The sequence below is a fragment of the Corvus cornix genome, chromosome 2 (genome assembly GCF_000738735.6).
Source record: "Corvus cornix cornix isolate S_Up_H32 chromosome 2, ASM73873v5, whole genome shotgun sequence".
Classification (NCBI taxonomy): domain Eukaryota; kingdom Metazoa; phylum Chordata; class Aves; order Passeriformes; family Corvidae; genus Corvus; species Corvus cornix.
In genome coordinates, this window is record NC_046333.1 from 73,115,776 (window position 1) to 73,250,852 (window position 135,077).

A 135,077-nucleotide genomic window follows, 5' to 3' on the forward strand; every position below is an offset into this window, starting at 1 on the left:
AAATACACTGCCATTAATTTTTGTCTGAACCATTTCTAAATGTGCCTTAAAATGTGTAAAATCTGTGTCATCTATCCATTACCGGGGCAAGACAGATGCTAATTTATGTCATAAAGATACCATATAAGAAACCACATAAATATATAGCCTAAAAGACTTAAGACAAACCCATTTTTTACACAGAATGACTAATCAACTACAAATTTTACTATGAGGTTGAAAGATCAGGTGGAACTGCTGAAAAGTGTTAAGTGTTATAGTTTAGGGGGGATCATACTAGTCCTTCTTGGCTTTAAAATATTACTTTATAGGCTGCCTTAGGTGTGACTGAGTGTTGTGTATGGGACAAGTACTATCAGTAGCAGTGTTTTTTTTTAATGTCCTGGGCTCTAAGGGTACTCTACTTCATCCCAGCTCCATGCTGGAAGGGAAAAATGACTTGTATGTCCAGCTTCTCTCATAGAGACATGAACTAGAGCAAGTGCAACAACAGGGGAAATGTGTTGTTCCAGTAGATCCTCTCTGGGATACGACAAGAACATTAGTATTTCAGGACACCCTAGAATCTGGGGACTGAATCATCATTGCCATTTTCCTTTTTCCTTCACCCATAGTTTACATAGATTTAATTATATCTTGTATTTCTGTTTCTAGTGAAAAAAAACAAATGTTACTCAGTCAAAGCCATTCTCTTTTTTTTTTTTTCCTTTTAATTCTGGATATTTAATTTCAGAATTTTTATTCTCAAGCCCTTTACATTTCTATTTCCCCCTTTACTTTGATCTTGATCAGGACTGTTTTCAGATTTTACATGATGAGAACTTTAAAGAGCAGGCAACAACTTAATTACCTCTGGATCCCTGATCAGGGGTCCCAGCTCACTGGCAGGTAAAGGCTAACAATGAATCAGACATTTTGCCACGAGGTGTTTTTGAGGCTAGGTAAGAAAGACATGAAGATGATCAGAGAAGTCTTTCCATCTTAGTGCCTAAAACATGGGAGCATCTTGTATTTTTTTCTTTGCCTTTTGTTCTGAGAAAAAGAAAAGCCCTTCCCTTCCCTTCCCTTCCCTTCCCTTCCCTTCCCTTCCCTTCCCTTCCCTTCCCTTCCCTTCCCTTCCCTTCCCTTCCCTTCCCTTCCCTTCCCTTCCCTTCCCTTCCCTTCCCTTCCCCTACTAAAGCACAGAGAGTCACAGTAGAACACAGGTGGCATCAGTGTTGTAGGTAACATCTTTTTTTTTTTTTCTGTAGAGTCAGAGACACAAAACATGAGTATCACTCCACTTGGCCATAGTAAGTCAGTAGAGGGCAGCAGTACATGTGCCCACTAAGCAGTTATTACAGTATAATGTACATTTTACTGATGTCTTAAAATGGATGGCTTGCTATATTTATGATAACATTTATTACAGGACATAGAGTTCATCTTGCTGGAACAAACCATTTAGTTCATCTTGTCCAGTAAGCACTTGACAGTGGCAGTGAATAACTGATGTCTCAGAGCAAGCATAAAAATAAACAAGATGCACTCAGCCAATTGTGCAGTGCCAAACCTCTGCAGGCGATTAGATAACACCCTCAAGCGTGAAATCTGATTACCTTATTATCATCTTAGCTTGCATAGGCACGGATTCTAAGCAATGCTATTAGTTATCCACTCCTCTTTAGAATGTAGCTGTAGTGTTTTGCTTCAATGAGTTCCTGTGGCAACAATTTTCACAAACATATTATGCAAACTTTTTTCCTTTTGATCAGTCTTGTTAACTGAATTTCAGCAGTAGAAACATATGTTCATATCTAAAATATAATAGCAGATACTTGAATAGTCAGTTTAAATATATTTTTAGACTGAGAATTTAGTCAAACCTTTATTAAAAGTCATAAAAAAAAGTTCTTAGTGTTCATGATTTTAAAGATAACAGAATGTGGGGGTTCTTTTCCAAAAGGGAGATAAAGAGCTTTTCTCCATTACCTAAAAGAATGAAACTCATGCTACTTTTAAAACAAATCCTGAGATTCTCATGTACCCACATGGAACTCAGAGCTGAGGATTTAAGATAATGATGAAACAGGATAAGACTTGCAAAATTCTGCAAGTTGATAGCAGTGGGTTTATAGCAGCTACATAAAAGGGAGCCCATCCTAAGCTACAATGCCCTTGACAAACCTAAATGCATTTAGTGGTGCTAAGGAGGCTCGACTGGTTAACCGCTGACAGACCTGCCAAGGCAAATATGATAAAAACCTAGCAGGACTCAGTCTGAACAGCTAAAGTGTCTTGACTTCAATTCCTTCCCTCCTCCCCTTTGCAAGCAAGCTGGGAGAAAAGATACGGTTTGAAGAACAGCTTATAAGAAACTAAGACTTCTGTGTTATCAAGCTTCTCACATTACTGCTGATGAAATTTGCATATTAGGACTTTAAAGAACATGACTTACTGTCTGCCTCCTCTTTGTACACTTTGTTGGCATATGCCCATGACTCAACAACCCCCACTCTAAATCACCCATGGTGTGCTTGGAGTTTGGAATCACTCATGGTTATGTGGTGGCTAGACCCTGGCCGGACACCAGGTGCCTACTGAAGCTGCTCCATCCCTCCCCTCCTCATCTGGACAGAGGAGAGAAAAATATAATAAAAGGTTAACGGATTTAAAGTCAGGGAGAGAATCACTCCCTTATCTTTATTTTTTCACCTGACAATTCACTTAATTCATGTGCCAATGAACTACTGTCACAGGTAAAACACACTCGACTTTGGGAAACTTGTTTAATTTCTTACCAATCAAATCAGAATAATAAGAAGTAAAACCAAACCTTGGAACACCTTCCTCCTACCCCTCTCTTCTTCCTGGGCTCATCTTCACTCCTGATTTTCTGTACCTCCTTCCCCCACAGCAGTGCAGGGAGACAGGGAATAGGGGCTGTGTCAGTTCATCACACATCTCTGCTGCTACTTCCTCTGCAGGGGGAGTACTTCTCATACTTTTCCTCTGCTCTGGAATGGGGTGTTTCCCATGGGAAACAGTCCTTCATGAACTGCTCCAACATGATTCCTTCCCATGGGCTGCAATTCTTCATTAACTGCTCCAGTGTGGGTCCTCTCCATGGTGCAGAATCCTTCAGGAACACGCCATTCCAGCATGGGTACCCTGCAAGCCCTGCCAGCAAACCTGCTCCAGAGAGGGCTCCTCTTTCCACAGGGCCACAGGCCCTGCCAGGACCCTGTTACAGCGTGGACTTCCCACAGGGTCACAGCCTCCTTCAGGCATCCACCTGCTTCAGTGTGGGGTCCTTCTTGGGCTGCAGGGGGATCTCTGCTCCAGTGTGGATCTCCACAGGCTGCAGGGGGACAGCAGCTTAACCACAGTCTTCACCACAGGCTGCAGGGGAACCTGCGCTAGTCTCTCCCCTTCTTCACTGACCTTGGTGTCTGCAGCTTTGTTTTTCTCTCTCCTCTCTCTGGTTGCAGTGGTGCAGGATTTATTTTCACTTCTTAAATATGTTATCCCAGAGCTGTTAAAACGATTGCTGATGGGTGCATACTTCGCCAGCTGCAAGTCCAGCTTGGAGCTGTTTGGCATTGGCTCTCTCACAGAAGCCACCCCTGTAATTTCCTTCCCCCACCGATATCAAAATATTTCCATGCACACCCAACAGTTAATTACTCTTTTCACAGGTTTCCATATGCTATATCCTCTCTTTTAAATACCTGTGAAACAGCACTTTACTGTAGACTTTACTGTACTGCATAAATCTGACATCATTTTCTGCTGTAACGTAGCAAGGAAGTGTCAGATGTCAGATTACATTTAATGTTATAAAAGGACCATGCAGAATAGACAACAGTGAGTTAAGCATCTGGTTATAAAAATCTGGCATTTTAGTTTTCGTTTCCTTTTATTTTTTTTCACTTTTCATTTCCCATGGAAGTACTGCTCAGACAGTTCAGAAAATAGGTATGAGAATGAAAGAGGAAGCTCTATTTGAATTGCCCAGGGAGAAAGGGCATCAGCATGCTGAAATGAAATCTTCCCCTCATTGTACCACACTTCACAGCAAAAAGAGAAGCTGACAAGAGCAGTGTTTGCAGTATCCCAGAAATAATGGAGATATTCCCAGATGAGAAGTTGAGGCACATTAAAGGGGAAAATGAACAGTATACATCCCTGTTTTACGTTCTATACACCACTGCTTTCAGCAGCACAAATATCATAAGAAAAGAAACAGTCTTTTTGCTTATTTTTCTTGCTACTGCTTCCAGAACTATGTGTATTTCTCATTAAGCTGTTGTGGATTAAACACAAAAGCAATCCTGAGTGCTGGAGTCTTCTACTCTTTCACCTCTGTGTGCTTGGCACTGATATATGGAGTCATATGCTCCTTTTCTCAGCTTGCCACAGTGAAGACTGTGCTATCTTCTGCATATCCAGGTATTTGTACCATAGTATGTTTTTTGGTTGGTTTTGGTTTGTTTTTTTGCAGTTCTGAGAGCATATATTACTGTGAAAACATAACTTTCTAGTGGCCATGGGGTAACTCCACTCTGTTCTCTGTCATTATTTTCGATATCTATATTGTTTGATTTGGTCCTTTTACAGCCTAACAGACAGTATTACGTCTGTTGCCACAGTAAAATTCCATGCCAGCATGAGGTCTTGGTTTCTATAGGGTTTTGTCAACTACATATATAAAACTTTGTCCTTTGGTCTTTCCCACTGTGCCTCAAATTGCAAATTAATTTATAGTCTTTCTCTGGAATGGTTTTGATTCTCTGGGGGTGATGGGTACGGGTAATGTTAGGGTTTCAATTTTTCTTTTTTTAGGGGGGTGGTGGGCAGGTAGCCCTTCCAGTAACATAGAAATTAGGGGCTAGATACCATTAGGATCTTTCCTATTAAAGACAGACTCTGGTTGCTATGGAGTTACTTGCTGCCTTTCAGTCTGGAGATGTCTGACTTCCTTGGCCACTTCTACCTGTGACATTTGATTCACATGCTGATGCCTTTGCTCTCAGCACTGTGACCCTGAGCCTGGTGTCCCAGCTCCTTGCCACTGCTCCTTTCCAGCTCACAGATCCACTCCATCTCACTTCTAAGTGTAATGACTTTATTAAGCAGCACTCAGCTGCTTTAGGCTGCAGAACAGCTGTTACAAGGGGATTCTGTTTGAAAGAGATATGCATTCCTCAGGAGATAAGACCATGCATTTCTAAACAAGGAAGGATTTATATAGAAACAGAAGTTAATTTCTACAATACTGTTGGTTTTTTTTCTTTATTTTAATAATTTGATTTCAAATGGAACAGAGAGATAGGAAGGATATAACATACAAAACAGAAAAACAAGTGGGAACAAAGAGGGTTATTTGAGAAGAAAATTGAAAGCTTTTCACTTCTGTGGCCTTGGTAATTATCTTCAAGAATGTAAATGCATTTGCTTACCTTTGAGTGAAAGAGATGTCTTTTTAATAAAATTTACACCATGAAAAAAGTCTTTTTTTTTTTTTTAGTAAATAATGACTCTTCAATACTTCAATTTATGTCTTACATACCAAATTGTCTCATCCTTCCATTATATTTCATACTTGTGCTGAATGGTTTTCATTTGCTAGCTTGCTACTGTAAATGGAATTCATTAATCTGAGGCAAAAGTAATTATAAAAAAGAACATAAAATATCAGATTATTAGGATGATATCTTTCTCTGTCAAGATGGGTTACTTCAATCCATTCATCATCTCATAGAAACACTAAGTTACTTTAGAAGGAATGTGCCCTGAATTTAAATCTGAGGACACATACAAGAGTATGTCTAGGACTTAAAAAAAAAAAAAAAGAAGAACTCAATGCCTGATATATTAAAGTCTGGTTGTTAAATGCCCAGATATTTCACTTATGTTTTTAAAATGTGACTCTCACATTGAATCAAACCTTCACAAAAGTGAATTTCATGCCTGTCCAGAGTACTGAAATGAAGCATGACTGATGTGAATATATTCAATGGATTGTGGTAGCAACTCTTTCCCTTGTGGGAAATGATCAGTATTTCAACCTCTACCTTCCAGAGAATGGTAGAGAATCTTCTTTGCAGTTCAGGAGTGTCCAAGGACCGCCTGATTTCTTTGAATTGTCTCAAAACTGGGCAGTGGAGCCCACTTCACTTTTGCTTCCTTTCATGAGTGTTACAGAAGCAATCTTTCCAACCTCCTTGCTTTTGTCACAGTGAGGACCAGGAGACAGAATTCAGCAATACACAGAGGCAGATTTGTTTTCCCAGGACCTTTAGACTCTTTGTGTCCAGAGGGAGGTGAATCTCTTTCCTGGGGCACAGTACATGTGGATGCTGCTACTGCCGCTGGTGCAGCACAAGCAGCATTTGCTGTGGGTGCCTTTTGCTGTGATGGAGACCAGCATGGGCATGTGTGTACACCTTCCTGCAAGATGGAAATTATTCCCTTTGTCACAAATTATTTTCATCACTGGAGCTTCTCTTCATGGCAACCACCTCAGCTGAAAAAAAATCATATACAGTATAATTCTCTGCAACCTTTTTTTTTTCTCTTTTATTTGAATCCTAAATAAATAGCATATATAAGCAGGGCACAAGACTCTTCTTTTTCTTGTACTCAACAGAATGTCAATAATGGTATGGACTTTCTCACTGCAAAAGTGAACTACAAGTTTATTTCAAATATCCCATAAAATCTGATAAAAACCCCCTGATAAACCTTTTGAAAATATTTTTAATTGTAGTTATCAGTAAACCACAAAAGCTGTCTATGTACTGTGAATCTTAGAGGTAAAAGATAAAAGCCTCAAAAATATGCTGCTTCTGAGAAAGGATAGCTCTGTATTTTTACCTAAGAATGGATAGTTCTGTGTTTTAACATATCTGTACATATTCAAGCATATTGTAAAATTCAGATGGGTTCCCTTGAAATGTGTACCTTTGAAATTGTTGCTAAGTGTAACATTGCCAAGAGAATGTCTTCAGGAATGCTTGACTCAACTTTTTCTTGAAAAATATTTCTCATTTTTCTAGAAATGAGGCCTGGTTTTTAAAATGGAAGTGACTACACAAATAGAGTGTTCTGCCCTGTCACTTGGCTTAGAATTAAATCCTTTTGTAGAAACACGTATTTATATGGAGCAGACTGATAAAGCCAAGATATTAAGATAAAAGTATCTCACTTTAAGAAGATATTCAAAAGAATATGAAGTGCAATTCTAGCAGAGAATGTCTTGTTTGTCATAGAATATGTTTGTTCAAAAATGGATTTACAATGCTATAGGAAGCAATGTTACCTTTCTAGCTAACAGGAAACTTGACTATAAAAGGAAAAACTTATCATCTTGAAAAAAACCCCTGCATTTGATTTTTTAGGTGAAATTCTAAATTTTCATGACATATCAAACAGAACAGGAAGTATCATTACTCTATCATTAAATAACAAACCGAAACTCTGTGGAGTAGGTTAAATCATCTAAAACCTAGGTGTTTTGTTCTTTGGGGCTTTTTTCATTGTATTCACATGCTCTTACAAATTCTTGGAAATATGTTATGGATTTAAGGAAAGGTTTCACTGAAAAAAAAAAAGAAAGTAGCCATATTTACATTTTTAAAGCTATTCAGTTTACAGTCTCTTAATATTAATTGTTTCTGTATTGATAGTAAAACCACAATGCAGCTAGTGTGAAGTCGTTTTATCTGTAGGCAATGGTCTGTAATCTTCTATTTTCTGTCCCCAGTTGTCAAGAATAGACAGAAAAATATCAACAGCTTCCAGAGATAGTTCAGCCAGGCAAAAATCAGAGCGTAGTCCCTTAGGAAGTCCTGATATTGTGACATTTGTGTCAGCCTAAGTCAACTACTCAAACTTTTTTGTAGGACAAAATATTCAGAGAGTTCAAAAAGTTTGCAACTTAAAAATGACAGAATTCCTTGTTTTAATTGGGTTTGTTGTACAGCTGAATATCCCTGTGCTGCCACATCAATGAGGGCATTCTTTATGCTTTCCACCTCCTTTTCTTGTTCTACATGACTTGACTTTATCAGATGAAGCATTTATCAATGTCATAACCTGTCCAGGAAGGTATGGACCCATAGGAAATCCAATCAGCAGTGTAGGCATAACACCATGCCATCACTAGTAGATATAGCTACACTGTGAACTACTCACGAGGAAACAGTACTTGAACTGGGCAATTTAAAATGTTTTGGTTAGATTCAAATTTATTAATCTAAATAAATTAATTAGTCAGTTTCAGTGAGAAAAACAAATTAAACCTCCATGTAATTTCCATAGAGAAATTTCACTTAGAGAATTCTTTATTTATTATTCCTTACCTAAGTGCAATTTCTTTGTCCAGCTCATAGGTATCATAGTATCTAGCTGTAAAATAAAAAATAGCAAATTGAAAGCTGTGATTGGAACTGAGACTTTTATGCAATCTATTGAAGAGAGAAGGGAACCTCCATCCATTTGTGGCATCAGAGTCTGCTCTGTGCTGGATATCAGTAGAATTATACTGGTACTCATGATAGAAAGGGGGGCAATTGTCAAACTGAAGGGACTTCAGGGACAGTCAACCACGGTGCACCAGGAATTGTGGTCTGTAAACATGCTGTGGGCCAGCCAAATCCATGCCAAAGCAAAGGTTGAGATTCTCTTTTTGTGTAAAAACACTAGCAGTAACAGGTCTCTACAGGATTTTCTGAGGACCATGTCTGTGCCAAGTTACTTAGCAAAATATTTGATGGTTGTTGTTAATTTTGCTGGAAAATGGTTTTAGCTTCAGTCCATTGACTGGACCAAAGAAAAAAATCAAAGTTGACTGTCAAAACTTGACTCACTGCTACCTGTGCTGTAAACTTATGCTATGTTACTGAAATACATCTTCTAAATTAACAATACAGTGTGTTTCCTTTTAGTCTTTCTGTCACAGATATATCTTAAGGAAAAAAAACACTGAAGAAAGAAAATATATTAGCTGAGAAACCTCGTTTGCTACTGTGATTATTTTGAGAACAACAGAAGGTTTTTAATTTATTTTTTAGCTGAACAATCTGAAAAACTCATACAGCTCCCCATCCTAGACGGGCTCCAGAGCCATTGAGTTCAAGTCCAAGTGTTGATATTGATATGGAAAATTTTAATATGGAGCTTAATTTTGATGGAGAAATATTAACAAATATATTAAAAAAAAAATCGTCCCACTAGATAAAAGTACTACACATTTAATAAAACCAAGTACACAATAAGATAAAAAATTGCAATCAACTCTATTCTTCTGTAAATATTCAAGAAGGCCATTATTTTTAAGCATGATTTGGTATTATCTCCAAACCATTGACAAATAATTATTGAGCTCAAAACACCAAGGAGCATTTGCAGTGAAATGCTGACAAACATCTTAATTGTAAATCTCTGAAGATCTGATTCATATTAATATGGAAATTAAATATTAAAAGGCTAATGCTGGACTTTGCAGTCTGTTATCTTGCATCCTAAGCACTTGCAGTTTCATAGATCAAATGTTTCTTCATATTCCAGAGGAAATTGCCTTTATTTTAGTTCAGAAAGTAATGATCTATTTGCTTAATATATGCATATTAGAGGTATTACTGTTTCAGTAAAACACTGGAAATTGCACCTCTGGTTCAGCATCCCTGGAAACACTTACTCACACCTGGGGTATTATTCAGTGTGGATGGGTCATACAGGCCACACTGGGATTCTGGAATAGGGGTTACCTGTGCCTATGGTTAGGTGTGTGCCACTGGGATTTCTTCCTCCAATTCATACTGGATATGGCTACTCTGAGGACAAGGATTACTCTGCGGTATGTTCCAGATCCTCCTGGTCCCTTCCTTAGCTGGGTTGAGTACTTGGCCTGACAATGTAACATAGTGGTGGTAAGACCCTCTCACCCTAAATCTGTGATGCATTCAGCAATTAGGATGCCCTCCCAGTTCCCACTCTTACAGTTTTAATTATTCATAGGTTGGAATAATTCTGATAACTGACTTTAAAAATAGGAATATTTTTATGCAAATCTCTTAAGCGAAGCTTTCACCAAAGTAGTCAGCCACCTGCATATTCCTAAGAAATAGTCTAATACGGCCTTCTTGCACCAAATTCTTTGCTAAAAATATTAAGACACCTTGCTAACAATAGGATTCTGGTGTACTTGGTGCTTTTGTCATATTGAAACCATTACCATCAATGTATATATTGTAGGATCAGAGGTACAAATCAGTCATGCAGACTTAGATGGCAATGGCCTGCATAGTTTCACACTGGAATGGAGATTTGCTGGAGGCTAAGACGTCTTCATGTGGAAACACTACATCTCTGCAGGGAGCTCAGACCTGCTGTGTCAGAAATGGTGCTACATGAAAACACATGCATTGCTCGAATGAATGCATCACTATTATGTACCAAACAATGAATCATATTCCAGAACCCTTTCAGTGGGTTAAGGAGCAGATGGTATTTTTACCCCTAAAAATATTCAAACATTCTAAAGCCATACTTTCTAGCAAGGACTAGATTTTACTTGGAAATAAAAACCCTGGAGTGTTGCAATTATTAAAGGATCAGGGGCATGGATCATTGATAGAATGATGGGATCAATAAAAGAACTGTACAAGCAATAGGCCTGGAAGCAAAAGGCCTGTGTGTGAGAAAAACTCTCCATGAGAAAATCCCTGTGTGACAGGGCTGGGAACAAAGAGGGAGTTTGAAGATTTGCAGCTGTTCAGATAAGACCCGGAGAAGGAGAGGTAAACTCTGAATTCTTTTAATCATAACATGACTGCAGAAGCTTGCCAATGTAAGTCCAATTATGTAGAAGTCGAAATGCGCTTTGATAAGTTTTAAGCCACTTAAGAGTTAACAAGCTGGTATATTATATAAGTGCCTCTGGATTGCTAATAAACGGAGTTTTGCTCTTATCAACCATATTGGCTGGTCTGCAAGTTTCTCCCCCTGCCAGAGCCCGGGCCTCTCTTCTTTTTACAATTCCAACACTGGAGAGATTTTTGTTTTTCAAAAAGAGAAGCATTGTCATTTGAATTCACAACTTCATGAGAAGATCCATATTTCAGAAGGAGATGCTTCTAAATGTTCCTCTTTGACTGAAACTTTAAGTACTCTGTAGATTCTAAAGAAGTATCTCTAAAAAAATATCAAACATAGTCATTCAGGCAGGTAGATAATATACATATTTTCATGGCATATGTAATTTTCGGCCTCAAGCCATTTGTTTCTTCAAGATAGATATTATATTATAGTTCAGGAAATCCTACTTGAGGAGTCATTATAATTAGCAATCCAGAGCTGCACACTTGTCAAAAGAATTGTTTTGCTGTCACCTAAGTCAAGACAAGGTTTTTTTTCTCCTCTCTCTTTTCCTCAACTGAAGCCAAAAATTTCCAAGCAGCTTGTCATTAGATGTGTCTAAAGTACAGATATCCCTTGTGGATGGCATCTGATAAATTATTTTCAAATATATTACAGTAAAGGGCAGCTACAGCAAGCAGTTGCAATTTGTTTGATGTTGTTCATCAAGGTTTCATTGAGAACAGGTGGCACATACCCAGGATGAGTGCATATTATCTGTCTTTAAATATTCTTCATAATAGAGCATATTTATACTGCTGGATGACATTACGTATAAAGAATGATTGTTTGACTGGGTAATAGGATTTATATAAAAATATGCTAAGCTACCTCTTCAACTTAAGATTGGTCTTGGGAAGTTTCTTTAAATATTATCAACTGAAGTAAGATTTTCTGTAGAAAGACTTAAATAAGCAGTCAGGACTTAGAGGAAAGAGCTTATTTTCCTAAAGGGAAGCTTAATAAGAATTTGAGTTATCTTAGTGTCTTAAAAGCTTTGCAACCATTTTTAAGGAATGCCGTTAATCAGATTTTCCTGTCTATTTGCCTGTATGCAAAGTGACAAGGAAAGGTGCATAACAGTAAACACCTACAATACATAGTAATAGCATTCTATAGTGTTTTTTAAAACAAAATCAATAACTTGAGAACAGAAATTTTACTACCTGAGGTGGTAGTAAATGCAGATGAAGACCTACAAAGACATGTGCCAACAAACTCTTTAAAAGAGATTCTTTGATCTGAATCACTGCTTAGCAGATATTTTCTTACCCTCCTGTTTTATATTTTTTTAATATCATGACAAGCTTGACATACTTATTGCTCAAAAAGTAATACTTAAAATTAAAAACATACATACTTTGCTTAAACGTATCATCAGTAAGGAGAGCAAGCATTTTTGTACTTCTAAATGTGTGTTCAATGGACTGGTTTTTTCAGACAGAATTACTCTTTTCATCTTCCTCTCTCTGTTCTCCAGACCTTTACTTAATCAGTCTCTTACACTCTCCTCTTCATTATTCTTATTTTGGCTGGCACACAATTCCAGCTTGATATTTCTATCACCTAATTACATTACTAGTAAATAATTATTCATTATTAATCAGCACAGATATGTTTCAGATATAACACTAGATATGGATGATGCAGTTATCCATTGTAAATTGACATTTCTGCTGGCTTTAGCCATGACTTCTTCTTGTACCCAGTATGTTGAACTCACATTGTGTTTGTCTCCAAGATTCCTCTTGACAATCCTTATGTGGCAATGAACTCTTAATGGCAGAAATTGTCCACAGTCAGTTGTGGAAGTTTGTCCCAGAAAATCTAGCAATACATTTATGGTTTTATCCATTGCTATGGTTCTAAGAATAAAAAGATAAGTAATGACTTCCTAATTCTTCCCCAAAAGGTTGTCCAAACTTGGAAAGGCCTGGTTTCAAGCTGTATTCTCAAGTATTATATTTTTTCCTGCAGAATCACTCACAATATCAAGCTGGAAAAAATGTGCTTTGTGCACATAAATCCTAAAGGAAGTCCTCTGTTTTGTTAATTTAAAAACCTTGTCTGGGTCCATGCTCTAACATCATTACTAGTGTCAAGTTTAAAGCAGTAATTGTGATTGATTTACTGTTATCATTTGTGCCATGGCATATATGCAAAATAACATGAGTTCTCTTCTGCCTAAGATTTAGAAATTCAGTTTTCCAAGACTAGTCCTTTTGTTGGTCTGCAAGTCATATGTGAAAGGTCTTTGACATGTAATTTATTATTTTTTTATCAATCAATAAATAATTTGATGAAGCCTGCTTTGTTCATGAAAATGTACAAATTATTTCACTATTTCTGGATCTTTTGAGTCACAGCTTTTTTTCCTGAAAATCAATGGCTGTGTTGGCTTTTTGTTGCATATCTCAGCATCTTCTGTTAATATCTCCCAGTGCATGCTGAGGTCTATACTCATTGTTTGACCTACAGGATGTTCTTCTCCTGTTAGTCACCAGGCATGTTTCAAAAGTTATGGAAGTGTTTTGCTAGCATTCCACAGCTAGTGAACAAAAGGCCAGGGAATGGCTTCTATAGGTTTCAGAATCCATACTATCTCTTTACCCAGAAATGTCTTGTTTTTCAGTGTTTCACCTAATATTGCTGATGCCTAGAGAAAAAGATAATGCAGTTTTTCTCAAATGTCTCACCATCTGCTTTGAGCACCAACAAATGTGTTTCTAAATATATTCTTATCTGCTTTGAGTATAACTTTCTTTCCTGAGATATTTGCAACTCTTTTTGAGTTGATAACTGAAAACATTTTAAGAACATCTGATCATGTAGTTTCTGCAAAGAGGATGAGAAACATCTCACATCTTAGAAGCTTATTTTAAAAATTATTATATGTTTATATCTCCAATGACTTCATTAAATCATCAACAACATCTGGTGAGATTAGTTGACCAGTTGATAGACTGGCAAGGACTTTCTGCTAATACTCACTGGATTATTCAGTTTTCTCAAGTATTTAATGTAAGATTTGAAAGAGTCCTTGATTTTTTTTTAAATTAAAAAAAAATTATAATTATTGCAAAAATTATGAAGGTGTTTTTCAGTTATCTTAGATTTCCCAGCAGCCTCATAAAAGGACTTCATTGCTTAGGAATTGAGGTGCACCTATTACAAAATTCTGTTTAAGAACTGTAGTCTGAGTGGTTTTTGTTTGTGGTCTCTTCTATTGCCAGATGTACTGTGTTTCTCCAGTCTGAGCCAACAAGCTTCCAAACTTGAGCTAAAAAATACATCCATCATCTCTTCATATAGGGTACATAGTTTGGATTACATGTAAAAGTTCAAGCACTCATGACACAGAGCATCCGCAGCCTTTTCTAACTCCTCATAAACCTAAACAAAGTTTCAAATCAGTGTAAGAAATCCAAAGTAGTGAAAGGCTTCCATTAGCATACTCTTTTTAATAACTGAGGTGCCCTTCAAATAGACACATGCTTTGTGAATATGAGTAATTATAAAAGACTTAATCAAAAAGCACTTAGCAGATGTTATCTCAAGCACTGCTGATACTTTTAAGTGCATCTCCAAGTGGGCAACATCAGAAACGTAATTATCTTGAAGGCAAGGAGAAAATTCACTCAATGTTAATCTAAGAAGTGTTTTTTATACAACTTCAGCTCTTATGTGTTCTCCAATGACTGGTTTGTAACAGGTGAAGAAGGACAGGTTTATTTTAGGGGACTGAACAGGGGAACAAATAGAATCTTTTATCGAAGTTCACTAAAACAGTACCACAAACCAGCAGCGAGATTATCCCATAAACTATTTTAGTTTGGAAGTAGGCAAACAGACACAGTAAATAACATATCAATTTTTTTTTTCTTTTTTCTTTTTTTTTCTTTATTCCATATATTATGCTGGCAGTGTTATTTACCTGCACTGGAAATGGAGAAAGTTCAATCCTTTCTGAGCACTTTAATAGGACAGAAACAATATAATTGCATTGATTATTTTGTACTTACTTCTTGCTCTGTTAGCAAGTGTATTTGCAGATGCTGATCTAGTAAAAAGAGACAGAAAAGCAACTTCCCCTAAATGAGACAGCATTCTTTCCTCCTCAGATCTGACAATTTTATTCCATGATGGAGTTTCTTCTCTATAGAAAAGTTTGAATATTTCTTGTGGAATGAAAAGTTTGTATCTGTCCCTGTAATAATCCAGTGACACTAAGAATGTTTCAGCTGTCTGAATGTTCACAGTGTTCAGAACTGGGTACTTCCTCTGTCCTTCCTCTGTCCTTCCTCTGTCCTTATGACTTTCTCTTTGTCTCTATTCCCTATTGAATCTTTGTTGAGTTTTTAGAGGGAAGGACACCATGACTCCTTCGCTCTTTCTACTTAAGTGTTACCATTCAACCATAAACTTGTTCCACCTAAAATTTCTTGTATGGCTTCAATTTTTTATTTTGCTAATCTCAACTATATATTTCATACTTTCAGAAAGGATTCTTGGATATGCAATGAAATCCCTTCTTTTGAACAAAAGGATGTGAATGTGAACAAAAGAATGTAAATGGGAGGCATGTCTGTAACCTTCCTTTTGATTTATGATGTGTATTCTTGGATATTTTTTTTAATTCACTGACTTCCGTATGTCTTCTAACCAACACAAATCCTTCTGTAAGAATTCTTAATATTTTCAAACGAGAAAAGAGATTATTTCTAATGAACAAAACCATTTTTCACAGACAGTGTTTGCCAGTCTGGATTTTATCACTCTCTTCTCTGCTGCTGTTATTTTGACTTCGCTGCTACCACACAAATGGGCCTTTTTATGAGAAAGAGGTTCTTCACCAACAGTCTGTTTACTGTGTAAGTTGAGGGACCCATCTACCTTTTTCTTCGTCATATAGATTTGCATCTCTTCACCTGCACATAAAGTATTTTCTTTAACTGGGTTCTTCTTCCTTTCCATTTTACTTAGGTGTTGTAACCGCTGGACTCTGCCTAGCAGGCTGCTGCTCCCTGAGAGCTCAGCGAGGGTTTCCTAGGGCCATGTGATTAATCGCATCCTGGAGTCCATTTCGGACAGCCCTGCGATCTGGCTCCGGCAGCCAGCAGTGTCACAACGCAGTGGATGGTAAAGAAGGTAGAGAAGGGTCTCTCATGAGGGGTTGATCACACCTTTTCCCCCACAATGTTCAGAGGTAGAGAAACAACGTGGTCGGCGTGTGGGATGGTTTTGTCAGGGGCCCAGGGGTGGTCCCTGGGCGGGGTTGGGGTACAGGAGCAAATAGGGAGAAACTGAGGGAGTGGCCAAGGCTAGGGAGGGAACAGGGGGAACATACAGAATCAGGGGATTAACAGGGCGCCACATTTAGTACTTGCTTTTCTTAGCCAAAACATCTCACTTGTTTTAAATCACTTGGAGCCTCACTGGCTTTCCCTAGCCAGCATCATTTTCTAGTTTCAGTTTTGACAGAAGAGTATTCAAAAACTGGTTAATGTGAATGCCTTTGCTTCTGCTTATACCATATCTGCATTATTTCTCCCTTGCTGAAGTTTCAGTAATGCCAAAACTGGAATATGACTGTGAATCTCAGAAGAGGATGCTGTGAATTTATGTCCCTAAGTGACATTCACTTGACATATTAATCTTCTGAATTTCTGTCAGTATTCATGTCTTTCATGCACATTTAAAAAGATCTATCTTCGCTGCCTAATTTCATAAATGAGACACTTATGTTTCAAATTTGCAATAAAATATTGCATTGATTATAACTTACATTATGCAAATGAGAGAGATACTAGCAATATATAAAAAGCCCATTCTAGTGTTGTGACATCAAATTTTAGTTCACATAAAATAGAAACTCTATTCATACATAGAAATAATCCTTCTTGACTCGGAGTTTGCCACCTCCAATGATAGTTGTTTTGATCACTTCATTGCCTATAGCTCTGAGTGAGTTAGAGAGCTAGAAATGGCATAACCATAATGAAATTATATTAATATATTCAATCCAAAAACATGGTAACAGAAGCAATAACCCTCCTTATGAAAAATTCCTTGGATAAGATTCCCAAATTCAATTTATTTTTCACAATCTAAGGAACTATAAAAAAACCTGGAAAATCTGCTTATCTGAATCTGAGCAAGTATGGTTTTATTATATATTGGAAAGGACACAAGCTCAAGTAAGGTATTTTTCCCTTTTGCTTGTAACTCCTATGATGAAGGGATAGGTTTTGAGCATTGAAGTAGCGGATTTTTTAATGTTTGGCCCAACTACAGTTTGTTTTGGCAGAACACTTCTATTTGACAACAAATACATGTTTTCCATGTCCTAAATGATTGGTTTCCACCTTCCAAACATATTACTTCACAAGGCATCATTTTTCTTTGCAATAAAAATTATAGGAGGTAGAGATGTTTACATGGTACAGAGGAAAATAGTCAATAAAAGGGGGTTTGCTGGCTACCAACTTGCAGAGTACAATTGCCTGAACAAAAGGCTTAGGCCTATTACAGCCATCTGCTGACCCATTCGGTAGCAAGGCTTTTCCAAAAGTGTCCAGAGTAATCTTTTAGTTGCAATATCTCTTTTCTTGGGGACAAAAAAAAAAAAAAAGAAAGAAAAGTTCAGAATCTGTTTGTTGTACTGTTTCTCTGAATTTCATTACTCTGAAAGCCACACAGTGAGCGGTGTGCTGTTGGTGACAGCCCTGCCAAAGCTTTAGGCTTTTGCTGCTCTAGGTACAAAAAGTAAGCCCACAGTGAGAGCTGCCAGGGGCATCAGGCCTCCCTGTGGACAGCAGCTGACACACAGCAGTTCCCTCAGGAACAAGAGCCACCACAGTAGCAGCATGTTCTCTCAGGGCTCTGGCATTAATGTTTTTGCAACTCCTGTTTCACAGTGTCTGGCCGCCAGCTTGCTCTGATCAATTACTTCTTATTTTGCCTGTGTGTAAAGCTGGCACTGAAGTGGATCTGCACATTTCTGGCAGTATAATAGCAAAAAAGGTCTACTTGGTTAAGATCTAGTCAGGCACAAGTCACAGACAAGGGGGACGTTCATTGTGTAAAGTGCATATGCAGGGTGATGAACTTCACTCAACTAAGCCACAGAGATTTTCCCTGGCAGCCTTCTTATGTCTGAGCTTCCAAGTTGAAAGACGTCATGGGCAGCTGCTGGGGTTAATGAGATCAATCATGGAGTAAGTGGGGGTTTTTTCTCTTCCCTCAAGATGTGACAGCAGAGAGCAATCTGTAGGTTAGTTATGAGTACAAGCCTGGGCAAAATGAATAGGGGAAGAAATTCCACATGGAGATCATTGAGAGGTAGGTGGGCACTATCTCTTTTGTATTTAGATCTGACACTAATTCAAAGCTTCCACTGCAATGAATGGCACCTAAGATACTATGAATTTGGGGATGAAAGAAACCCAGTCATTCATTTTAGGAAACCAATTAAAAATAATGATTACACATACTCAGACAAAATGTGGTAACATGCGGCCTGCCTGATTAGTGTTTCATAAACCACTGTTGTATTTGATCATAAACGACACATAAAAAGAAATGTTGGTTTAATCCTTTGTTCCTAACTTACATGTTGCATATGAGCTTCCTATGAAAGAAAGCAGAACAATAAAGTCTGGTTACTACCTCCACAACAAAAAGTGAGCTCATATGAAATTCTAAATCAAGAAAACAGATTTTATTGGCAGCCATTTGTATGAAGTAATATACTCCAAGAACATAGAATTCCTTATTAAGGATAATAAAGAATGTAAGACTGTAAGTGTCATATTGGTCAAAAGAAATGTAAATGTATCTGAGAAAAGGATGAAAAAGAAAAGAACAAATGGATCAGTCATGAAAAATTTGAATATTATTTGGGTAAACAAAGCTCTTGTTATTCAATTCAGGTGAATGTTCTTGCCTTTACATATTATTGTAGCTTCATAGCTCAGTCTTTAGAGAACAGGCTTAGCTCTCTGGTGGTGACTTGCATTTGAAAACTGAACTAAACCATATGTTTAATGCAGAAGCTTCTTTTATACAAGTGAGATTTTCAACTTTTCATATGATATGTTTGAATCACTAATTGCTAATTGCAGATTCCCTCACTGTTCTTTTTAGTGACATATTTGTACCAACCACTGAAAGATTATATCGAGAACATCAATTGGTGCATAAATATTTATGAATACTTAAGTGGAATAATCAAGTGTAATAAACTCTCCAGAGATACTCCTGGTATCTGAAGCGAATTTTAAGAATCATATAATATGTACATATATGCTGTGAAAAAGGTTAACATTTGCCTTGCCAGAATCCCTCTGTTATTAGAGGAATTAATTTGCTTTTGAGCTTTCCAAACAAACTTCTCACTTAAAACAGTTGTTTTTGGGGGGGAAGAGATCTCTAGGCTAGTAAGAATAATTTTATTCCCAGTTTACTTCTCAAGAGACAGCAGTGCCTCTTTAAGTTTGTGACTTAAAATTTTGTTAGCACTGTAGTTTTTCCCCTTCAGAAGTACAGAACTTCTGTAATTTCTTATGGCTTTATTAGCAGCAGAGGCTGAAAGGAGCCCTGCTGAGTAAGAAAACTAAGCACGGCAGTAGGCACCTACAAGGCACCTTGTTCCACCCTGTGCAGCTTTTCAAGTGGAGAAGCCTCAAAAAGTGCAAAGGGAAGAGAGTTGTTCCCCATTCCTGCTTCCATTTAGAAGGACAAGATATTGCTGCTGGATATCTAGAGGAATTTGCCATTGTTGTGGCAAATTTTGTGGAGTTGCCCTGTTTCTCTCCTTGGACTGAAAAAGAAGTACTGATTATGAAGTTTTATATTAGGATGTCTCTGACAACTCACTGGCTTCTCAGAAGCATAATTACAGGTAATATGTGTAACACAGAAAAAACTGATTCTGCATAATGGTGACATTTTTAGAGATTTTTATGGAAAAAATAGGTTTTTTACATATTTTGACAGAAACTGAGACCTGGAATGCAGATATAGCCTGTTACAGCAGGGATTACTGCAACAAGCATATTTCAAACCAGGAGTCCCGTGGAAACGAAGTATATATGGACAGATTTGTGGTAGATGTTTCAGAGATGTTTATTTCTCCAGCCACATGGCCGGGGCTCAGCTCAGGAACTCCGCAGTCACGGGACCCCAGGGTCCTTGGCCACCCCGGGGAACACAAACCAACCAATGGGAAATGAGACTGACCAGGGGCAGGGAGACCCCATGTCTCCCCTCCAGGGCCCATCTCCCAGGGCTCCATGGCAGGGGAGGAGACCCCAACAATAGCCAATCCTACATATTCTCTCTTGCTGTCAGGATGCTAAGTCTCTGCAATTTATTATTTTAATACTCCAGTCATTCCAAAATCTTTCCATTTACTCCTAACTTCCAGTGAACTTAGTCTTGACACACAAAGCTGTATCATGTCGGCCTCACTGGAAAGAGAGCATTATCTGGGAATCTTGGCTTTAGGCTTTGTCATCACCATTCCTGAACCACAGCTTGGTCTAAGGGTTTGGACTGTAGCCCTTTACATTTCTTGTCTTAGCAGAGTGATATGTTAGACTTTAAATCTAAAAGTAAGATATTTAAGAACTAAAATTATTATAAATTCTTTTAAAATTTTTATAAATGAAGTTCTTAATCTAAATTTTACTAGTGATTTCCTCCAACTTTTTGTGGTACGACAACTGGAATTTTGATTCCAGAAATTAATACTCTCACATCACCTCTTAATGCACAAAAACTTCCATGAATTAAATATAAAACTAGGAATTCATTCAAATTAATCCTGTGTTACTTTTTATGAATTCTATTTCACTGTGGTTTCAAGGCTTCAAGCCTTGAACATTACTTTTTTGATGGCACATAACAAACTTGATGGCCCAAATACCCTGATTCAATTTCGGCAGTTCTAGACTATGATCTTGCAATGAATTCAGTGATGACAGAGATCATTACAAAAGTCAGGGATCAAGACCTGACACAAAGAAAAAGCTAAACAGATCAGGGTCAGTGGTGTGTATGCACTGAAGAACTGATTCATGTGCTCATATCCTATTAACTGTTATTTTAATGCTGAAGTGATTTGCTGAGTATTTCCCTGGAAGATTTGCATTTCAACTCATGCAAAATGAGAAGCACCACTGGATATTTCCAATAGTCTCACAAGAAACTGGCAAAATATTGTCATTCCATGTGAGGCAGATCACAAAATCAAATGGAACATAAAATGCTGAGGGGTTTTTTTGATAATAACATAATCCATTTTACACCACATCCCCTCTCTCTATTTCCTGCAAGTAGGTATTATAGGTAAGGAAGGAAGGAGGAAATGGTGTTATCCCTGTTTACTGAATAAAATAATTCATCATCCAAAGCTTGGTCTTGCATATTTCATTACCATTAAACACACAGAGATAAATAAAAGAGTTCTGATGTTCCATTTTGATTTTAATTTCCAAAGGCATTTCATAAAGCTCTATAATGTATGTTCACCCAGTGATAACATTCTCTTTAAGTAACTTTCAATATTAGTAGCAACATGATGATCTTTTTTCCCATTAAAAATGTTTTCCTCAGTGATAAATAATCAATGTCAATTATTTTGTCTCCATTTTGTGGAGAGATGAATAACCAGGCACAGCTAAATACTGCTGCAGAACAGGTTTATGTAGATGTATAACTTTATTCTATTAGTATACATTCATATATAATAACAACAAATGTATAGTTGTAACTCCTTTTTTCCTACTCTTCATATAGGAGAAATACTATTTAATGTGTTGCTGTAAAAGAAAGGAGCAGAACTACTTACTAAGTAGGGTTTTAAGCTTTCATTTAATTTCCTTTTTCTCTTGGGCCATAAAATAACTCATGAAATATGAGATATTTAGTATGACTAATTAATCCCCATCTGATGTTTTTTTCTAATATTATTACCATATTAATTAGCTAATTAGCCTAACATTGCCAATGGTAATAAAATGAAAGCAATACTGGAACCACTCTTGTTGAGTTGTAGTCTGGCAGACTTTATTGCATTTAAAGTATTTCTGAAACAAATTGCAGTTCTAGGGAGGGAAGGTAAGAATTGCACCCTGTATCAAATCTATTTGACACCACCAGAAAGTCTACCAGGCAACTTCAAGGCAACAGGCCTTTTATACCAACATGTGCAACTCGAGATACTGATGTTCCCTTTCCTTTCTATGAAAATAAAATAGTACCAAGTAAGAATTTTTAAGACAAGGAAGAGATGGTTCAAAAATTCAGCATATTTCAATTGAATACACAGATCAGTAGACAGATAGATAACAGTTAGGTAATCAGACATTATTGTGAGGGAATTGTTTAGAAAACTGACAAACCAGGCCAATTTTTGAACTTCACTGAATGAATTAGTGGTACATTTCTTGCTAAAGTTTTACTTGTGAATTATTAATCACAATCGCTACACATGCAACACTATTAGTCTTTTATACTCATGTGCTGAATTATCTCTGAATATACAATAACATAGGGCCAATGATCTATAGTTGCTAACAGTGGCCATCCTTCTTGGTGTGACTAGTCACTAACGTCCAAGTGATCAGGCTGGAGAACTCATTGATCAAGGGCCAAAACCAAAGGGATTTTCTCATCTTTCTTCTTGATTTTTCTGTACTTATGTCTGATGGTTTTATGTCATCTTCCTCTCCTCAGAAGGGGAGTCTAATCCATCCCAATCATGTTTCTGCGGTTTCCTTTGTTTTGTCAGTCATCCTTTTGTGTATCCAAGGAATGCTATTTGTACTCCTTTAGACTTATCTTTCTCTGTCTTGCACTTCTTCATTAATTAGACACGTGCCTTTATATGCCAACACACACCTCTTTGCTTGCCACTTTGGTGGACATACTGCCCATACACTAAGTAAAATGCTTATACATTTTTTTCTGATGACACCATGATACAAAATATCATCAAACTGTTTTAAAGCTATGTTAGTTTGCATATAATCATATTAAAGGCAATAATATTATTTATATCCTTATCATCACATTGTTAATTTGTAAGTGCTTTAGTTACAAGAGTTAGGCAGCAGAGTGCCACCTCATGTTGATCGCAACTGAAAACAATTACTTTGACATTTTTCTATGGTAGCTATGCAAAACATGTTTGGTTAACTCACCTCAGAGAATAATGAAAAAATGTTTATGTATATTCAGGGTCTGAGTTCTGAAATATAAACTCATTACATTACAGCACTGGCAAAATAAAGAGGAAAGGAATAAAGTTTAAAAACCTCACTTTTCTTTCATTAATAAACACCACTTAAAAACTGTTTTCTTGTCAGACTACATCAACACTATTAGCATTAGACTTGGTTGGAGTTTTAAAGTTGTAGCAATAGTAAAGAGCCTCTCTGATGAGTTCAATTTGTAGTCTAATAATCTAAACGGAGTCCATGAAAGTAGTCTGATGCAATCCTACAAAAAGGAGGCTATGTCAAAATGAGGCTTATCCTGGCATCAGTTATTGGTTCCATGCAATCTTCACTCAGTACTCTGTCCAAGCAGTTCCTTAGATGTGCTCAAATTGCTTATACAAACAAGTGCTCATCACAGTGTAAAAGGATCAAGACAGTAGAAAAATGTTCGATGTTTACTTCCCAATTTTATAGCTGTCCTCAGAGCAACTCAAATCTCAGCAAGACCCCCTGAAGTGGGTGATACCACTATCACCATGGAACACATACACTCACATTAGTCATGCTACAATGACATTTAAACTGTGCTTGCTTATCTGAAGAGAAAGAAATCATAAATCCTATCTTAAGCTTTCCTAGAACTTTTTGCTTGTAGCTTTTTCACTGCAAGTTCACCTTTATTATCTTTTTTCCTCAGGTGCTTGTTCCCACTGGCTGATCCTAATCCTAGGGCCTGATATACCACCTCCACAAGTGCCTGGCAAAACTTGCTCTAAATCAAATGTTTTGTTTGGATTTCTGTTCCATTCTTGTGGATAGCTAAAGGAAAGTCTTTGACTAAAAAGTGTTATTTTCTTTCATTATGTTCTGCAAGACACCTTGAATTATACTCTTCTGTGCCAATGAATGCATTCAAAACACCACAGGAACGAAGGAAGCAGCCTGTTTCCTGAGTTTTCTCTGGGATAACTTAGGTGAAAACATGGGAAATCTTGACTAATTGTTTGTGCAAAGCTACTTTATATTCTCACCACAGTTGAATCTCATTCATTTATGGCATTGAGAATTATTTGTGAATAGATCTAAGAACCAGGAAGTAAGGGAAGTCAGTCTTATAGCATAAGATACACAGATTATATCTTTACAATGTATTTAGTGCTTTAATCAATGATCGTGTTTTGCAGTTTATAAGTTGTTGTTGAAGTGAATTGCTTTTGAAAGGCACAAATGGTTTTCAAAAATGTATTTATTAACATATTTTCTCTATCTTTAAAATGAAAAAGCTATTACCCATCCCATATGGGCATTTCCAGAGAAGTTACCATTTCACTCATCAACAGTATAGTAAATGCAAATCGACTTATAGATGAAAACCGATACTTTAGCTAACACATATATTTCTCAAACTCACATCTATTGAATGTCAGCTCCGTGTTATGTTTATTTCTGTACAAGGGATTTCTAAAATGCTCTTGGAAGTCGTTCACCTTGTTAGATAACTTTTGAAGTTGAAAGAGTTTTTCTTCTCTGCTTGTTACTGAACAATGTTCTTATGTTTGTCAGTGCAATTAATATAGTTACATATCATATGTTTGTTGATTATACCTCTTCAAATTTTCAGATGTCATGGAGAATGCAAAAAATATCTTTTGCAAATGGAGGGGAGAAGGGAAGTAGATATTACTAGAGCTGTTAATCAGAATATTGTTTACTGTCAAGTTAAAAGTTCACTTCTTTATCAATTTGAGGAAGGTCTGTAATTTACTCCCATGCCATATTGGAAGCCATTCTCTCCCAGCTCTCTTATGCCAGAAGAACCCCCAGAAGATATCTCACTGGGTTGGACAAAGGATCCATTTAGCTCAATATCAAATCTCCACAAGAGACAAAAGAAGTTATCACTACTGTATGCATGCTCTGTATGTACTTGTCACCACAAAGAGCATACAAGTTTGAGGGCTGTGTACAGCCCACTCCCATCACAATTAATACTATCCTCAGTTGTTGAACAAGAAATCAGAGGGCACGTACCTGACTTTGCCTCTTACAACCTATTCATGGGCCTGTTGTCCGTGAAGTCATTCAAATGATTGCTGAACCTGCATATGCTATGTTCCTCCAAAATTTACTGCTGCAACAAGTTCCAGAAGATTGCTTATTGTTAGATAAGATTTAAACATTTGTTTAAACCCAATCTCCTATTAGTTTCCATTGTCCTTTGGTTTTACTGTTACATTTTCAATCTATAAATCAATTTATGATTTTGTAAATGTTAATCCTATCCCTATCAAGCAAAAATACAGGCTGGAAGAAGAATGGATTGAGAGAAGCCCTGAGGAGAAAGACCTTGGGATGTTGATTAATGAGAGCTCAACATGTACACTTGCAGCTCAGAAAGCCAACTGTATCCTGGACCTCATCAAAGGAAACATGGCCAGCAGGTAGAGGAAGGTGGTTCTCTTCCTCTACTCTGCTCTTGTTAGACTGACCCCACCTGGAGTACTGCATCCAGCTCTGGAGACCCAACATAGGGAAGATGTGGACCTATTGGAGCAAGTCCAGAGGAGGTCCATGAAGATGGTCATAGAGCTGGAGCACCAGTTCTATGAAGACAGGCTAGGAAAGATGGGGCTGTTCAGCCTGGAGAAAAGATACAGGGACACCTTACAGCATCTGGAGAGGGACTTTTTATAAGACCATGTAGTGATCAGACAAGTGGAATGACTTTTAACTGGAGCAGGGTAGATTCACCATGAGGGTGGTGAAATACTGGCAAAAGTGGCCCAAAGAAGCTGTGGATGCCCCATTCCTGGAATTGTTCAAGGTCAGGTTGGATGGAACTTGGAGTGACTTTATCTAGTGGAAGGTGTCCCTGCAGTGGCAGGGGCTTGGAACTAGATGATCTTCTAGGTGTCTTTCAACCCAAACCATTCTCTTTTCTAAATTGCAATTGCCAGCTCTGACTTCAGTCTTACTTACATCTGACTTAGATACTTTCTCCTAGATGCATTACTTTTTAATTTAATAAGCTTAAGTGAAGCGAGCTTGCTACTATTTTGTTGAAATTCTACCTGATATCCCTCTGACAGACAGTATACGTCAGTTCCCTACATGTTTAATGATAAGGTTGACTTGTATTCTTCTTTTGGATTAGATTTTGATTGGTTGTTGTTTAAATGATGCAGCACATATATTCAAGGTGTTTTTTTTTATTGCAGCAGTCACTAATAAACTCACTTTTAAATGAACAAACCATACCTAGCTAATTGTAAGAAAAGTTACTTTACATACTTTTCCTGTAGGTGTAGTATAAAAGTCCTGGTTCTTCCGAATATCAAAGCAGAAGCTTTGTTTTACTGTAGGCTTGTAATGTTCCTTTTTCTTAGGAATAATTGGAGTTGGAGGAGTTGGAGGAATGACATAATTTTTACTTGATGATAATGCTGCTTACAAGCCAGGCTCTAGACAAATTGCTCTTCCTAGTCGTTATAGAGAATCTTACTAAATCTTCATAAACATAAGTAATCCAAGAATTTCTGATGACTATGAACTCTTCAGACCTTTTCACACTAAACATAGAGACTCATTTGTATCTCTGATCCCCTTTTCTCTTAAGCTATTAAAAATTTACCTAAAAAAACACTCTCAGACTTACCATATATTGCAAGTCTACCAAAGTCAGGTTGTTATACGTGCTTCAGTGTGTAAAAGGCACTGTGACAGAGGCTGTTCAGTGACCACTTCCTCTTTCCCTGGGGAGGATGTATTTTTCAGGACCTGACAAGTATCACTTACTCACAGAACCAAACAATCCAGAAGTGCTCCAGCTGAGAATTAATTTAGCAGGGATATAAGATACCTTCAATGAGAAACAGGAAGATAAGTGGATCTAATCTTAGTTACTCCAAGCATCTTACTTAGCTGCTGCTAAGGTTAGGAACCTAGGCTGGCCAGGAATCATTGAACTCCAGACAAATCTGTCTCAACAGCGAATACTAGTTCTGCCACTCAGTATGAACAGCCATTCCTCCTGGAATTGCCTTTGGATCAGAGGTGAGAATAATTTCTTATCTAGTTCTTCTTTACAGGATAAGTATGTTCTCAGATCCAGCAAATACACATAGATTTCCATCATTATCAATAGCAAAGTGTCTGGTTGAAGATGCTTTGTTATAAAGCAAACTTCTGCTTCTGTACACTGAGGTAAATCCAAAGTATCACACACAGTAAGCTCCTTGAGACCAGAATCTGACCCATGCTTTCAATTACCTAGTATTTTTTTTCTAGTGGAGACTGTACTACAACCTTCAGTATTAAAAATGAGCATTCCATTATTCCATTTTTCTGAGTTTATGAATTAATGTCTCATTCAGTAGCTCCAACTACCTGTAAATTATTATATGAATGAAGAAAATACTTCTAAATCCTTTGAATTCACTAAAAAGAAATTCATTAAAGTTTAGAAGACAAGGGCATTGTATCTATGAGGGCAGATGAAATCTTGGAATCTGAGCCTAGACCTCTCAGCAACATCATACAATGCTCTTCGTAGAATCACAGGGTCATAGAATACCAGGCTGGAAAGGGACTTAAAGGATGATCTGGTTCAACCATTCTTGGAAAAAGCACAGTCTAGACAAGATGACCCTGTACCCTGCCCAGACAAATCTTAGAAGTGTCCAACACTGGGGAATCCTCCATTTCTCTGGGGAGATTATTTCCATGGCTGATTGTTCTTGCTGTGAAAAATTGTCCTCTTGTGTCTAATTGGAATCTCCCCAGGTGTAACTGAAACCCATTACCCCTTGCCTGTTCCATGTGACTCCTTGTAAAAATGGAGTCTCCATCTTGTTTGTAGTCACCCTTTAAACAGTGGCACATAGTGATATGGTCTACCTTAAGCCTTCTGTTCTAAAGGCTGAACAAACCCAGTTCTCTCAGCCTTTCCTCATGTCAGGCTTTCCAGTCCTTTGATCATCTTTGAGATCCTTCTCTGGACCCTTTCCAATCTGGCCACTTATATTTTGCCCAACAGGGACCAAAAGTGAGCACATTATTCCAGGTGCAGCATGACCAGTGCTGAGTAGAGTTGGATAATGGCTTCTCTGCCTCTGCTGGTGATTCCCTTATTGATGCAGCTGAGCACCCCACTGGAATGATTTGCTGTAGCAACACACTGTTCACTCATATTGAGCTTGTTGGCCACAAGGACCCCTAGGTCCCTTTCCAAAGAGTCACTCCCCAGCTGGGTAGACCCAGTCTGTGCAGCAGTCCTGGATGATGTTTTCCTAGGTGCACTTGTCCTTGCTGAACTTCCTAAGGTTCTTGTTTGCTCACTCTTCCAGCCTATCCAAGTCTTTGTGTAGGGTGGCTTTCCCTCCCAAAGTATCCATCAACAAACTTTAGAATAACTTTGGGTGGCTCCCATGTGGCCCCATAGATTTGTGTGGGACTGCTTGGTCACAGATCATTTCCCCTTGGATATGGAGGGTTCCATTCTGCTCCCTATCTCTGTCTTTCAGCTTGGGAAACTGGATACCCTGCGAACCACTGGTCTTACTATTAAAGACTGAGGCAAAGCAGCCATTAAGTACTTCTGCCTTTTCTTGATCCTTTGGCACTATATTTCCCCCTGCATTCAATTAAGTGCGGAGATTCTCCTTAGCCCTCCTTTTGTTGCTGATGCATTTGTAGTAACAATTCTTGTTATCCTTAATGACAGTAGCCAGATTAAGTTCTTAGCTGTGTTTTGGCTCTTCTAGTTTTCCCCTTCATAACCTCACAACATCCTTGTAGTCCTACTGAATTGCTTGCCTCTTCTTCCAAAGCTCATCGACTCTCTTTTTTTCCTTGACATCAAGACAAAGCTGTCTGCTCCACCAGGCCAGTCATCCTCTCCACCAGTTCATTCTTTGCTTGGATACACTTGATCCCATCTTGCAGGTCACTTATGAACATGTTAAAAGGGCCAATATCAATCCTTGGGGGACCTCACTTGTGACAGGTTGCCAGATTGAAAAGGGGCATTTGCCACCATTCTCTCACCCCATCCGCCACAGAGACCCCTTGTCTCGACCACAATGCCTCAGTTTCTCCAGCAGGAGGCTGTGAGGAACTGTGTTGAAAGCCTTGACTTAATTGCACTGGATAAAAAAACCTTTCCTAAAAGGAGATAATGGATCTGTTGTTGGTTTCAGAACAGTTCTTGGAGGCCGAGTGTCTTGAACTGTCACAAAATGTTGCATCCATCTTATCTATTAACAGCCTAGGGAAAACCATTTCAGAATGCAAAAAGTTTGAGACTGGAGTTCACTTCTCAGGGTTACAGCTTCTAATGGACTGACTGTCACTGATAAGAAAATGATGGAGGAGCACAATGTTCTTGCAATCTCATTAGCTGGATATATTGTGTGATGTTAAAGTTACCAACCTGCAGAATACTAACACACATCAGCTGCAAAAGAGTGTGAAGGAGAAAGCAATTTAAAGTTATACATGAAACTTTTATACTCTAGTTGTTTCTCTGAAATAACAGTTTGCAGGGCTGTTTTGTTTGGTTTTGTTTGCTTGCTTGTTTTGTATTCTGTGCTTACCTCTTTTAAGACACAGCTTAGTTGGTGTTAATATTAATATAGTAAAAAAATAGCCCTCAACACCAACCAATTGGGAAACCAACCAACCAAAAACCCGTCAGTACAAACAGAGAGTATTTCTTGGATGTGTTTTCTTGTTCCAAGGATTTTTTTTTCACTTTTTTTGTGTCCCTTATGCCAAATATTTCAGTGATGTTGCCTTCTTTTTCAGAAAAGGATTTGAAAATACCCAATAAATTACAAATGGGATTCACTCCTTACAATTGCTTGACTGTCTAATACAGCTATTAGAATGTAAATGTGACATTTCTTACCTAGGGGAAAATCTAAACAAAGAGGCTGACCTTCAGTTATTTATACATTTGTAATAAGCCCACCAATGCTATTTTGAAACTGGATGTCACATGGATTGCTAAATATGATGTAAATACCCCTCCATACATCTTCAGCCTAATCAATAATTTTCCTCTTAAGGTAAAACACTTTTGATGTAATAGAAACTGTCATTCATAAGTCTTTCAGAGACAACTCAGTAGAAGAAATGTGGACTGAGAAACAAGAAACAATGAAATATTTATGGCTTTTCCTTCAAACTACTCAACCTGGAGTTGTATAAAGTGGGCTAAGCTGGTCATAATACTTTGCAATTGTTAGCTAAGAACTATTTGTGATAATCTTGTCTCTGTGGTAGCTTTAGGACAATTTTGTGACAGGTTTGTCTATGTTCTTAAGGACTTTGTTTCTTTGGTCTTGTTGGATCCTGTTTCATAGGTAAGCTAAATTTCCTCAAGAGTCTGGAATAATTTGATTCTGGCTGTTCCTTCCCCTTAGAGGTGTTGCCATCTCCATCATATATGCACCTTTAATGAAAAATGTACATGTGCTAGAGATACTGTTCCAGATACATTCAACTGCTTTCCCAGCAGCAGGAGCTACCATGATCTCTCCATGTAGTTCAGGAATGACCCATGGGAACATGCTAGAATTACGGCATAACACTCAGGTTAGAAGCAGGTAGGGGATTTTGTGTTCTTTGCTGGTAGTTGGGAACTCAGAGTCACCATGAGGTATATAAACTTCTCTTGACATAGAAGGAAAGGTACATACATTTCAAAATGCATCACTTGAGACATCAGGGTAATCTGTACATCCAGATCTCTGTGGGGTTCTGAGTATGGTCAAGTGCTGTTTTTAGCCAAAGAATTTTAAAGACTTACCCATGCATTTTGCAGATGATCCATCAAAAGCTTTTAAGCGTGTGGTGGCAAATTTCTTTTGAGTGTTGTAGTCCATTGTCTCTGGGGTCAGCTCAGGTGTTTGTAAATACTCATTTCATTTTCCATATGCAACAGCACAAATTGCACATATGCATGCTAATCTGCATGTCAGTGAACTGTAAAGGTGTTAACTTTTCTATAACACAGATGATTTTGATAAAGAAATAGAAAAATGCTGCACTCAAATTAGTGATATCAAGCATGAGGGTACACAAAAATGCATCAGAACACACAAATATTTCAAAGAATCATAGATTATTCCAAGTTGGAAGAGTCCCACAGAGATCATCGAAGTTCAGCTCCTTTCTCTGCATAAGACAGCGCCAAGAATCACACCATGTGCCTGACAAAGTTGTCCATGCTCTTGTCAGTCTTGGTGCTATGACCACTTCCCTGGGGATCCCATTCAGAGCCTTGTTCAAGTTCCCTCTTGGTGCAGAATCTTTTTCTAGTATTCAACCACATGGCACAACTTTAGGCCATTCACTCATTGGTCACCACAGAGAAGAGATCAGTGCCCACCCCTCCTCTTCCCCTCATGAGAAAGTTGTAGACGGCAATGAGGTCTCCCCCTGAGACTCCTCCAGTCTGAACAGACCAAGTGACCTCACCCATCCCTCCAGACCCTTCACCACCTTTGTAGCCCTCCTTTGGACTCTCTCCAATAGCTTTATATCTTTCTTATATTGTTGTGTCCAAAACTACACACAGTACTCAAGATAAGGCTGCACCAGCTTAAAGTGGGGAAAATCACTTCATGTTTCCTTCCTTTATGGTTAATGAAAGATCTGTGGAACTGCAATTTAATTTTCCCTTTTATTCTCATATGCATCACTGTACATTCTATATCAATGCCAACAAGGGACTCTAAAGCTTAGCTTTGTAGAATAAAATTTCTCTACCCTTTGATTTAGAGTGAGGTGACTATCTAATTCTGTTTTCTAGAATATTCTTTGCAATATGTGGAGCTTTTGCCACCAAACCCATCATACTGAACTGAAAATAACCATCCTGCTTCAGTACAGTGCTTCTACTGGTATTTCTAAGGTAGTAAGTAAGGAGTCATTAGAATAATTTGCCATTATCTGATGACAGAATTACCAGCAGAATATAGGTCTTCAAAATATTGCTTGTAACTTTTTGTTTGTTTGGTTGGGTCTGTTTTATAGCCAAGTAGACATGGTGAGATGGATTATTGTTCTCTATAGAAACAAAATAAAATGAGCAGTCTCTTAGTTATAGATGTCATAAAAATCTTACCAAATACATGATAATTTTCAAATCACCCTTTTCCTCTTTAACTAGAGAAAATCCTGTTCCTCAACTGGCACAGTAAAGACATAGGTAAAACTTAGGAAGCCTTTCCATACCTGTAACACAACCCTCTTCTCCCTGCAGATCCTTTGGTTGTCTCATGCAGCTCACCACACATTTATGGAAATGTTATGGCATACTTGCTTCCTCATTCAACCAAGGACTGGAGGAAGGGTTTTTCTGACAGAAACTAGAATCTCAAGTTTTAACTATAGAACAGAAGTAAAGAGCTAGAGAAGCAGAAGCTAATATTTTCAAAACTGATTTTTTTTTTCTTTTTTTTATTAACAATGTTCAGATTTCAATACCTAATTTAGGGAAGGCTTCCATGGTTTTCCTACACAATGAAAATGCTGTGATCTTGAGCAGAGTTTTAGCTAAACAGAATCAAATATATTAAGCCTTCTGGAGGTAAAGCTAATACATAAAATATGTTTACTCTGGATCATTTGTTTGATTTCATTACAAACCTTAATGCTTCCTTTGAATATTTTGAAAAGTTACCAAATTTCCTGAATTCCCCGTTCTTTTGAACTTGCCTTTCTGGCTTCCTCTTTCAACAGAATTTGATTTAAGGTTTTCAAGGGCACATTCATTCTTTTCTTTGAAATGAAGCCAAAGTCCTTAAAGTCTCAAGTGAGAGAATATATTAATTAGAAAGAGTGGGAAAGAGTAAGAGTTTTTCGATATTCTAATCAGAAAGAGCTATAAACCATTTCCCAAATGCACACTTCAAATGAAATATTTAAGTTTTAAATTTGAAAAATGCTGACAATTCTTATTCTTAGGATTCAACATTTGTATATGTGCTCTTGTTTGTTTGTTTGTTTGTTTGTCTGCCGGTTAAAGGAGCTTTGAAAACCTTGTGGGACTAAGATGAAATGCCTAAACTGAATGTTAATTGAAACTGGTCACTGCATTTTGTGGAGTAAAAATCCCAGCTCAAACATGTGATTAAAAGTTTCAACCTTACAATTGCATATCTGGATGGCCATAAATACATTTTGAAATCAAACTCTAGGTTGATGATAGAAAGCCATTTGCACCTGTCACATGTGATTGGACTTTTATGAGATAATTTTGTCTCTAGCTTTTGAAGTGTTCACTCTCTTGAGTGCTTATTATCTTTTTGCTTGGCTATTTTTGCCATGTAGATCCATTTAATTCAGAAAAAACATGATTGGTTATGCTGTAAAATGTAACAAAATTCAATGTCATATTTTAGTACATGGTAGATGTCTTAATGAGAGATGCATGAAAGAGTCTCTGTGAAAATTGTTCTTTAAAGCATTTTTGGTTTTATTCTTTTTATTCTAGATTGGTTACATTTTTGAAAATATCCCTCATGCCATTAAAAAAATGAACTCAGAAATGCTCTGAGATGTTTTTGCAGGAAGTACAGCTACAATTCTAATTTCCCCCTTAGCTTTTTTTTTTTTTTTTTTTTTTTTTTTTTTTTTTTTTTTTTGTAGTCCTGTTAATCAGTTCTTCCTTTGACAGAGAGTGGAATAAATTCATCCATTACATTGTTTCAATTTTTTGTAAGAGCTCACTGTATATGTAAAGAATAACCTTTATATGGCAATTCTACTTTTTAATCTCTTAGCTAGACTGTTGTATCTTGGTATTGTAGGTCTGTGCCAGCTACTGGAATAACCCAGCACATTCTGACACTTGGATTTCCATCATGGAAGGTATTTTATATACTGCATGAAGTGTTGTCACAAGCTCTTGCTGCTTATGAGACCTCATGTCACCAGGAACAAAGCAGCTCCTGTCAGATACCAATGATGAGCTGATTCCTTGCCTCTTTCCTCAGCTCATCATTCACTTGCAAGAAAAGTGGAATTATCCCAGATATTTGCTGCTCTCCAAGTCACATTTTTGTGACTAATTGACTAGGATCGCTGTGAAGAAATATCATCAGTGAGTTTTTATTGCCTTTAAAACCTCGTTTTTGTAAACCTGCAAAATATTCAGGAATAAAGAAAAGTGTAATGTAGTATCATCTGAAGGACAAACAAAATTTTAACCTTCCATCTACATGCTTGAGACACATTATGTTGTTGTTAGTAGGACAAAAAAATCCCATATTTAAGCTAGTGTAAATTATCCCATGGCAAATACCAGTAAGAGCAGCTTCATCTAACACGATTATTAAATGTGGATTTTTAATTAAGAGATATTTGCAATATAAAAGGAGCTTTCATCTGTGTAGAAAGGGTACCTAAAATATTTTAATTTCTATTTTTTACACTGTTCCATTTTTTAATTACTATATTTTCTTGTACAGTGAATTTTTGCAGTATATAGAATTCAAAAGGTAATTTTTAATAACATCTTTTTCATATTTACTATAGTGAAAGCTGGGCACTCTGACCCTAATTAACATTGTATGCTATTTTTCACGGCCTGAAGGGACCAGCTAAATTTTCCTTGCGGATCATAATCAAAAGCCTGTTTGTTTAGCAATCATTATTATAATAAAAAGAGAGCGAGTGAGAAGGAGAGACTACTTATATATGTGTCTATGCCCATACCACAAAGAGGTCTGCTTTCAAAGCAGAGCACAAAGAAGAAGTCTCTCAGCTCCCAGTGATGTTAATGGAAGTTCTCCAACTAAATCCCTGAACATCCCTTTGAAAACATACTAATGTAGATAAAAGTGTAGGCTTCTTCTTTCTTTCAGCAAAGAGAAAATCTGGTCAGATTTATTTTGCCCCTCCTCTCATTCTGGTACACTATTTTAGGTGGGCTTCTTGAAAACTCTGCTGAGAGACATATCTACACTCTTCCTTCAAAAACAATTCTCTAGTTCAGAAATAAAAGCAGTCTTCATCAGCTTTTTTTTTTTTTTAATGCTGCTAAATTCTCTTTTCTTCTTACCCTGAAGAGGCTATCTACAAGGGAGAGGTGAAACTGTGATATAAATTGCTCTCATGCTTGGGGGAAGGGAAGTCACTCAGTTTGGACCTTAGGGGCTCCAAAAGGGAACACTCTAGGGCAAAAATCTTCCTGTCTTTATCATTCACTTGCAGAAAACATCTTCAGTAAGTTGTTGAAATGAAGCAGGGCTGAAGAGCTTGCTCTTCGTAACTTGTTGGGGTAATCTGCAGTGTCAATTCCTGCATAAGGGGAAGAGCAGGGTGCCCACTGGGACTGGCCTCTAAGGAAAGGCTGGGTCAGAAGCCAAATGTATAACCAGAAAAGAAGGCTTAATTTTCCTGTTGCAGAAAGGGACCATTTGAAAATAAAATTGCACAAGGAAGTTGGAACAGGTTTTCACTAGTGACTCAATTTGTACTCTGTTTTCCACTCAAGGAGGTTTTTAAGAATATTGTGCCATTGTTCTTTTCATGTGTTTAATAAGGTTGTATAATTTCATTTCTGGCATCAAATTCACTTCTTGTTATAATAAATGTATTCAATTATATTAATATTTTATACAAGTATTCATATTTTATATGTGTAAAGCAATTGTTTTAATATTTTTGTTTTCTTTTTAAGAAGACATATTAAAACTTCAGCTTTCAACTCCATCTTGGAGCCAAGTTAACCTTCTAATTGCCAAATTTTCCCTGGAAAGGTAGTTCTGGTGTTTGGTCTAGTTCTATTCTCTATGACTGAGATTTGAATATCTGTGCCAAGAGAGTAAAGTTCTAGCACTTACAGAATAATTGATTATCTCAGCTAAGAAGTCAGAAAACGTGTAATGATTATGAGTGCAAGGAAGGAAAACAAAACCAAAACATTATTTTCCTTAAAATTAACAAAACCATGCATTTTTAATGTCATAGAGCTTCAGAAGAGCTACATTTTTGTAAGATAAGAGCTGATTTATTCTGTTTATATCTCATGGTTAATTCAGAAAAACTGAAATATTACAGAGGAATTGTAATTATTTTCTTTTTTTGTATTCAGAATTAACTTCACAGTAGAAGGAATGTGGAGACTATATTTTCAAAGTTATAATTTCCTGTAAGACTAAGCTCATGTATTTAAGATAAACTAGGATTAAATGCATACAAATAAGTATATATATGTAATATCTCATTTCCTTTTTTTGTCAATATTGTGTGGAGGTGGAAACCTTACTTTCATAAGAAGCTGGAGACAGCTGGGTGCAAAAGGCAGCATTTACAGCCAGTTTCTCATTTCTGCTTCGAGTTTACAGAAAACAGCCTGTACCTTCCACAGATCACCACTATAATAGAAATGTCTTTTTTCTTTGTTTTTATTCATTTCCCCTTTGTTAAAAAGAACATGATCTACTCTTCAAAGTGAAGAGTTATATTCATTTTTTTTTTCTAGTGATAGCATGTTTGCCACTCAAACTTAGTTGCAGATCATCACCCAGATATGTCAAACTACTGAAGTTTTTAATTATGGAAACTGTTCTTGACGAAAAAATATTCATGACATGGTTTAAGAAGCAATTTTCCATTAGAAACCCTTTACTGTTTTCTATCAGTTTTAAAGACTTAAAACTGATAGAACTTAAGATCATTTACAGTATATATAAAAAACATATTTAAAAACTGTAAAGACATTCAGAATATCTGTTACAAATCTTCCAAAATACTCTCAAAATATTTAAAGAATATTAAATCTGTATATTAATATTAAGTATAAAAAGAAGAAACCCAAGAATACTTCAGTGCTCTGATTCCAGTTATTGGACAATCCAGCTATGGTCTGACCTGTAATAAGATGAGACCTCACAGTCTTTTCTTCCCTCCTCCTGCTCTCCACCTTCCACTAGATACAGCCAAAGCATCTTACCTTTACTTAACTCTGACCACATGAAGTGACAGCTGACTAAAAACTATCAAAGGGACTAACAACTATCAAAGGGACTAAAAACCATCAAAAGACTATGACACACAGCCAATGGCATATGATAACTTTAAAAATTTTCATCCTCCAAAGGCATTAAAAGGCATTTTAAATCATAATGAATTCCACATATCCTAGTGGACCATAAGTATTTACTCAGGTTAAGGAGAGATGGTGAATCAAAAGTACTCTCAAAGGCAGTTTCGGTCATGGCAAACAGTATTTTATCACAGACTTCAAGCATTTTATCCAGTATGTTAGCTTTTCATTAATTTTGCAAGGAGGAAAGTATTCTTCAAGTTTATATTTTACTTTTGTTCTCTGGTAAACAATGATGAGTCAGTCTGATTAACTGAAAGAGCCCAACATTTATGGCCTGTATCTCTAAGTGGAAATATGCCCACTTTTCATTTATGGAAAACTTACCTCTATTGTTTTGATTGGCTTTTCTTATACTGAAACTCAACATACTGTGTGAGTAGTGCATAAAAACCCAACCCGTTGCTTTCAATCCACTGAAACTTTATCAACTTTTCTTGAAATTTCTCTGAGAACGATGAACCTTTCAAAATGCATAAGTGTTAACATTCTAAACCTTCTAGCACCAGAAACAGTGACTGTCTTCCCCCCGCCCCCCCGTCTTTGATTCTATAAAGCATTGCCTAAAACAATAATGCACTCATCACTAATAACGGAACCCTGTTTTCTTAACACCTCCTGCAACAGCAGTTCAATGACTGACAGAATAAGATTACCAGCCATGCCTTCTCAATACTCATCAAAACACTGCCAGGACCTGACTGCAATCACTAGTAATGACAAACTCCAACACCTGCAATCTTATCAGGTGGCAGAAACACCACACCAAAAAAGCCGGCTTGTCACCATCCCTGCAAATAAATGTGAAAGGAGAAATCAGACTCTTCTCAGTTCCAATTTTTACAGAAAGAGTGACAATTTCCTTCTCGAGTTGTCAGTCCAGCTTTTATTACATCACTTTTCAATTCTTTTGGTTAATGTAAAGGTGTAAAGGAAACCCACCATTTGTATGTAGGCAAAAGATGAAGTGTTCGGATCTAATTTGTTGATCCTACCTCAAGAAATAGTCTCCCTTGAAGCCAGAATTAGTCAATATCTGTACCTTTGCAGCTTAAATACTTCTCAATTAATCAGTAACTTCCACTTCAGGATGTTTGATTTATTTTGTTACGTAGTATTTTCCTGGTTTTCTCTTCTCCTCTTTATATCTTATTTGAATATTTAATGCTTAAATTTGAGAAGCAACCACAAAAAAAATCTCCCTTTGAAGGAGATATAGATATAAATTAATACAGAAGCATTGCTTAAGGAGTACAAAGAAAAATATGTCCCCTATTATTTTGTTTTTTATTGGCTAAAATAGAATATTATGCTCTCAGCACAAGTAAATTATCTCTATTTTCCTCAGTTTCTAATTAACTCTTTGCAATTTCATGCAGATACAAATTTCTAAGTTATCTACCTTATTTGTATAATGGGAGTAAATTTAATTTGTACTACAGGGGTTCTTCTCCTCATGCAACTCTATTTCCCACAGGATTTTAAATTTTATTATTTTTTTTAAATTCCAACCTTTTAAATACATACAGCAGACCTAGCTAAATCAAAAGGAGTCTTTGTACAAAGTACTGCCACTCAACTCACTGGAAACCTTATAAGCCTTTTCATAAATCTAAATTGCAGCATTTTTTGTCAATGCTTCGAACCTTTGGAAAACATTTCCTTTGAAACTTTGTCTTACCTTTTGCACTAAGGACAAATGATACCAGTAAAGACACATGGTATTACAAAAATGCTACATGGAGCTGAGCAGGATCATTATGAAAGACATCTTAATACATATCCTCTGTTCTACAGCAATGGTAGTTTGGTCTCTTGCATGGTTAACCCTGCAATTTTCCTTTATGTCCTCAAGCAACTTCTGAAATTCTAGACTCCTATTCTTACAGACCATAGGCACAAGGTAGTCCCTATCTGAAATAATGAAGGAACTTTTTTTCCAACAATACTGTTTACAAGCAGATTTTAGAGCTATATGAGCTTATTAAAAACTAAATTAGTCCTTAGTTACAGTTAATATGAGTAAATACCTCTCTTCCTTTTTCTGTATCTCTTCCATTTTTTATATTTAACCAATTTCTTTCATGAACAATGAACATCTCATTAAATTTTACTAGAATTACACTTGTTGAGAGAAAAACAGAGTGGTGAGAGAGGAAAAAGAAACTTTGTTCATAAATTTCCAACGTGTTATTTTTAAACCTCCATGAAAAATCCACAGAGAGAAATCTAATGGTTTTTCACTGTGCTGGATTGCATAACTTTTTTCAGTGTTTGCCATTTAAAAATAGACAGTACCAGTTATGCTACACATTTATGCACTTGTGTTTCACTTACTAAAATCTTGTCAGTATCTACTTTCTGATTTGCCATGCTTTTGATTTCATGTAGCCGGTCATGCTTTTAGGGTAGTATGGTGGCTGCTCACAGATGAGTCCATGGGACGTACACTTATCTGCTTCTTTCTCTGTAGCTGACTCTCTTTTTTCCCCAAAAGTACTGCAAGAAGCATTCAGTGAGAGTTTTACTGGTAATGTTATCTGGAGTCTGATCAGATACTTGGTTGCATCAGCACCAGAAAGGCAAGGTGTCTGTGTGATTATCCCATGTTCTTATGCTGTACGCATAAATAACTCTGCTTTTCTTTCCTCAGTTATGTAATTAACTTCTATAAGTGGAGCATATCCTTTTCAAAAACAACAGTGCAGGAACCCTAAGCAGGATCTTAAGACTTATTGTCACCTCTTCCACTCTTTCCCTTCATTTAAATTCCCATAATGTTAGGACTATTGTATTTCATGCCTACACTTCATAACGTAGTTTTTAATTTGACATTTTATATCTTCTTTCTATACTCTGACTTTTGAGGGGTTAAAATATTGATTTGTTAGGTCTTTCTTAGTAGCTGTACCAGAACAAAAAAATCTCAAGCTGAATTTGAATATTTTCAACAACTCATTTGCCTATCCAAAGAGATGGAATTCTCTTCTTGCTGCCATCTTACATTTTTATATTATAAAATATCTAAATGGCAGTGTAAGGAATGAATAGCCTCCCTAAATTGTAATCTGTTCAATCAAGCAGAAGCAGCAACTCCATGGTAAAATAATATTTTTCTTCAGAATCTCAGACCTTTATTCATCTAATTTCTGTAATAATTTATGACAAAATTCCATGTCTCTGGTGACCTCTACGGCACATCCTCTTCCCATCACAAAAATGCTTCTATTTTCTTCAATTTTTATCTGGAATATTTTCTACTTTCATGAAGGGAATATTTTCTTTATTTAGTGGAACAATTTTTTTTTTGCTCTATGTGAGTATATTATGGACCTCACTGAAGCTTAGTAGAATATCTTCAATTAAAACTATTAACTTTTCTGAATCATAATTACTTTTCAGTGACCCTAAATCATGTGTTGTTTTAAAAATAGCTCTCATGAACACTGCAACAAATTCTTCAAACCTGTGTTTGTTGCACTTCATAGAAAAGCTACAGTTTCTCTTCACTCTGTATGGCTGTTTTTCTTCTGATTGACTTCACTGTTATGCTCTCGGATCAAGCACGCAATTTCTTAGGCATGCCTGCTTCCCTCATTACCTAGGACACAGTGTCTTAGTACAGGGCAAACCAATGTGCAAACCCAAGTTAGCTAGGGAAAAGCTATTGTGGATGTCCTGGTCTAGAGATAGACTAAATATACCTGAAGAACAAAGAGCAGAGAATAGAACTGCATGAGAATTCCACACATGAGAAGTCTCTATGCAGTAAAATGTTTTCACCATGGAGATGATATTTTCTAGTTTTACAAGACATATGTGGTACATGATAAAAATAATTCCTTATTTTTCAAAAATAGGTAAAACAAATCAAATGAGTAAATTAACATTTCATTTTTTATTTTTCAACAGAATAGAAAGAAAAATCAAAATTTGAGCTATGCTAAAGAGATATTTCTAGGAAAAAAGAAGTCATAACTGAGTACTAAACCAGAAATGTTTTGGGAAATTAGCTAAAGTGATTTCATTAACTGAAAGAGGTACAACTGCTAATTTAGTGAAATGGTGGCAGCTTTTATAGGTGGTATTTTTTTAATCACCTGGATGTTGTTTCAGCATTTCTCAGTGGACAGCTCTTAGCTGCCTTAGTTGCCTATATGTAATTGTGTGGAAGTAGAATAGTAGTAAGCAAATTCCTTTTATATCTTTCAAAAGAGTTAGAATTATTGTGTAATGTGAACTTGAGATGTGTGTGGGGTGGTGGTGGTGGGCATTGTTAAACAAACAAAAAGGGCAAGAATTTCAAGGAACCTGGCAAAGCATGTGTTTGTTGTACATCTGGTTGCTCCTGTGTGTCTTATTATTCCCTTGATATTACGCTGACAAATCAAGAAGAGAACACTATCTCCTAGAAACTGAAAAAAACCCCTTAAATTGATGAGTAATTACTCAGAAGAATGTAAAGCAGAATATAAGAAATAGTCTTCTGAAAAGTAAAAGCATCAACCTGATTTTTCTCTAGTACGAAGTTGCTTTCTTTCCTCTGTTGTTTATACCACGTTTCTGGTAATATACCTTTTGCTGGAATTCCTTTTTACATTTATCAGCTACTCAGGTTTTCCAATACTGTGTTCCAATTTTCCTTTTATTATTGGATACTAGATCTACCCTGTCAAAATTATTTCTTTTATAGATTATTCCGACTCTAATTATAGCATGGGACACGTGAATTTATTCTATTAAGACTACCTCCAAATAATATCTTCTGTATTTTCTGGAATCATAGATTTTTGCTCATCTATAGGCATTAATCACAATTGCAGGTTTTTATTGACTAATTTTCTCTCATTTTACAGTAGAAGACAAATAGGTATTGGTTCAGGGATCTGCTTCTTCTAAAGCAAATCTACTTAAAGAGACTACAGCTGCAAGATCAAGTTTAAATTATTAGTCAGGTGACATCTATTTTTCAAATCAAATATATTACTGAATGCTTATAAGTAAATAATGAATACAAGTTTGCATAGTTAATTAATCTTTTCTCTACTTTTAAATTATGTTTTCTTATTATTTTCATACTTACAGGTTCCACAAAAAAGTGTTCCAGGTAGAAAAAATTCTTTAAATGCTTATCACGAATTATAGCTTTTTGCAATAGATTAGTTTATTGAAACTGAACAAGAGAGTTTATTAAATATTAATTTTCTTCTATCTGCACTGATATTAGTGATTTAAGTTTTGCTATAGTATAATCAATTACATGAAACATGCTGTGAGAAAGTGAGCCTAGCACGTTAATTTAATCTATTTTAGCTAGTCCTGCTGTCTGCAAAATCATTTCTATGGCTACAAGGCATTTGTCAAGGATTTCTAAAAGAAAACATCCTGTGCTGCTGATTCTTCTCTAAATAAGGCTAGCATTTTATTATTCTCTTTTGAAATACCTAGTTTGAGATTTCTGTTTCTCTAAACATTTCTACCTCAGTAGAAGAGAATTAAAATATTGTCATCGACATTTTCTATAGACAAAATGCATGGTAGCTGCTTGTAAAACAGATACATGAAACATGCGAATGTTTATAAGTAGCTAGGAGAACTTGACATATCTCATCTGAGATATCAAAGTACTCAGTTTCTTTTCACCCTTTCAGGAGACATGCTGACAGAATCCACCATGGGTTTGAGCTGTAAGACTTTAGTTGTAGGCTGACATGAATATAATTTGATACCTATAATATCAAAAAAGCAGGAAGGAAAGGACTGTAAATTGTAATCTCTTAAATATGAACCTATAGCAACTTTGATCCTGAATTTGATACAGCTCAAGTGTGGTCCCAAGTGGCAGAAACTTTTAATAGGAAGATTCAACTCTTAATGCTTGAATGCAACTGGCATCACCCTTATATGGTATAGATTGCCTTTTAGAGAAACACATTCTTTTCAATAATCATTTGAGAGAAAATAATACAAGTTGCTCTGAGACTTCAATAAGAAGTATCACCAGAGCTTGAAAATAGGCCATGACTATGGCCTACTTTTATCTCGTATAAATTTGCACTGCTAAGTGCAGGCAAACCCTGCCTCTTCCTCTTGTTTCCTTCCTTATGCCAGAACAAGGGTTCATGAGTGTCCATGGCAAACTGGTTCTAAAGCCTTAGACTCCATGATTAAAAAGTCATGTGGCAGTCCCCCTCACTGACATCCACACTGGAATGTGGCTCTTTTGTCCTTTATTTACAGAAACATTGAAATTCCATTCTGCAAAGGAGTGTCTCTGCTGGCCATTCAACACCAAATAAATAGAATTCATTTTTCTTTGTGAAAAAGGCTAATTTGATTTGAGATATATGTATATATATACACACACATATATAGCATATGCTTATTTATTTCTCACAGAAGATTGCCAGGATTCTTATTTGCTGGTATGATGGCAATGCTTAGAAATCCAATCTGTGATGAATTCTGCAAATAAGAATTTTGAATTCTTTCAAATAAGAAATTATAGCATAAACTTCATCAGAAATTACCTCTGCAACACCTAATCTATCCCTTGTTCAAAGCAGTGCTAACTTCGAAATTATCTTGGATTGTTGGAGACCTTCCTCAACTGAAATACAAAAAGCTTCAAGGATCAAGATTTCATGGCCTTTCTGGGCTCTTGTCCCAGTCTTTAACCACTTTCATGGTGTCTATTTTTTGGCTTGTTGTGGTGGCTTGGCTTGTTGACCCTGACTGGATGCCAGGTGCTTAAGAAAGATGCTCAATCAGCTGGACAGGCGAGAAAAACTATAATGAAAGGCTCATGGGTCAAGATAAGGGCAAGAAGAGATCCCTCACCAGTTGCCAATGTGGGCAAAACAGACTCACTTTCTAAAACTACCTGAAAGGAGTTTGCAGGGAGATGCAGGTCTGTCATGTCTTTCTAGCAGCAAGTGCTAGAACAAGAGGAAATAGCTTCAAGTTGTGCCAGAGGAGGTTTAGATTGAATATTAGGATGGATAATAACCAAAAGTGTTGTCTAGTGTTGGAACAGGATACCCGGGGAAGTGGTGGAGTCACCATCCCTGGAGGTATTGAAAAAAAATTTAAATGGGTCACTTAGGGGCATGGCTTAGTGATGGACTTTACAGGGCTGGACTAACAATTGGACTTGAGGATCTTTAAGGTCCTTTCCAACCTGAATGATTCTATGAGTCAATGAATTAGAACAAAAATATTTTAATTTATTACCAATCAAACCAGAGTAGTACAATGAGAAATTAAACCAAATCTTAGAAAACCCCTTGCCTTCACCCCTCCCTTCATCCCAGGCTCAACTTCATTTGGAATTATTTACTTTCTTCCTCTGAGAGGTGCAGTGAGATGAGAAATGGGGGTTGTGGTCAGCTCATTGCGCATTATCTCTGTTGCTCCTTCCTCTTCATGGGTAGAACCCTCACACTCTTGCCCTGCTCCAGCATGGGGTCCCTTCCATAGGAGACAGCCTCGCATGGACTTCTCCAAAATTGGTCCTTCCCATGTGCTGCAGTTCATCACGAACTGCTCCAGTGTGGTCCCTTCAATGATGTACAGTCCTTCAGTGTGAGTCCCCTGCAAGGTCACAAGGCCAGGAAACCTGCTCCAGAATGGATTCCTGTCTCTAAGAAGCCACAGGTCCTGCCAGGATCCTGTTCCAGCACAGGCTTGCCACAGGGTTACAGCCTCCTTCAGGCATCCACTTGCTCTAATGTGGGGTCCAGGGGCTGCAGGTGGATCTCTACTCCACCATTGACCTCCAAGGGCTGCAGGGGCACAGCTGCCTCACCATGGTCTGCACCACAGGCTGCAGGGGAATCTCAGCTCTGGTGCCTGAAGCACCTCCTCCCCCTCCTTCTGCATTTACTTTTGTGTCTGCAGGGCTTTTTCTCTCAAATGCTCTTCTCTCCAGATACAGTTTGTTGGCAGATTTTTTTTCTTTTCTTACATGTGCCATCACATCACAGAGGCACCACCCCTGACAATGACTGATTCAACCTTGGCCAGCAGTGGGTGCAACCTGGAGCCACCAGCATTGCCTCTATTGTACACAGGGGCTGCCTCAGGCAGTCCTCCACAGGAGCCACCCCTGTATTGCCCCCCCCACAAAAACCCACCATGCAAATCCAATACATATATCTCATTGAAATTTGCCATTTATAACTAATATCTGAAGTCTGTTGCTTTCTTCTTTGTGCCAACTCATTATGGTAGTTGATTGTAGCAAGCCGATCCTCTCCTGCCTAGACACATCACCTCTGCATTAAACAAATCCATTTCCCTTTTCCTCTCCTCATCTATCACATGCTCCATTTCCCTAACCATCTCAGCAGTATAGTACTAATGAATATATCACTGTAAAGCAAAGATGATCAAAGAAGAAAGAAAAAACTTAAAAATAAACAAAGTGATCAAGGTAGCTCGTTACATGTATCTGGTTGCAGTGAAGAACTACTAATGTAGTATTTTTCTAGGGAAAAAAGGGTCACACACTTCAAATCTTCTTCTGAAGGCAATCAGCCATGAAGAAATTAGGCATTAACTCCCAGATTCTGGGTGGCATGCTCTTTCCCCTTCTCTAAAAGGTGTTGAACCCTCCATTTTGGTATAAAGAACTCACTATTTTCTCGAGAAATCTATGTGGAGCTCAAATTCCTTGAAAGATTAGGAAATTGGAATAGTGATTTTCCTAATTGTGGTGTGGTTATAGATTACAGTAACTGCTATTCAAAATAGAAGAACTAGAACCTTTTCATCTGCTTCTTAAATTTCAGGTATGCAGTTTGCAGGAAAGGAGCAGTGGCAGTAAAGTAAGAAACTGATGAGGATGAAAGTAAACCCTTTCAGTATGGGTGACTTAGAAGATAAAACTTGCTTCTTTTCACTGTGAAAATTCCAACTTTAATAATAAAAACAAAAACCCAAACCAGCCCTCCCACTATGTCTCATGAAACAAGCATGAAATGTACCTTCCACATTTTAACTGGCCTATTGCCTAGATTAATGTTTGTTCTAGAGATCTAAATGCAAGTTAAATTTTTAATGAAAATTAATTATTTCTTTGCATTATGCACACAGACCTATGGCTCTGTTTTGAGATCAGGTGACAGTAAGACAATAAATAACAAAATCTATCAAGAACAGCAAAGAAAACTGTAGCCCCTTGATAAAATGGAAGTTTTAAATACTCCATTGAATGTTTTCTGAAATACATGAAATATGGAAAAGGATATTAATTCCTCGAAGAAAGCTTGCAATAATGAAAATATTATCTTCCCTAAATATTATTCTTTTTTTTAAATGTAAAGATTCCTGCTTACTAATTGTAACTGAATGCACATAGCCCCAAGGGGAGGTAAGCCATGACTTATCCTTCCAAGTCTGCTGCCTTATTCTATATGATAAATGTATTATTAAAATGCAATAAGAACCACCACTCCAACACTGGAATTTTAGCAGCAGCCACTGCAGAACTTACTGTCCTGGCCATATATTTGTTCTATGCTTTTTAGTTTAATTTTAAAGGCAATTTTCCGGGGGAGTGGTTATGATTAAGAGTTTCCATAGATGCAAATGTTTCAAAACCTAGCCAAACCATTAAGTTACAGATTTGCACAGAAGTGGGATCTAAATTTGTTCATCCTGGTTATTCAGAGAATAAACCTAATAATCACAGATTGAGATTAAGAATTTTTTGGGATTTTCACAGTCTATTGCAAATATATGTCTACTATTTGTGTGAATAGGACATATACTGGACATCTCTGGCACCGAGAGGAAATTAAATATCAAACACTTTGGAAAATACTATAAAGTGCAGTTCATTTAACTTTTTTATTATTTGTGTGATTTGGATGCATTACCAAAAATTACAAAAGCTAGGACCTGCATATTTTCATTTAGAAAGACCCTGGTTCCGGGCAAGGAAATTTTGCTTGAGGAATTAAGTCAGACATCAACTCTCAGTTCTCCAACATAAATCTGATATCTATAACGATACATTTTTTTTAGAAGTGAACAGAACTGTATAACATGCAGCAGAGTAAGTCGGAATTCTATGGTGGAGTAGAACGTTTTGTCTAGATATCTAGATTTTCTACTGTTTTATGATTTTAACACCTTTCTCTTTCAGTAAACAGTTACACTTATGAAAACACACAATCACATTGAATGCTTCACCACAGTACATTGATCACAGAACAGATTGTTTCCTTCTCTCTGGTCACTGGCAGTGAAATGCAAGCTGAATGTCAAGGCAAGCCACTGCTTTTACCAGTCTCCATGTGCTGCACCAGAGACTCTGAGGTTGCTGGTCCTCAACTACCCTGATTTTTAGCAATTCCGTACTTTCTACTTCAGTTGGTCTTTTTTTATTTTGTTTTGGTCACTGAATCACTTGTAAAGTAAATTGACGCTTGAGAACTGATGGAAAACTCATGGATGTCACCTAAAGGCTTTTGCATTGGCCCCAAAAAGGGCCAAATTCCTATATGGATTGACCCATGAATTATCAAGAGTTCCATAAAAGACCCTGGCAAAATATATTTTCTTTCAGTTAGGATGCAATCCTCAAAGAAGATATAATTTTCTGTCAATTTAATGTAAAATATTCTCCATTTTATCAACAAAAATGCAAAAATTCGCTCATTGGATTTGACCTGAATGCAACTAGGAATCTTGATTTAAGATTACTAATTGCTTTATGACTCAAAACTCAATATGAAAACACTGCAAAAACAAGTTGGGATTTTTTGGGTTTGATTTGGTGTTGGGTTTTTTGCTTTTTTCCTCTGGCATTTATACACTGTGAGAAATAAACAGCTGGGGTAAGCAGCAGGCTTTTCAATATGTTTTATTTATTTATACACAGAACTTTAAGCATATGTCATATTGATGGCATTTACATCATAATATATGTTGTTCCCTATAGCTGTGCAAATTCATCAAAATTGTCTGAATATCTACTGAATGTTAAGGGAGGAACAGCTTACCAAACTTTTTTTCCATCTGGTTCTTACCCCGCAGGCTCAGCTTTTCTGCATAAAGCACTCAGAGAAGAAAATATATGTTTTAAAATGTAATAGTCTGCCTCTGAAAGAAAGTGTTTCTTTTTCTCAGTCCAAAGGAAAGAAGAAGAAGAAATAGACATAGGAATTTAGTTTGTTCCAGCCAGGAGAACAAAAATAATAGAAGGGAAGCATGCATGGGGAGAATGAAGTAAGAGGATTACATCTAGATTAAATAAATTACATTAGAAAATGTGGGTTTGTATGACAGCTTGTACAATACACCTTTTCACTTGTACAATTCCATTTAAATTTATATGTATTCCTCAGAGTTACTGATGCAGAAGTTCTGTTCTTTAGGTTTATGCTAACATTTTAAGACTTTGTCCTTCACTGAACTGTGATTCTAAGAAAGGTCTAAGATGCTAAGCCTTATGTGCATCCACAGTCTAAGATATACTGTCATGAAAAAGTATCCAGAGAGTTCCCTTGATATGTAGGACTGTGGTCAGTCCATGCACACTTCACTCACTGGTTCCAGGCCTGTCAGCTCTTCTATCAAGGCTATGTGCCTCAATATGGAAAACTGTCTACTCACCCAAATTAGAATAAGCAAGTACTGATTTCTCTGATCTTTGACATTGTTACAATGTCTGACAATATCCACCAAACCTTTCTGCTTGATTTGTTGGGTCTGGGTCAAGCCTGTTACACATCTACCCAGATAAAATAAACTTCAATAAAAATTGCAGAATTTAAAAAAAGTGAATGTTTTCTGTTCAAACCATAATGTATCCAAATCCAGTGTTGTATTTATTTTTTGCTCTAGAAGATTCATGGAGATCTACTGTCTGTATTCTACTGGACAGTGAGTGGAAATTTATGCTACGTTTAGTGGGATGTCTCCAAAGATGGAAAAATTAGTTCTCAATGACTAAAATGACTGCACTAAATTACTAAGATGTTTTCTTTAAAGTAGTAGATATACTTGAAATATACATTACATAGCACCATAATATTGTTTGCTCTTAGTTTTCTTGCATAAACACCACAGCAGTAATGGTCCACTTACTGCTACAAACCATGGGCAGAAAACATTCAGAAAAATGGAGGCAGTGAGTAGTAATGTAACCATGGCAACAATTGTCTAGTGTCTTGCACATGCAGTATGGAAAGAGAAGACACATGCCTTTGGACTCAGGGGGATACGCTGTCCAAACACCAAGGACTCACCTTTTGCTTTTTCACAGCACACCCAGAGGAGTGATGGGTAGTTTTTTGTTGAGAAAAATATGACAAGTCTGAAAAATGACAGGTGAAATGGAACGCTAGATAAGATAGCATCTTGACTTTATTCCCAATAGATAAATCTATTTATTTCCTCACAATGTAAAGATTTTCAAGACTGAAGATAGCATATACCCTTTTTATTCTTTGTAGCCTGGAACCATGAATTTTCTTAAGATATATGTTATCTTCTTAGTATAAGTTAGTTTTGTGATATGCCTACCACCTAAGCTGTAAATAACTGGTGTTAAAAAAAAAAAGTTTCTTCCCACAGTAACTTTTAGAAAACATACAAATTCTAAAACATCTTGATTTCTGAATTTATGACAGAATTTCCTGTGCCTCCAGTAGCCATTTCAAGAGTATATACTTTTTATGTAACTCACTCACTGGTCATATTAAAATGGTTCAAAAAAAAAGAAAAACTACAGAAAAAATTGGGTTTGATTACATGGTTGGCACCTGAAGTTTTCTTCCTTGGGCAATGCTATCCAAAATTATGTCATTATCTTGTTAAACATTCCCAAGCTCACTGGGAAAGCTGAAAACAAACGTGCCATTTTATCCTTGGAAAGGCTGTTAATAAGCCGGAAGAATTAATTTTTATCATTCCAAAATCATTCTTTGTTCTCTACCTCTTGTTTATTTCTGCAAATAATAAAAAGAAAGAACTCTAGTTTCAAAACCATCTAGTAAAGTATAGAACAAAATGCCAGCAGCCAGAGGAAAGATACCAAGTCCTTGAGCACAGTCAGTCCTATAGTGATGTAGCTGACTAGAATCCTTTCAAAGATACGAAAGAGTGCAAATAAATTCAGACATGATATGAAAATACATGTATGCTATAATTCAGTGTCATCATCATAAAATTATCATGAAATTGACTTCTCTAATGAAAATTGGCTGGTATGCTACCATTTAATAGAAACAAGAAGACATTACTGGAATTGGTAAAGCTGGAGAAATGGGAAAATGCTGGCATGTGAATTTTTCTGTTCATCAATGCAAGAAAGCATCCAGAAGAGAGAAAAAAAATTGGCATTCATTTATTGAATTTTAAATATATCAAAAGAATTATCAGTGTTCCTGTCTATATTGCTCAGCAAAAACATTTTTGCGCTCTGCAATGGTGGAAATGAACCACAGAAGGATTAACAAATAATAGATAAAAGCTAAAATGAAGAATAAATAAATAAATAGGTCTGAATACAGTTTACATAATGTATAACATAGAAAACAATAGCATATTCCCACTCAGAATAGTGAATTTTATTGTGGAACTTAAATATGTGCATTCAAATAATAGAAATAACATGATTGTATCAGAGGCTTGATAAGGACTGCCATGTAAAAAGCAAATAAAATGACTGAATAATTTGATTTGAAACAGGACAGGAAAGAAGCAAAAAAAAATAGACAATTTCAAGAACATAAATGGAATCTTGCTCTCCTGGAATAGTAATAATAAAACATTTCAGTTAAGTTCATCCTTCAGAACTTTTTTTAAAAATGTATGCTTGTGGCAGATAATTATTTTGTGGAACTTTCTACCACAAAATTTCATTAAACCAACAAAATTTAATAGTATACCTGTACCACTGAAACACATATTATATTAAAATTTCCATACTTATACAATACTGAGTGAAATCTGAATTCCCTGACTTCCTGTGATTCAAATTATACCTTGCCTTCTGATTGTCAGAGAAGCAACTTCAACTAAGCATGAGTTCAACTATAGATGCCTATTGTGAAATTTCCTATGTCTTTCCCAGAAGTAAATCCTGCAGACTGTAAAAAGACACAGAGGAGCCATGAAAACCAACACTTACTCCAAACAGCAATTGCTACTGTATCTTATTTTTATTTTCTTAACTATTTATTCTAGGTAAGTTATGTCCATTCAAATATCATTTTAATTTAAAAATGCACTTTTGTTGACATCCAGATGCTACATAAAATTAGCTAAATCTTGCTCTGTTGTGCATTTAGAAAAAACAAGAATCAAGATAAAATCAAAATCAATTTACTTTGGTTCTCAGCATTAATTTCATTTTACTGTTATTATAACAATTTTGCAACTGTTTCAGGCAAAAATGAAAGATCTTCCTTCTGGTCTGGGAAAAAAAAAAAAAAAACAAACCAGAAACAAAACATCCAAGATCCAAATAATACTTTTGAAATTCACAGAACAGTAATCTGACATTTAACATGGTAAATGTTTTTAGTAGGTATTTGTTGCCATTTCTCGCTCCACATTTACTCAACCTGTATGGTAGGATAACCACCATAGGTGAAATTATGAGAAGTAAGCAAGGAACTTCTCAAGTACTTTTTCCTATAAGGACATTTAGATATCCATGCAGCATTTTTTTCTTTCTAGACCCTAAAGAAAGCCATTGCTTCTTGTGTCTGTGGCATTAGACTAGTGAAAAATATTTGTTTTGGCTAAGCAGTCTGTAGGGATTCTACAGGCATCAACAGTAGCCAGAAAGCAATTAAGCTTCTTCAGAGGCATGAAAATTAAGCGTAATCATAACTTGATTTAGTTTGTGGAATTTTAACCAGGGACTCCACACAAATCCCGGAGGTACCTCACTATTTTAATTGTTTAATTATTATTTGTGATATGAAACAGATGCTTTTCTTGGTGACCTCATCTACCTGAGTATCACTTTGAAACATATGCTAAATGACCCCCTTGCAATTAGGTCAGGTGATTAAGAATACAGCCAGATGAGTGTTTAATCTAAGTGAATATTGTGAGGAGATATATTTTTTTTCTAAGGCATGTTTAGTAACACTTACAATTTTTGCATATTATGCTATTTCAAAGTCCGACCAATATCCTTTTGGTGTTGATGGATTTTCAGTGCATCAGGAGAGGGTTAATAATGGTTTATCTGTAGCATGTCCTGTCTGATATGAATGGTTTTTCTCTTTTTCCATTTTGACTTTTGAAATGGTGGTGGAAAAGAAGAGCTCTAAGAAAAATAAGTATATTGATACATTATTTTAGAAAGCTAATGAGCAAAGTTCATCCCCTTGAGTATGTGAGAGTAATAAATATTCTGTTTTTTCCATAGCAAAGAAGCTTATTACTCACATGAACATTGTAGAGCTATCAGTCCGACAGATTGAAAAAAATTATTACTCAGACTGTATAATGAGGTTTGCGTCAAAATTAGGAAGTTAAAAAAATATTTTCAAATATTTGTCTAGGGATTTTTGTTTTTATTTGATATGTTTGTGGTTTTTTAATGGAGGCATTAATTTCGTGTGGCTGTCAATCTGAAATTAATTCTTAAATAGTCCCATATAGGTTCAAGTTTTTAGAACTGTCTTCATTACTTAGTTTACACTTTCTTAACCCATGGACTTGTTGCTTTTGTATTTCTTTAAGTGTTGCTCATGGTTACTCAAGACTCAAAAGGGCTGTTTAAGTTGCCTGACACATTCCTTTGTTCAGGCAGATTTTGAGAACTTTCTATCCATATCTGGCATTTCCAAATGAGCAGCTGAGAAATTAATAGCAATTCCAGACAACCTGCAACTGCTCTGGAAGTGACAAATATGAATGTGATTGATTTGATTGCCTATTATACAAGTAACATACAATTGCTCTGTACATTTGCAGTGTGATCAGCATTTCCTGAACAAAGCACTAGAGCTGTCCTTCTCGAATAGAATCTACAGGCATATGTGTCCAAATGAATCAGAATTTACAGAACATATACTCCATTACACCCATGCACCTTTATCTGCTGAGGTTTCTAAAACAGTTATATTTAGCACTCTTGTGCCTTTACTGTGAAATCCATGGGGGAAAAGAAAAGTAAAAGAAACATTGCATTTAATGTGGTAATGAATTTTTCTCTTTTTAATAAAAAGTAGACAAATGAAGTAATTATATTCTCTTTTTTTTGAAACCAATTCCCTACTCTTTCTGATCTACCAATAATACAGTTTTGTCCTAATATGTAAGTAGAAGCCTGAACCTGTGAAGCAGAAATTGTCTCATTGTTAATCAAAGCTGTGGTTTAATATGATCTAGGTCAAGGAAATAAACCTTCTCTGTGCAGCTTGATTGCTGTTACTGACATCACCACTTTTATTACTTTCACTGCTTTGGAAACCAATTGACATTCAGTTCAGAAATAACTCTGTTTGCTCAGCCAAACTGACTTCAATACTCTCTGTGTGAGCTGACAGCTGGCTTGCAACAGATGATGATGAGTAATCAGCTGATCGTGTCTGAAAACAGAACCATGCACCTGGAACCATCTTAAATTTGCATTTCCATTGCATTTGGAATAGTTACGGAGGCCTCAAGAATTGATATAATATCGTCATATCTCTGTTCAATATTAGCTTTTGCAAAATTGGTTTCTTCCAGCTTAATTTGCATAGCTGAGTTTACCTGTGCATATATGTGAAGCTCTTTTCTAGTTCTGTAAATTAAGCATTCACACCATCCTTGTCATCCACAGATTTTTTTCCCAGAAAATGTTTCCTCACACTGAAGTGAAGTGAAGATAGTTCAGGGATTCAAATAATCAGAGGTTAATGTCTCTACATTCAAATAAAAAAAGGCTCCGGTAGGCTTTGGTCACCAACCCAATCTTTTGCTTTCAGGATTTTTTAATAATTTCTCACTGCGTCCTCCATAACTATAAAACTTGGTTATATGGGTATAAATATTTATGCCTTAGCCACAGAAATTCTCACATTGAATACTTTTCTGTAAGAGTTGTACACATAAAATGGAGAAATTATTGGCTGATTTTGCTTGTTGACATACCAGATAACAAACAGAACAACAAGCTTTTCATTCTGTGAGATCATTGTTCAGTGTTCGTGGTCATATTGCTGCAGCTTATGTCTAGTCACAGGTTCAGAAAAAGAAGTAGCTGAAGATCAGGATACATGCCCCACTATGTGATACAAGAAAGATCTTTGGATATGTCTGAAGTCAGGAAGGCAGAAGCCTACAGAGAAATGAACTATCCGATCTTCAGTTATCCAAGGACATTATGACTAAGGGAATGGTCAACTGACATTATTGATACTACATTATTCAGAGGGTTTAAACACAGACTAGTATAGTATATGCTCCCAGGGTCCTATGTATAATCTCCCTTTGTAAATAAGCAGTAGGTCTGTGTCTTCTGAAAGTGAAGGAGCCTTTCTAGAAACTCTAACTGAAAGTTACACCACAGGTAGACTTTGTAACTGATCTTTATCAGAAGGTACAAAGCTTTGTGGATTTCTCTGAGTGGACACATAGTTTCTGGTGAAGGAATTAATTATTTATATTGGAAATTTTCAGATAAGGTCTGAAATCAGGGTGTTTCAAAGGACTTCGGAAAACAAACAAACAAACAAACAAACCCAGTCTTTTATAGCATCTATATTTGATTCTCAGTTGTTCCCACTGATTCCCCTTGGTGTTATACTTCATTTAGGGTAGTGAGGTTTTATGGCATGGTGACTTTGTCAATATATAAAAGTACCCGATTAAAGAATAAGCAGCCAGGCTCTTTACAGTGGTACTGAGTGACAGTACAAAAGACAAGTACAAACTGAAATACAAGAAGTTCCTTTAAACATGAGAAAATTATTTTGTAGAGTGGTCAAACAGGTTATTTGGCGTGACTGTGAAGTTTCCATTTTTGGAGGCATTCAAAAGTCAACTGGACCCTGTCCTGAGCTGGATTAGACAGTCTTCAGAAGTCCCTGTCAACTTTATCACTGACTGTTTGGCTATTATGGAAGGACCTCTGCTTTGGAGGATGTTGTAGTTTTCCTGGGAAGCAAGTGGGTCTGCTCATGAAGACGAGCTTGTAAGGGATTGTAGGATGTCAGGAGAAGACATGAGACAGACAAAGGTCAGCATCTCACAGAGGGCACATGAAAGAGGAGAAGGGAGTGGGTGGCCAGTAGCCAGGTCTCAAGGACCAGGGAAAGGAAACTCCATGGAATACAAATGCTGGTACTCTGAGTTTGGTTTGGTTGTTATAAATAAACCTACACATTTCATTTTAATGAAATCATCACAGAGATGATTTTTTTATAGTTGTTCACTTTCAGATTTATATAATCATATATTTAAATTCTAGCTGCTTGTGCAACAGCTACATTATGTAGTCTAATCAACTCTTCAGACATGCATATCATCATCCATACATCACAAATACAAAACTGCTTGCTTTCTTACTCATGACCATCTTTTTTATTGCTGCTTTATCCATTATCATTGCATGTCATGTACAGAAGCTTTCTCAAAAAATCCCATGAGATTTTGAATTTTGAATTTGTCTTTTCTCATTTTTAGTCACTTTGAAAAACCAGGATGTGTTTTGCATGCAAACAAAGCAGCTGGAAAATGTCTCAATCAACCTCTATAATCAAGGGTGTGTGTTTTGCTTGTTCAGTGCAATGGCCCCACAGTGATAGCAGATAATATTCACTGCTCATTTTTTTAGCGTATTTCTGTTTTCTTCTTTGTTTTGAGCATAGATTAAAATTTAGCCTGTCATCAGCATACACTTCAGTATTTTGAAGAATATAAACTGTTTTGTAGTGACAGTGGAGAAGTTTTTCTCTCCCTCAAATTTATCTCAATGCTTTTTTAGTGAGGGAATCCCAACTGTGTGAAAACTTCCTTTTTCTACTTAGTGGAGAGTAGATTGCACTTAAGGGATGAACAAAGAGAGGAAACACAGTGTGCTGTCACAATCTCTAGAATATAGGTAATCACTGTAATGCGGCAAACCGGAAAAAAAAAAAGTCATCTTTTCCAAAGATATATTCAGGCAAAAATGTAAATTAGAGCAGATGACAAATCTCAGAAATAGGAATACTGTAAGAAATGAGCATTATGTCCTTGCTGTGGGCAGTACCAGAGAGTGCTCATCCTCATCATTGGAGTTGCACAAGGTAGATTCTAAAATATGACACCTCCTTTCTAGAACAAACACACTTTACTTGTGTTTGTTACTGCTTAGTGAGTAAGAATAGCACAAGATTGCAGAACTAAAAATGCATACACATGGAAGAAAAAAGGTGAAAATAGATAAAAGCAATTAGCAGCTGCCTTTGTTTGATATGGCCATGGTAAGCCTTCAGCAGCAGCTCAGAACAGGGCAGAATATTATATATATTTGTTTGAAAACCAATTGCCTCTGACTCTGCTGTCTCAGAGAACCACAGATGTTTCTCCTTGATTTTATGCAGATACGGGGACAATACTATTGCCATAAAAAAAAAATTTGCAGTGGATGGCTCTGTACTTTCCAAAAATCATGGAATTCAAATCATGGTCTTTCGAAGAAGAGTTAGTGTCATAAGATCATTTTGTCTGGCCTCTTTACTCAGCCCCTTCTTTTTCTCTCTTAAGAGTTACAAAGAAAGCGGGTGAAAGGTGCAAAGAAGATGACAGAAATGAAGAAAAGAGGTGCCCTTACAGAAAAGTCACTAATCTCAGCAGGAAGATAGGGTGGGACTGAATCAAGAGCACAGAGATCCTTTTCAGAGGAAGAGGGCCACACTTGAGCTTTTCCTGGGTTTAGGGAAAAAAAAAAAGCAAAGAAAAAAGAAAAATATGAGGAGAAACTTTAACTGTCTTAGGTGTGTTAGCCACCAAAGGAGAACAGAAAAGAGAAAGACAAGGATGTCAAGCATCTGGGGATGTCAAGAAACTAAGGATAACAAGTTGTAAGTTAACAGAGGGGCTCACCTTACCTAGGGCAGCCACCTTCAGTGTCCTACCTAGTATGAATATACTTTCCCCTCCAATAATGGCTCTCTTGCCTGTTCCTGCCAGAACTATAAGTTCAACTTTGAAACTACTCTTCATCTGTTTTTCTTCCAAATTCATGTCTGCAACTCTCTTTCACCTTTAAAACCATCAGTCCTGATCCTGCTTCTTGTTTCCTCCAGGATTAAGTCTCTTTCCTTACACCTTTAGAATTGCTGAAATATTATATAGGAAATCATAACTTTAATCACTGCCTGGATAAGCTACTTTGAAGAGTATTCTTCAACACTTAATTTCTTTTATCTGAGAACATGCATATGGATCCATTAAATTGGAATATGTACAGGAAAACAATTTTATGGATTAATAGTTCTATTTCTGTAAATTCTTTTATAAAATTCTTTGTAGTATTTTTTAATTTTTAACTTTTTTCTAGGACTTGGAAGTTAGCTAGCATTGTACCCTCTCAGTGCCTGTAAAGTTTAACTGCTTATTATAATTACACTATTGCTGTAATCTAAATACTTAGAGAAATACCTTTTTGATTGTAGAACACTGTTTAGCATGTCAACAAGTAATCAAAATTCAGGTTTTTAATGAAACTTAAGCAAACTTTCTTCTGTTTGGCACATTATGTCAGACGATATGCATTTTCTATGCAAGATCCATGAGGAGAGCACAACTATTTAGAGTATGCAAATTATATGTAAATATGCCCTTGTTTTCTGACAGAATCATTGATGCTCAAGGATATCCTGCCTTCCCCTAATGAGATGCAAAGAATGAAGAATTCTCTCAAGTTCAGCAACTGCCAAACTCCATGTCTAGTACAACGGTGTCTGGCTTTCCTGGTCTTGCAAGCTGCATACCAAAACCTCTGCATGTCTGAAAAGCACAAGACATTTATTCTGTAACTAAGAAGGGCAGATAGGTTCCTGTGAATGGTTCAAAGGTAGAAGAGAACAAAAGATAGAGGAGACCTCCCTAGGAGATCTCAGTGTTCTATTACTGGAGGGAGGACGGATGCACACCTTGATCATTGAATGACCTTTTGATTTCAGCTTCAAAAGAGCTTCATGTCTCTGCATAGTCAGGGATTTCAATCAGGCAGAAGCCCAGGTGCTGCATGCTATACACTGCTGCCATGGAAGCTTCACTTGAACTTATATACTGCTCTTGATCCTTCTCCAGAGGTAAGACTTAAATGAAAGAGGCAATTACATGGCCAGCCAGTCAGCAGGTGTCAGATATTTTTAAAATAAAATTTAAAAAGAAAGGATACCATAATTTTAACAGTTAGGTTTACTTATCACAGGTTTTGTCTTTCAAACCACAGTTATACAGGAAAAAGATATATAGCCAATAGCACTATAAGCAAAAAAGTATGATTTTGAACAAACAATAGTGACATCAAATTTTCAATGTCTGTGAGGAAGTCTAGAAGTAAGGTGGATGGGAATAGTTGTGACTCTTCTTCCATGTTTAGAAAAGCAGGAATGTATAGAGTATATGAAGTGTCCATGACATATTGTTTTTCTTTCTGACTTATAAGTAAGAATGCAAGAAATATGAGTTTATAGGTTAGGGAGCAGATCCTATGCTTGTATAGCATTGCTAAAGTTAATAGAAGTCAGCTCATTAACCTCCCCAGGGATTCTTGTGCTAAATTAGGGGTTCTTGTGCTAAATATTATATGAGCTGCTTTATGTGTTCATCTTCTATGTCTCAAATACTTAATACAAAGGAAATGTAAGCAGTTTCTTTTTCAGATTGTATTCAGTATTTTATGTCCTGAACAGAGACACTCTGTTTCTTCACTTTTCCTCAATCTTTTCTGTTTTAATATAGCACCATTTGGAATAATAGGTAATATGGGGAGTGGCTATATCTTAACAAGGTGCTTCTTTTTCCAGCAGCCACATACTACTTTAGATTTTACAGACAATATTTTCTTCATCATTTCCAAAACTGTTTCAACAGTAAGACAAAATGCAATTATTTTTCGGACATAAATGAAGGTGCAGTAATTATTAGGTACTTATTTTCACAATGAATTATACATAAAGATATTTACTCATTTATCTTAGTCAGTTATTAGTCGTATTCTATTCAATTTCCACCTAGAAACTACAAGGAAGTTGTGTCTCAAATGTGCATGTGATTTGACAGTGGTGTTCCGAAAAATGCTGCACACTGAGCAATGCCCTGATTACTGCAGCCACACACTATGCAAAATGCACACTTGTCTTGGGTCAACTGTGCATTAGAACTGCCTGCAGCTTGCAAAATGTTGCATGTCCACAACGCATTTCTGTATAATAGACTCAGTTGAACCAGGTACACACCCAAGTTCAGTGGTTATTCATCTCAGTTGCACACCAGATTTTGGGAAAAAGAGATGGATACAAACAACTCACCAACTACTACTACCCTCCTAGCTGAAAAAACACTAGAAACATATTCTCTAAGTTGTTCCATCTAATTCTTTCTCCCTCATATTTCTGCCCCAATATACTTAATCAAGAAAGAAGATTCAACTCAGTTTAATCTCCACTTACTCTCATTTTCTTAGCCCCTTCATATATCTTCTTTTCCTGCAAACTTAAAATACCAGTGCTTTGCTATCCACAACTGAGGCTTTGCTCCTCAGTAGAATTCACAGAATCACAGAATGGGTAAGCTTTGAAGGGATGACAGTGGGTAATTCCAAGCTCTGTGCTGAAGCAGGGTCATCCTAGAGAGCATCACACAGGATGGCATTGAGATGGTTCTTGAATATCTTCAGTGAGGGAGACTTCACAGGCAATCTCTGGGCAATCTGTTCAGTACTCAGTCACCCACACAGTAAAGAAGCTTCTCCTTCTATTCAGGTGGAATTTCCTGTGCATCAGTTTCTGCCCACTGCATCTTGTTCTATTGCTCAGCATCACTGAGCAGAGACTGGATCCATGCTCTTGACACCCTCCCTTCAGATCCTGATAGAGATTGATTATGTCCCTTCTCAGTCCTTCCTTCTCGAGACTGAACAGGCCCCTCTCTCAGCCTTTCCTCATAAGACAGATTCCCTACACCCCTAATTATCTTTCTCACCCTCCTCTGGACCTGCTCCAGGGGCTCCATGTCTCTCTTGTACTGTGGAGCCCAGAACTGGACACACCAGGACTGAGAAAAGGGGAAGAATCACCTCCTTCTACCTGCTGGCAGTGCTCTTCCAAATGCACCCCAGGACACCACTGACCTTCTTGAAGACAAGGGCACTGCTGGTTCATGGACAGATTGTTCCAGAGAGATGAACCCCCAGGTCCTTCTCTGCACAGCTGCTTTCCAGCAGGTCAACCCCCAGCCTGTCCTGGTGCATGGGGTTATTCTTCCCCAGGTGCAAGACCCTGTATTTGCTCTGGTTGAATTTCAGAAAGTTCCACTCTGCCCATCTCCATCTCTCCAACCTGTTGAAGGCCTTCTAAAGGCCTGCACAACACTCGGGGGTATTGGCCACTCCTCCCAGCTTTGTGCCACCAGTGAACTTGCTGAGGAGGCCTCTGCCCCTTCATGAAAGTCACTGATGAGTAAGTTAAACAATACTGGGCCAGTATTGAACCTTGGGGGACACCACCTGTGACAGGGCTCCATCTTGATCCTATGCTGTTGATCACAACCCTCTGGGATTTGCTGTTCAGACTGCTCTCAATCCACCTCCTGTCCACTCATCCAGTTCACACTTCTTGAGTTTGCCTGTGGGAATGTTGTGAGAGACAGTGTCAAAAGCCTTGCTGAAGCTGAGGTAGAAAATATCCACTGCTCTCCCCTCATCCATCTAGGTAGTCATTTAATTGTATAAGGCAACCAGGTTGGTCAGGCATGATTTACCTTTAGTGAATCCATCCTGACTGCTTCTGACCACCTTCTTGTCATCCGTGTGGATAGAGATGGCCTCCAGAATGAGGTGCTTGATCACCTTTTCAGGGATTGAGGTGAGGCTGACTGGCTGGTAGGTCCCTCCCTGGTTTTTTTGAAGACAGGGATGGCATTTGTTTTCTTCTAGTCCTCAAGCAACTCTTCTGATCATCACACCCTTTCAAAGCTCATCTGTAACAAAACCATCTCCATATTATTAAACCTGTGTGCAGCAAAATCTAAAACACAGCCCCGTTCACTGTGACAGAAATTAACTCTACTCCAGCCAATACCAGCATAGAGCTTTAAGAACCCTTTTGGGACAAGGCACTGTAATTTGTCCCTTCTGCAAGCTGAAATCTCCATGCAACCTACTGGCTTTTGTGCAACTTTCAAAGAGACAATTCAGTACCACCCTGCCACTGGAGTGTTGTAATTGTCCATTATGTTGTAGATGAGTTTACGGCCAGGATTAATTTACTTTCCATTTAATCTGCTTCTATAACCTCTTAAAAAGAAATGAACAAAAAGATCTCAGTGCTTAATGAAAAAATGAAGTATGAGCTTTGTCAGAGAACTATAAGCCTTTCAAATTTTATATTTTATGTCTAGGAAGAAAAAGTATTTTTCCTTTCTGTACTGCATTCCCATTTCCATAAAAAATTTACACAGCATGCAGTAAATCAGCTTAAAGATAAACTGTTAATATACTTTGCTTGCAAAGGGCAGACTATTAACAGAAAGTTTACTTTAGGCCTTTAAAATTCTTCGCCTATCTTCTGCTCTCTCTGGCTCTGTAACCTCAGGGGATGTAATCCCTTAAAATGCAGCTCATCTTCAATTAGCAGAGAGAACATATGTACGTTCTTCACTGAAATCCCCAGGTATCATGCAATGCAACTCACTTCAGATTTTACGGTTAATTAAAGCCTCATACACATTTTCTGATTCTCCAGCTGGCACTGGAGAGTTTTAAAGCTTAGACCATTTTAGCTATTACTCTGCTAAAAATTTACTAATAAACATAAATGTCCATGTGCCTTTCTTGTTGACCAACACACTGTAATGGGAAGTTTATAAACACTGATCTCCTCCTACAAAGAGGATGAGTAGAAACTGAGATTGCTGGAGGGACCAGAGTTTGAACTGCCTGTGTAAAAATAATCCCCCATAAAGATCAGAATTCTCTGAGAAAACATACATTGAAAATTACCAAATGAACATTGAAAAGAGGTTAGAAAGCATTTCCAGGTTATAACCTTGAAAACTAGTAAGAGAAAAGTCACCTATTCTGAATAATATGCTCAGATCTTGTAGTAGACAGATGTAGCTTGCTGATATGAGAATAAATAGCATGCTTTTTGAAGGAAATAAAGCACATTGTTTTGTCTCCAACCCCTTTCAACAGTCACTAAATTTACAGTATGTTTTCAAATCCTTCCTTTTTATTTAGTGTCCTATGTAAGGAATATGTATATAATAGTTGCCTGACATATGGTTTGTTTTCATAGGATGAAGATTTAATACTATTTTTTTTTTTTGTTTTAGTAAACAATTTCCTAATCCTATTTCTCTTCAGAGTAGTAATTCTTACAAACTCAGTGTTTCTTCTTCCTTTCTTTTTTCTTCCTCAGCTAATATTGATCTTTCTTTTACCAGGTTGTTCCAATCACTGTTTTAGTCTGTCATCCTCTTTCCCTCTTCTGATTACTGCTTCTCTTTGCTCCACTTTTCTTCCACCTTCCTTCAATCTCCTACTTTTATCTTCTTAGCATTCATGAACTCCTCCTGAACTTTCACTGGACTGAAGGCCCTTGATCATGGCATAATCTCATGCTTCAAGAAGTTATTATCTGAATACTGACTATAAAAATGTCACTGCACTCTTATTCTCCCATGCATCTCAATAAGAGGTTGATCTTATCAGATCAACAGGGCTTTACAAATGAAAACATTTTTATTCCTTATGTTTAAAAATATCACAATAGGCCAGGTGATTGCCGACACCAGTGTTTCTGAAATGAATTCTTTTATTTTATCTTTTTTTGATTGAAGTTCTTAACACATAAATTTTGCCAGGTACATTTAGTGTCTGAAGAACTTCATTCTGTTTCTGATATTGTTAAATTGCACCCTTGATCCTTGTCTAAGAAACTGCTTTGAGGTCAAAGAACATACAAAAATATAATTAAAAGCAGAATTAGGGCCCATGTTTCTTCTCACCTGAGTGGCCCCTGGGCCATGAGAGACCTTTTTTTTAATTTTTTTAATTAAAATGCAATTGGGGAAACCATTAGAAAATTAGCCCAAACATTCTGTGCTCATGGGTATTTTGCTCGTATCTGTTGAGGTACCAACCTACAACAAGCTTTCTGCAAAGACCATCAGGAGACAAGTCACCATCTGCCAGCATTGGTTGCAAAACAAGGGTTCTGCAAGAGGAATGTACACTGCAAAATAAATGTGCATTCTTACATATCCCACAAGATCCAGGCGCATACAAAGCTAGACCCAGCTTAATGTTCAACCTCTCTTGAAGTTTTGAAAGCTTGGGACAAAAGAATGAAGAGGATTTTTTCACATTTGAAAAATTGCTATCTGTGAAAGTGTCAATAATAATGTATTAATAATTGTATTGATACAGGAACAAGATGCATTACCCTTTCCCAAGGCTAACATTTTTCCTGTGGTAAAAGGCATATAAAAGGAAGTATTTTTCAGAAGCAATTCCTTTTTTGTCAACAACATATACTTGACTACTTTGGCAACATTGTTCTTCATAATTTCTTCTCGGATAAACCTGTTGTCTGAAAAATACCTTAGCTCCCTGGGCATTCCTTCTTGAACATTTTCTGGATATTCATTATTTTCACACTATTTCTGTGATTCTAATTTTAAATAGTTTATGATGATTATTTTCTTTTAGTTCCTGTCCCTTACTCATTCTCTTTCAGAAAAGAACTTCATGTATTGCTTTGATATAGAAAGGAAATCTGCATAAGCTAAGAAAGATTCATGGCTAGAAATATTGGATGATAGAAATTAGCATATACCTATTAATTTCACTAGGTCTGTGCACATTTAACTTGACCTGTTTCTACATTTGTAATAACATGATCTCATTTAATATTCTAGATAGTTTCTCATTACTTGTGGTGGATTTGCATTTCTGTGTGTCTGTTTACTTTGTGGATGTATTTGGAGTTGAGAGAGAAAAATTACATTATTCTATAAATTTGAAGCTATTTAAATAAGAGCAATTCTTCCACAGAAAAAATGACAGTACTCTGTAATTTTCTCTTTTATGAAAGCTTATAGCTCTTGTATGTTATCACATAAATGAAATTACTTGGCCCACTGCTGGTTACGGAAATCAAAGAAATAACTCTTTAATTTCATGATTATTTCCTGTCAGAATAGCAACCCAGTGTAACTTGACAAAGTGAAGTAGAAATATAGGTGAACTGTAAATACTCAACCTTAACAAAATAACAAGCTTGCAACACAGGTGTTTCTACAAGGTCAGGGGAAAAAAAATTAAAACCACAAAACCTTAGATTTACTGATAATATTATACAGTAATATAATTTCTTACAACTCTTCTGCCACAGATTAAGAATGCTGAACTCCATGAAAAAGGTGTATTTTTCTGCTCACTCACCTATAAAATTATTGTTGAGTAAAGAGAAACTGCAGAAAAAAATATATTACTTCTTTATCAGTCCATGTCAAGGTTTCACCCATATAGAGAGTTGGAGAACTTTCTATACAAGTTTTCCTATTAGTCACCTTTGATTTTTCCAGATTCTGGGGAAAATATAAGATTTTTCTTTAAGAATACATTCAGAATTTTATATTTTGGAATTTCTTTACTAGAATGTAAATTGATAAAAATCTGTTTAACTTGGTGGTAATACCAGATAATGGGCTAGATTCTCAATGCTGCAAATAGTTTTGGATTCTTGGTTTTTCATTTTTTGGTTTTTTTGCATGACATATATAGAATTTTCCTTTCTCAACAGTTTTTAAAAATTAACATATTCATTTTAGCATTTTAGTGTCTTTTTTGTAATTGAGTGAGAAAACAGTAATTACATTAGTGGAATAAAGAAAAATGACATGGGTAAATACTAAATGATGAAGAAAAGCTTAATATCATTAGAAAATTATAAGACCTGCAGTATCTCAGGGTTAACAGAGAAACACATTCAGATCATTAAACTATGCTTTATTCGAGTAAAATAAAATCAGAAATCACTGTACATAAATTCTGCATAATCTATAGAAACTTGTCTTAGGGTATCTTTTAAAACCAGTAGTTCTGTCAAGAAAAACCTGCCTGTGTTTTTAAGATACACAGGGGAGTATTTATGATTTAAGCTTGGATTAATCTATATCAAATACATTTGTGAATGATGACCTTAAAAGCTCAGTAATTCTCTAGATGACCATGATACGTTTAGTAATGTACATGGACTACACGAGATATTTTGTTAAGGGGGTGTCGCGGGTTTGGTTCGTAACCGAGCAGAAACACCAATTTAGTGTAGTGGTTTGGTCCAAAATACTCATTACTGTTTATCTTCTGTGAGATAAGAATTAGGAGAAACACAAAGCAGGCACCAAACTTGAAAGAATATAAAGAAGTTTATTAACTGACCTAAAAGAGGGAAAAAGAAATTATACCACACCTTCAGAACTCGCCTCTTCCCCCCACCTTCCTCCCTTCTCCAAGTGACAATGTAAAAAGACAACCTTTAAGATGTTCAGTCTGTTTACCACTTCCATAATAACCTTGTTTAGTCCATTTAGAAAGAGAAGTCTCTTCTTGCTCGTGCTATGAAAACATTATCACAACGAGACAGCCGCCCACTTCCAAATATTTTTCAGTCCATTTAGGAAGAGGAGTCTCTCTGCTCGCATGTGAGTCCCTTCCCCCGACTTGCAGCTTTTCCCACAACTGCTTTCGAGGGTCCACTCTTGAAGTTTTTTGGGGTACAATTTTAAGGTTGAGCCGTTCAGAAACAAAAGTTCTCTTCACCCATCTCTGGGAGCATTTCATCTCTAAGAACAGAGGCCCTCCGCCTTCCCTGGGAGCAAAAGATCCTCCTCATCTTCATCTTTAGGACTATCTCTGGGAGCATCTCTAGGAACTGAGGTCTTCTCCTTTCCCATGTGCAGCAAAAGTCCTCATCTGGTCCATCTCTCCCTGTCCAAACTTCTCATGAAATTACAGCTGCGTCAGCATCTGACTATCTCAGCGCAGGTGCTTTTGCTTATGAGTTGAACACTCCATCCCCCATATCTTCATGAAATTACAACAGGATACTCTGATATATCATAGCTTCGCAACAGAATTTCAGCTTTAAGCGTCTCCTCTCTCTCTTCCCTCAGGTATTCAGCTCTTCACAGCACTAAAAGGGTTAATCTCACCTCAGCCTTGCAGCTGGAATGTTACTTATCGAAGTGGAGAGGGGGGAGAGCTGAGCTGCTCTGGCTGCCCACAGCAGCGCTGGGGGGGGGGGGGGCGGGTTCCACGGCTGGAACAGGTCCATCGGCTCCAGGATGGCCGTGGCCCGGCCTGGCCTGGCCCAAGCAGGGCCTGGCCGGGCCCGCTGGCCCCCACACGGGGCCCACATCCACCTGTCCCAGCACCGGAAACGAGAGAGAGCTTGGGGGGGGGAGTCTGTCTATTCTTAAGTGTGGATCACAGAGGTGGTCACAACTTTAAGTGGCTTAAAGAATTGTCCATATTCAAACGGGCCAGCTGATAGGTTCTGTCAGGTCCCAGAGGAAGCTGTAAGCACCCCTTTGCAAGGACATCCCTTCCGGGACTATGCTTTGCTAACCCATGACAGGGGGAGTATGTGATTGCTAGTGTGAGCATCAGAGAAATTTTAAGACAAATTTGTGCTCTAAAAGAAACAGGTATTTTTTACAGTTTGTAAAAGCATTTATACATTTGGAAGGGGTGTTGTTTGTTGTCATCATCATCATCCTTTTCCCCATGCAGTAAGCTCATACCAAAACAAAGCCATACCTTGGATCTGGAAGGATCTTGGGTGCAAGAGAGGGAGAATGTGCTTGGAAAGCAGTAGCTGTGAATGTCGGCATTTGTCAGGAGCAGACAGCCATCTGATAAAGCTTAGCTCTACTCTGTCCTTCTGATTTCTACTTTGGTTCTTAATTTGTGTCTGCTTGCCTCTTTTTTGTATCTGTGTTTAAGAATAAAACAGCACTGTGACTTTAATAAATCTGTTTTATTTTTTTTGTTTAATCTAGGGTTACCTATAGATGTGTACTATATATATATTTTAAGATTATCTTTAGAATACAGCTCACAGAAGAGCAAGGCACAGGCAAATTCCGTTAGCAGTATATAATAGCTCACATACTGTATGATTTATAGCAAATCCCTAATAAACAATATGTTAGAACGTATGATTCTTTATAAAAATATTTTTTTGCTGGTGATTTCTTTTTAATTTTTACTTTTAGGCCCTGCTTTAATCTTCCCTCCATAGGCAGATTTTTGTATTTTTTAAAAAGCATTGCAAACACTTTCATCTGCACCTCATTAAGCATTTTAAATCAGTTCATTTTGATTATACTGTTTAACCATTTATCACAGCACTTTCAAGAAATCATAATCTGTGCAGAATGAAGTTGAAGGTATTTTCAGATCATCTCCTGTTATATTTTCTCTTAATCAGTTATTTAATGTAGAGAAAAGGATTTTATTTCATAGGGAGACTGATTTGACAGTATTAGGTCCTAAAACACACATAAATTTCCATATGGTATATGTCAACGAGAACTTGCATATCTGACAGATAAAGACATGGGATCAAGTTTCCTTTGCTGCAGTAATCCAAGCATGCTGTCATGCTCCCCTTGCAGTGCTATCCCTTGAAATATGTAGGATAATAGCTGAACTTAAATATGTCTGTTTAGATCCTAAAGATTAGTTTCAGTGACTAAACAGAGATTCTTATAAAAATTCTGATGTTTTCTTCATGTAAATTTACCAGATGTTGAGGCATCTAATGTAGGAGCTATATTTATTATTTATTTAGATCATTTGTCTGTCATTACATTCCCTTATGCCATGAAAGTTTGGAAGTAATAAAAAAGAGTGTTAGAGGAACATAGTTTTTTCTGAGAAAAGCAACTTCATACCATCTTTTTAAAAATCTTTTATGAAAACACAGTCAAATCAAGGGTAGGGCTTTCTTTTTCCTAAGATATACAAATGCTTGATAAATAATAAACACATGCAGATTGTGCAGTTGGATGAAGACATCTGCTTTTTTCTGAGATGTTTTTGATGGCATTTCAGATTGAAGGATTGATCAAGAGTTTCCACATCTCAGAGTAAAGATCACTGGAAAAGCCAAGAGAAACAAAGACCTGCCCACACTAAGAAAGAAATCTCAGCCACACAGGGTGCTGGGAGACTGCAGGGGCAAGAACAAAGTGCGGTGTTTCTCTGTTCCGTGTCAGAAGGTTTAGCAATTGTTTAAAGAAAATGGTCATAGACTAGACAATACTTGGAAAAGAATAAGACTATAGGGAAAACTACATGATGGGAAAAAGTGAGAGGTGGTTGCTAAAAGAAATGAATTGTCTTAAAAACAAGTTATTACCTAAAATATTATGAACTCAAAAAGATTATAAATTGTTTATTAAATCAATTTTATGTGATAAACTATAAAAAACTGCTTTCTAGTCTTTTTTTCATATACTGCTTCCATAGGATTATGTCCCATAATGGGGGATGGGGAAGGAGAACACAAATAATCATTCCCTTTGGTTCGACCAGGCCTCTCATTAAATGGAAAATTCAGGATTGGTCTTTACTAATCCATCTATAATAATTACTCAACAGAAGATGGTAACAGTGAGATTTCCAGCAAGGAAAAGAAAAAAGAATGGTTTAAATGACAAGGCATATTTATAAGAAGATTGACCTAATATTCTAATAAGCTCTACTGCCCGAAGATAAAGATGGAAAAAAGACACTTTAAAGATGAGCTCAGCTTTAGGGGAGGAAAAAAAAAAAAAAAAAAGAGGAGAAACATTCTGAAGTCTGCACTCAGTCTTTAGCAGTCTGTCTTCTAATTTATACAGTGTGAGCTAAAGTTACAAGTGTAAATAGGGCACAAAATATACTTTTTACAGAACATATCAGCATTCTCAGGAAAGCAGATTTAAGGCTTATACAAAGATACACAGTAATCTATTTCTGAAATAACACTCGGTTTCCTACTTAAAGGTAAACAAAAAAAGCAAACAACCATTCTGAAAATAAAAAAGGAGGTGATCCATTTCCTGAGAAATAGTGTCAGCTGAATGAAAAACTTGCCATAGAACCTAGTAACACAGAATGTCAGAGCACCAAAAGACACTAGCCTGATGTTCCACACATATTCCAGAAATACATTTCCTGAATGTGATGGCAGTGATGACAAGAATTTGTCCAGCTAAATATGATGGTACAGTAGGCATATTGGAACAGCTAGGTGCTACAATGAAGTATAAAGAAAGCTGCTATGAGAGGAAAGTGAGGGGAATCCTGAAAACCTGGAATAATAAAAAGTTGATTGCTACACTAAGTTTTTCATTGAGTTCAGCAGTTCTTAAAATAAGGTTGTGGACAGTGAGGACCCATAGGAGCTGCTTGTTCTTCAAAATTCCATAAAAATCTTCGTGGGTCACAAACTACAATGTACTAATAAAGTCTTTGTGCCATTTCTCCCCAGTAGAAATTAACCATCTTATATCAACATCTAGTATTCCTATTGAATTCAATGAATTTCTTATTACATTATTGAATTATACCTGTAATTCTCTTCCTCATTATTTCAAACACTACCTCAGAGATTATTGGGGTTGAAGGTTTGCTGGAAGTTATATTGGTGGTGTTTTCAATGAACAAGAATGAGTCTTGAATTTCCTTCTGCTAGCCCAAATAAGCTTCATATGAATATAATAAACATATTTGTTCTATAAATTATATAGTAGTACCACTAATTTATTATTCCTTAATGTTGGTAAGATCTTCCCAGAAATATTGTGTCTTATTTATTGGTGTCATTCATTGGGGTGAGATTCTGATGAACTGCATGCATGAGAAAAAAATCACACAAAAGTATATGCAACTATTTTTGTTTTTAAGAATCACTCTTTTACTAAGTATGTATGTAATGGGAAACTTACAGGATGAGGCCAAATATGTATGAGATGTGTTTCAGATAAATATGAACAATAAAGTACTGAAAAAGTTCATTCATGGAAAATGCAAATTTCCATGTTAATTAGCCAGTGTGATTAAAGACTGCATAGAGCTCTAAATTTCTCACTGAAAAATCCTTGATTCTCAAAATGAAAAAGAAAAAAAAAATTACCAAACTGTAGATTTGTTAATTCCTAAAACATTACCATTTTACAAAATAGATTATGTTCCCTCTAATTAACACCATGTTCTGATGACAACACACCATGCTGTCCATAAGCTGTATTTTGACAATAAATGAGGCACTAACTCCTCCTGCTTGTAGCATTATGGCAGATGCTACTTTCCCATGCCTTCTTGTGCTGTCGTCAGTTTTTGTTTTGTTGTGTTTTTATTTTCTTTCTTTGCCTTCAAGCAGGTTTTTTTTATCTTTTTTTTCTAATCAGAACATTGTGATTTGAATGCAGAAATAGGATAAGGAAGACATAAGAGAAAGGGATGGCGAAAAGGAGAAAAAAAATGGATAAGGAAAATGGAAAGGGTAAGTGAATGCAAACAGGAAAGATTATGATGCGTCAAAGCAAGCAAAAATTAATTCCTTATTCCTGCATTTTCTTCCTAGTGCCACTAGAAAACTTAATGATAATAAGAGTATTATTGTCTCAGTTCAATTTAGAGGTTTTGGTGGCTTTTTTAAAAATAGAGATTCCTTGGTTTTTGTTTGAGATGTGTCCTTTGTAATAATGCATAACACTTATGCTTCTTGAGCGTGAAAGCCTCCTGACTCAGAAGAAATGAGGAAGACATGAACTTGGACAAACAAAAAAGATATATGAAAAGATGGCAATGAGGAATGGTAGGAAGATAATGACAGGTCAATATAAGGTGACTCAGATACTGAATCACTGACAAAGCTCACTGAAGGCAAGGATAGTCTCTCCATTCATTTAAAGGAACTTTGGATGATGTCCAGAGAAAAAGAAAATGAAAACAAAATACAATGCCTGGAAAAAAGGAAAGTTATATTATCATATATTGACTGGAAAATTAGAAAACATTTTATAACAACAGGAAAAAAAATTGTGAACAATACACGCACACTAACACTTACAAAAAGTCTTTCTAAAATCCTTACTGCTTATTCCATCATTTCATCTGTACCAGCACCAGCAATAATGACTATAGTTTTAGTTATATAAACATGTCTTAGCAATGTGGTCACTTCTATAACCATTTTAGCTAGAAAATTGCTACTGATCTCATAGATAGACTGGAAATCTTTCCTGTTTTCCTTTTTAATTCATTAAGCATCAAAATCAAAGGAAATATCTCAACATCTAGAAAGAGAAATTATAAAGAAAAAGGTGGAACAAGAGAGACAAAATATAATGAAGAGCAGATATTCTGAAAAACTTGTGTTCAGGCTAGGGTACTTTTGACTCTACTGGTGGCTTCTGCACTTGTTTCTAGAATCCTGAACAATAGCTCGGACTTTCAAAAGACAAAAGAGTGGGAGGGGGGAAGCATTACAAATCTTTTTGTTGCAGTCTTATTTTTAAAATATTATTCACAGATTTTAGACTTTTTTTATGACAAAGTCACATTTAGAACCAAGTTGCCCATTTTGTTAAATTTAAATTTATTGTTAAATTTAAATAGATAATGTAACTCTAAATTTATATATGAATAATTTCTACCTGTTACCCTACAGTGATAATTTATGGAAGAATTAACATTGCAGGAGGTAATGGCAATATTTCTACTTCCAAACACTATCACACAGCTCTATAGTCCACAGGGACCTTACAAAAAAAAAAAAAGGAGTGAAGGTCAATAATATCAAACTGTCCAAATAACGGCAGGTGTTTGGTCCCAAGGTGTGATTCCATATGGTACACATGCTTGCAAAGACAACACTTTTGTGTTTGGGGATTTTTTCCCTTCTGTGGGTGCTCCTGGCTGCAAGCTGTGGGCAGAATTGATCTAAAGGGCTGACTCCTGACTGGTCAGGTGAGGCAGGTTTTCAGGCCAGTCAGAGGGTTACGACATGCTTTGGGACAAACAGAAGGGATGGAGCTCCTTGGGGCAGGCAACCACCCTGCTGATGCTGCACAGAGGCTTCCCTGAATTTGGGCTAGCCAGCAAGACCAGGGCAGCCCACACTCCAGAGCCACTTCTACTGGCAGCCGGTTTTTGTCATGTATCTGAACCATCTTCAAAGGTACAGCAGCAGGAAAACAGAAGTAAATGTACAACGTTATAAAAGTAGGTAAATTTTGGGTGGTGTCTGTGTAGATGAAGTTGTCAAAGAAGCAGAAATATACAGGGAAAAATATCTTATCCTGAACCAATTGGTACTGTTCTGTGGGAAGGCATCATCAGAGACACTCATGCCCTTTGGAAACTGAGACAGTGTCTAGACTTCAGCTCAGGAACAAGACAGTAATTCAAATGGCAAAATGCAAAATACTTTTCCTGTAATGCTGTTCAAATAAATTAAAAAATGTAGATCAATAACATGAAATTGAATGGCTTTGGGATTATTTAGAGGTTCCTCTTTTCCCAGCAGTCACATGTTTAAGGACTGTTAAAAATTGTTCCAAGTATTAGGGGTATCAGCTAGACCAAACAAGTTTATTATTTCCAAAAAAATATGTCCTAAAGTAACAGCTAAATGTAAGCAATATTAATTCATCCTCTGACAACTGCATAGCCAAAATATGAATAGAGTTCGTTCTCTTTTTTGCTCTGGTCCCAACCTGCCCTCAATGTAGATTATTCTGGAAAACTTGACTCTGCATGGGACACTTTGTCAGTCTGATTTTCTCAAGGACTTTAGTGAAACCAAGCTTTTTACGCTGCCAGAAGTATTGGCAAGGGTTTCTGTAGCCTAACATGTGACCTTTCTTCTGACCTCTGGCTTCTTGGTTTTGGGGTATTTTTTATATTTTACGTTAGTCTTTCGAACTGTTGCAGTCAAAATACTTGTATTCCTCCCAAGTACAAAATACAGTTCCTTCCTTTTCCTTATTCTTGTCAGAGTGCTTCCCATATTTATCTGAGTCTATATGTCTGCAGTGCTGCCAATTATTATTATTATCATAAATATAGGCATTATGGAGTATTTTTTTGAGTTTTATGAAAGGCTGATACAAGCTGTTAAATTTTATTCACCATGGACGCCATCTCACTTTAATTAATAAAAATGCTACTACCTGCTTTTATTTTCAGTTGTGCTAACATAATTCATGACCATATACAAAATGACTCTTCCTCTTTGCAGGCCAGGAAGGAGAGGAGAATACAGACTAGAACATTTGTTCTCTAAGAGAGAAGCGCTGCTGATGCTACAAGTGAGTGGGTAAGAGGAGGAGCAGAGATGATGTCCAAAACATGAAGTATAGTAAGTATTGCCAACTGAATTCCTAAAGTAAGAAATGTTGGGATGTTTTTGCATCCATGTTTAAGATGGCACTTGTCCTTTAAGAGATTTCATATGGCTTTAGATTCAGAAGCTTTCCTTAAAAAAAAAGAGACAGAACAAACCAAAACAAAAACCTGCAGAAAATAAAAGGTCTGAAAGGAATTATTTTAGAAAATTTCATGATTTTTGATTCATTTCAAGTCTCACAATACTACTTTAGGTTTCCCTTTTGGATAACCTGTGATTGATGTTCATGGCACTATTTCTGTTCTCTTAAGTTAAACAGCATTTGTAGGAGACAGAGATAAATGAATCAAATAATTTTGAATCAGAACCACTGCAAGAGGAGCGAATAGCTTTCAACAAAAGATAACTCCTGCAGTTATTATTTATGAGTCAAGATTAGATATCATTCATTCTTGTGCCAGTGTCTCAGAAATTCTGTTGGCAGGTCCCTCACTCTGGTTCAGACTTCCAAGGGATCACAGATACATTAAACAGAAGGTTATTCTTCTAACCTGAACCTCCGCGCACAATTACCACAGAGACATGACTCTATTAATGTAATTACACTTCTACCACTCTAAAATCTCCATTGCACCATATGTTTTGGTGCAGAAAACATTTATGTAAAACACTATCCCTTGGTAATCAGCCTTCCTACTTCCTTCTAAACAACCTTGTAGCACTCAGTATTTTTAAAAGACCTGCTTCAAAGGATGCCCTCTGAAGCTGCATGCAATTTTGCATCTGCATCTCCTGTTTTATGTAGAAACTTTCATGTTAATTCAACTGCTTTTCAATAAAGCTTTCCAAACTAAGAAAGTACAGTGCACAGCACTTAGGTTCTCAGGGGGATTTTACGACACCTGTTTGGTTTTTGTTCTTTTTTTTTCTTTTTTCTGCAGAGAGCCTCTGCTTCAGATAGGGATACAGGCTGCTAAACATTTTACATAGGCATATGCAAATTTTTCCTGTCAAGAATCATGAAAGATATTCTAAGATCACGAAACAATCCAAATCACAGAAATTCAGATAATGACATTAGATATTAATAATTACATGTATCATGACAAAACACTAGTACACTTCTAAATTAGGAGAGTAACCCAGGTACACTGAAAAGCTAACTGTCGTTTTTCATTTTCTCAAATGTAATATCCAGACTGTGGAACCTGATACAGTGAACGCCAATCTGACAGAGCTTTTTACAAGAGTTTTGTTTATGCACAAGAGTCAAATTACTTGGGAAAGCCACTCTTCCACCTCTTTTTTCTTTCCATTTGTTATACCCTTTTCCTTTTTGCAGTTCTTTACTTAATCTTTGTAAATGGTATTTGTCAGTGTACTGACCAGACTTGGAATAAATTGGATGTTACTAAGCAGCATCACCTTGTCAAAGCTGAAAATGCTCCCAAGCCATAACATGTTGGATGGTTGGTGAACATGGAACACCAACTCCACTCCACTCTGTGGGCTGTTTCTCACAGTGCTGTTCACTTAATCAACCTGCAGGGAGTAATTAAGGGTGAATACAACTGACAAAGGCTTGGAAAGCAGGCAGAAATGCTTTTGCCAAGCATTTTTTTTTCCATTGTTATTAATATATTTATTATTTCTTTCCTCTGTGCTTTAACAAAATAAGTTGCTTCACTTCCCCTCCAGAGCTGTTAGTCAAAACAGTGAGGTGAAGGCAAATCAAGTAAAGGTCAGTCCCGTTAACCAGAGAAAAGCCTCAGGTCACTCACTACTGTGATCATAATTAAGCAGTGTATCTTTGTGCTAGTTAAAGGTTAAATGAGTGGAAAGAAGGGGGATAAGTGTGATGAAAACAAGGAAACAGAAAGGAATGTAATCTTTTCAGCAGGTTAAAGGTGAGACATGGCATGGTTTATAGTATGAGTGCATAGGCACAGGGTTAGGGAGCCCTGGAATACAGTGCAGAAGTTGTCCCAACACTTCTGAATTAGATACAGAAAATAAATTATTTCTACAAAAAAACAAATTGATGTGCATTAATACATTAGCACACCAGTCAATTAGATTTGCTAAACATTATTAGCCAGTGAAATTACATCTCCTTTTATGTGCCTAGTGGACAGACACTTCCTGGAGCTTTAACTAACGGAATAAGGCTACACTGAATTAAAAATATATGGATTTGCTAGAGCAACAGCTAAGGAGACTGTGGATTGTCCCCCTATACACACAAATAGAAACACCCTGTTTTGCATTAACACAATCTGGTGTGTACACGACTTCCTAAACCTGTGAGATTTTAGCAGGACTGGATTCCCAAATACAATGCAACCCTCACAGAATAGCTGTGTGGTTTACTAAAAATACTGTGAGGGAAATGGCTGTTGCTTGGTTTTGGGGTTGGGGGTCTTTTAGTTTGGGCAGGATTGGTTTTTGTTTGATTTTGTTTCTGCTTCAGTGGAAATAGAAAAACCCTAAGCAATGACTTCTTTGAGCACAACATGGCAATCATGTCTTCTTTTAACTAGTCTCCTACCCCATGCTAACTCTTTATTGTGCCTTTGCCACAAAACAGGCCTCTGTTCTAAAGGATAATCCTAGTGGGCCAAGGAATATCTCTGCACATTTATTTAGTCATCCAGAAGTATATGTGTGCTAAGAAACCCACCTGGCTGATATGCTCAAATTCCCATGTCATGACAAACAGACGAAAAAAAAGCCTCAATAAAGCTAAACCTACCTAAGGTACAGCAGTGCAAATAATCAGAGCCATCACTTGCAAACTAAATACTTTCATGACTTTCTTCCCATGCTAGCATTATTAAGTATACCTGTGATGAGTTGGAGCATAAGGTTTGCGGATGAAAAAGTGAAAGATAAGGGTGACACAAAATTTTCTCTGCTGTAGCTGAAGTGACAGTGAAAAAGATTTTGTCCATGGAGGGAAAGGAGGGGAGCTATAGAGCTGCTGAAAGCAGCTGAAAGAATCCAACTGTAGTCAGTGTCTTTGGGGGAATCTCATCCTACCGAAGCTGAGTAAACAAAGTCTGGGGAGTTCATTCTTCTGCTGCCTGCAGTGTTCAACCTTTTGCTATTCCACATTTCATCTCAACTACTTCCTACACCCCCATATGCTGACCAAGCCATCCTTTGCCAAGCATATTCTATGTTTGACTTCCAAAAGTTCTTCCTACCAGTGCTATGGTTATGGAACCTTCTCCTTCATGTCTTCCTGATCTTGTAATAAAAGTTAATTATGATTGACTTCAAGGAAAATCTGTATCTTTAGGTCTATACACAAGCAGTTTAGAATCACATCCTCTTAAAGCAGAGAAATTGCATAGGCAAACTACAAAAGTGTCTTTAGGATGAGGCTCAATATTTTCTTCTTTCCTTGCAATTTAGAAATTTTGTAGTACAATTACAGGGGTACCTTGTTAAATAGACTGTGGTCCCACAGAAGTGGATGAGATAATTCTTTCCTTGTCCTGTTTTTCCAGGTGATTCAGTTTTACCCTGAAGTTGTCACATCGACCTACATCTATAAGTGTAGTGTAGACTTGGCACCTGTTAAAACTGGTGTGCTTACCCAGTGAATGGCTACCACTGGAAAAGAATGATTATTTGATTAAATTCATGGTGTGGACATGAGTTCAGTGTTGAGAAGAGGGTAGACATAAAACATTCTACAAAGGTCACTAAAGAGCCAATTGGAAAGATTAAGCCTTTTGATTACTATCAGCTATATCACTGTAGAATACAGTTAAACTGTTTTTCTGACATGAATGGAAAACTTTTTTTCTTTCTTTTTTTACAGAAAAGCTTTTAAAGACTGCAATTCATAAATGATCAGAGCTACTTTCAGCACATTTTAATTTACTCCTAATTTAAATGTAACAATTAAAAAAAATTAAACCTCTAACTGGTGCTCTTGAGATTTGCATAAACCTGTTAAATACACAAACTGTCTTTTAGCTGAACTCCTGACTTTTAAGCTTCTCTTATCCTCTCGCTTTTTTAATGATAGCTCTATTCTGTAGGGAAAAAGGAGTTTCCAAAATTCTTGTATTGCTTTTGAAGATGATTTTAAAAGAGGATAATCACTATTCATCCCTGCTAATAAGAATACAGAGACACTGATTAAAATGAACTTCAAAATTTTTCAAAAGAAATTTCAGAGCCCATGTCTTGGTTTAAGACATGGTAAGGGGTATGGAAACTCCAACATGCACCATCTCCCCTTTAACAACACCCTTTTTCACCAATAAGGAGAGATGAATGAGAATAGATATAAGTGAAAAAATAACAGTTTACTAAAAAACTGAAACAGCAACATATTTCAGGCAGAAAATATCAGCAAATAATCAGTAGGTAGAAAGTTGTTAAATGTCACAGACTCCGTGGGAGGAAAGAGAAACAAAAATGGTGGAGAAGCCCCTCCACCAAGATGGCTCCCTCCACGGTGACCTTGTGGAGAGAGACAAAGTGAAAATGGTGGACAAGCCCTACTTGGCTCAACCTTTCCCCTGGAACAAAAAAACTGGGAAGATAGCAGCTTACGAGAAGTTCTGGTGGCAGATGGGAGTTGCTGGTGCTGCCTGGGGAGCTCTGGCTCCCAGTGTCAGCCTCTGGTTCATTCGGTGTCAGTGCTGCTGTCCCAGGTTGCTGTCCTGATAGGGGAGGAAGAAAATGTCCCCTGGAGCACTGAAGAATGGTGGCCTGATCTCGACCAACTCTGGCTTTGTGCTGGGGACAAGTGTTGCAAAATTCACTATGAAACCTTTTGGAACTTGTGAAGTGCAGCTTCTCAGGTTGTTACTCAGAGACGTGCTTGAAGCAACCTGCTCTGCATCCCAGAGAAAAAGGGAGGCTCCTGCCTTGCACTGCCCCAGCTCTTCCCATGAGAATGCCAGGGAAAAGCAAGAGCCAAAAGGGCTTCTTCTTGAGTGCCCCGACCTTAAAAAGACTTGGCACCCCAAACGTCCATTTCCGTATTTTCCACCCCTTATTCCATACCATGCCCAAATGAATACCTTTCAACTGTACATATATACCTGTAACTATATACAAATACAATTATTATTTCAGTAGCCATTGACCATTGCCCAGGATATGGATTTAGTTCATTAGTCCATGCTGGGTTATGTATTTGTTGAGGGGGAACTTCCAAACTATTGGGGCAAAGTATTTCTTCAGAACCTGCCCTATATCCTCCCACATTCCATGCCACTCAGGATTTTCTGCCACTGGGGCAGCTCTCCAGACAACCTCTCTGGAAATCTCAGCCCTGATTCTAAATGTGTTTTAGGCCATATTGAGGTGACATAGCAGAATTAGCAACAAAAATACATTTTTTTTAACATTCAGAGGGAAGTGAACATTCTCAGAGGGCGATGTGTCAGACCTGAAGGGGGAGAAGGAGGTAAAAGGGTAGGAAAAGTCATTCCCTCTTTTTCTTCCAACAGTTTGGAGGTGATTATTAATAAACCCCCAATAACATATTGGGTTACACAGGACAGCCCAGTAAAAGGTAGCATTCCTTTTTTCTCCAGATATGAATATCCCTTTCTTTCTCCCTTTCATACAGCTGGGGTTCAGAGCAAGAAGAGAGCAAATGAGTAAGAGAAACCTACACTGTATATAGGACCATCAATATTTAATCCTGGATTAGTGACAGGTTTAAGTTTTAGTATTTCATGAGCCATCTGACTTCAAATAGATGCTTTATCACATTAGAAAGAGGAGAGTCTTCCCTTGCTATGAGAGATGGCAATCCTTCCTAGGTCTGGCAGGCTGGAAGATATTGGTTCGTAAAATCTTGACACTGGAAAGCAATCATAGGTAATATTTAGAGGTCTCCATGGCTCGTTGTTTATAACTTTTCTTTCCCTCTCACCCTGCAGAGTTCAATTCAAGGTTCAGTTTTAGTCTAGAACAAATAAAAGAATAGCCATAAGATTCAAAAAAATTTTCATGCTATTCTGATGAAATATGTGACAGAAGAAAATGAACCACAATGAAAATATAGGGGACTTATTAACATTTATGTTGCTTTATCTTTCCTCTTTGGAATAATGCTGACTTAACACCTATCTCAAGGTGTACAAGAGTAAAACCAAACACACATACCTAAAAATTATATGCCTCCAGCCACAAGCAGTCAAAAAATGTACCTCATAAAAGATTCAGACTTGAAAGACCTACATTTCATTTCAAAATTCATGGAGCAGCATTTAAAAAATATTAAGGTTTCACATCTTATATTCAAAAGTTAAGGAGGAAAAGTATCCTAAGATGAAAAGAAAGGGACATAAATGTGGTAGCAAGAAAAGAGATGAGACATGAGCAGAAAGAGAGCACAGAGGGAAACAAAACATCACAACATCACTTTACTTGTTAACTGGAATTAGTTCTGGAAGCACCAAGAGATATCTAACATGGGCTCTCTTGATTTTTTTCAGCCGCACTGCTTTCTAATTGATAAGCGCACTGATCCTTATATGAAATCTTCTTTTTTAAAACTGGAGATAACCATGTACGAACACTAACAACTCAAATTTTAACGTAAATTTCTGGTTCTGCTTACCTGAAGCATCAGGTACTTCACGGCAAAGGATATTTTATTAAAATATGAGACAGACATGAAAAAAAGGAGATTTAAGGAAAGTGTTTTCTTAGCCAGAGCAACTCTATGATTCTATGAAACTGTGCTGTGATAACAAAATTTGAAATAAATACATATTATGATAAGTTAAAAAAAAAAAAAGAAAAGAAATGTGGGTTCATTTGTGCTTATTATTTATGCAATTGTACGTATCATCTACATGTATCAAGTACTGGAAATACAAATGTATGTATAGTCTAATCAATATAAAAGATTAAATATTATTTAGTTATCAAATTGTATATGTTTGAGTAAGCACTCATATGGACACTATTAGATACATGTGTAAAAGTAATATTAAAAGACCATTATACTTATAATGTATTTCAAATAATATTTAAAGTGCACAGGTTTAGATAGTATTTCTTAGCCAAACTGATAAACCGAGAGGCCAAATATATTTGAAAATGCAGTGGACCAAGTTCTGTTCTTGCTAACACTGACACACTTTCATTTAGATAAATCTGGAAAGAATTTCACCTCACTAATGTATCTTTATTCAATTAAATCTCTTTAATAGCATTACAACTCATTTAGAAAGTTCAAAATCCATAATTAGCTGTTTCTTTGAAACTGATTGCTAAAAATGTAGTTTCAGAACAGCTTACTGTTCAAATAATATATATGCATGGAATTATTGATTTGTCCAAACTTGCCAATTTTAGACATTATTCACTAATTAACATTAAAATTCACATGATTTTACTATTTGTTTTGATAAGAGCACTAACTATTAAGTAATATCCTGACCTTTAGGAAAAGTTGCGTTCAATACCAAAATTAAGCTCAGGTTTTAAGATTCAGTCACTAATCTCTATAAAAGGGCAGAAAGAAAGCAAAACAAAATAAAATCCCTTGAAGTCACATTCTGTCATTCTCTTTCAACTATTCTTCTGTGTTTCTGCCCGTTACATTTAATTTTATTTCATTACATGTAACAAGACTAATTTTTCAACAATCCATTTTGATTCTGCTCATTCATTTTACCCCCTTTGACCATTAACTTTTTAAACCCTGAGGTATTTTGTAACAGAATTAATTTTAATTTAATTTGTTTTATTAAGCCAAGGTTTTCCAATGTATCAAATATAAGTAATATTAAATGGTGCTACTTCATCTTGTGAGGTTCAGGCATCCTGCAGAATACTTACATTTTACCAGTGGTATGTGAAAACCAGATATTTTTTGGTATGGAATACTATGAATTGATTTATTGCAATACATTTTATTTTTTCTAATATTTATTTTTTTAAATGTTGCAATGAGTTTAATTTTCTCCTTTGCTCCATAGAAAGTTAATTGTAAGAATTTTCTGGGAAGAAAAAACTCCTGTCACCTGAAAATACTCATAATGAAAATATCAGTCTAGAACTGAAGTTAAGAATAAACACATGAGAAAGTGGGACAGGTATAGCAAGGGAAGAAAAGCCACACCTGTTAAATCTAGAAAGAGTAAACTGAAGAGCATGAGGAAAAGCCATCATAACAGTTTTCAGAGACATGACAAGATACTGCAAACAAGGATGTCCTCTGTGACCTTCCTGTGTGGTCCTCTATAAACATGTGGTTCCATGTCTGTGTTTGAGAAGACATGGGATTCAACAGCAGCAAAGGTCATTCAGGCTAGATCAGACAAAATCTTCACAGCAGTAAACCACCATTACAGATTTCCTGGAAATATCATGGCTACCTTAGATGAAATCTGAAATGACACAGATATATTTCATTTTAGCTAGTACAGGGGATCAACAATGTTGCTATTGAAGTTGTTATCACGTCTGTATTCTTGCAATTTGTATGGATTTACAGAGTTTTCAAATGAAATAAAACTATTTCTATATACATCAAATCTTCAAATATATAAGAAAGCAGAAAAAAATGCTCACAAATCTCACTGAAGAAGATCCTACCATTTTCCAAATGATTGTATCACAACTGCAGATCTAGAAGCTACATGTATAGAGTCCAAATAGCTTAGCTGAATTAAATGCAACCAAGAAATAAAGGGAGTTTTGGGATATGTAACAAATTAAAGTTTTGATTGTAGAAATACATAATGAACTATTGAGCCAGAAAGGCTAGTCTTAGGATAAAGTAAATCATACCTGCACACAAAGGAAATCAAGCGTCTCAGCAGTATCGGGTTACATGGGCCTCTGCAGTTTGCTGCAACAGGTTTAAAGATGGAATTGCTCTTTGGAAACTTTTCTACACTTACACATACCATACTGCACCAGCTTGTTTGGCTGTGGCTGAAACTTCATTTTACCACAGTGGAAGTCATAATTTGCTATCACTATGTGCAGTCACTGGTGCCTTGCATCAGTGAACAAGAGAGCAGTCAGGGACGAAAATGTGACTTCAAAAACACTAAGGTGTTTGAAGTGCCCTGAATTCCTCTACTGTTTGTTCTGATGATGTGTTGCCTTGGGAATACTCAAAAGCTCTAAACAGGTTCTCTCCAGCTCCCGTGATCTGCTTGACACAAGGAGCACTGATTAGCTATCAGGGAGCTATGAATCATCTCCCATTTCTATTGATCAGTTAATATTCACCTTAGGGGAGGTAACATGCCACTGGAGTTCTAATGTACACGAGAAACTTACGGCCTGCCCGTTCAGACTGCAGTACTCCATCCCCTTCCTATGCCCTGCTTTTGAAATACTCCCTATTCAGGAGCCAGGGACTTGGTTCCATCAGCTGTAGAAGTGACGGCTTTTCCACAGGGAGGATACTTTGAGTTTGCCTCTTTCTGACCCAATTACGCTGCTTGAAGGCAACCGATATGGCTGCGTGTGTCTAAAATGTACCCACTGAGCTTCTCACAGACCTTCAAGGACTCAGAGCAGTCAAGGTCTGCTGCTAATGGTTTTAACAGGTAATAGGTCCTCCATTTGGCCTGTCACTTAAAGGAGGAAGAAGGAAAGCAGGTAACATTGAAAAAGGATACTTATTGGTGCAGAAAAAAGGAGAATTGCTCTTAAATGGGAAGAGACAGACTGTAGCTAGAGGGAAAATCTATAAAGTGGTCCTGAACCTGGATCCAGGTGCTGCAACTGGCAACATGGGTCCACCCTGCTCCAGAGGCAGCTTTGCTAGAAAACAAGGAAGAAATTATTCCTTAGGGACAGGAGTTCATAAGTACATTTTATAGTTACCTGCCTAACAGCTAAAATTGTTACAGTTAACTGATACTCCTGGCTTTTAGGCTACATGGTATGTCTCTGAAAATCTAATCCTTATTCAACATTCGTATTTTGTCTTGTGAAACACCAAATATATGAAGCAAAGAAGCTAGGGCACATTATATTTGTTGTGTTTAACATACTTACAAATGTTGTAATAATTTACTAATTAAGTTGTACTACATTTAAGAGTGAGAAGAATAGAGGCTCAATGACATTTTTCACATAATACGCAAGTCCTTTGTACTTAATACTTCAGTTTGCTCTAACTTTTTCTTTGTCCCTGCTGTCACCACCATGCATTTTAAAAGCTTGCATGGGATTTAGTCTTTTTGTTTCCATGGCAACAATGAGACTGAGCCCTCAGATATGAAAATCTCCATTTATTCTGAAAATTGTTTCCTGGCAGGATGTTCTTGGATCTGAATCTTGCAATTGAATATACATGAATTTTATCTTTACACATATCCTGTATATTGTATGTAGTCAGGGATAGAGATATCTGGCCTGCTTCCTAGGCTATTTATTGTACTAGCTGATGGTTTTGTTGGGCTTTAGCTTCTATCTGGAATTAGGAGTTAACTATTTTGCTGGCCTTTGAACTAATATAACCACATTTTTGGCTGTGAAGCCTGTGACATTTCTGCTTCCAGAAAAATGAATGCAAATTTTGTTACTTCAACAGAGGAAAGCAAGAGCACATCTGCTACTTAGCGTATTTGATCATTTTAGTTGAATGATGATAGACATTGCAAAGAATTGTTTATCTGGGTTTGTGGATTCATCTTCCAATCAGTTATTCAAAAAGTTACAGATGATAGTTTCACTATATTTATGTTGGGACCCATTTTATTTTACAAAGCTCTTAATTAATCTTGCAAATCAATAGGAAAAAAATCCCTGTGCCTTGTTTGCTAAACCGTCTACTTTGTTTGTCATTCCTTCTTATCCTTGATTAAATTTGAAATCAGATAACTTCGCCTGCAAGCATGAGGAATGTTAAGCTCAGACACCTGAGTAGAAGTGAAATTGGACTAGAAATAAATGCCTCAAGATTTGTGACTGCAGTGAGACAAATAACAGAGCTGGTGGTAAAGAAAGAGAAGTACTATGATGACGTCCTCAGTGTTTCCCACATTCATCAGCTTCAGCTTTTTTTTTCTGTTAGCTCTGTACCCATTCAACCTCTGACAGTAACAGGTTAAGCTATGAAGAGCCACTTACTTACATGGGAGTCAAATATCCAAATGTCTTGCTAAAGGAGCTTAAAGCACTATAATTAACCCATCACAAAGTATAATATACCAAAAATGCTTTTTAAAGTTTGATCTACTAATGATGCTCAGCATGCATTAACATTTTCCCCATTTTTTTATATGTCATACATCAGTGGTTAGATAAATACTCTGATTGCCATAATTTTTATGGCACTTTGAGAGTCCAAGTTGATAACTGCCATTAATCACAATCTCAGCAGCACAGCACTTTGAACATATCTACCACAGAGTTCTGAAAGCAGTGACCAATAAGGGACATAACTTTTTCTGTTTAATACAAAAAACATGTGCTTCATTGTTTTATATCCACATAGCATTTCAAGCACAGAGAATCTCTGAAAGCCCTGACTGTTATGGAGATTGTCTGTGTTCCTTGTACTCAGGACAGGTTTTTTCCCCCTTGAGAGCTAGAATACAAACTTACAGTGGTTAAACTTTGTTCGTGGTCATTCATATTGTACTCAACTACGATAAAAGCCCTCTGGCCTCTGACACCATGTAGTTTCTGACTGAGAGTCACAGGGAGATAAGCAGTTGCAGAAAAAGTGAGCTATGGACTAACAAATAGGAAAAATATCAGTACTGGAAATATCACTATCAGGAATTGTTCATGAGTTGGCGCTGATTTAGCAATTTTACAGTATTCTCTTTAACAACGAAACAGCTACTGAACATAAATTTCTGAACAAAAGGCAAAATTCAGTATAGATAATATCAAGTTTCATGATTTTGGTAGCTTCTCTGGGATTCTTTTTTAGGGGTAAAGGGAGGAACTAGTTTATGCAGCTTTGAACTATGACCTGATATTAATGAGTTTACAGGTTACATACACAGATGTTCTGAGTTATCAGATCTGCCATGATTTTTCTATAACAAAGTGTTAGTTCATTCACATGCATTTTGGTGGTTACCTGTATGTCCATATACATGCTATAATTCCTTTAATATATACATAATTCATTATATGTTTAAAATACATTTTTTTCTTGTATTTTAGTCATTTCAGCAGTTCAGTTGGAACATTGTCCATTAATAGATCACTAAAGAAGTTACAAACTGAAGCACTTAGACTGATGTTTGTGTGTAAACCAGATATTTTAGCATCATTAGTCAATCATTAATAATATAATTGAAATAATTTGGGGGTAGAAGACGAAGTAAAGAATTAAACTATATTATGACTTTATACACATTGTTGAGGAGGTTTCAAGTGTAAGTTATGTAAGAAATAGTATATTGAATGATAAAACTTTTTATTTTGTTGATACAAACTATCATTCCGTAGTTCGAACATTAGTGCTCATGTAAGATTAATGTTTTTGCACACAACATGAGCACTAAACACCGAAAGTATTTGAGATAAACTTGTAGAGTTCAGTATTGTTGGGGTTCCTCCCCCCTGCCATGTGGTCCTGGGAGAGGGGCCCTGGGGGGGAGGCACAGGGTTTCCCTGCCCCTGGTCAACCTTGTTCCCCATTGGTTGTTTTGTGTTCCCCTGCGCGGGCAAGGACCCTCTGGTTCCATGATTGACACGGTTTCCTTGGCAGATCCCAGCCATGTGGCTGGAGAAATAAACATCTCTGAAAATATCTACCAAGAACCTGTCCATATGTATTCTTTTCCACAGGCCTCGTTGTCTGATACACATGTTGCGACATCCCCATTACAACACAGTATCTCATGGAATTAATTTATGGGATGTATAAAAAAATCTGAAGAAATAAGTGAAATTGAAAGTCATTGTCCTTGAAGGTGCTTAAAATTGGAATATATGTCACTATAAATAGAAGCTGACTTAGCCTATATTCAGTCTTCTTATTTTTAGACAGGATATTAATTTTTTAATTTTTAATCTTTACAACCGCTCTTCTCCAATTTAAGTGACCAGCCTTCGTCATAGTTCATTAATATAGAACTTTTTATTGTCTTTTGAACAGACCATATTTTTGCCCTAACATAAAACGATAACAATTTTCATGGCCTATTATACTGAGGAGGTCAGACTAGATTAACTAAAGGTCTCTTTTGGCCTTAAAAACCTTCTTATGTAGTAGCTTTTTGCTGGAAATGTCATAACAGTCCCAAGTCCTGTCTGACTGCATGCTATTAAATTAAGTTATATGCTTATTGAAAGCTAATTTGTTTCTTAAAAAGCACAATTAAGTCAAAAATATTGCATTTAAAAATATGAGGAAAATTCTAATCCCTTTCTCTTTTTATTTTCTGACCAGGTTTTTACGTATTATCCACAGCAAGTGTGTTTCTTGCAGGCATATGCTAAGGCATACATTTCCTACGTGAATTAACTCCCCAGGCAAAGAAAGGTATGTAGTGTCTTTACTGGAGTAGTTCCTTGGTAAACTTTTATGGGTTTGTGGGGTTTTTAGTTTGCTTGGTGTTGTTTTGTTTAATTGGTTGTTTTAGGTTTTTTTTTAATTGGACCTTCTGTATTCTTGACTCAAGTTCATATGTAGATATCCAGTTTAGCTAGATGAGTAAAGTTAGATAAACCCCACAGCCATAGTGCTAAGATGTGTAACAATTCTTAGCTCCTAGGGCATTTGGGCTACCAGTAAGTTTCAACTCCTTTGCAAGATGAATATTTCTTCCTTGAATAAAAGAAGGTGATGCCAATTGTGACCTCTGGCCTGGAGGTAGTGTTTTAACTATCCTGAATATCGTTTTGGTGGTGATAAAAGCAAGACCATCAATTCAATTCCAAAGAAACTACATAGTAACAGCCACTTTCCAGATCTCCGTGCTCCTGTCTTACCTTGCACTGACTTCTTTTATTCATGAGTATATTTCATACAAACGCTGAGCCAACCTTGAAGTAAATCATGCGTCTGTACATTGCCTTAGGGAAGCAGGCTGGTGTGGGGTATGCCCAGCCACTGCCCTGGAGGGATGTCTGCTGAGATAAGGAGATTCAGCAATCTCCCAGCAGGACTCCCTGGAAAGGCAACTACTTTTGGGTCATGGCAAGGAAAGGTAGACCCACAATCCTTTGGGAGACACTATGCAGATCATTCTGTAAGCCAATGGTCTGTCCCAGATCCCCTGTAATCCATTGGTCCCCTTGCTGATCCCCTGTATCCCTATAAAAGCAAGATCAATTGGCCCCTGTGGCTTAGAGAGAGCCCGTCCCTGGCTTCCCCCTTTGCCGGAGGGGACCAACAATAAAGCTACCTTCGTGCGGAACCAGCCATACGGGCCATCTCGTCTCTCTCTCCGGTCTGGTTTGGCCTAGAGGCTGCCCTGCAGAGCTGAGCTGAGATCACGAGCTGATAATCACTAAAGAGCTGACAGCTTCTGCAAGGGTCCCTCTGCCAGCAGCTGAGAGGAAGACACCGGACCTTGGGAAGGCGATTCCTTTCGGGACCATCTCCCCAGACTGGTCATCTCTTCCTGGGTCGCAGCCTCGGACCCCATCACCAGCTGTAATAGGCTGGTATGTCACATTCCCGGTCTCCTGAAGGTTGCATGTAAATTTTACAAATATCTCAGTATTTGTTCCTTGTTAGTAGCCTAGGAACAGGATATACAGGTTTCAGCTACAGCACAGAGGATGGGCCTTTACGGGAGGACTGAAACCATTTTTGACATACTATTCCTTTGAAGGGTGGTACTAGGATACACAAATCAGTCAGATCAAACACTACAAAGGGGATCAGGAAAGGAGAACGGATGTTTGCCTTTTTCTACTCATTGGATGGATCATCCAGCAGTGCCATTCTGCTTCATTTTCTTTGTCCTGGAATGAATGCCAGTTGCACCAGATGCAGATAATTTGGTGACTATATATGTAAAATATATATGAAATAATATCCTAAATGAGTTTATAATTTTCATACAATATGAAAGGCAGACATTTGTCTATTTTCAATGTGAGTACGCTCATTCTGCACCTGAAATCTCCTCGGCGTGCATTAGACATACTCTTTGAGCTGTGAATTCAGTGATCCTACAACTGAATACAGTGACAAAGGTATGGGTTCCAAACAAGGTGTGAATAGCTCATTTTCTGTTTCTTCCCACTATAGGACAAACTGTGCTCTTGAAAAACAAAAATACATCAAATGGAAGGTGTTTTAGAGATATACTTACTCATGTTTTCTCCTGCATTCAAAATATTGTTAACTTTTCATTTTTAATTTTGCATTATTCTGAATCATAAGGTAGAATGCATGATATAAAAGGCCAGATAAGAATAAAATGTTATTGCTGTATTTGTACTGGCTTCAGCTTAGAATGCCTCCTGCTTAAGTTTTTCCAAAAATTTCCCTTTACACATAGATGGAGTATTCCTATATTATTTTTATTTAAGTTAAAGTTCAGACACTCATAAATGTGGTATTTAAATTATGGGTAGGGAAAACCGAAACATAACTCATCAAAAAAAACCCCCATCCAAAACAACAGAAGTCCCTTAGATGTTGAAATTCTGATTCAGTGTAAAAATAGAGTAATTTTTTCCTGAGTTTCTCAACAAACTGTACATAAGGAACAATGAGTTTGCTTCACAAAAAATCGTAAGAAAAATGCCATTTAAAAGTTTTGCCAAAACACAATGATTTTTCAAAATTTTTCTACTTTCTTTTTTTTTTTTTTTCTGGACAGCTTTTGAAATATCATATTGTGATTATGGCAGTAATGGTATGTGGTTCTTTTTTTATCCTACTGCATATGTTTAATATAAGCACTAATAGTTTTAATTTTAGTTTGTCTATGGTCAAAGACCCTTTGATGTCTCATGTGAGACTATTTTTAACTTCACTAAAGACGTGCAATCACCTTTGAGTCCATTCTGTTACGCTGGGTAATTAAACACAAATATTTGATGTTGGTTTTATTTCATTCTAAATCACCCTACATGTATGAATTATCAATGTCAAAAAGGGAAAAATATCCTCAAATCATCACTCCCCTTCTCTCTGACTTGAGTGCTGGTGGATTTACTGAAATCTGCTATTAGTAAATTCTTGGATTATATACTTATGCCTCAGGTACTTCTATCCAGTTTTCTACACCCCTAGGTGCTCTCTCAGAAAAAAAAATCCAAGTTCAAAGGTGTCTTATAATACCTTAGCTCATCTTAGTTGTATGAAACAGATAAGTAATTCATAAAGATCAAATTAAAAAGTGACATTTTCTAACTTCTTCAGTCTCTGTGCTACAGATTGCTTGAGTTCATCTTTGTCAAAGCAGGGAATTTGGCTCACAGATTTTAAATTATTTGAGCATTTTGGTTCTGAATATTACTATTGATTTAAATCAAATTGCTTTGAAAGGTAAAGTTTCAATGTAGGGTTTCTTAGGTGAACATGATAGTTGCCTCTGTGAAACTGCAAAGGGGTGTTTGGTTTTATTTTACTTTATCAGCAAGTAAGTAAGCTGTCTAGTATTCTACATTGAAACACAGAACCCTGAATGAAACTTTGTGTAGAAAACATCAGAATTTAAGATCACATAATGAACTGTACTGCTGGAAATACTGTCTATGAATTGATACATCTCTTACCCTTCAGCTCCCCTCTCACAGCTACTATTGTTAATATCTGGGATCCTCTTCAGAATAACTTAAGGTTTTTCGGTCAAAGGACACTCCTGTATGGTTATTTCACCCTAACCCTAGCAAACTGTTTCTCAAATTTGGTATGGTGTTTCACCTTTGAAATAACACATGCTGCAAAGAATTGAAAAGAACAGGTTTATGTGTTTAAGCTGCTGCCCACCAACCAATTTTTGATTCTGTGGAGTGTGGCAGATAAATAGATTATATACCACATTTTAATTTCTTCCCATTGGAGTAACCACCATTTGGTAAAAAATTATAGAAACCCTTCTGTTTTAAGAACAGAAGAATACTAGTTTTACTTGAGCTTGTTTGAAGATCCAGTGCCTGGATAGGGCTGATAGGGCTGTAGCGAGTCATCAAAGGTTTAGAGAGAAATTATTAACTCCTCAGCTTACCATATCTAGTAGAAAACATTGTTAAATGAATGAACTTCTATGGCTTGTGTTCTTCTTGGGGCACACATGGGTATTTCCCTACTTTCCAAGTCTCCCTCATTTCTGGATGTCTAAGAAGTAATTTGTAATGTATGTTACTAATAATACAGCCAGCAGAGTGGATAAGGTGAAAAAAAAAAAGGTTCAGCTATGTTTTTCAGTATAGAAATATGGTATATGGTAGCAGTATACATTAATCACATATTTTCTGCGTACATGTATAGAAAAATAGACAGTGGATATCAGATATCACATTTTTGTAATGTAAATATAGAAATCAGTGAAGTTTATGCATTTTCAGCTTTTCACATTCACAGGCAGCATTATTGCGCATACACTGAGAGCTGAACAAAACTATTCATTTTGTCTGAAGGATAAAATACCCTATTCCTCTACATATACATTTTTCCACAGAAATAATCCATGGGACAAAAAAATCAAATAACTTTCTTCTAAACACTGCAGAGGAGAAAGTCTATGATATCAGCTTTGTCAAGTGACAATAATTTAAAATATGTTCTTACTTTACTGAGGGATAATGTTATCACTGCAGCGCTCTCAGTCAGAGTAAGGTGGTTCATCCTGTGGATCCTGGAGCATTAATAGTGAACATCACACTAGCAATTCTTCTTGCACTTGAACTTTTACAACTTAAGTTCAAAACTGATTCAAATTTAGCAAAAAAATACCAACAATCTCTCTTGAACATCCTTCTATTCTGGGCAGTTATACAGTGACTGATTCTGAGAAATATATATTTGCATTAGATACAGATAGAAATGTAGAGGTTAAAGAAAGCATAGTTGAAAAGACTCATGCACATTGTGTTTTCCCATCACAGACCTTATAAAATGTCACAAAGACTTACCTTTGTCATTCTGGTGCTACTTGGTCTTACAGACATTTATCTGAAAAAAACCCAAACCCTGCTGAAGTAATTAAATTTGCCTGAGATGTCACCCCCAGAAATAAGGGCTAATATGTCTACCTTTCATTGGTAGCGAACATGCATTTATAACTCCTACATGCCAATATTAACACAGACACTTCACTGTATTTCTTCTCAAATAAATTTCCTCCAAAACTCCAAAATTTCCTCTTTCCTTTTTTGAGGCACTGATAGATACACATGGAGGTCATGTTAAAGGAAGAGTATACAGTAAAATCTCTTCTCCAAGCCAGAAACAAAGGTAATTGAGCAAAGGTGCATTTATAGAAGACTGACAGGAGAGATTGCAATGTGAGACAGACCCATTTTTTGCTAAATCCTTTTTTCCCTGTGATATCTTGCTCTCTCTGGCTCAAAAATGTTTTGATTTGACTAAGTTTTCTAAGTTACTGTAATTTGCTGTCTTTAAAGGAGTTTGGAAAATACAGGGTTTCTATCACGTCCATCATAGCTAAAGAAATAAAATGTCAGAGGACAAAGAGTAGTATCTCTTGCCCCCATGATTGTGTTCAGTGCAGTGCAGAGTGACAGCAAAAGCTGTCACTGTGGGGCCAAGGCATAGATTTCCAAATTACTCCTTCTCCATTAAAACAAACAAACAAACAAACAATAAACCAAAAAATTCCCAAGCCCAACCACAAAACCTCAAGGAGACTCACAGAGAGCAAGGGGACAGAATGGACAAATGACTTCCTATCAGTCACAGTAGGGCAGGTAAAACAGGTGTGTGAATGCAGGTTTGCCAGGCCCTGGAGTTAGCAATCCCACTGTAGGAGAAGCCATCCTCTCTGCAAGAGACTTCATGTAATGTTGATTGAACATCCACACTGTAGAACACCTGCATTTTATAGTGCGCCATGAGAGAATTTTTTCACCTGGCTTTTATCACAAAAGCTTGATTTTGAAGCCTTTGTTCCCTTTATTATTTGCTTTTTGATTAAACATCACCCATTGTTATATATTCTGAGAAATGCTGGCCCTGCAGCGATTGTAAATCGATAGCTAGATGTGGAGGAATAGGAAGGGAAAGGGGAAAAAAAGGAAACGAGAAAAGTTTCTTACTGCTAAGTGAGAGAGAAAGTTAATAAAAATAGGTCAGGCAATTTCAACCTTTTTTCATATGAAACAAATGGTCTAATCTTAAGTAGGAGTCACACATCAGGATCTTCAGTGTATCTGGGGCTCATCAGGAAGTGGCATACAAGTAGCGATATAAAAATCCTTTTTCACGGATATCAGGAAGTTTGCAGTATAATAGATTATCCTGCAAAGAATTTGTATTACATCTATCTTTTTACCTAGGATTGAATAAATATTGCAGAAATTAAACTGATATGTTATCCAGGTCATGTATTCAGCAATGACTAAGCCGAAGAAGCATATATGAAAATATCAAAATTTTTTCTTAAAAATCTGTAGAACAGTAGTCTAAATGGATGAAAAAGGAAAACAGAAGGTAAGGGGTTTTTTTTCATCTCAAAGGACAATCATTTTAATTGTGTAGTTCCTGGAAATAAAAAAAAAAAAAAAAATCTTTCATAATGCAATGAAATGATATTTGAAGTAACTCACATACAAAATCTACAGACTGAAATACTACTGGAACTCCTATTTATCAGTCTGCTGTAATTAAATTCATCATGCAATCTTGGAAAAAAAAAAGAATGTATTTAAAATACAGAAGGGGAAGAAACTTCCATATTCAGGCATAAAAATAGGAGACATTCAAGTGGCATGAAGTTACAATTCAGGAAAGATTTTGTTAGTTGTATTTGGAGCGCAACTATAGCAACTGTTAGCATGTGTCACTGCCTCTAATGGTATATGGGTTCAATCAGAGCACACAGAATACCAGATGGGACTGAAGGAAGCTGTCAGCAGAAAGACATTATGCTCTCTGATTTTTGCATTCCTGTGCAAAAAGCCACTATTGTCAATTGTTTTTATCTGTAAAACCGGTGCTTTTGTTATAAATCTTGGCATGGTCTGGGATTACAAAGCCAGCAAGTACCAGATGGCTGAAGAGACTCAGGCCAGGTCTAGGGCCTCCTGCCAGCCTTGTTTCTGCAATCAGGAGTATGCAGTAATATGATCCACGTTCAACACGTCTGGGTGAACAGATGCTCCTCACATGTAGACACAGTAAGTACACTGGCAAAACTGTAGCATGACTGGTAGACAGATGCCTGATGAAAGTAAGGAAGAAGATTATTTAGACGAGTGCAAAGCACAGCGTTGCTGGAATACAGAATAGTTGCAATCTGCTGTGCTGGTTTTGACCGGGTTAGAGTTAGTAGCTGGTACGGGCCTGTGTTTTGGATTTGTGACCTAAACATTGCTGGTAACACAAGGATATTTTGATTATTTACACAGTGTCAAGGACCTTTCTGTTTCTCACCCCATCACACCAGCAAATAGGCTGGGGGTGCTCAAGGAATTGTGAGGGGACACAGCTGGGACAGCTGACTCCAACTGAGCAGAGAGATATTCCATACTGTATGTCATCATATTCATCATACAAAGCTGAAGAAAGAAGGAGGAAGGAGGGAACACGTTCAGAGTGATGGTGTTCCCAGGTCACTGCTACATGTCATGGAGCCCTGCTTTCCTGGGGATGGCTGAACACCTGCCTGCCCATGGGTAACAGTGAATGAATTCCTTGTTTTGTTTTGTGTGGGGGGGGTTTGCTTTACCTATTTAACTGTTTTTGTCTGAACCCTCACATTTTCTCACTTTTACTTTTCTGATTTGTTTCCCCATCCTGCTGGTGGGGGGAGTGAGTGCAGGACTGTGTGGACCTTAGTCGCCAGCTGAGCTTAAACCACAACATCTGTGATGAAAAATTAGCCTTAGCATAGGCATTGCTTTAGATGGTAATGAATATCAACACCATGTCAAGATTACTTTGCCATTCAGAAGGCAGATGCTAATATGAAATTGTGTCTTTGCTCAAACACAAAAAGAAATTACGTTGACCACTGAGAGAGCTGTCCTTTCCCAAAAAATTTGAAACATAAATTTCTAAGGGCCAGAAGAAAGATTAAAACCACTCCATGGTGAGCACTCTGATGATACTGTGAGAATCTTCTGCAAGAACATGGAACTGAACTGAGGTTACCCAAATCTTGTTCTAGTATCCTCACAGAAGGCTGCTTGGCCTCATATACTGACATGCAAATATGTTGAAATTAAATATTTCCTTCATCATTTTTGTGTTCTTGTAGTTCTTAGTTCCATCATCTGTGAGGATTATTTCTCTTTAGTAGAAACAAAAATCTAAACCATCATTTCTCTGAGAGTCAAGTTGCTGTGCTATGCAACTACATACATCTTCAGCAATGATAAATGCCAGCAGAATGAGCTCCCTTTTCTCTGCAATATGTCAGGCAGTCCATCCTGTAGCTGAAAATTTCTGATGAAATTTAGCTTTTCCTTGCACTTTTCTTATCTTTTTCACAGAATCCCATTTATTCCCTGTTGTGGATTGCTTTTGGGAGATTTTGTGGGAAAGGTGCAATGAGGATGCAGAAGGTGATGGGAAAAAAAGTCTTGAGTGCCAAATGAAAGCATCAGCTGTGAGATTTGAAATTATTCTTTAACTTTTGTGTGTTTCTTTATCAGAATCATAGAATATTTCAAGTTGGAATGGACCCTTAAGGAACACTGAGTCCACCTCCCTGCTCCTATAGGACTACCTTAAAACTATACCATATGATTAAGGGCACCGTCCATACAATCCTTGAACTCTGACAGGCTTAGTGTAATTTCCCTGGAGAGCCTGTTCCAGTGAATAACCACCTCTTCATGAAGAACCTTTTCCTAGTATCCTGTCTGAGCTTCCCTGACACAACTTAATACTATTTCCTTGTGTCCTATCACTGGTCACCTGAGGGAGATCAACACCTCCCGTTTCACTGCTCTCCTAAGGAAGGTGTTGGCTGTGATGAGGTCACCCCTCAGACTTTTCTTCTCCAAATTGAACAAACCAAGCGTCTTTAGCTGCCCCTCATAAGGCTTGCCTCTGAAAGTTTGTACCATCTTGGCCACTCTCCTTTTGATACAATCTAAGCGTGTGATGTCTGTTTTTCTAATATTTCAGACCCCAAACCTGAAACCTGTACACAGTCGTCAAGGTGAGGCTGGACCTGTGCAGTGTAGAGTGGGATAATCACCTCCCTTGACCAGCTACTGATGCTGTACTTGATGTGCCCAGGATTTGGTTGGCCGTTCTGGCTACCAAGGCCCACTGTTGACTCATATTCAACTTGTCATTGACGAGGACCTCCAGATCTCTTTCTACAGGGCTGCTCTCTAGCTTCTTGTCCACCAACTTGTATATATAACTGTGATTTTTCTATCGCAGGTGGAAAAAACAGAATTTGCTCTTGTTGAATTTCATACAGTTTGTGATTGTCCAACTCTACAGTCTATGCAGATCTCTCTGTAACATCTCTCTGCCCTCAATGGAGTCCACAGCTCCTAGTTTAATATCATCAGCAAATTTAAGGTACATGCATCCAAATAATTTATAAAAATATTAAAGAACATTGGCTCTAAAACTGAGCTTTGGGTGACCCCACTTGTATCTGGTTGCCAGCCAGATACAATGCCATTTAGCATATTTCTTTAAACCTCACCTATCAACCAACTGCTCACCCAACAAACAAAAACATATTGAAGTGACACCTCCAGCCGACAGTAAGGTATTTGTTTGAGAGGCTTCTGAACTGACTAGGCAGAAAGAAGTGAGGCTGCTAGCACCCTCATGTCCCCAGGTCAAGCCAGAAGTAAGGATGAGGACAAACCTGGATAGGCACAGTCACACTGTACCAAATATGCACACATATACACAGCTGGCCACACAAATTAAGACGGACAAAAGCACACATACAAATGGAGATAGTACAAATGGACTAATCTTATCCCCTTCTATGGCAATTCATGGTAAAGGTCTAATAATGAGAAGAATATATATATATATCTATCTATCTATATATATATATCTATCTCGCTCTATATATATATAATATGTGGGTATCCATATTATATATGTAAGTATGTCCTACCACTAAGAACAGTGGCTGTCCCAAGCCACTCAGCCTGTCTAGCAGTTGCTTCCTCCAGGAACCCTCAGACCACATCAGTCTCCCTGCTATTCAGCACAGATTTATGGCCACTCCAATAACTGGCTCCCAAGCCCCTTATCCTTCTCTTTGAGTATCCCGGCTTGATCCTGGCTGGCAGTCATGCACTGTCATACATACACACACAATGTGCACATGCTCTGGTCTCTCCAGCCACTGACACCACAGACAGATAGATCCTGAGGTTCTGATTCTTGGTCCCATGCTAGTTGCCAGCACTCATACACCTGTACACACACATGCACAGTGATAGAGAGTCCCTCACCCAGGAAAACAGATAGAAATGGCACTTAATAAGAAAACAGGATGGACTAGGTTTATCAGGCATAGAGTATGTCTGGACCAAGATACTGCCCAGCCACCTGTTTATGTGTGACCAGCCCCTTTTGTAATTTTACCCCTTTGCCCTATGCTTGTTCCTTGCCAAACACTTTGACCTTTCTTGCCTGTGAGTCTTCCTAATGTGACACCTAGACACTATTGCTGAGGCTCTCCTAGGACAAGCCTAACAGCAGCTGAGGCTGACGTCTCTTATTGGGGATCTCCCCCTCGTCACTGTGCCTCTGTGCTCCTTTCTGTATCATGATGAACCTTAAATCACATAAAGGCACTTTTTAAAATTAAAAAATATAGGGTTTTGTCTATAGTGATGGTTTGGCAAGCTCAGACTAATACACTTTATAATCCTATAATCATTTTACAGCACTCGTCATGGTGCCTGTCCTTCCAAGCACTGTTTAACAAAGCTACTATTTTTTGTTACGACTAACTCTATCCACTCTTGGTAGGAGATGTGGAAATACTGTGGAAGTACCTCAAAATATTCTTTACCTTAAATCAGTGTAACACATTGAATTCATACAGAAACACACTTGTGGATGTATGTGCCAATCTCCTTCAATAATCAGCTGAAGTGTTTTAGACTATTTCTCTTGTACATTACATGTTAGTATAAGCAATAGAACTGACTCAGTAACAGGTTCATAAGGGAGAAGAGTCAGAAAATCTTATTGAGTTGCCTTTGCAACTCAGAATTAAGCTCTGGGGGTCTCCACCCATTCTTATCTCCTGCAAAAATTGGAGATGATGGACTATCCCAGCTACGTATTAATAGCAGAAGTAGAAAATATGCATATATTCCGTTAAATTCATCACTTTGTTTCCACCAGAATGTAATTCAGGAGGATGAATGTCCTGTCCTAGTCAAACGAAATATCATTTACAAAGCTTCTTATGTATCCTATCTCAAGGGACAAGGCTGGTGCATTGATTAAGCTCTAGAATATTTAAATACAAAGACAAATGCATTTCATGTATAATTTGCGTTATCAAGACTCAGAGAAAATGAAGTCTTGCGTAGCTTAGCAACGCAGACTAATTTTAAAATTTTCATTTAATTATGTGATTATTCCAAAATAGAGAAGAAAATTTTAAAAATTAAAAGCATTTATATAAGTTCATATAAAAACAAAGGAGGCTATTGGTGTCTGATTCTTTTACTTTAGACAATCCATGTATGTTCACAAGTTTCATACTGTAATGTACCAGAAAGTATTTAAGGCAATAACACTGCACAATGTAGGTGATACATAAACCAGAGAATGTAATTCTGACTCCATTGACACCTGCAGGGAAACTGCTAGGTCCAGAAGAGCTGAGACACCACCCAGATCATTCAAGAGTGATAGAATCTCTTTAGCATGGCACTTTTCAAAGTAACCTATGCAAGTCATCACCACACTGCCATGTCCTTGACATATCTTTTTTTTGTAGCAGGTCCCATTTTTTGAAGACTACCAGAAAGTAACAGAGAGGAAACAGAGCATCAAAGCATTTATTGAAAACTCTGCAGTTTCCCTGGAACTCCCTAGGCTTTTCAACAAGGCAGTGACATTTCAACAACAGCACATTTCAGAGAAAGCAGGGACCCTTCTATGACATATCACCATTCCTATGGGCCCTATGCATGTCAGAAAGCTACTTGCAGAGAAGTAGCCAGTTAGAGAGTCCTGCCCAGCTGTCTCCACCAGTCATCTTTACTGCTTCTCAAAGCTTCCCCAAGCCAGCCTCAAATCTGACTTCCCCTCATTTTACATACAGGGTCATTTATTGAAAAGCCTGGACTAGGCTACATGATTGTATAAAATCAGTGCTGCCCAGATGCCATCCATCCTGTTTCCTTCAGGAAAAAAAATGTTCAAAAAATAAAAGTCATCAGCATTGTGTAGCCTCAGGGAAATATCTCCTATAGATTCTCATTGAATTTGGTTTCTCTCTAGTTATTACAAAGAAAAATAATTCTCTAATATATTTTTGAACAAGAAAAAGTGACTTCATATTTCAAGAGGCGTACACAGCACCTGGTTATGTTTCTATTTAATTAAGGTTATTTTCCTAGAGAAAGGATAAAGCATAGAATGTCACCATAATTAAGAAAATAAGTGCATCAAACTCATACATATTAGTCCCAAAGCAACATTAATGAATCTTAACAATTTTTTGAGAACCTTAGTGCTACTGGACTAATAACACCTTATTTAATCTGTGCTTCTGGAAGTCAGTGGAGCAGTGGCAAATTCTACGAGCTGGAAACATGGTGCAGCATGTTTCAAGTTACTGCTTTCTATACCTTAACTGGTGCCAAAATATTCCTATCAAGAGCTTCTGATAATTTTTCAGATGATTACTACCATTCACAAATGGTTTTAGGTAAAACTAATGGAAAGGCAATGTGACAACCATTCCTTGCTCATGTTAAAAGAGAAAAAAAACTTTTCTATCGAGTCTGTCTTTTAGGAAAATATTCTTGGTTTCTATAAATTGCTTTCTAGATGGAATGCTGATCAAGCTGTATTATTTATTCTATCTCATTTTTGCTTGGGAAATTTTGAGTTCAACTTTTCCTGAACACTCATTTTATTTTTTAATTTTTTTTAATGGTGACACACTTGTGTCATGATCATCATGTTGAAAAAATGGGAAAAAATGTGACACTTATTGAGGACACATTCCGTGTCCTGGCAATCCCAGTGAATGAAAAAAAATCAGCTGAACTGATGTTTGCTTGTATATAAGGAGATATTTCTAAGGCAGAACATCAACAAAGTGAACTGGAGAAGAGGCTGACAATCACAGATTGTGCTATACAATTTCATACAGAAGGCACCTCTGGCTCCATCATCAGCAAGTTGATAAAATTAATGAAACAGAAGGGAGAGCTGTAGACATATGTGCATCCTAAAAACTTCACAGTTGAGTAAGTTGCATGACATGGTAGTCATAGTAAGTAAAACTTTTCAAAGAAATTCTTAGACATAAAAAAGTTTGGACGTGTGTATCAAGTAAATACTACCTATACCTATATGAACAAATTAAATTCTGACAAGGCTATTTCTACACACAGGAACCCAGCTGCTAAAATGGTTCCTGACATTGTTTTGGCCTAAACTTTCCCAAACAATGCATAAACTTGCTTAAAGAATTATCAAATTGTAGACACTTTTTTGTGGCTATTCCTTGCCTATGAGTACCTCCTTTTGGATAGTTTTTTGGGGTGAACATGGGCCGTTTGTGTCAGTTCATCTCAGGAAACGGCCACTGGTATATTTCATTTACTAATACAGTCACACACTCTATAATTCCTATTTTTTTTTTTCCTTCATACTCAATTCATCAGGGAGCAATCAAATGATCAGCCTGTGTGTCTGTCTGTCTGTTACATCCTACAGATTTCAGCCAAATTAGGTATCTGAGTGAAAAGTAAATTCCTTCAAGTTTAAAGAAAACAGGCAATCTTGTAGAGAAGTAGGACATAGAAACGCCCCCTTTTATGGAAAATCACTACACAAGTTTACCCATCACTGACAATGGAGAATGTGCGTAATAGACCAACTTTGAGAAACACACTCTTGCAAAATTTGGCTTCTTTTGCCTTTCTGCCTACTGAAATATTCATTGGTTATTTGTTCCAGTGTCCTTGAAAAAAGTAGATTTAGACTCTCTAATGTTTCATTCCCCATTTCATTCTCTCTATTTTTGCCACCTCCAGGCATTTCTGTCTCTCACGTTGTTTGGGATTATTTCCAAATCAAGACATTCTTTGAGATTCTAAGGAAATGGCATTTTAGGGAGCTATAGGCTAATAACTAAGCTCTTGTGTAGACAGTCCTGTGGTAATTTAAGGGAAACTGTGACAATGATTGACTTGTGATTTGTCCTTAAGATGAATGGCACAGATAGCGCCTGTGCTGTTCTAAACAAATCTCACAGTCTGGGCCTCTGCTTGAGTTCACAAATTATTCTTTATGGATTTTCTCTCATAGGAAAGAATCATAGAAATTTTCGGATTGGAAAGAACTTTAAAGTTCATCTAGTTCCAACCACCCTGGGCAGTGTCACCTTCCACAAGACCAAGTTGCTCAAAGTCCCATCCATACTCAAGGTCTATGACTGATGTAATGCTTAATCACATAAAGCATGGAAAAATATTTTAAAAAGATAGCAAGAGGGAATCTACTTCATTTTTCTGTCCTAACTTTACCTGTGTTGATTATCAGAGAAATTTAATTCATGTATTCTTAGAGACCTTCAACAGCAGAGACAGTACAACCTGCTCTTCCCCTATCAACTGTGCTTCTGAAGTGCTTTCTAAGGTGAACATCCATGTAGCACTGCATATGCTGGGGAGTCTTACTATTTCTCTCCCTCAATTATTAGCTCAACAGAACAGTTACTGATTTTACTGAATATATTCTCTCTGTTGGGAAAAAAAAATCCTTTAAAGTTAATAATGGGACAGCTATTATATTGTTGTAAGTCCTGAGTAACTCCTGTAAGTTTGCAATCATAGAATAAGAGAATATTTAAGGTTAGAAAAGATCTTTAAGATTATCAAGTCCAACTGTCAACCTAGCACTACCACCATGTTAATCATTAAATCATGTCCTCAAGTGCCATATCCCCATAATTTTTGAACACCTCCAGTAATGATGACTCCACCTCTTCCCTTCTCAGTCTGTTCCAATGATTTGCAACCCCTTCCATGAAGACATTTTCCCTAACAACCAATCTAAACCTCCCCTGTTCCATTTTGAGGCCATTTTCTCTTTTCCTGTCACTTGTTACCTGAGAGCAGAAACTGACCCCCGCTGTGGAGAGGCAGTTGGGAAGCCAAGCGGAAAGTACTGCAGGTATGGATATCTTGACCTTAGTGGGACAGAAGCCATGGGAGTGGCAGACATGTCTTTGAAGGACTGAGTAAAAGGAATGTCATATATTACATTGTGTCTTGCTTTAGAGAAATAATGCAAGATGATAGTTAATTAATGTTGCTAGGAAACGTGAATGTTGTGCTCTTTACTAAGGGAATGGAAAGTTTTGTTTAAAGGCTATAAAGGCATATAAGCCAGGCTGCAGAAACAATAAATTGGACTTTTGCTTGCACTGAGCTGCATCCCGTCTCTCAACTGCCACATCCCCCTCACCGCAAACTCCTTTCAGGTATTTCCAGAAACTTAGCAGGTCTCCTTTGAGCTCCTTTTCTCCAAGCTGAACGACCCCAGCTCCCTCAGCCACTTTTTATTAGACTTGTTCTCCAGACTCTTTACCAGCTTCGCTGCCCTTCTCTGGACTTGCTCCACCACCTCATTGTCTTTCTTGTTGTGAGGTGGTGGAACTGATACAATGACTTGCAGAAGTACAAATGAGAAAATACTGTGGCCTGAAGCTCTAGAATGTCAAATTTCTTTGTATGCAACTATTGAATGCATGTTAAAAGAGCGTGTCAAGAAGTTATAATTGATATCAAAGTGCTGTTTTTCACCTAATTTGTCTCACTTTAGCTACTTACTATGAATGTCTTATCTATGGGTCCTTATATTTAGAAAAAAGAATTAGAAATGTAGATAAAAAGCTGCACAGCACTCACATTTTGGGGAAAAAATACATTCCAGCTGCATTTGCTTTAGCCTCAGTGGGACACTGAGACACTTGTCAAAACCCAACAGGCATACTGAGCTTCAATGATTCATAGGATTTAAATTACTTGCTCTGGGGGAAATCAAATGTGCAGGAGACCCCACAGGGTCCCACCATCTAATTAAAGGGAGCTTTCTTCTTGATCATCCTCATGTAAATATGTAATAAGCCATCAGACTAGAATCATTCTGTTTACACATGATCTGCCAGTCAGGAAGATCAATGATGAGAGCAAGCGCTTTATATTTATCTGCTGAATATGTTGCAGATCATCTAACAGATTTCTTTATGAAGACTTGGATCTCCATATGCAGGCTGAGAAGCCTGGAGCAATTCTGAATTCTCTTAAGATGACATTTTGAACAGGGAGATAGATGCTCAAGTTAAAATTCTCTAGGAAGATTAATTTTTGGACATAAACTGTTTTATTCTGTAGAATTCTTTTTGTTGTAGTCCTGCTTCTTTCCAGAATCAGATATCATGAAAAGTACTCCTTTATGCACAAACATACATGTGATAAAGACTTTATCTTTAGCACTATATTTTAAACATGATGCTATCAGCACCAGCCATTGAACTAAATGAAAGCAGACCACTCTCTAGCCAAATGACATAAAGCAAATGATTTTACAGTGCCAGGGCAGTAGGATCTGTTCTCAAACAGTGCTGCTGTAAAAAAAAATTACATTGATTTCATATGTCAGCAGAATTGTATGTGTTAGCATATTTGCCTGTGTTTGAAAATTGTGGCTTTAAACTCTTTAGAAAAGAAATAAAAAGTTTTTGTGATAAGTCAGGAAGAAAATTGATCTAATGTAGAATTTTATAAATGTTGTATTTTTTATTAATTTATTATTTTGAGGTAATCACTGTACATAGAGCTACCAACAGCTAATATTCATCTGCTTTTTATTGCTTCTCCAGCTGCCTTCTTATTTCAGTTTATTAGTTAAACTTTATTTCTGATTTTATCACCACCACCCGACTTCAAACTGTTTTTTGATACTCTTCCCTGCTTTTTGTATTTTCTTTTTCGTATAAACAGGAGTTTTTCTCTTTTCCATAACAGCCAGAATTTTCTGAAAGGCATGGAAAACCAACAAGTGAGGCCCTTTTTGAAGTAACCACAAAGGATTATATGAAGTGTGAATGATACTAATTAGATCCTGTAACTTTAAAACAGTTTGAAAATCTGTGAATTTCTAAAAGCAAAATAATCGCCTTTCTTCTTAGTCTGACTTTCAACCTTCAGTGATTAGTCTTTATTCTCTGTAACCAAAGAAATAAGTTCAGATGAATAAACACAGTATTTAGCATTTTTATTGGAGAGAACTGCCAGTTCTTTGATGTAATCTATTGTTAAATTTTTTGCTTTGGTATTAGAAGATGTGATTCTTACACCAAACCTCTACTCTTGCTCTCTATATCTTGCTTTGTTTTAGCAGAAAGACTCAGCTGAAACACAAATTTTTTTCATTAGTGAAGAAATTTCCTTAAAGGGTATGAGGACCTACATTAATATCATCAGTAAAACAGGAGGTACACTTACACATTTTTTTCTTACAAAACCAAAAGGGTGTTTGCTCTTATCTTCCTCTGGAAAGCAGAATTCCCTAACGTACACTACCCAGACCAGACTGTATCAACAAAATTTTCCGTTTAAACACCTATGCATTTGAGAAGACAGCTCAGACCAAGAGATCAAAAGGAAAGGAAATGGTGCAATTTGAAAAAGGGGAAATTTATGTTAGATATTAGGAAAAAATTCTTTACTGTGAGGGTGATGTGGCACAGGATTACATTGCCCAGGGAGGTTGTAGATGTCCCGTCCCTTGCAGTGTTTAAAGCCAGGTTGGAAAAGGCCTTGAGCAACCTGGTATAGTGGGAGGTGTCCCTGCCCACAGCAGGGGAAGTTGAGACTAGATCATCTTTAAAGTCCATTCCAACCCCCTGACATTCTCTGATTCTATGAACTATGTATAATTAATACTTACATTAAAAATAATGGCACATATCTTCAGTCAAGTCTTTGCAGCAGTCAGCCTGAAGTGATGAGTCTTGCTGTATTTTGGTGCCTTTCTATCTATCTTTAGAGACTGTTTACAGGATCAGTCCAGTGACAGGTATCTAGGGGAAAAATGCACAGTTAGGACATTCAGGAAATATTACCCCAAAATAAGAAATATATGACCATTTAAAAAATTCTACATTAGATCCGTTATCTTCCTGACCGATCCCAAAAGCTTTTTGTTTCTTTTCTAAATAGCTTAAAGCCACAATTTTCAAACACAGGCAAATATAAAATCTTTTTTCCTTGAATTTCCTTGTTGTTCATTTTTCCCCTCAGGTGCCTGTCCATTCAACTGGCTCAGGCTTGGAAGGTAGATGGGAAGGCACCATGACCCATTGCTTCATGCCAATTGCTGCCAAGCATTGATTGAATATAATTACTTTTCTCCTTCATGTTAGATTGCTGACATATTCCTAACATTTTACTCACTTCATACCACTTCAGAACAATCTGTAGCACCCAAACACGTGAGCTCAAATACCTTCCAAAATGTGTTTCTAGTTCAAGCTGCAGTCAGAAGAGAATGAACAGCAAAAGAAAGAGCCATGTTACCACAGCACTTCTCACATCATATCTGAGCTGATAAAACCTGCTGAAAACACGTACAGCCTTCATACAATATCACACCAGATTACTTTTGCAACTCAAAATACGGCTGAATGCATCTGCTAAACATATATAATGTAAATCATATTCTTGATTTCAATGTTAAAGACGTTCTTGGTAGCTCTCTGAATTTCAGATGCAGAGTCATCAATTTTCTGACTCTTAATTCTAGTGTCACTCTCAACTGTGTCTTCATTAGTGGCTTCTTGATGCTGTGACGTGTTGAGCCAAACTTAACTCTGTCTTCCTCATGTCTTTTGATCTGGGATCTTTCTTCTCATATTACCTATCTAGTTGACTGGGTCAAAGTATCATCATTTTGCCTTTCATATTCCAGTTCTCATTTGCTGGTCTGAAGGAGTCTTCTGAAATCCCTGTTTTCTTAGCAGCCTCCTCAGTACAAATAGTACTGGAGGAAGTTTTACTTCTTCAAATGATTGCATAGAGCACTGACTTGTGCTGAGTCCTACAAACTTCTGATTAACCTTCCTTTCAGAGTTTCATTTTACTGTAGGCTTTTCTGATGCCTCCATATTGAATCTGGTCTTTTGTGCTACAGGTTTGATCCAAGCAAGCCTGATGTTACAACAGGAGCCCCACAAAGGGCAATGTTTACTAACAGTATTGATTTATGTGAAAGACTTTTTCATTAATCCTCTTGAATAACTTATGCAAGCTAGCAAAAATCAGAACAAATAATTCTGGTTTATTTATAATTTCTTCTAGATATAGTTAGCAAGATACACCATCATAATTTCTATATCATGCTCACAAGACACACATTTCACGTCCCTGTACCTGTGCTAGTAATGCCAAAGGGGTCATTGGTTCATTCATCCATTTTAAGGTCATGATGAAGGTGAATGTGATGAGGGGAAAGAAAAAGGGATCCTGCTTAAAACGCAGAGCATAGATTCAGCTTAGCAAAAATTCACTGGAAGATAGGAATTTGCCTACATTTCCTGAACCGTAACATAGATTCAGGGCCTAACTGGAGCCAATGAGAAGCACTATAAAAACATGTCCTGAAGAAACCGCAAAATGGAGTTCGATAAATCAGAATGTTGAAGATGGAACCATTAAAGCAATTGAAAGCTGTCATTAAACCATAAAACAATTGACACTAGGCTTAGAACCTCTTATTATGCATGATCGTTTTCCAAATAACAAAACTAATTTTACACATCATGCTACTGCATTTAAGTCAGTTACTGACTGGGAGATATGAGGAACTGATTTAATGTGCACATATTATTTCACAGCTGTTTACTTAAGGGTTTCTTTTATCTTGCTACAAGCCACTGTCAGACAGAATATTGGCTGTGGGTCAGAACCATCAGGCCAATTTTTATGAGTCTAATTTAACAAACATTAATTTATAAATGCATTGTATTTTTATTTACAGGAACTTAGATTAAATATTTATCTTCAAATTTTACAGTAACTTTGCCATGGAGGAAAATGAGCAATAATGATTAATGGCACAGAGCATGAAACTTTTTCTTGATATCTCCAGTCTGATTAGTATTTTTTTTCATTGAACTTCAGAGCTCTGTGAGTACAAAAAATCAACTTTGAGCTCACACAGTTTGTTGCAGAAATGGAAGATATATGTCTAGAGAAGTTGGTGGAATGGTATCTCCTTGTGTAGACACTCTACAAGGACAGAGGGCAGTCCCTGACCCAGATAGTAATATACACTACAGCTGCAGGAAAAAATATGAATGCAAGTTATTTAGTATCATTATTTAATTTAAAGTCCTGCCAACAGACTGCTAATCCTTCTTGAATAAATTTGTCCTATGCTCATATTACTAGAGGCGATTAATTATACAGTGTACAAGCTGCCTCTATAAAACACTGTCGTAGACCTTCTCTATCCAGATAGCTTCCAGCTCCCTCTTACATGTCAAAAGCATGAATGAAAGGATCTCCAGTACACAGCTGTCACAGATATGAGAATAAATTACTCTTTGCCCTGTGCTGACATCCCAGCTAGGGAGACAGACATTGAAGAAATACTCAGTGGTGTGTTGGGGCCACCAACCTGGTTCAAGTTTGTCATGGTCATTTCTAGGTCTTGGGGGCAGGCTTGCCTCCCAATGCAGCTACACCTGTGCAGCTTTGGGAGCCTGTGAGACAGGATGTGATTGTTTGTTCACATAAACCTATAAACCAGGTGAAGTCTTATGTTCACTGGTCCAGATTATAGGACCCAACTTGAGAGGGTCTGAGAGGTCCTTTGATCACCTGCATTTTTGAAAGTCATGACTTTCCCAAAGATTGTACTATAGGATACTGGGTTTCTGTAACTCTCATGAGAAGATCTGACTAAGGCTGTGACACCAAAGAGTCCTTGTTGGTATATATTTTCCTGTCTGAGGAGAAGGACAATGTTAGTTTGTTTTCTAGACTATGTAGAACTTCGCTTGCTATGTGTCAAAAGGTAAGTATAATTAATTGATCTAATTTTCAGACTACATTGAAGGTTCTGTAATGTTATTCTGTATTAATTACAGCATTTAAATGAAATTTGATATTGAACAACAAAAGTTTTATATAATTTAGTTACATTTGCCTTGTAATTTTATTCATGGTTTGAACCATTTTCAGCATATGACTGGTTTTATCATTTTAATTGCAGGGAACAAACTGCTGCAGTAGACCAGGAGTTGGCACAGCTAGAGCATTGTCTAATGTTTTGGCCAACCATGCATGAATATTAGTAAAGCCGAGCTTTCAGAATTCTCTCTCTCTCTCTTAAATAAGTGTTTATGTATATATATTTGGATATATAAACACAAACATATAAACATATACATATATATATGTACACTTACATATGCATAAACCACCTATACATATAGTTTTAAATATATATATATATATAAGATATATAAGTATGATGCTTTCAAAAAATAAACAATCCTAAATACACTGAGGACATTTCATATTTGAAGATGTCATTTGGAAAACTACCAGTAAACATCCAGATGCCTCCTTCAAAAATAATTCAGATACTAGTGGCAATGTCTGGCAAGATTACAAGCTTCAGAGATACTGTGTTTTTAGTGGAAAAAATAAGACACATCAAGCAACTTTGTCCTTGCATAATCTATTTGTTTGTCTCTTTAATTTAGTCCAGCTGTTGCATTCTAGCTAAGTCATAAAAATAAAAATAAATAAATTTGAGCTTAACCTTTGTTGAATTTAGAAAGATTTTGAATCTTTCTACCTGCCTGGTAAACATTTTCTGTCATAAGAATTCAAATTGTGAAAAAGCTTAGTTAAAATTTAAACAATTAAAAAAATAAAATAGATAAGTTTTTAAAAGGCTTGTGTTTGCAGTGTGTATAGAGGTTGAAAACCCTATGAGACCTCTTATGTCAGATGGAGTATTTGAGAAGTAAGAAAGAGTCAAATCCTCACTGCAGGTGAGATGGGTGCTTCTAGGTGAGGGTATGCAGGAATCAGCAGTGAGAGCAGCCGTGCCTTTGCCACAGCAGTTCTTTCTCACCTCTCCAGGGGAGAAGGGTAGGGAGATTGACAGGACCTTCTACCTTCCCCTTCCTACTTCCCCACCAGCACCCACTGCTGCAGCAAGAGCATGTTTGCATCAAGCACTCTGCTAGCTCATAGGGGATGGGGATGGGCCTGCTGCTGTCAAAAAGTACTCACTAAAGTCTGTGGGGGACACAGTGAGAAAGGAGGTGTATGGTAAGGGGAACCAGCGTGCAAAATCTGGGCCACCACACCGTTCCTAGGGCATACTGCAGAAGAGCTTGGCTATAACAGCTCATGAGTTTGCTCAAGGTTGGTAGGACACAAAAGTTATTTAAACCTATGGCACTTCTCATTTGGCAAGCTGCAACACTCAGGGAGAACTTCAGTCTTTTACAGTTATTTCATTCTGAAATCTCTGTGCCAAGATACTCAATAACTCTTAGGCAGCGCTGTGCTGCCATATAATGTTCTGCAATATAAAAGAAAAAACAAAGAGGACAGTTAAATAAAATGGGGTTGAAAAGAAACCATATGGACAATATAGTAAGTTTTATTTCAGATTCTTTATTCTTTCAACACTAAACTTAGAAAAATTATTATCCTCTTGAAAAGCAGTAACTATGCTTAGTAGGAATGGTGCTTTGCTTTAAACTTGTAGTGATCGGCTGTTTCAAGCCCCACTGAGGTAATGTAACTAAGGTTCTTATTAATAGATACACTTAAGAAAATGCATAAGGAGAAGATAGTAAGAGAAAGAAAGAATAAGAGTGGGGGAAGCCACAAATAAAAGATTTGATAGATTAATATGCATTCAGGTTCAGGTGGGAAAGTCCAGGTACCTCCCCTGGGAGGGGGGTTTTACACTGTCTGATGTGACACTCTGGATCATGCAGAGTCTTCTGCTGGAAAGCCACAGATATGAATCTGGGGGCACTTTGAGGGTCTTTGATGGTTTATAACCCTTTGTAAGATATAACAGCTGTTTCTCAAGCCTGTGTAATTAAGCCAGTTATGCCTTATCAGAAGAGATGAATACCCTCAGGCCTACATGTGCATGTCCCAATACCTCCTGGGGGAAGAGGGAGAGGGGGTGGGCCTTAACCGAAGGGAGGACATTAGCATGATGAAAAGCATTATCCCACCTCACAGGATCTGCTTTTTGCCAGCCTTTTCCCTTATCTGGTTTAAAAACCTGCCTGTTGCTAAGCAAAGATTGGTTTGTCCTGGTCATCCTCTGGTGGTGGATGCACACGGCCTCTGCACCTGGACTGTTCTTATGGAGATCAGAGCTTTTGCCACCACGCATCCAAAACCCTCTTCTTTGGTTGGGGGTTGCAAACCTGGCCTCAGCAAAGCACCTGCTGCTTTTGTCAGTGGCCAATTGTTTGAATCATTAACCATTAACATTTCAGTCTCTCACATGGGCCAGCCTGCAAAGTCTTGATTCTGAACCCAAAGATGTTCAGGAAGTTGAAGAAACACAGCCCCAAGAGTGGGTTATGGATGGTTAGCTGCTGATGTTAAAAATAGTCTTGTGAGTGTTTGGGATTTTTTAAAAAACTGTAAAATGGCAATTTTTAAATCACAGTATGTCCACTAGGAAATTCACCTGCATATTTAGTACATCTTGTTGATGGTTTTGATTTTCTGCACTGAAACTTGTAGATGAATGTGGAATTTCTTATGAAATCAAAAGTCATAGTTCTACAGAAACTTGAACAGTTGTTGGAGTTTCCAAAGGCAAAGAGTATCAGTGACATCAGAAGGAATACTAAAGGGGTAAAAGTTATGCAATGTGGATATGAGAATATTGCTCTGGGAACAAAAGTACTTCTTAGGTTTGGGGATGTCACAACTGACCTAATTCATGAATCTCAAAATCAATTTCAACCTAACATTTTTTGACACTTGTATTCCAAAACTCACATTTAGAAGGAAAAAAAAAATTAAAATATATGATTGTCACAGATTCTATAACTCCTGAGGATTTCTACCTAGTGATAGATGTTCAGCCCTTCTGAAAATCAAAAAATAACTGATCCCTCGTGGGTGTAAGCTTTTTTTATGGTTTAATTTTGAAACAGTGCACAACATCCTTTGAATTATCAGAAGTCAGCCAAAAGAATCCACTGCCCTTTATCTCAGCCTTTCCTCCCTCTCATTCTAATGCTTTGATAAATCAGACTCATTTAGAGACCAGAGAGGAAAGTGGAATACATCAGGATGTCTCTGTATTTACAATCCCACATCTTCATGCCCTGGCAGCTCAATGCCATTCTTCAGAAATAAGACAGCAAAGAACAGATTGATTTTCTTTTTTTTAATTGCATCCCTGCCAAGACCCTATTGGGAGGAAAAGAGGTATGGACTCAGGGTTTTTCAGATGCACTGACACAAGCTTATTTGTCAAAGATCAAATCTCCAGTGAACAGCTTGCTGCAGCTTTTATTTCCAAGACTTTGATAATAACATCAAATTGATGTTGCATTGGTGTGCACTGAGACAGCAAAGAAAATTTCAGAGATATTTGGAAAAGTACAGAAAAGGACAGAAAGAGAAGAGGGAAGAAAACTGATGTTTTTAAACAGCTTAAAGACAAATGTGTAATACTTTTCAAGATATAGTGCTGAACAATATGCTTTATCAGGCATAATGCAGAAAAAACTAATTTGAGAACAGCTATACTCTTGATTTGTTTCTTGTAAAAGTTTAACTTTCTCTCTGTAGAATGACATTTCAAGACATTAATGAATGGCTTGACACTCAGGAGTATGGTTAAAAAAAATCACACATTTGCCAGGATTTCAAGCAAGATGTTGTCATCCCTACAAAGGCAAACAAAATCTGTCAGCAAGAGTTGTTTTGGCGGGGATGAATGACTAAGGCCTGTAATTCTTGACAATGTTTTCAATCAGAGGGGAATATTTTTAAGCTTCTTAAGTGTGATTCTGCTAGCTAGAGCATCTAGCTAGTCTTGGGAGCACTAGAAAGCCAAATGCCATGTCCCCTAGCTGCTAGCATTTATGAAATATGTAATTCCTTTCAAATATATTTTATGTCTCTCCTCTCTCTTGCATCTCCTTTTAGAAAACAGGGACAACTACCAAGGAAAACTGAAACTCTCCTCTCTGCACTTTCAAAAGTATGTTATAACCATTAGGCCATATTTCTAGACCACTTGACTTCCCTCTCACCTACCTTGAAATTGTGCTGCTGCTAGTTAACAATACTAATCTCAATGAGTCAGGCAAAAGCAAGCCTCGAAAAACATCGTTACTGCTCCCAGCTTCCACTGAAGACTACTACTGCAATTATGAATCTCTAGCTCTATTATTGTATTCAGCATCTTTGACAGGTTTCTATACCTCACTAATACACATAGCACTTAACAGTGAGCAAGACAGGGGCAGAGGGACTGTAGCCCAGATGTGAAGAGGCAAAGACAATAAGGAATCTCACAGCTCACCCCTTTTTTCTACTCTACACTCCTCCTTTTGTCCAGCTTTCATTCTGCAAGTGCCACTTGATACACAGTGTGTACCAAAAAATGCTTATTTTAGAATCTGTAAGTTAACAATAATATACCCATCTCTTAGCTAAGGGACTCGGTTTCTTTGAAGGATTTTATACTGCAAAACTAAAACTTCCCATTGTGTTGGTTTTGCATGGCCAGGTTTCAATAGTGAGATGGGGAGGCTACAGGGATGGCTTCTCTGAGAAGCTGGCAGAAGCTTCCTCCATCTCCAACAGAGCCAATGCCTGCAGGCATTGACCTGTTGCTGTACAAGGCCAAGCCAAACAGTGATGATAGTAAAGCCTCTGGGATAACAAATTTAAGAAGGAAGAAAAGTTATTGCGCAGATGCAGTTGCAGCCAGAGAAGAGGTGAGTGCGAACATGTGAGAAGAACAACTCTGCAAGATCCAAGGTCCGTGCAGAAGTGGGGGGGTTGGGGGTGCTGAATGAGGCAGAACTGAGATTACCCTGCAGCCCATGGTGAAGACCATGGTGAAGGAGCTGCAGCCTTGCAGCCCCTGGGAGTCAGTGGTACAGAGATCCATATGCAGCCCATGGAGGAGCCCCATTCTGGACCAGGGTTTTAGATGCCCAAAAACCAGATGTGACTCCGTGGGAAACCTGGAACAGGCTCTTGGCAGGATTTGCAGAACCATGAAGAGAGAAAACCACCTTGGATCAGGTTTCCTGGAAGGAATTTTGCCCCTCTGAGGACCAGTGCTGGAGCCTGTTCCTGAAGGACTGTACCCCATGGAAAGACACCCACAACAGAGCTGGTCCTGAAGAACTGTAGCCTGTGGGAAGGACTCACACTGGAGAAGTGGAGGACTGTCTCCTGTGAGAGATGGTGAAGCAGGTAAAGGACTCCTCTCCCCGAGAAGGGAGCAGAGGCAGAAACAACCTGTGATGAACTGACCATAACCCCCACTGACTGTCTCCATACACCATGCGGTTGAAGGAGTTAGAGAACCGGGAATAAAGTTCAGCTGAGGAAAGAGGGAGAAGTGGGGTGAAGGTGTTATTAAGATTTGTTATACTTCTTATGATCCTGGTCTAATTTTGATTGGTAATAAATTCAACTCATTTTCCCAAGCTAAGTCTGTTTTGCCCATCACAGTAATAGATGAGTGATCCCTCCCTGCCCTTATCCCAACCCATGGACCTTTTGTTACGTTTTCTCTCCCCTGTCCAGCTGTGGAGGGGGGTGATAGAGTGGCTTTGGAGGGCACCTGGTATCCAGCCAGGGTCAACCCACCACACCCAGTAAGTGTATGCACTGTCCCAAGCAGGGGTGTAAACACGAGTGCACACGCACACAAACCAATTACACACCAGTTACACACTCATAACTGGTGACCCAATCCAGGCCTTTTCTATAAGCATGAATACCACTGAAGCAAGGAGAGGGACAATCAAAGACAAATAAATATTCAGGAACTGTCATCAAGCATCTTGAGAGCTTTCACATGCTCACACGTGCAATTCAAACATGTGACAGTATTGCAGATAATAATCCCTTCAAACTATAAAAATAAATCAAAAGACGGATGAGTAATTCTCAATTCTCAATTCTCAAATACTTCAAAAATCAATTAAAAAAATTCAAATTCAGGATAAATACTTTAAAAAAAAACATTAAGAGGTGCCATGGGAAAGAGGTCTCTGTGACCTCAGGACTTTGAAAGATGCTTGTAATTCACTTTTGTCCAAAAGACTCTTTGTTGGTGGTGCTTTGTTTTATTTTTTTTAATTTATTTTATTGTGAAAGCTTAATAGGTCCTTGCCATTTTATTTTACAATGTATGTTCACTCATTTTTACTGGTATTACTGCCATTAAAATTCATGAAAATGTAGGCATCATCTGCCAAATGTGACCCACATTTTTTTTTCACAATCTTTACTTGAGTGTGATACAAACTCAAAACCACAGCATACATGATCCACTTAATAGAGGTTCTGCATAGAAAAGCCGACAATTTATTGGTAGATCAGTAGTCCTGGGATGGATATACAATGCTTTATGAGTTTTCCAACTACAGAAAAAAGCTGTTCAGAAATATCAAGGTATGTTTTAGTGTTTGTCCACTTACATGCTTCTTTTTGTTCTGAAACCAGTGTTTTCTGATTTTCTAAAACATACTTCCTCTTTCTCAGCTTCAGTTTAATTACATTGCTGCAGAAAAATTGTCAGATCATTCAAGCAGTGGAAGAATTATGCTGGATTGAAGATTAGGCTTTTCACTCGGGGAGCCTGTCATCACTGATACAAGCCTGAAAAGATGAGGTGCCCACATAGGGTTGAAACAATAAAGAGAACCAGATCTAAACATAAACATACCAAATGACTCAAATTGGGTAACTCTGACTAAAGAAAGATATTTATGTTACTCTGATTATTTATCTATTTTCATAGGCAATTAAGTAGAGCAATGCCAGTAAAGAGAAACAAGGACAAGAATATGGTTACCTAATGATTAAGAAAGTGAATTTAAATTGTTTTTTATACAGTGGGAAGAAAATCAGCTGGTTTTACACACAAAACTAGATTTTCTAGAATGAAAACTACACTCAATATTTCAATTCTTATTAAAAAAAAAAAAAGCTCCTTGCAAAAAAGGTAACCAAAATTATTCTTCCCATCTTTAGCCTAGATCTGATTTGGTGGTGTACCTGCATACTGTCCTAAAAGTTGATACCTGGAAATTAATTTATCTTCAAAATAAAATTAATGCTGAATTTTGCAGAAGACTGGAAGTAATTCTTTGCTCTACCTGTATACTTAGCTTTTCAGCATAAATAAAAAATAAACCGAGTCTCAGTTGCAATATCTCAAAAAACTACATTTCTTAGTTCAGATGAGGAAATGTTTTAGCTTTATCATATGCTTTGAGAGATCTTGAGTAGGTCAGAGGACTGTTCTACAAGTAAGAGAACATAAAAGAGATTCAGAAACTTTTTATGTAGAGAAATATTTTCTCATCTCCATACTCAAGGGTTTGTAAACTTAGTTTTGTAGAGATTTCATGAAGAGGAGTCTTTTGAGACACATTCAGAGCTATCTGAGTTAGACAGCCATGTAGATTCATATTTACCCACATTCATATTTACCCTTATTTCTAATAATTTAAAATCTAGTTACAACAAATCATTACTTTATTTTGCAGACAAGATCACTTCAGGATCTCATTGTTTGTGAAAGTTGTTTCTTTTCACCTGAGCATATTGCAGTATCACCTTTCTTCTTCAGTTGACATTCAGGTAGTAACAGTAGTCTGTGACTCCAAAGCATATTTCAGTGGAAAAAACTGTCCTTGTCTGCAACAATTTTCTCTGTTGGTCCAGAGAGCACGCTTGTTGCAAGCTGAGATTATTAAGCAAAAAAACCCCACAAATAATTGGCATTTAAGGTTTTGTTTTCATCAAATTGATTCTCACAAATTATAAAAGTTCTATTTAACCTATTATTTTTTGATCCCTGTAAGGTTGTCTAGAAATTTCTGAATGTGTGTCAGCTGTTGCTGCAGACCGTGGCGCCCAAATTCACAGACGTTAACTGACAGTCTTGTCTCCAACATCATTAGCAAAACTTTATTGCTGTAGCTCTGCAGACCTCATCATTCAACAAAGGAAATTATAAGATAAGAGTTACATTTCATATTGATTTTGATGAGAATTGGATCAGACCTTGACTGTCTGGTAGTTAAAGTCTCATTCTCATTACATGCTTTGTACCAGGAGCTCAGTTATTTTCCTTTCTTTATTGACTTACAGAGGCTTTCACAGACTGTTTAAATACAAGTCAGCAAATATATCAAATAAGGTACTTTTCACAGTGCACCTTGGCTTTTTTTGGCAGACATAAGTCACCCTGATGTTTAATGTTCCACAACCTTTTTATTTTAAGTTTAAAATTTTATGCTTCCTAGATAGTACATCCCAACTGCATTAGGCACTCGTTCAAAGTCAGCTGTGGTCACCAAGATGCTTTTCATTGACTTCATTAGAGTCTGAAATGGGTTCATAATCTCAGGTTCTGTGTCATCTCTTTTGTGAACAGGCTTTTGAGGTCTTATAAGAACTCTTAAGCATGAGTATGATGTAAATGAATAAAAAAAAGGAGATTGGGATGCACGGATACAAACTAGACATAAAATTACACCTAAAGATAAGCATTGTGGATTGCATCCTCCTGAATGCTGGAGAAAAAAATCCACATTTACTTAGAAAAGCACTAATCTATTTTTTTCCAATTTTCAGAAGGCTTTATTTTTTTCCCCAAGGTGTACAATATCTTGGTTATAATTTATTTTGGAAAGGTCTTTAAACAGTTAAAAGGTCTAAATAGCATAATTATCAGAGTTGAAAGCACGTTTAATCACCTTTTGAAGAATAAAGTGTGCTTAGTGGATTTCCTTTAATTAAGCTTTCTAGATGACTCAGACAATAAAAATATTTTTGGAAACTTTTCTTTATTACATTCTGCAGCAGGTAAGTTAGGTCAGTAAATATTTCCAGAGCTATTACACAGGGAAAAAATTTGTGCCACCAGCTTATTATCTCTATATATTAGAGTGTATTCCCTTCTTCACCAAGATGAACTGACCTCAAGGATCCTTCTTTTAATAGAAAACTCACAAAGATAATGTGAAATGGCATTTTGATGACAACCTGGAGGAAATTAAAAAAATAAAAAATCCAAATGTAGATCTGAAAGTGAAAATGGCAGCCTAAAATTCACTAGCTCATTACAAAAATAAATTTTAAAGTAATTTTGTACTTTATGAACAATGCTTATGTTAATCCATCAAAATGAGTATGGACATCATTTTTTCAGCATCCAATCTATTTGGCCTGATGAAATTTGATGAGAGGAGGTCAAAGATACTGCTATATAAATATTTTGCACCAGCTATTTACTCAATAAGAGACCAACACAAACTTTTATACTCTGATCTGTGACTATAGCTAAAGTTATTTCCCTGATTCTTTATCTGTTTTTTTTTTTAAATGTGACATATTCCATTTTTAGACTGACACTTGCTTTATAAACCAGGTACATACTTAAAATGTATACCTATGACTCAGTTTTTGGATAAAAAATAACATGCAACACTCAAGTGCATTCAGTAGGTATTAAAACCAAGCATTAAATAATAAAGGCATATATTTGAATAGAACCTATCCATAATAAAGAGGATCAGCTTCTTTATTTAGATTAAAAATATTTTGATGATAAAATATAACAGCCAAAGTATATATCTCAAGTATTTTAAGACCACTTAAAAAATCAATACAGTGTGTACCATCATGGGACTAGAAATTATGTGGAAATGATTAAACAAAAAACAATTTTAAAGAAAAACTTAGGTGATAATATAGAGTAAGGAATACTTTCTAGAAGATTATATACTAGATAAGTAAATTTCTTTTTCTTCTTATATAATTTTTGAGCTGATCATATACTTCCCTAATGAATTGTAAATTCAAATGTCTTCAACAAATATCTTTCTAAAAATTTTGCTTTATAGATTGTACGTCTTCAAGATGGACCTGTTGATTGTGATTAACCCAATAAGTCAAAGTAAATTGATTTTTTCCCCCCGAGTATCTCCAGAAGACACATTCTCTGAGACAGGATAATCCTGGGAAAATATGAAGATAGATTAGCTGTTAGAGTTGCATTTAAAGGAATAGCACTGGAATGGGGTGTGTGTATATATAGGTATGTACTGACTGTCTGACTTTTGACTTTCAAAGGCATGTGTATGCTTTTGGAAAACTTGCTTTCTGATATTTTCCTGCAATTTAAACATCAAAATAAATATAAGAATAGAAAATTTACTTTATTAGACTGTTAAATTAGAATTTGAGAGTTTTTTCTCTGCCTCTAAACGAGTATTGCAGAATTTTCTCACTTTTTCAAGAACATCTTTAAAATTTTATCTTGAATATTAGTAGGAAGAAAAGAATAGCAAAACCTCATCACATTTAGTGTGTGAATTCCCTTTTTTTTTTTATCACAATCGAATAGCAAAAACCTGAGGAAAAAAGATTGAAGGAAGGATTGCACCTATATGCTTTTTATCCAACCACCATAAATAAAATGTAACTTGATAAACATTTCAGTTCTTATGATATATTTCTGCATTACGCCACAGAGAAAATTGTTTTAAACACAATTCTAACCAAAATGTGGATGTTCGTAAGTAAATATTATTTTCTTCCAGAAAATGATGTCTTGAAGGCACATTAGTCAATCACCAAAAAACTACATATAAATGGATTAGCAGCCCTTACAATCAAAAGCATCTACTATTATGCAAATAAATACATTACAAATACCTATGTTATTAGATTCTTCTCACTTGCTACTGAATTCACAGTCACTCACTGCTCTTATCTTGACAGAAGCTGTGGCCTGATTTATTTGACTTCTTAAAGACTGACATTAGATGTGCAATTTATTTCTACTGAACATGCCTTAAACTCACAGGCCCATGTCCTGGACTATGTGTAGAGCAGCCACTTTGTAAAGCAGAAAAGAGCCGTGAGGGACAGATGAAGAAATTACAAGTAAACATTATTAATTTAGACTATAATAACTTTTCTTTCTTATACTTTTTGGTTTTTATCAAGATCAATATAGTTATATAAAAGTATGGAAAATCGTGCAGAATAACATTCATATCAAATACAAGGTAATACTCTGTTGTTTTCATTAAATTTTGAAGACATATCTTCAACCTACTTCATTTTCTATTTTATTTCCACCAGAAAAAGCATCCAAAATTACTTTTCCTCAAGCAATTATTACAAAAGGTACTGTGCTTTTTCTTACGAAGAATCCATTCAGTCCATCCATCTCTGTGGGTCCTAGAGTGGTAGGTCAGGTTTTCTGCCTAGTTATACACTTTGTTATAAATGACACATCTGACAGACTTTTAGTAGAACCTCCTTGCCTTCCTAGGTGCCTTTGTACAAAAATTATGAGGCTTTGGATGTGGAAGGCCCATCCATAAATGATGTAGATAACTGTCCATCTACACCAGAGATATTGCCAGGATACGCCCAGTATCACAACACCTCCATGAAGATGACCCCCTTCAGAAGGGAAGAGAGGGTTAAATATTCCTGACAGACCATCCTCTTAGGGAAGTCTAATGACTTTCTGGGGCCCAGCTTATGAACATGACTAGCAAACTTCCCAGCCTGATACAGCCTTTTGATTACTATCCATTGTTGGGGTCCCTCCCCTGCCGTGTAGCCCTGGCAGAGGGGCCCTGAGGGCACAGACATGGGGTTTCCCTGCCCCTGCTCAGCCTCGTTCCCATTGGTTGGTTTGTGTTCCCTGCGCGGGCAGAAGGACCCTTGGTCCCGTGATTGAACAGTTCCTCAGCAGAGCTCCGGCCATGCGGCTGGAGAAATAAACATCTCTGAAACATCTAGCAAGAATCTGTCTGTCCATATATATTTCCTTTCCACGGGACTCCTGGTTTGATATATGCGTGTTGCAGGATCCCCACTGCAACAAATGGTGGTGAATTGTGAGCAGAACGATCCCCGATCCCTAAGCGACTGATTTGTGTGAGTAAACCCTGGAAACTTTGGATTCCTCTTCTTGGTTTTGCTTTGCTATTCCATATCTAAACTATGGAGGAACGGTGGGAAGACTCTTGGCTCTCAGAGCTGCATATGGACATTTATCTTAAACTTAAAATGATTCTTGAACAACGATTTGTAAATTTTAGCTTGATTCAAGCTCAAAAAGAACTGAAACACTTCCTGGCATGGTTGTTTAAGAACTTTTTCTATGTTTCTTGGGATTTAATTCTTACCAAGGGCTTTTGGAAAACCGTTTGGACACAGTTAATACTGGAGTCAAAATATATGCCGATGGAAGAATATTTTCGTGAATATTATTTAGTTACCGAGACTGTTGAGCAATGTCAGCTGTGTGCTGGCGAAGGGAAGCCTGGCGCAGGGACCGTGCGGCCCAGGCCACGTGCACCGAGCGCTCTGCGAGCAGCAGCGAGGCAGTTCCCGCGCGCGGGCGGAGCCACGCGAGGCCGCAGTGTCGGTGGCGGAGCGAGGAGCGGCGGGACCCGGCGGTGCCCACCCGGCCCCGCACAGCGCGTGGTGGAGCGAGCCCCGTGAACGCCCGACCGAGAGGGGCGGCGTGCGGGCGGCGGCTGGCGGCGATGGCGGTGGAGCGGAGCCACGCCCAGCCGAGACGCGCGCTGAGCAGGGCTCGGGGGGGTCATCGCTCGGGGGCCCGGCCGAGACGTGGGTGCAGCGCCTGGCAGCGGCAGCGAAGCTGCGACCAGAGGAGGCGACGCACCGGAGAACTGAGCGGCGCAGCCCGGCCCGACCCGCACAGCCCCAAACGCGACCCCGGGAAGAGCGCGCGGGCACCAGCAGCCCCGACAATTCCAACACGGGAGCGACTGAAAGAGAGAGCAAAGACGCAGCGAGACAGAAAACAGCAGCCACTCGGAAAAAGGAAAAGATCATAGTAACTAAGATCTTAGGGATAGTAAAATGGTATAATGTTAAGCAAAATTATGGTTTTATAACAAGGTGTGACAACCAGCAAGACATATTCGTGCATAGAACTGCTATTAAAAAGAATAACCCTGAAAAATACATCCCAAGCTTGGGAGATGGAGAGGTGGTGCAATTCAAAATTATACGAGGTAGAAAAGGGTTACAAGCATCGCAGGTCACTGGGCCTGATGGTGTTCCTGTAAAAGGCAGTATATATGCAAAAAATTGTAGTCATGTTAGACAGTATCTCCATTGTAAGTCCCCCATACAGTCTCCCTTTCCTAATCCCACCTTTCCCTTTTACCCTATGTCCTATTACCCCCAGTGTATTCCCAATCCGTTTTTTCATCCATGGTTTCCCTCACAAAACCATGCTTTGCCAACTGTTTCCCCAAAAATCCCTTTCCAATGCCGAGTGGGGGATGAAAAGGGGGAGGGAAGAAGTTAAACCCTCTCCTGCCTCAGTTCCCCCACAAAGCATGCTCAGAGAGTCCTGTCTCCCTTCTGTCAGCCCTAAGATGTTCCACAGAATCTGATTGGACATTTAAAGACTCAGGAGGGCGGCTTGTTTTGTTTTGAAACTGTTCTTGTTATGTTTATCCAGTTGTTTTCATTCTCCTTTTATTAAAATAAAATGGGTGAGGTGTTGGGGTCCCTCCCCTGCCGTGTAGCCCTGGGAGAGGGGCCCTGAGGGCACAGACACGGGGTTTCCCTGCCCCTGCTCAGCCTCGTTCCCATTGGTTGGTTTGTGTTCCCTGCGCAGGCAGAAGGACCCTTGGTCCCGTGACTGGAACAGTTCCTTGGCAGAGCTCCGGCCATGCGGCTGGAGAAATAAACATCTCTGAAACATCTAGCAAGAATCTGTCTGTCCATATATATTTCCTTTCCACGGGACTCCTGGTTTGATATATGCGTGTTGCAGGATCCCCACTGCAACAATCCATTACTGCTCTTCCATGTGGGCGGTGATGAAGATGCCACCCATAGTCCAAGACACAATCCGTAGTCCGAGGACAATCAAAAGAGACTTCAGAGCCTTGGGATGGTTGTTAAGGGAATCTGGAGCACAGGCTATTTTTTCTTCTATCCTTCCAGCTGTAGGGAGAGACACTGGGAAAAATAGGCTGTTCAGAACAGACAGGAGAGGAAGGAGAGGTAGAGGGGTTGCCCTCTACATCAAGAAATGGGCCGCGTGTAGAGCTGTCTCTAAAGAACAGAGAAAAGCAAGCCAAAACCCTGTGGGCAATAATCAGAGACCAAGGCAACAAAGGGAACCTGTGGCTCCTGTCTCCTGCAAGCTGCCTGATCAAGAGGAACCTACTGATGAAGTCTTCCTCCTGAAGCTACAGGAGGCATTTCACCCACTGTTTCTCATCTGCCAGGGGGATTTCAACCACCCCAACATCTGCTGGGAAAGTAGCAGGTGAGCTGTAGGCAATCCAGAAGAGTCCTGAAAAGCACTGAGGATAACTTCTTAAGCCAGCTAATAGACAGCCCTGGCAGAGGGGATGCAATACTGGACCTGATGGTCACCAACACAAGGGAGTTAATCAGTGCTGTATAGACTGGAGGTGGCCTGAGCTCCAGTATCCATGCACTGTTGGAACTTTCAGTCATGAGGCTAATGGGTCAGGTGAAGAATAAAGTAAGGATCCTAAATTTTACAAAACCATAATTCCAGCTGTTCAAGGATTCAGTCAATAAGACCCTCTGGGAAACTGCCTTAGGGACAAGGCAGCAGAAGGCAGCTGGCATAACCTTAAGGGTGTTCTTCATAGAGTGGAAGAGCTCTTGACATTCACATGTAAGAAATCAAGAAAGGAAGGCAAGAGACTTGTATGATTGAGTCAAGGCCCGCTGGTCAGACTGAAAGGCAAGAAGGAAAAGGAAGTGGAAGCAGGGACGGATCTCCTGGGAAGAGTATAACATGCTGATAGCTTGTGTAGGGATGGGGTCAGGAAAGCCAAAGCACAACTGGAGCAGAACATGGCAAGGATATAAAGAGAAGTTTCTACAGGTATGTCTGACAGAAAACAAAAGTCAGAGAAAGCACACTCTCTGATGAACATAACCATCAAGCTGGTAGCAACGGAGGAGGAGAAGGCTGAAGTACTCAATAACTTTTTCGCCTCAGTCTTCACTGGCAACCTCTCTTCCCACACCCCCTACTTGGATGGACAGGGCAGGGAATGGGAGAACGAATTCCCTTCCACTGTAAGAAAAGATCAGGTTCGTGACCACCTGAGGAAAATCTGAACATATGTAAGTTTACGGAACTTGACAAGATGCATCCTAAAGTCCTGAGGGAATTGGCTGATGCAGTTGTCAATCCACTCTCCATCATAATTAAAAATTATGGCGAGCAGGTGACGTCCCAGGTAAGTGGAAAAGGGGAAACATTGCACCCATTTTTAAAAAGAGTAGAACGGAGGATCCAGGGAACTACTGACCTGCCAGCGTCACCTCTATGCCTGGAAAGATCACAGAATAGATTCTCCCAGAAGCTAGGCTAAGGCACATGGAGGAAAAGGAGATGATTTAAGAGAGTCAGAATGGCTTAACCATGAGCAAGTCCTGCCTAAACAACCTAGTGGCCTTCTATGGTCGAGTGCCTACATCAATGGACAATGGAAGGGCTACAGATGTCATTTATCTGGACTTCTGTAAGGCCTTTGATATGGTCCTCCAAAACATCTTTTTTCTCTAAACTGGAGAGATACAGATTAGATGTATGGACTGTTTAGTGGATGAGGAATTGGCTGGATGTTCACATCCAGAGAGTAGTGGTCAAAGGTTCAATGTCCAGATGGAGATCAGTGACAAAGGGTGTCCCTCAGCAGTCTTTATTGAGAACAGTACTGTTTAATACTTTCATCAAAAACGTAGAGGGATTGAGTGAACACTCAGCAAGTTTGCAGATGACAGCAAGCTCAGTGGTTCAGCTGACACACCTAAGGAGTGGGGTACCATCCAAAGGGACCTGAACAAGCTTGAGAAGTGGGTCCACGTGAACTTCAGGAGGTACAAGGCCAAGCACAAGGTCCTGCATCTTCGTGGGAGTCATCCCTGGTATCAATACAGTCTGGGGAATGAAGGGATTGAGGGTAACCCTACTGAGAAGGACTTGAGGCTACGGATGGATGTAAATTTGGAGATGACCTGAAAGTGTGCTTGCAGCCCAGAAAGCCAGCTGTATCCTGGGCTGCATCAAGAGTGGCCAACAGGTCAAGAGAGTTGATGCTGCCCCTCTACTCCATTCTGGTGAGACCCCACCTAAAATATTGCATCCAGACTCCACAGGGAAGAAATTAATCCATTGGAGCAGATCCAGAGGAGAGAATCAAAAATCATCAGAGGGATGGAACACTTGTCCTGTGAAGACAGGCTGAGAGAGTTGGGGTTGTTCAGCCTGGAGAAGAGAAGCTTCTGGGGAAATATTATTGCAGTCCTTCAGAATTTACAGGAGGCCTATAAGAAAAATGGTGATAAACTTTTTAGCAGGGCCTGAAAGATGGTCAATTTTCACTAGATATAAGGAAGACTTTTTTTAATGCTCAGAATTTTTTTCCAGATTTATACATGAAATTCTACATTCCTCGAAACCAATGACAAAAAAATTCTTGTTTTCCTAAACTCCTAGCTTTAAAACATTTTGGGAAATGAAACAAATTAAATGAAACAATAAATTGAAATTTTGATGACAATCTGCTTTAACACTCTGATGAGGAGCTAAAACATTGAGATATTCCACAGAGATACCTTCACAACTACATCTTGCAGTATTCGTTCAGAGAAATTATTTATTTAATTAATTTCACTGGAAAGACTGTTAGGGAAAATAGTTCAAACAAACTTCACTCCCCACTTTACAAATTTCTGATCTCTTACAGCATGAGAAGTAGATGGATCTTTTTCAGGGAATTGTACATATCAGTTTAGAAAGCATACAGAATTGCTTCAGTGAGAAATATGTCTCTATTACCCTATGCACCATATTACTTTACTTCAGTTTCCTGAAAGAGGGGAGTAACCATCTCACTATTGTCACCTTGATGCCACTCAGTAATGTCAACATATTCTTATCAGCAATAATCTTTCCAAAATACCACCACAATGTTTGTTATATTAGTCAGAGAGACTAGTGAGTATTGAATATTTTAATTCCTAGGATAAATTTGTAAATCCTACTACCCAGGGTTCACCCAAACCTTTCTATCATCACTATTTTACCCTATTAAAACAAATAGACCTGAAATTGTCCTCTAGCATATATAGAATGCTAAAACTTTTTTTTGTGCAGCTGAGATGTACAGGTGTTCCTATTACTTTTTGTACCATGAACTTTCCACATGAACTTGTAGTTTTTTAAACTACTCTCCCTGAGCTTTTGCAATTATTTTTGAGTGAATTATAAGCAGTTGGTATGAAATGATTCCATTTGTTAAATTCAAACTCAGAACATATTTCATTATTTTGGTTTGTTCTTACATCTGTTTAGGTATTATTTAGTTCTTTGATTTAACCTTCAGTTATTAGTCATTTAAAAAGTTATACTACTAATTCTTAAATTCATGAAAGTCCCTTAAGATCAGTATTGTTTAGTCATTCTGTGAACAATACATTAATAAATTTATTGATTCGAGTTTAGCACTTAGCTAAAAGACTTTTATAGTGCTGACAATATTTCAGTAGGTCAATAAAATAAGGAAATACAGGGTAAGTCAGTCAATAACTTTAACAATATCAATTTGTTTGGGTGCCAAAGCTTCAGATCAATCAAACGTGCATGCAAATAGCTCTATTAAATCTAATCTGGACCGAGAAGATACTTAAGCATATAATGAAAATGAAAATTGAACCTCTTCTTTAATTATCTGCATAAACTGCATCACCATCAGCATGAAAAATACAGTTAATGCTCTTTTGGTAACAATCAACTGCTTAACCAATGGCTATAATACTAAATTTCTTTTAAATTTAAGGTCCTGGTACAGCCAAGTACCTAATTTCTGGTATAACTTCAAGTAAAAGCCTGGTTAAAGAAAAAGGAGTGATCAATGTAGTGTTAAAAAAAATGAGTGCTTAAGGAACTCACTGAAATATACCCCATATAATGAAGGAATGCACATTCTTCCCTGTAATTATGTATCTTATCAATAAGTGAACTTGAGAAGCCAATGTAGATAAACATTTAACCACTACCTAAACACAGACCTCAATCCTTCAGGTGTATCTACTAATTCAAACCTGCATCATTTGAAACCTAGCAGAGAGTAATTTTGAAACAAGCATTTAGGTGGGGAGTGGGCAAGAAAGGTGAAAGAGAGGAAGGAAAAGTAAGATAATCTAAGAAGAACCTAAGTTTATACTCTTTATTCTATTGTTTGATGGTATCCTGACTAGCTTTGCAGCTTTTGAGTATAATTTTCATTCACAGTTGTAAAGTGTTACTCCTTGTTTACACTGATTGTGTAAGTCTGGAGTGGCTACATATTTCATAACCAGACAACTATAAACTAGTTCTTGTAGTCACATGGATTTCGTGATACCTTGCTTTACAAATATGCTGAAACGGCTGCTGGATCAGAAAGAAAAACCCTGAGCAAGAGGGTCTGTTAAGCTATAGTTTAATGCCGGATTTCTGTGCCCAGGAAGTGAGGAAACCAGCTCAAATATGTTTCTTTCCACATGAGTCATCTGAATATCTAATGCATATGTGCTCACCAACAATCTACAAAGTATTTTGAAGATGGGGAACTGGCTTTCTAATTCCAATTTTTTGAAATTTTAAGTATGTATAGATAATTAAATATGCATTGGATTGGAAATAGACTGATATAATGAGAATTACTCTAGCCTTCTAGTAGAAGAGACCTGACTTACAGTTCCTTTTCCAATGAATGCTTATGGGTTTCTTATTAAAGAATTTCATATTAAGGTATTATTGGAGCAAAGGACTAGAGTGCAATTCTTATTATTCTTCTCTAACCAGAAGGCAATAAAGTAATTCTTCTTCTCTTTCTGCTTCAATGAATATTTAATTATTTCATGCAAAGCTGAAAACTTCAGCAAGAATATGGCCACCCTTACTGTATCCCATAACCATGTGTGTTTGACTATTCTACCCAACAATTACATAGAAGGAAAAGGTATCTGTAAGAGATGTCCATAAAAGATGTGGGTTTTCTTCACTCTTTCTTGTTTGGAAAAGCATTTTACCAACTGAAGTTTAGTATAAAAGCATGTGGTATTACAGAGTCTTGTCTCACATTTTTCATAAGACAAATTCTGTATCTCAACAGATTTTAGTTGCCATAACTCCCATGGAGAAATGTGCTTCTTTCCAAAAGGGTGTGGCTATTTTGTAGGAAATGTGTAAATACTGAAAAAAAGATAAAACTGAAAATATGCTCTTTTCTTCACCAATTTTAATTAAGGACTTCTTGCCAACCAAATATCTTGTGATTCTGTTCAAGTTCTTTCTTTGCCTTTTTAATAATTTCTCTGGACAAAGTAAAAAATACTGTTTCCTCAAATCACCACAGTATCCAAACTTCTCAGAGAAGTGCTGCATAACCTGAATTTAGGCATCTTGTTCTAATAGCACAAAAGACATTTCTTTCAATAACAATAATATTGAACACTTACTGTCATCATAAGGTTCACATTCAACTTCTTGGTAGCTGAGCTTACACAGCAGGCATGGATTTTATAACATACCTCAAGCCCCTGCATCCCAGGTGCACGCTGCAATCTTATCTTACCTGGATATGGCCCTGCTTGTCCTGGTCCTTGTGGAAGGATCCCTAGATTCAGAGGGGAGAGCTGATTCTAACTTGCACCTGTAATAACCCCCAGTGACTACTAGTAAAGCTGTTTAAATAAAAAGAGACACAGAAATGGCAAGAAAGAAGAAAAGAGGTAAGTTGAAGAACTGCAAATATTTAGAGTTATAGAACTGACAAGTGTAGCAGGTGACTGGAATAGATTCATAACAAAAATTACATCCATGCATGAGGATTACCAGCCCTGCTCAGAAAGGCAATGAACAGAAGAGATCTCTTTCCCCTGCATATTTCTGGGAAACAGAGTTAGATTTACCATTATAAAACCAAGAAAGAAAAAAAAAAATTAGGTAGTTGTAAGACTGCAGTACAAATATGCCACATGATGTTATACTAAAAGTGCTTAGAGCTAATGACATTCATGTCACTGTTCCTATGACCTAAAATGGAGGGAAACCACTACACCTCAGTCTCCATAACAAAAACAAAGCTGAACAAAGCTTCTGATGCTTCAAAAACCACAAAGCAGTGGACTTCAACTACAATGAGACTTATAATTTTGATATAATGTGTTGGATTGTGAGCACAGGGAATGTCTTCCTACAAATGGGGAGGGTACTCCATTGGGAAACTGGCCTTTTAGGCATTTGTGCTGAATTATAATATTCCCTATTGAACACCATGAAGTGTTCTAATTGTTTTTGGTGCTAACAGTGTGATGGACTATTAAAACAGAAATTTAATTGTGGGAAGATCACCATTTCATGAGGATAAAAGCTATCATTGTTCTCATAAAAATTGTGTCTACATTTAAAACACAATTGTTTTGCTCTAGATAAGAAAATACGGAAGAGGTTCTCTGGGATGGAGTCCCAAGTGACACGTCAACAGCATCACTTTCAAATCTCTCTAATTTAGAAAGAAAAAGAAAAAGGGGGAGCACCATGTTTAGCATGTCTGATCAACCTGAATTTGATTCTTTTTTTTTTTTATTATTGTTATGGATAACTACCAATGTCCTATATTTGGAATAAACTGCACTACTTCATTTAAAAACAAAAGCGAGACAAATATAAACATTTGAATTAGACCTCAGCAAACATTAAATGGCCTGTCAATCAGAGAGATAATTACATTTATTACAACTTCACCACATTTTTTATTCATATAAATTGGAAAACGACTTATTATCATTTGGGACAGGTTAAGTTGGTTGCGCTCAGTTCTCTTGCTGCTAAAAGAATGTACTGTGATATGAAATGCCTCTTAAAGCTTTTATTCAGTATACAGACTAAATGAAGTGTAGTTTTCTGATAATTACCTTTCACAATACAAGCTACATAGATTTTCTACATCACTACACCACACTTCAGTATCTGAGCCTTTGATGACAAATTACATTTACTTTTAATATGTTTTAGTCTGTCAGATCAGAAGAGAACTTTCTGATAAATCTGAAATTTCAGGTTTCTATGCTGATTTATGTATGAACATCTTCAAGACTGATTGCAGCGGTGGAAAAAAAATTAGATATAATGACAGTATAACTGGTGACCTAAATTTTATCTTTGCTATAAGATACGCCCTAACTGATTATTCCTGAACTACATCTACTAGCTAATATCTGTCTTCCGTTCTGCAATACTGTCAACATTTACCATTGCTTAGATATTCTCACACAATTAAGATTTTATCAAGTATTTAGTTAAATTGTTTTCATCTACATTTTAATTTTTTTGTGAATGCCACCTTTCTTGGATCAGAATCTATCTTCTAATAAAAGTAAAAGGTCTTTAAACTTATCTGTCTATAGGGCTTAGGAATTGTCCACCACAGAAGAGCTTCTGTTTATAAGAGAAGTATTTTTACTGATATGATAGATATCAAAAGACTGGAAAACTAGGAGACTTATCAAATGCCATTACCATAAGAGACCTAAATGGGGGCTCAGATGACACACATGATATGGGCTTGTTCACTGCTCAACATCTTCCCTTTTTGGGTTCATCCTCCACTTCCACAGGTATAGAGGCTGCAGACAGACTGGTTTCATCCTTCTCTGTTGCTTACATCAGGAGTTACTCCCCATTCAGCTTTGTATAAGTAACAATAAACAAGTGACAGCATGGGAACCTTGTTAATATACAGACCATATTGTCACGTCTAGCCACTAACAATATGTATTAACTTTTCTAACAAAATTGCTCAGTGACATTAGCAAAAAACTAAGGACTGGTGCTTTATTCTACATTCACACATTTACTAGAATACCTGATTTGTAGACATGATCATCCTTCCAGGGACTTTGACATATTTAACATTTAAAATATCAATTTCATTTAAAACATACCATCTCTATTAAATTCAATTCAAGATAAGACAATTCTCCTAACTATATTCTAGTGTATTTTAGTGTCAGCAAATGACAAAAGTATCTGAGGTGAAGTTGTAGTTTACCTTAATCTCATTTAATCCTATTGGATGTCTGATTTTCATGAAGTATCCTAGTGGTGGTAAAAAAGGCCAATTGAATAGTTAGCTGATATTATAGCAGGTAATTCAAGTTATAATTTATCAGATATGAACTAGAAACCACATAAGCAATAAACTTAGATCCATTAAGGTAATTTTAAACTCATATTCATAAAATGGGAATTTTGGCTAGTATTTTAAACACACCTAAATGAGTTAGGGACCCAGATCCCAGTGAAATTCTTCATCTTGAATATAATGAGATTAAATCCCTTAGGCTGTTTTGGAGATCTTAATCTTGATGTTTTAGCTTAAACTACAGTAATTGAATGTATAATACATGTTGCCTGAAGACATGATGGTGTTCACTTCAGTTAATAAAGGTCTCCAGTCTGAAAAGAAATGTACATGGATTATTTAAGAACCAGAGGAATATTATCTTACCTTACTGTATGTTAGAAATATGCATTAAATCTGAAATGGTTTTGTGCTAAAAGTATAAAATTCTAAGAGGTTTCTCCTGCCCTTTTTCCAGATATTGACAAAGAACTTAAAACTGAAACTATGCAACTTTTTGGGGGATAAAAGGTGAATTCTGATTAGGAAAAAACCTGTTTGCTTGCACTGCAGAGCATGCCACTTATCATATACAGATGGGGATTCATCATTTTCAAACAAAAATGAGACATAGCCTGCATCTGGACTGACTGAACTCTTGAGGAATTCCTGAAGAGTATTAATCCTTTATTGACAGTACTTCTTTGTCTCCTGAGTTATATTTTACTTTTGTAATCAAATGGAAATTTCACATTTCTTGTGCAAAACTAAGTACCAAAAGTCAAAAGCAAGGCTTTTCGTGGTTTATTTAACCATTTAGCCCCTAGAATGCCAACCCTGTTCTAACCTATCCATCTTAGAGTTCGATTTCCCATGAACCACTCATTTTTGTAATCCCCATCAACTCCAACCCAGCTCCTTTTGTTTTTACCACCATTTATATAAACTCTACAAATTATTTAGGAAAATGTTCATACTTTGGTGTGAATCACAGGTGGATGTAGGGCTGTTCAAAAACACAAGGAAATTAGCATGCAGACATACATAGTGTGATCTGGGCAAACTAAGATTCAGAGAACACTTCTTCTACATGTAATATCTTGATCTATTAGTACAATAATTTTTTTTGTGTCCTATTAATTCTATACCAGATAAACTGTCTTTTGAGCTGTTTTCTTACCTAGACAATCATGTTAAAAATTATTAACCAGTAATAAGTTTGCTGAGTTGCTTTGCCACTGTTTGTTCCCTCCCAGAGTTGCGTGTCATATCTCACACCTTGGGAACTGATTGCCTTTTATAGAATCATAGAAACATAAAATGGTTTGGGTTGGAAGGGACCATAAAGATCATCTAGTTCCAAGTCCCCTGACATGGGCAGGAACACCTTCCACTTGACCAGGTTGCTCAGGGCCCTACCCAACCTGGTGTTGAACACTTCCAGTGATGGGGCATCCACAACTTTTCTGAGCAACATGTTCCAGTGCCTCACCACCCTCACAGTAATGAATTTCTTCATAATATCTAACCCAAACCCTCTTCCAGTTTCAAACCATTTCCCCTTGTCCTATCATTTATGGGATACTTACATGATTTTTGACAAAATCCCACGCTGAAAACAGCAGCTTTGACAAATAATGAAAAGTGCCTTTTTTTGTTTGTCTGTTTGTTTATTTTTGCTAAGTGGACATACCTACATTAGTATATCAGTTTGGATTTGAATTGTGCTTTTAAAATTAACCCATAACATTACCTACTGTGTTTTATGCCATTTTATAGAGAAGTCTCAGTCCATGCAACCTGTTGAATGTATTATCTTTCTGGATGAAGCTAAACAGCACAACAAGGTTCAGGAGATACCCTAATGCAAGCCACTTGTTAGTAGGCATTAATCCCATGATACCAGAGTTGAGCTAGAAAAACAAAAAAAAACCCATGAAATTTAAACCTAGAGATGATGAGTCCTCAGAACTGTCTGGTTTTCTCTATAAACATTTTGTGTCATACTCCTTAAATACTGCTTCACTTAGACCTACTGGTTCCATAGATGATCTATCACATTGAGTTGAGTTCACATTGTGTGCTAAAGAAAGTGAGGGAAAGAAGCAGAAAACTTATTCTAAGAGAATGGATAAGTTCACAATTACAATAAATCAGAATCATTATTGCAAAATAAAAGCATTAAATATGAAGAAATAATTAAGGCAGATGTAAAAATAATCTGTGGTGTACACTTTCATAATAATTGGGCTATGACAACAGAAGTATTACAGAACAGAAGCAAATCTTGAAGACTTTGTTCATAGCAAAGACTGGTCTTGAATATTGCTTTTACCAGTATGAAACCTGGATGAGGAGGACAGAAGGACATGGTGTCAAATCAGTGCATATGAACATGCATACACCATCTACATGTGCATGGTAGCAGCTCTGTCATATTTAGGGATAAATTTGTGAATATTACTGCCTCTAAGAGTGAGACCAGGACAAAGAATGTGCAGACTGCCCTAGAAGTGTTTTCTCTGTGCAGCCATGCTGTTGCTAAGATGTTGAGGTCTGTGATTCTTGAAGAGAATAGGTGAACACTGAAACAGCATGGAAGGTGACCAAAAACCCACTAGAAGGCATTTGACAGAGTAAAGGGAACTGTTCACCAAGACTGTATTACAGAAAAGCTGCTTCAATAAGAATGTGAGAATGCTTCAGTAAAGTACTGAAGCACAGCTAGAAGCCTGTACTGCTTAGGCCCTTGACAGCTAAAAGAGGAGAAAACACTTGGCTGCTAGAGGAGCTTCTTGCTGTGGATTTTTTTGGAATGGAAGGATTCCACAATTAAAGGAGATTGATAAGCATTTTGATAATGAGCCATTAGAAGACCTTTAATGACACTTTTGAAAAGTGCTGCTGATGACTTTACACTTCTGCTATGACTCATGGCACTGCAAGGTGAGAGTAAGACAACTGAGTAGTCATAAAGGATGCCACATACATCAAGCAAGACACAGACTCAAGTAACTCACGGATGCTTACCAACACATATAAAAGTCTTTGCATCTTTGCCTTGAAGCCTGAAGAAAATTCAGCTGTATTCAGGAATGCAACAGAGTGTGCCAAAAAAAAAGAATTAAAAATTGCATTTATCAGTTCACAAGAAGGAAGTGACACAAAACATCATTTCCCTGTTATAGTACAATAGGAAAAAATGGGTTTGTGTGAGACTGAATTTTGATTAAATAAGCATTGAACAAGATTTTAAAGCTAGTTTCACAACCTGGATAAAGATCTTGATAAAGTCTGTATATCTGAGTACAGGTTGACTGAAACCTAAGCACAGAGTATGCAGCTAATGCTGATGTTTGATAGCTCATTGCCATATATAGAGATTATAATTAGTGTAGAAAATGGAAAGTGACTGATTAAAGAACAAGTTTCTACAACCCACTGAAATTCCAGACCGGATAATTAGAAAAGGTAACATCATATTTAGTGACAAGTATTGCATAGCTACTGTAGATTAATACCTCATTTATTGAGATGGTGAACATTTCAAAAATATTTAGGAAATGAAAAAATTTTTTTCAAGTATCTAAGGTGCGAGGAAAGAGGCACGTAGTACATGACAGTGTAAGATGAAAATCTGAGTACCAAGTGTTTTCTTCTGGCCACTCAGAGAGAAACAAGAAAGGCAGTCAGCAGAAAAGCTGCCTGGAACTGATGACATATGAAAAATAAAAGAAAGGTAGTAACAAGTGGTGATATCTAATCATGTCACTAGACATCATTCCAGAGTCCAGAGAGTAGGATAATAGGTAAAGAAATAAGGAAGAAAACTTTGTTTCCTGATTAGAGAAAATGTTGTCAGGCTAAACTTACTTCGTAAGTTTCTGATTTTAAAGCTCTTGTACTGCATTGACAATTTTTAAGGCTCTTTAAAGGGTGAAGCTTTGCATATCACACTGTCAGGTTGTTGATGTCACTTGTGCAGTCCCATTTGCCAGCACTTTCCTTCTTCCATTCTTTGCATTCTTATCCTGCTCAATAGAATTCTGTCAGTCAGCAACTGTGCTGTGACTGAAACTACCTCTTGGACCATACGGTCACTCTATCATTGTAGTACCTGGCAAAGTGCTGGCTTATACTTAAGCAAGGCTTAGAACTTCCACACTATACATCATAAGTACAACTCACCCTTCAAATTTTACTTATATTAGTTTGAGTAATAAATCATAGTTCCTCTACTGAGACAGAACTCAAGACCATTTTCTCATTTAATAGCTTTCATCTGTATGATGTTTCCTATAATGGATATCACAGTACACTAATGAGTTTGCCAGTGTTATCGGAAGATGTATCACCATTTACATAGTTCCTTTGTATCCCTGGAATGACTGTATGAATTTATAATTTCTCTTCACTTATATAGGTAAAAAACCATCGTCTATTAAAAGTACTTTGAACCATTCATCTT

The 135,077-nt window shown here is 37.3% G+C and overlaps 1 long non-coding RNA gene across 1 annotated transcript; it reads left to right on the forward strand.

Annotated features, from left to right (window-relative positions):
- Positions 1–18,158: 18,158 nt before the first annotated feature.
- Positions 18,159–115,492, forward strand: LOC104689838. The gene is made up of 6 exons (XR_005601519.1): positions 18,159–18,243; positions 73,728–73,847; positions 87,205–87,297; positions 89,594–94,076; positions 94,308–94,574; positions 112,323–115,492. It is a non-coding gene; the product is annotated as an uncharacterized LOC104689838 (long non-coding RNA).
- Positions 115,493–135,077: the final 19,585 nt, after the last annotated feature.